Below are 144,179 nucleotides of genomic sequence, written 5' to 3' on the forward strand. Positions count from 1 at the left end.
TTTAGCAATTCCAGTTTGAAATTTTGCTTGTTTTGTGCTTTAGAACCAGCAAGCAAGTGAAGCCATTGCCATCTGCAGCGAAGTCTTGAGCTCAGACCCTCAGAATTTAAGTGCTTTGAAAGACCGGGCTGAGGCTTATCTTCAGGATGAGCAGTATGAAGAAGGTAAGACCTTGAACAGCACAGCCAGCTAGTATAGAATACTTTGGAACTTGGAAAGCTGTCATAATTGTTTGGGGAAGGTACAGAAAACTGTTTTCCTTTGCCACTATTCATAATCTGTAACTGTGTAGCTTTTGTCTTTTTTTATTAACCCTTTTATAAAGTCATCCTTGTTGATTGCCAGTCTCCCCAAGAACCACTCAAGAGCTGGTAATCATGTGCTTTATACTGAAGGGGCTCTCTGGGTTACCATAAAGGTTTCCAGTGCATGTGGGTGACATACTATGGACTTGAGTGATCACAAATGGATATTGTTGCATCAACAGTACAACTTTAATTGCTTTTCAAATTGGCAAAAAAGTCAGTTTTTCCTTTTGAATAGTAAGCACCTTCTTGTACTGAGCTGTCTCTTGTCTGCCTCTTGTCTTGAAACACAAAGCAGAGAGCACAAGTCAGAACTGTGAATGTGCATAAGGCAACACCCTGCCTTCTTTGAAGAAATGGCAGGATGTGATCCTTGGATCAATTAACTACTATCTACCAAACAAGCCAGATGAGCTGAATGGCCTCTTCTCGTTTAGCACCTTTCTGATGTTGGTTGCTAAGGTTGAAAAAGGAGACATCTGGAAATGAGTACTGTACCACATGCAGGAGTGTTGATATCCGTCACCCTTTTTTTGGAGCCTTGATTGCTGCTGTGGTTGGTCCCTCCTGGATATGTGCTACTTAAATGGATATTCAGTGCACAGTGGAACTTTGGTGCCGCTGACTTTATTTAGAATTGTTTTGGAAAACTGGTCACACTTTATGAAATGGTGTGAGTCAGGCAGCAGAGTGAGGCTCCCTGCAGTGATGACAGGGTCTCCTGGGTCAAATTCTTATCACTAGGCTGATGCTGAAGGGAAAATTGTTGGCAGGGAGAAGTGTCTTTTTTGAAATGTCTGCTGGACCACATAGATGGTTATAGGTTATGGGCTGTATGTAGCTGTATTTTTGTGTGTGGTGTACATTCCTTCTTATATATTTTAGCTAATGTGATGTGCAAATAAAAAGGAAATAAAAATGTTTAGGTCATTTGGTAGACTGGCTCAGAATTAAGGCCAACTATTCTCTTAGTGCAAGGTCTTCTCTTGCATGCTTTTCCACTCTAGATCTCTAGTAAGGATTTAGGATTTCTTTGGGATGAGTTGATGCAGTAGTGCAAGACTCAAGGTGCAATTGTTACCCTAACTGAGTTTGGAGCAGCTGTGAAGTGAGAGTTTGACAAGCTTTTCCATTCCAATATGGTGCTGGCAGCGGTAGGGTAGACTGCTTGTTTAGGAAGCTGCAGTTCTGGAATTGTCTGAGAACACTGAGTGTACACTGTGTGCTAGAAACTCTGCAAATTAGAGGGAGAATCAGAATCATGCTGCCTGGAAAGGCATTTCTGTTTGCTGCTAGAATTTGCTTTGACAGCTGCTGTTCCAGGTTTACAAAAAACTGGAGCACCTGCTGAACAAATAAAATCATAATTGCCTTTTCTGGTACGCACACAACAAAAATAGAAGAAAAGGTCTTTCCTAATATCTATACATGGTGAATTGTGTAACACTGCCTCAATTGCAAACAATTGATATAAAATTGTTTTATCTATTTTTATTTTAATATATTCTTTGTGTGGAGGAGAACAGGTTGGATTAGCTGTGAGTTTGGGAGGAAAAAGCCCTGCAAGGATAAATAGCTTTGTTTAAGGATCCTACTGTAAATTGAGTTCCCTTAACTTGGGGATAACCTAGCTCAACATGCTTCTTGAACCATCTCGGCTAAAACAGGAAGCATGCACATTACCCAGATGACTGCTGAAACATTCTCTTGGATTAATCAAAAAAGGAAACGCCCTGGATGAGGTTCTTTAGTCATAAGCTAAAACATTCAAACTAGCAAGATGGGTTTCATAGCCTCCTCTCATTTATAACCTTTTTATTCATTCTTATGTTTCTGTTCTGATCACTATATAAAATAATCTGTGATCAAAAATAGTTTGTGCTTCTGTCTAGTAAGCGTAATTGTGTATTGCAAATGTCATGAGTTCCCACCTAATCATCAATGCCAAATGCTTTATTAAGTATCTGTCTGGAGCAAAAATGGCTGAACATCATTTTTACTATTGTCTGAGAATCGTGCCAGTCTTATTTAGTCATCTGCAAATGATTTTCTCTGACAGAAGTGTCAGCATTCTCACAGGTTTCTTCGTTTGGACACCTTCTCCATGGCAACAGATAAATGTTCTCAAATGGAAAAATAAATTGGCACTAATTGCCTTCCTCTCTTGAGAAGGGCATGATGGGTGGACTATTTTGCTTTTAAATTGTCATTACATCTGAAATGGCTCAATACTAGAAGTCAAACACTTCATCTCTGTAACTTTCTGTAAATGGCACTTAATTTTTTTTATGCTCTTAATGTAAATGTTACAGTTGGAGTGTTTTCTTAATTTGGAATTGCCAATTATTCCCCTGCTCCCCGCTGTTTCGGAATTGCCAGGTATTTATCTACTTAGGTCTTTGTTATGATCCTTGTAGCAGCATATGAGTGATAAGGAAGGAGCGTGCTTCCCCTAGAGCTTTCCATGTCAGCTGTGTGGTTCTCATTGCTGTTATCCTTGGCAGTGCCCCTGGCAGAGGTCATGCGATTCACATCATTGTGGAATAGCAACACTTCCAGTCCATAGGTGCATATTTGGCATGAAGGCTCCAGCAAGTGCCAGAGGATCAGTGTTTCATGCCAGATTGAATTGGCCAATACAGGCCCACCCAGTCCCGACAGAGCTTGACCAGTTGGGTGCCACATTGGCCAATCCTGGTCATAGTCACCTCTGTAACATTGCCCAGGCTCAAACTAGTTTCAGGTATATGTCAGTTTTTACTAGTTGAATCACTTCCTTATCAAGTTCTTAAATACTACATCTCTGTCTGGAGATTTAAAAGTGAATCGCCATGAAGTCCTGCTTGTCAAGGGCAGGTGCATGTTTTTTTTTTCAGTTCAATTCAGGTGTTAATTTTAAAAGTTGTAATGCTTAATGAATATTCTGTATTAAAAAAAATGCTATTATTGTTTTAAAAACATTTGAAGTTGACCTTGTGACACAAAAGACCTTTGTCCTGTACAAAGAACTTACTTTTTCAAACCTGAAAAAACCTTTTAGTTATGTTAAGCTGAAAATTACAGTTGCAGGAAACCTCATGTAGTCTTGCTCTTTGGTTTAGAGCTGTCAGTTTCATAGCTTTTTAACCATGATATTTATATTCTTAATTTAAATCTTGAGAAGAAGCAAAACCATTAGCCACAAGTGTTCCATTTCACAGTAGGAGAGACTCAATTGGAATTGGACAGATTTTATGGTCCGATATTTTTTTAGATTCAAGACCTAATAACTCCTGACTAGTGCTTGTACAATGTGTTTCATATGATATTTTTTAAATAAATATTTCAATAAGAAAATTTAGTGCTATTATTTATCTGAGAGATTCATTTAAAAACGCACATGAACTTTTGATGGAATCTGTTCTACATTGATTGTAGACTTGAATTGCTCTACTGTAGGTAAATGCTGCAAATTTGTCTTCACTCCTGGACACACAGAAGCTGATATTGTCAAGGTCACTGAACCTGATACTACTTATAATAAACTTTATTCTATATAGCGCCTTTTAAAGGTGATTTCTCAAAGCGCTTCTTGTTGAAGATTTGAAGAAACTTATGATTTGTGCAAAACAATAAAAGAACCAGAACATTTTTTACAATTTACAGTGTATTAAGATCTGCATTCTGTCTTTTATTACAAAGATGAAAGAAAGAGGCGAGGCAGAAAAGTAATAGAATTAACCAAAAAGGCTCTTGCTCTGTTTCTTGAATACAGACAAAGCTGAAGTGTTTTGTATGCGCAACAGTGCTAGGTTTTTTATATTAAAAATGATTTAAAGACCACTTTATCACTCTTTTGTTGCCTTCGCAGCTGTCAGAGACTATGAAAGTGCCCGTGAGAACAATGAGAACGATCGAGAGATCAGTGAAGGACTGGAAAGGGCACAGAGACTTCTAAAGCAGTCCCAGAAGAGAGACTACTACAAAATACTTGGAGTGAAGAGGTAGTGGAATTTGAGTTTCTACAAAACTAATCGATACGTTTGTTTCAGAGAGAGACTGGGTTCTCTTTAAAATATATTTTATCATGAATACCTACATTATTCTATAATAACTTACACTGTGTTTAACCTATTATAACTGTACTGTAAAATAATGCTTTTTGCCAGAGAGGGACTAAATTCTTAATATGAACATTTCACTGTGGTCTGCAGAAATTACAACCAGTTTCTTTCACTGGAGCAGCATGGAAAGTTCTCAGTCAGTCAATAACTTAAGTATTATTTTTAAGGGATACCTTTTTAAAATTGGAGCTCCAATTCAGAGGAACAATGGGTTTTTTTTCCCTAATAACATGGTTATTTTCCCATTATAGAAGTGCCCAGAAAAAGGAGATCATAAAAGCTTACAGGAAGCTGGCTTTGCAGTGGCATCCAGACAACTTCCAAGATTCAGAGGAGAAAAAAAAAGCAGAGAAGAAATTTATAGATATTGCCTCTGCAAAAGAGGTGCTCACAGATCCAGGTAAAGCCTTTTGCTCTGTACTTCTCATCAGCTGTTACACTTTGGTTCTTGCTACAGCTTCTTGTTTTAAAGCTGGGCAATGTTGGCAAGCTTTAAAACAAGGCAATGTCTCAGAAAACCTCAACTGCTTCTTTTTGGAAGGTAGTTGATCTGATTTAGCTCTTTCATTAAGGCCTAATGAGATCCTGGTGTGACCATTCTCTGTAGAATCACTGTCAGTGAAACTGTTTTGTAGCGGCTTTGAAAGGGGGTCAAGGCTCGTCCGCCTTTTGAATTTTCAAGCAGATTCGTCTTATTTGAAACTTAACACTCAATTATTTTACTTAATTCTCAATACTTTTAAACTACAATAGAATTTTGAAAGTTTCTTGAAAGTCCCCACCACTTAAACTGCCGCAAGGGACAGTATTACAGGCAACGCATCAACCAAAAAAAAGCAATGTTGGTTCCGCAGACATTTCACATAGACCGTTTAGATACCGTACTACTACTATATGTAAAATTTGGAGTTAATTGGCCAAACACGTTTTTCGTAGCTAATGTTACAGGATGCATTTTGTTAAGCACTTGATGTTCTGATGTGGACATGACACTACATTCTGTGAGCAGCCAGGCTTTAAGTCAAGGGGTACAAAAAAAGAGCAGTCAGGCAGCCATTATGGCTTTTGCAGGATCCTCATTTCTGCCGCTGTGAATGCTGCTTTCTCTAAAAGGATTCCTACTATGTTTGGAGCTAAATGCTCCATTACTCCATTGACAGGAGCAATTTGTGCAAGAGGACGCCTTTCACCCAGCAGTTGACAATGTGCTGTGGGTGGGGAAACTGAGCTACAAATTACAAGCAGCTTTGGTGGTTCGTGAAATCTGCCAAATTTTAAATCGATTCAATTGTTGTAGCGTTTGCCAAGACAGAGGTGCGAGAATTAATCAGAATCCCTGCAGCCATCTTGATGTATACCTGGATAGCATCATGCCTTCCTTGTGAGCATAATATTACCATCTGAAACTATGCTTGGAGCTGATTGGCCAAATGGTTTTTGATCTAGTGTATACAATTGTTTTCAAGTGCACACTGTACAAAGACTTGGTTGCAGATAGTCAGATTCAGTTCAATAATTCATATTAATTTTTGTAAAAAACTTAATATAATGGATATTGGGCTGTCACTTGTGAAATATATTTGAAATAATTGAGGGTGTTTTTTTTTAGTCCTACATGTTTTTTCTGAGTTTTGAAATTAAATAGTTTATAAAAAAATTTGGGAGGGATGGCAACAGCCATGTTCAGCCAAACTCGGCTGGCAGTAATTTATAATCTCTTGACCTCATTTCCTCACCTAAAATATTATAAGTGCTGCTTATAACCCCTTTCATACCTCACATCTCATCTCAACCTCTACAGCTTCTCCTCACTCTGCATGGGGATCCTAGCCTCCCCATGCTACGGTGAGGAGGTTAGCCCTCAGCCAAATGGGTTAAGCCCCATTTTACCATGAATGCAACACTCCATGAACCTTTCAATACGCTTAGTTCTTGGATGTTATTCCTAGTGAATCAGAGGCTGCTAAAGACATTTTATATAGTTGATTAGGATCACCTCCCCTCCTTCAACCTCTTGCATTGTGGTTTTTAATGTTCTAGAGACATGGTCCCCAGTCCTGGTGACAAATAACTGTTTGTTTCAGCTGAGCCCTCAGTTACACAATCAAAGTCTTCACTGACTTGATAAATATTAATTTGAACTGTGTTCCCAGCTCTTACACATGTTGGTGATTTAATTGTTGTATTTTATAAGTGAACCAAAACTTAACTAGAAACAAAATGCAACTATTCAATTGAAGCAGCTTCTTAGAGCAAGTAAAGTATCTAATCCTGTGTGTGTGTGTTTTTCAGAAATGAGGAGGAAGTTTGATCAAGGGGAGGATCCTCTGGACCCAGAGAACCAGCAGGGTGGTGGGAGTGGACCTCATTTCCAAAGAGGCTGGAACACGTGGACGGGATTCAATCCCTTCGGCTCGGGACCTTTTAACTTCAAATTCCATTTTAACTGAAGCTGGAGAGACTGGCACAGGGATCTGAAACAAGAAAACTGGAAGGGGCCAGAATTTTGTTTAATGGAAGACAACTTTACCAAAGTACAGGATGATGTCTGCAAGCACCTTAAACATGTTCTCATCTGCAGAAATAGATCTGGGATTCCTAAAATTAATTCATTATACAGTATAAACTACCAATATAGTGTTTTCAAGTCTGGTATTAATTCAAGTGCTGCAGGGTCTTGTTTTCATTCATTCTAAGATCTTCATTGTTAATCTTTATTTGCATTATTGGGCCAATTTAGTCCTTTACATATAAACAACAAATCAAGTTTTCATAGGGTCTTATCAGCTTCACCGTGGCCCTCAAAGATTTGAGTTGAGGAACTATGTTGAAAGTGAAAGGTTGTTGAAAAGGATAGTTTTTTTTTTTTCCCCATTCAGTGTTTTAGTTGCCAGTGCACTCTATGAAGGCTGTGGCAGTGTGTAAATGCTAATAAGAATGTAAAAATTAATCTGTAACACTTTCCTGTTCTACAGTATATACCTTGGAGCTAAACCTCTCAGGTGAACAATCACTATTAGCATTAAAGACTTGGAAGTTTTCTATTGGCACACCATCCAGGAAGAATCTAATGGGACTTTCATTTAAACTAAGATGGTAAGCAGCAGCCACTTGCAATTAAATGTGGGATGAAGTGGTGAACAGAGGATTGTTTTTTTCCCCCTTCCTACCAAGCTGTAGTATTTGGATTCGAGTTCCTTTAACAAAAGTAATTTTGATGTTTTCGGACCAAATATTTTAGAGATAAAATGTAATAAACATTTTCTGGAGTATTAAATGATCCTTCAAGAGCATTTAAACTGCACTCAGGAACAGCTAGTCTTCTGGTGCAGCAGGTTTGGCTCTGATCTGGACTGTGTGGACCATGTGCTTAGGGTAGTTCAAATCGGGGTCTGACCAAATGTATGGTAGGTTGGTTCCTTGACTCGATTTGATGTCAAAGTCCCTCCCTAAAGCTAAGGACCTGTTTTTTGGTGTAGCAGGTTTAGTGCTTTCCTGGGCTGTGTGGATCATGTTCTGAGTTATTCAACAACATGTACAGTAGTATACTTCAGACATGCATAATGCGGTATGTCTGGAGATGGCTGAAACTATTGATGAAGTTGGACTTACAAAATAGATGTTTGTGTAGATTTCTGAATGACCACTACAGTTTAAGGTGCATGTAAAATGACACTTTTTACAATGGATTGTCAACCAGTTTTGAAGCGTTCCTTCCCTCTCCAGGCCTTTAAAACGTGTTCTTGTGACTTGTTCTGGTTTTATATTATAATTAATTCTGAATTTGTAAATAAAGATCTATTTATGATGAACTTTCCTGCTGCTTCTCTGGATAATTACATCACAAAAAACTATTTTAATCTGCTTTAGTCTTGTAAAGCCTCTCATGGTTTCCCTATACTGTAAGTTATTCACACAGTTCCATAACCAGTTATATGCAACATTAAAAATGCCTCATTCAAACCAAATTTTCGCTGAGTTTCTGTAATTTTGGCAAGTTTTTTTAAACTAAATTTTTCCAATTTCAATACTGATGTTGAACAAATCTAAAGAAGCCTTTATAGTTTAACCATTGCTTTTTTTTTTTTTTCAAAAATTGGCTTGGAAGTAAAACCTCTCTGATTCAAAAGTACTGAAACTGGACATTTGCAGGTTCTTAACTTTTAATTGTGGTCTTAAAAATGAAAGCCCTCTGTGGTCACCTGAGTAATCTAATTGGTAAAGGCACTTTGAATGCAGATTGAGCTGTTGTGGGTTTGAACCTGGGTCATGTCTCCAGCCGACTGTGACTGGAAGTTCTTAAGTAGTAGCACAAAACTGAAGTCAGCCTTAGTCAGCTCACCCTGCTTTGGCACTTTCGACTCCCGGGCACTTGCAGGCATCTGGTGTCTATCAATGAGTAATACGTCTCTGCAAATCCACGCTGAACCTTCCTGTTCTATTTTAAATGAGTGGCTGGAAGGTGGGCAGGTCGAAGGATTCCGCCCACACTTCCTCCTTCGCCCCTGTGTGCGTTTGCAGGGTTTGAGGCTGTGAGCCAAGATGTGAAAACACATTTGGCTATGTCATATTTGGTGGATAAAACAATAACTTGCAATTCTAAATTTATATCAAAACCCTTTACTAGAGAAGAATTATATTGTTTTTGTCAATGTTCAAGGTAAAGTACTTGCTATAGGAAAGACTTACAAAATGCATGGGATCTGTGTGGGATGATTAGACCTAGGCCTAATCCTTGGGATGATGTGGGATGATTAGACCTGTGTAATGACGCTGTATTTTTGTGTGGTTTTAAGTGCTGGACCTAAAGGATTTTTAACAATTTGCTTTTGAGGGGAACAAAAATTGCACAGAGAATGTTTCAAATATTAACCCAGTTCCTGTAAACTCATTGAAAGTACCACTTCTCACTCTTGATAAAAACATTTAACCTGATGCATTAAAGAAAAAAGGAAAATTGGGGAGATTACAGAACAAACTACTGTTCAAATGTTTCAGGTTAGTGATTCAATTCAATTCAACTTTATTGTCATTAAACTTACACAGGTGCATAGTATAATGAAAAGTGTTTCTCATTAGTCACTCAGGTGCAGTATATAAATAGGACAGAAGATGAGACAATAGACAGTTACACAATAGCAATAACAGTAACATGTAATAACATAACATAAATAACATGTAATCGAAAACTGTGCAAAATTCCGCAAACAGAGAAAATTTAACAGGACAAAAACAGTGCAAGGTAATTCTTGGAACAGTGCAAAAAAAAAAAAAAAAAAAAGGATAGTATGGTTAAAAGTAGTATGGTTAATTAATAAATATTAAATATTATTATGCCTGTTACAATTTTACTGGGCTATCGAGGGGACAGTACAATTTTGGCTTACATGTGTGTGTGGTGGTGTAGGAGTACAGTGGTTGTGGGTACAGGAGGATGTTAGGAGAGATCATAATAAGGTGGAAGGGAGTGGGGGCGTCACCAACTTGACAGCTCTGGGGAAGAAGCTATTTTGGAGTCTAGTTGTGTGTGACTGGAGTGACCGGAACCTTCTGCCAGATGGTAGGGGAACAAACAAGTTATGACCAGGGTGAGTGGGGTCAGACATAATTTTGGTGGCTTTTTTCAGACTCCTGGTGTTGTATATTTCCTGGATGGATGGTAAGGCACTGCCGATGATGTGTTGGGCAGTTTTGACTACCCGCTGTAGTGCCTTACGGTCGGATGCAGTGCAGTTGCCATACCAGACTGTGATGCAGCTGGTCAGTATGCTCTCCACCGTACATCTGTAGAAATTGGTGAGGATCAGTGGGTGTAGGTGTATTTTCTTCAGCCTTCTCAGGAAGTACAGCCGCTGTTGTGCCTTCTTGATGAGACTGGAGGTGTTCAGTGTCCATGTAAGGTCCTTAGAGATGTGAACGCCTAGGAATTTGAAGTTATTCACCATCTCCACTGCAGACCCTTCTATGTAGATGGGGGAGTGAACTTTTCCTTGTCTTCTGAAGTCAACAATCAGCTCTTTGGTTTTGCTGATGTTGAGACATAGGTTGTTGGTTCGGCACCAGTCTGCGAGTTGTTTTATCTCCTCCCTGTAGGCAGTCTCGTCGTTGTCAGTGATCAAGCCCACGACTGTGGTATCGTCAGCATACTTGGTGATGGTGTTTGTGCTGAACTTAGCAGTACAGTCGTGGGTGAACAGGGAGTAAAGCAGTGGGCTGAGCACACAGCCTTGAGGGGCACCGGTGTTAAGGGTGAGTGTGTTGGAGATGAGGTTGCCAATCCTGACAGTCTGGGGTCTGCTGGTGAGGAAGTCTAGGATCCAGCTGCAGAGGGTTGTATCTAAACCTAGAGCCCTGAGTTTGGTAGAAAGTTTTATGGGTATGATGGTGTTAAATGCTGAGCTGAAGTCAATGAACAGCATTCTTGTATAGGTGTTCCTTTTATCCAGGTGGGTTAGTGTGGTGTGTAAAGCTATGGAGATTGCATCCTCTGTGGAGCGGTTTGTGCGATAGGCAAACTGTAGAGGATCCAGTGTTTTTGGAATGCTGGCTTTAATGTGCGGAATAAGTAGTTTTTCAAAGCACTTCATTATGATGGGGGTGAGTGCAATAGGGCGGTAGTCATTCAGGCATGTGGGGGCTGATTTTTTCGGTACTGGCACGATGGTGGTTGTCTTGAAGCAGCTAGGTACAGTGGCTGTACCTAGCTGCTAGGTACAGTGATGCTGTGAATACATTAGAAGTCTCAAATCCAGAGAGCTTAAGAGAAGTGTGACCTTTCAAAGGAATTCTTACAAGCGGTTTTGAGTAGGGGCAAGATTTATTTTAGTCACTCAATGCTATAATACAAATTTTCTGACATGGTTCAGAATAATTTAAATTGGTATAAAAGGATATTGCTGCAAATGGTATTGAAGAACAAGTAAAACATGCACTGAAATTACAGTAGTGTTCTGCTGGAAATTGCTTCAAATATCCATACAATTTTTAAACAAAACTAAAATACACAGTTAAAAGTATTTAATTTTTTATCCAAGGTGCTGAAAACTTGGATGAAGCAATCTGAGTGAAGTACAGTACCTTGGTGAAGGATATAACATCAACAGCCCACACAGGATGCAAACCCACACCCTTCAATTTATGAGCACAGGGCCTTAACTGTTACGCCACACTCCTGTCTTACATAGCGTCACTCCCACTAGTCCGAAAGCACAATACCATTTTCATTAAGTACTGGAAGCAAAAAGGTCATCTCAGACCTGGACTATGACAGTCTATAATCTTCTCTAATTCCAGTTCAGAAACTGTATAAAGGCAAGAGCCCATCTTGTTACCTTTTTACAGAATGGAAAGCCTGAGACTTTAACAATTATTCTAAAGTACAGTATCAAACTCTGGTTTTATTTGTTAGAGCCCACAAAGAAAAGACCTACACAGGTTAAAAGCTTCCTTTGAAAAGTTTCAGGAACAATGGCACAGTGAAAGGTGAAAGTTTTCTGAAACTGAGTGATGTCAAATGGAGTAATTAAGAAGACATGCACACAAAGGATCTGCATTGTGCTTCACATAACAACCCACTCTAACATAAACAGAGGACCACAAAAGGCAAGGTCTAGCTTCATGCTGTTTGCATTCAATCAAAAAAATGTTGAGATTTCACAGCATCTTGAATATACCCACAATCTTTCTCTAGAGGAAGGACAAAACATTTTACATGATTGCCATGCAAATACAGTTGAAGGTACAGAGAATACTTGGACTAAAATCCTAAAGTAATCAGATTACTCTAAAATGACAAGAGTCATAGGATGTGCTGTTTTATCATACTTCAACAAAAATAGTTGCTTTGTCACTCATTTCTTTATGCAAACCCATGGCACAGGTTACTGCAGATACCTGATTCACTGAAGAGCTATGGAAACAAAAAAAGCTAGTGACTGGGTTAGGCTTGCTGGTGAAGCATGTGGAACTGCAGCTATAGTTTATAATCTAGAAGTCTGTACATTCTCTACAATGGCAGGCATATAGATAAAAAAATAATATATATATGAATATCTAAACTAACACTACAATCTAGATGATTCATTAATAACACTATAATTCTATAGTATTTAAAATTTGAATTCCACTGTTCATGTAAAAGGGACTAAAACATGTTCTGGGGCAACAGATGTGTGGCAGTTAGGGCAGCTGCCTCATACCTTTGTGTCTGGCATGGGGCACATTCTGTGTGGAGTCTGCATGTTGTTTTGGTTTCCTCCCCCAGTTCTGAGAGAGTGTCTAGGCTAATCTCTAAACTGTACCTTGTGAGAGTGCCCTGCGATTGATTAGCATCCCATCCAGGGTGTATCTTTCTCTCTCCCATTGTCTGTTGTGTTCAGTTCCCACTCACTGCAACTCTCTATAAGTTATTACTGAAAATGGATGGATAGGAAATGTTCATTATATAGATGAGAAGGTGTTGAACGGGAAGTATATGTGGTGGTGCTCACTAACAGTACAAAGATCATCTTTTTGGCATTATCAGTGCAAACGTGTTTTTTTTTAAACAGAAACAATCTCACAGCGTTCAGTGTTGTGAAAGAAAAAGTAGCCGTTTAGGTAATATGCATGGAGGAATTGGTCACATGGTGTCCGGAATAGCATTAACAACTACTTTTAAAGTATATATTTCTTCCACCTACAACAACCTTGGTAAGAAAACTGTACACATTTTCTTATAAAACTTTGTTATTGTTTGTTAAATGTTTTTCAGCTCCAGTAAATTTTTCATCCTGACAAAACTCTTGGAAACTGTACATCTTTACAGTGAGGAAATCTTCCTGCTTCATGGAGTAGTTTAGCTGTGTAAATTGTCTCCGTTTCTTCCACGCACAAAACACAAATGCTAAAGTTCATCACGTTCAGAGTCTGTGGACAAAAAGAACCAACACAGAACTAAAAATCTGAAAACAGTTGTCATTACAAGGTTTGCACTTTTTGCCACATCGCACAGTAGCACTCTGCATTTTGTGAAATCAGTATCACTATATATACATTGTATATATGTATCTACTTGTTTTCGAAGTTGGTGTTGTGTCACAAGCACACTTTCTCTATGAAACTGTAGGGCTGTGTAAAGTGAAGAGATAATATTAATTGATCAGAACCAAATAATTCATTCTGCTGGTACTTGGTGAAAAATAGTTTGTATGGTACAGTACTTGTAAAGAAAACTGCAAAACTAGTTCAGTAGCAAGGAATCAGGAGAATTCAGAATATAATACAATACTGTTTCTTTTTTTACCTCTCTTATTTTTTGTCCTTGCAGACTGGCTGGTGTCTTTGAGGTTCTTATCTTCAGCATGCTTCAACAGCTGCTTAATTTCAGTGTCATACTCCATCCACTCGGGCACAATTCTCATTGCAGCCTTTAGCTTGGGCTCCTTTGTCTTGGGGTTATTGCACTGTAAAGGTTCAGGAAACAACACGTTTAGGATATTTTATACTTTTTAACTGTCATTTTCTTTTTTGAGGTCTCGGATCCTATTACACCTTTCTAATAAATTTCATTCAAAATGAAAGCTGTGTCTGCTTTTTTATTTGCTAGCATTAATTGGTGTCTGAAGTCAGGAAGTGCCCATCTGTCTCATTTGTTCAGGGGATACACAGCACATTTCTCTCTGCGGTCTTACAACGTGATAAATTTGGAACAATTCAATTCCAGCTTTACCCGTTGCTATGTTCCATCCATCACCACTTCCATTGGTATGGTAAAATTCAATTTGTTGCTATATTAAATAGTTGCACTGCTGCCACATATGGAAAGATTTCCATTATGATTTCTATTTTCACAGCATATCATTTTTAACACAGCACATACTTATTATGACGTCCTCCAATGATTAACCACATCTGATAATAAAACGGAAATGTACAGTAGTTCCATTGTGAAGTAGGTCTAATATGAAAGCAGCGTCAATTACAGTTTTTTTTAAAACTTGTGAAAGCCTGAACAGATGCCATACTCCATCGAAACAAAAGGTCAGTTCAAACAATGGGAACTCACTTTCGCTACACAAAAGTGGAGTTTTGCATGTTTTTGAATCTCTAATCCATCCACACATTTGCTTCATCCAATTCAGGGTTGTGGGGGAAGCCGGAGCCCATCCCGGCAAGCAACGGGCGCGATGCAGGGTACATCCTGGATGGGACACTAGTCCATTGCAGGGATAACCCAGACATAAACACACACACTCAACACCAGGGTCAAATTTCCCAGAAGCCAGTTAATCTACTAGTATGTCTTTGAACTGTGGGAGAAAACTGGAGGAAACCCATGCATACAACAAACTCCTCGCAGACAGCACCCTAGGTCTGGAATTGAGCCCAGAGCCCCAGCACTACGAGGCAGCAATGCTAACCACTGCGCTACCATGCCACCCTGAACTTCTAACCCTGGGGATCTTTGAGGACTAAGGGGATCCCCAGAAACAAAACATTTCACCTGAAGCCTGGCAAAGTGTAATATTAACACTATTATAAAATTGTTGATCTGCAGGTTATAGCTTAATGTTACTTAATATTTACCATCTTTAAGTTTTAAGTTAATAGGGGTTCATTTTGTCTTCTTGGTTGTCTCGAAAAGTATCCTGTAGCCACAAACATAAACACTCCAATATATAAAAACCGACATCTACTACAATAATAACATTATACATTACAATAATAAAGTAATAAATTGCTGAACCTTTTTTCTTCAAGTAAACCTAATCACTTGGTTTTACTTTGAACACAGTTTAACAAATACTGTTACTGTATTCCTTCTCATTTATGTGGGTATTCAGCCATGTTCAGATTGGTAAGTGATAGCTCATGCCATCAATAAATGCCTGTCTGGGTGACTGAAATCATTTCAGGAGCAGCAAAATTTATTCTTATACAAAACAAGCAGCCACTATTGTGATGTATTACCCAGTTTCAGAATACATTTACATATTTATTTTCAATGCAACTCACCCACACAAATGCACAGGTTCACAGAATGAATAATCCTATTAATATTGTTTCATAAAAACAAAAGTTTTGTCCTTTCATGATTTAAATCAATGCCAGTGTTTCAGATCCCTCCAGTAAGCCTAATTCAAAAATGTATAGTACAAATGTACCCCAGAAAGTGTAATGAAGCAACACACTTTTTGAATTATATGACACTTGATATCAGTTCCTTAATGACCCTTTCGAAGTGCAGTTGCTCAGAACAAACTGAAACAAAGTAATTTACAAATAGGACTTCTATTCTGAAAAGTACCTGTCCCACTAAATTCCACAGAAATTACTTATTATTACTTTTAACAATTTTTCACTGTACTGTAGGTGCATGGAGAAAAAAAATTAATTAATCTCAACCGCCTGTGAAGCTGCATGTTCTAAAATTGAAATTAGGACTTATTGAGTCCCCAGGTAAAGTAAACATCTGGATAGATGTTTTTATGTCTATAAAAGCCATCTGCCAGCCCCAGCAATGGCTCACATGCAAGAGTACAGTGCTCATTTTGGTAGTCCGATACCACCACCGTTTGGCAAGGGAGAGCACTAAGTCATGTCAAGGTCAGGAGAGAGATACTGTAGACTACTACTAACTTTGACAGCAAAACAGAACTAGAGTGTCTTTAAATTTAAAAAAAAACAAAAGCCTAGGTTTTGCAGTCTCTAGAAAAACTAACAATTGGTGCTACATTATTGTTACATACACAACAAACATAGCATCCCTACAAAAATATATTCTCAGATTCTTATTTCTTTGTGAGGGAGGAAGAGATGGAAGATGGAAGGCAAAGGAAGAGATGGAAAATGAAAAAAAAGAACAAAAAAGGCCTTCAGGCCATCAGAGCTTACTTAAATCAAAGGGAATTTTACACATCTAAATGTTTCACAACAGGTCCACAGTTCTTAATCATGTTACATACTTCTGAACTTAAAATACAGACATGAAGAATGTTAGTGTTCAAAACCCATACAGAAGAAAACTACTACTACAAATACACTAGCTAGTACAAACCTAATAATGTCTACAGTATTTTTAAATATGATAAAACAAATTGGAAAAGTGGTCTCTACATTAGATTACTTCAGTCCACAAAAATATATTTTGTATCTTTTTATGCTGTTGTTCACTATCCATTTTTGCAGTTATGTCTCATGTCTGAGATTCAGATAAAGAAAGCCATCATGTTTATTAACTCCACACATTGGAAATCTAAGCACAGGCATGTTTTCAAATAGCATGTTGCCCAAAAAGGGAAAAAAAGAGGAATTAACAGATGATAACCACTTAAATAATTTAAATTCAAAATAATTATTAATTTCTAATACAGTATTATTCAGTAAGGATGTAGTGGCACCAACCAAATCAATCGTCTTAGCTGCACTCTTGGAGTTGTCATCACACCAGGTCTCGCACCACAGCCACTCCAGAGGCAGAGACTTGATCGCCACCTGGTGGATCATGTTGTTGGGCAGATCCTTCAAGAAAGGAAAAGAGGTCAGGACATTCTCCTAACTGCATTTAAGAAACCAAAATCAACACTTCTGAACGCACCTGGGATTTAGGAAATGAGGAAAAAAAAGTCTGCTAAAAACGGAAGACGCAAAATATAATTACAAATGGATGGCATAGCCAGAACCTGCAGGGATGGGTTGGGCCCCGCGCCAGTCCACCAGAATTGCCAACCATGCCACCACCTGTATCAAATGCAATGGCAGATGGACCCGTAGGGGCCCTAGAAATTCCTACCAAGGCAAAGAGTGCCCCAAATCCCTCTTAGCAAACTGGAGAAGAATGGCAAGAATGGCTCCTGACATTTGACATTTACAATAGGAATTGTAAGCAGTGGAGGACTCCAGGGATCTATATTGTATATTGTATTGTCCATACGCTGTGCCTTCTTTTAGGAATTGGATGGACAGGATTCTCAGATCATTGTGTTACTAGCAATCAAACAAGCTAGGTGGGCCTTACAAACTTATTTGTAACTATTTTTACATTCCATATGTTAATGTACCAAAGAACCTAATTTGAAAAGTAATTTAGAAGCACATGTTCTAGCTATCTTCAAATTGATCTGCAGCATCAGATCTCAATAGATAATGTTGAGCACAACATTTTGGTCATACTGCATTCTCAGCTTCAATCTAATAGGGATAATGGTAGGGGACACCATAAATTTTGTTTCAGCAGATCTGTGCTGCTAAACGGCATAGCTAAGTATGTCTCTACTCTTGTAGACTTTCATGGATTTAATTATAATCTGTTTTTTTTTAATTTCCAAATAGGATACAATTGGTTTTGTTGTATTTATGGACAAATTAGGACCACAGAGCTGAAGGGAGTACAGAAATCGTTATCCTAACTTTATATACTATTGAAAGTGAATATGCCACACCTGCTTTCAGGTACACTTTTTCTTGTTAAGGAAAATTTAATTAAATTGAAACCTATTAGATTAGATTAAAATTCAAGAAAATTAAATAACACTCATTCTGCTTTTACCCTAAGAAGCAAAGACATTGAATTTATTGTATTTTCAAAAACCAGGTGCAACCTTGCCCCTGAATTAGCAGCTGAAAGACCAGATGCTTGCTTTTTCATATGGAGATGTGTTTTTCAAACGATACCTCAGTGCTTTTGACACACAAATATATGAAGCTCATTCTATTAATCATAACAAAAGCCTTTTATGTTTGAAGTCTACATGCAGGCAAGGGTGATAGAAACAGAAAAGTGAAAACACTCTCCTACCAGTAAGGATTTTATTTTCTCTGTTACAATTGAAGAGTTCCCAATGAAACCTAGCCCACCCTTCTTATAGAGGTGGGAGAATAAAACAGAACACCCAGAAGAGAAAGCCTACATGAACTCAGAAAGACCATGCAAACTTCACAAAGACAGACAGCAGAGCCCCAGAATTGAACTTAGGCTCCTGAATCTGTGAAGCACAGGTACTATAACAAGTATACCACCATTCCCCCATCCTTTTTAAATGATTTTACTGATTAAAAGTTACGAGATGAAAATTACAATTACTTTTATACAACTCTCCATCAGCAAATACACAAAACTAATTAAATATAGCTATAGGGTGAATTAGATCCAGTGTGCATGCAGAGTACTTCTTTTTCTTTTAAAACTGCAAACACATTCACATTTGCCTTCATTCATCTCCCATCCACAGGTAGCCACATACTGTACCTGATCCAGGTTAGACAAGCTGTTCGGGTCCTGGCTCAGTGCTTGATACTGACCACGAAGTCTGTCGCCAGCAGCAATCTTCCTGAACTTCTTCAGATCAACAACATATAGGGCACTGAAAAGGACAGCCATGAACACAGATATGGGTTTCTGTACTGAACAGAGGCACTGTAGGATAAAGTATGAGTTATCAACCATTAGACCATAAAGAACTGAAAAGTTACAAGAAAGAGTGAAATACAGAATGTGTCGGCTTTGGAGTTTTCCTCAGGCCCCACTATTCTCTGTCCCTGTCCTTTTCTGTTACCCACCTGAGTAAAGTAACTTTTTCACTACTTCTTCCTTGGCAGCCCAAATGCTGACATGCCTCCCTGCTCTGACCTGTACACAAGCATTTGACATCGATTAGAGTGAAAAAATCTATTCACCTTAATAAATATATAAGTTCTCAACCTCTCAAAAAATGTCATGCTTTTGGAATGAAAAGGCATGCTGATAATTATATAAGTAACAGCCTATGGAATAAAATGCTGTCCCTCTGTCCATCTGCTTGTAACATGTCTACAATAATGCCTGGAATCACATTTGATGCTGTAATCCAATTTTGAGTAGAAAACCTGAAATAAAAATGATCCAGAGGATTTTTAGAAGTATAAATCCAATCTTAGGAAGTAATTCTACCTCACGGATTGGTTGGGGTGATAAATTTCACAGCTGCAGAGCTGTCTGAAAGAGCAGTGTGCCAGCTGGAGCAGCCAGGCAGTGGCTGATTATGCAGCACCAGAGCAAAGGCACAGCCACAGTCTGCCCCTCTCACTCCCACACAGACACTGTCTCCAAGGAGAGCTTCTAGAAGAATCCACAGTCTTGTCCGTAATTTGCTTTATGAAAACCTAAGGGGCCGTAAATGGCTTGCTTCTATTTGTGTTAGTGATAGTTCATTAAATTTCAATTAAATTATGTGTAATTTTTCCCTTTGATTCTGATGCCTCTATGTATGCACAGATGGAAAAAATAATGCAAATTACACATGGTGGATCAATAGCTTTTGAGTAAAAATGAAAACTCTTCATATAGTACAGTATACTGAGATGCTTCACTGTCATTGTCAGGCAGTCCTAGTACAGTCACAGTGCTCTCACATAAAGTATTTGAAATGAAAATATGGTATACCTGCCTGTATTTGTAAGAACATAAGAATAGTAACAAACACACAAATTTAATCCTCTGATCTATCTGGATTTGCAATAGCTAATTGATTTGAGGACCTAATCCAGCTTCTTCCTGTAAGAAGTCAGGCTATCATTTTTGACACCATAGCTTTTCTAAAGTGCTTCCTCTTCTCAGTTTTAAATATATAGTACCTCATAAGAGTTTCCACTTATGATTCATTTTTCACTTTTGACTGTGAAGAAGTCTTACGTTTTGAATTTATCAGCGCCTTTATGGACTTGGAATACTTAAATCAGGTCCCCTCCATAATGTTCTTCATTCAAGACTAAAAAGATTAAGCTTTTTAAGCCTGTCACTGTAGGACATTCTGTTAAGTCCTGGAATGTACAATACCTTGGCTGCTTTTCAATGGACTGATTCCAGAGAAGCAATATCTTGTCTGTAATGTGATAAACCAAAATTATACATAATATTATAAATGGTTATTTGTTTTTATTAATCTTATATGTAATTATAAAATCTCTTGATTTTAATTTGACATTTTATACATTCTAACGCTTTTGCCCTATTTACTACTTAACATTGTCTCAAAGATGAAAATGATGCAACACTTAAAGTCTTTTTCAAAGATAGCTTTGAAAACCTGCATCTGTATTTACTATATTTTCTAACATTTATGTTTCCGCTATCTGCATGTAACACACTTTAGTCCACATTGTTTGTAATCTGCCATTTAGGCCATTCTTGAATTTTGTCTAAATATTATTTAAATTTGCAACGTCTACAAAAAGTCTTTGCTAATCATCTTATTTTGTTTGGTATTATCTGCAAACATGACTAATTCAAAACTAGAATGCAAATTATTACAATATAATTACAATTAGGAAGAGCAGTATTTCTAAACACAGATCACTGTGGAACTTCACTAATGTCACCATCATTATTTTACTGTTTTCTAGCTATTAACCAGTTCTATAACATTTTATTTCTCTTAAATTCTAAATCTCATTTCCTGAAATTGATTGTATGATTTTCAAATCATACCATTTGTTGATTGCAGTTCCTTAATGGCTATCTCACCTCTGTTTCCCTTAATCCATTTTAATTATTTGAAAAGACAGGAGAAATACAGTAAATCCCCTTAGTAGATGGTCTAACAAGGCAGTCACTAACTATAATGGCATTGAGGCAGGGTATCCTGATAACAAATAACATTGTAGTAAGTCAACAAAAGATTCTATTTAATATCATTTCATTTTTTATACCTTAATTTTAACATTATATTTTTATTTGAATTTCTAAAAAGTAAATTGCCAAATATGTCAATTTCCTTTTTTTCATACTTATTTACAATACTGTATATTGCACATATTTATAATTTCTAACTTATAGCATAACTAGGGTAATGCCCTAGTTATACTCAGGCTGAAGACATTACATATTTCAAGTTGGTAGGGGAAGATTCCTCAGTTTCCTTATCAACACACATCATATACTGATAAGGGGTTCTTATATTTATATTACCATAATTTGGTGCATTTTCAAATAAAGTTATCTCACTAGCAACAATTTTATTATATGTATAAAAGGGCTGTTTGCTTCTGTCTTCTTTAATCTGCGACAGTTAATACAGGGAAGTTTAGTATTACTGTGCCTATATTATATACTGTATACTACACAATTATAAGTGGCTGAAACTGAGGTTGCTGACCTGATTTATTAGTTCCAGTAGTTTCTAATTCATCTATAAGTGTAAAACATTTTTTCCTGCACTGAGAGGGCCACCAGCTGTAGCATCCTACCACTACCCAGAATTCCCTACAGACCTGTTCTTTTATAGCATTCTTTCAGAGAAAGAGAATAAATAATACCAATAAAACTGGCCAGAGAAGACCAAAGGGCTGCTCATTTCTCCAGTCAGCAATATCGGTTTAACCCCACCTCAACTCTCTCATTCTGCCTTTGAATTATAACCACTTATGAATAAGATTTGTTTATGTACTAAATGCACTTTTTGTTCAATTAACTGAATCACTACTTTTTAAAGTATCGGACAAAGACTATGAAATGTGCTTTAAAAACGCAAACCACAAGATAACTCACCCTCTCCCACAAAAGGAAAACTCATAAATAAAAGGCCTTGCAGCTCATACGCTATGGAATGCATCGTGGCCCAGCTGAGTAATGCCTCCTACCACAGAGTCAATGAGGAGAATAATATCCTACACACTCTGTACCTATATATATTGTACTTCATTTCCTAAAGAAGGACAGATACAGAATATGAGATTTTGCTAAAGCCCTCTTTAGTCTGAAAAATCTATCAAACTGAAACCATTAAATGTTTAAGACATATTCCTTTTACATCAAATGTTTTCCTTAAAAACGGTTAGGTAGTTTGTCTGTGGTAAGTCACTGTGGAGTCCAAATCTATTAACAAAAATGTACCAAAAGCTGAAATGCAATATTTTTTCAGCACCATAAAATAGGAATATAATTGTTAAAACAATGACCCTGTTTAGCACATAAAGTGGGGTAGAGGAATACTTTTGGGAAAACGTTATATGTTCCCAAGGGGGAGATAAGATCAACTGAGAAGACAAACATCATGTCCTCTGTTAATTCTTTTTACTGACTGCATATGACAAAAAATGCTAAAATGATATATACTGAGCATCCAAAGAAACACTGCTCTATTTATTCCTGCATGTTTTTAGAAAAAATATCGATTTTATCAGTATTTGGATACTAATACGTGTTTTGGTCTCAACTGAATTAACTGATCATTAATGAGTCACCATGATAAACTAGGACAAAAACGTTATAACCACTTAGACATATTTTCCCTTCATATTGCAAACTGGCATTACCAATAAAAAAGTGTGATGTGAAAAAACCACAGATAAGAAGTTCAGAGTATTCCTTTTGCCTACCTGATATGGTATTTCCTGTTTCCCAGATGAGAGGCCCAGTACCCCGATTTCCAGAAGCGGTACCCATCCATATCCTTGCGGCTGTCACAGAACGGGGTGTAGCCATAGGGAGCTCCCTCCAGGTCTAGGTCCCTCAGCTCTTTCAAGTTCGTTCTCACTATCTGAGAAGGAAAAGGGGAAACAAAACATTGACATGGGCTTCCATACCCTCTAACCCACTTCTCTTTTTATTAAAGACTTTGAATCTTATTGACCTCAAAGTTTCAACATCAAATGGACGAGAGTGAGCCCAAGGCCATGCAGGAAATCACTCCCTGTCCCCTATGATGTGTATTTCACTTGGTCTGCAGTGTAGGCTGCAGGCAACAGGGCTCATTCAGTATATGTGCCCTGGTATCATTCTGGGACATACCTAAACAGGACTGGAGACTGTGGGGAAAGTGAAGTGGCCATAATACAGAATCTCCTTGTACTGTATATGTGTTTAAATGAATCCATTACCATGGGAGCCCTTTTGTCTTATGTATTGCAACACTCTTGCAAATATTAGGAAATGTACGCTGAGGAAACTATTACAATCCAATATATATAATAAAAAAACGTTTTTGGCACACCCCGAGAGCAGAAAAAGATTACAATAAAAATGCTGCCCCCCCCAAAAACCGATATATAGTGTAATACGTATTGTATATATAATATATATTATCTATATATAGGTAATATATGTTGTAGCTTATGGTCCTTATTAAATGGTGCTTGCCAGACCTAAGAATGTGTCAGATTATCCTAATAGATTAAATAAAAACTCATTACAGTTTCAACTGTCAGTCTGTACTGTTTGCCATGGAAACTCTGATGGGAAACCTGTATCAGCTGCTGCAACTGACAACCATGCCCGTCTCAGGTGGTGCTGGATATTTAAGGTCTGGTCTCAAAATATTTGGGGTTCCGATACAGGGTTTATCTCTGACCTGAGCTCCCCTCCCTAGGTTTGTTACTTTCTTACTTCTGTTTCTTCCTGGATACTAGACCCCAGCTTCGCCCCGACCATGTCTCTGTATTTAGCCCTTTGTGCTTTAAGCCTGCCTATTTCTTGTGCTATGATCCTTGCCTGCTTGTCTTAGCCACAATTCTGGATTTGCCCCTTTGTGGTATCACTCTGTTGCGCCTCTGCGTCTCTCCAGCTTTCAACCAAGCTTTGTTTTTTGAGCACGGACCCTGATCTATGTTTGCCTGCACCTGCTCTGAGCTTGCAACCACAACCTCTGCTGACTGCAGCTTCCCCGTTTTGTTTTTCCCTCATCCCGCACGTGGGTTCACCTTACGAATCTTACCACTGTTTAGTTCCACCTTAAGCAGAGGGCATGAGAAACATAAGGTATGTCTGGATCTATTTTTCATAGACATTTTATTAATGTATCGATTAAAACAGAACTTCGTCATCAGCAGTCATAGCAACACGGCTTCCATCAATACCTGGTCAGCATCCACAAAGATTATTTTATCCACAGCCAGAGGGAAAAGCACATCCAGAAAAAGGATCTTGTATCCCCAGATAATTCTCTGCTTCTCAGTCTGCTGGTGGAGCCAGCGAGGCCACTTGTATTGTACCAGCTCATACTGGAATCCATATGCTTTTGCCATGAGGGGAATCGATTCCTGCAAAGAATAAATGCTCACAGAATTACCTCATAGGGAAAAACGTTAATTGATGCCATTTCATTTGCATTACCTAACATAAATTTCTGGTTAATTTTTACTCGTTGTTTACTTCTGCAGGCAGAAAGAACTTGCTGATACTTAGAGCTATCCATGGAGAAAATGCCTAGCAGGCACTGCAAAAGACAAGTCAATAAGCATTCAAAGCAGAGAAGACAAATCTTTTTCATACTGCAGTAAATAACTTTATCCCCCTGCCTCGGAAGAAATTATTCTTTTACAAATATATATTCAAAGAAGCCTAATGGCATAGCTTTTCTGATTTACTATGGTGTTTGATTTTTATTACCTCCCTTTTAAATCTTTTTTCAGTAAAAACTGTTCTTTATATACATGAGAAGTTTTCAAACTCTAGCGGAGCATCTCGGTGAAAGCCAGCTTTGTTTGTTTGAAATTTAGCTCCAAGCACTTGCAGTTCTTCACAGGTTGTTAGACAAAGTGATAAGTTGCTACTTAATGGTTTCATGGCGCATTTGTCAAGAAAGTTGTGTCCAATATGAATAACATTTACTTGTTTAATAAAACTGTAAAAAAGGTAAATAATTAAAGACTTTTTCCATTAGCACTTTAACTGATTTTGCTGTGTTAGGTTTAACCCCAGCACAGCCATCATTTCTCATTGATGGCATCCAGTCCAATAGTCCTATCTGTTTCAGGGCAGAGAATAGCTGACTGCTGTTCAAGACAGGGGGTTTGCTTCACAACGGGGGCAGTATTAGCAGTACAATTGGCATTGTTCCATCATTAGCCCATTCTCGGACAAAATGTGAAATTTAGTTGGAAGCCTCAAGACATTTCATTAACAATAACCTCTTTTACGAGAGGCCTAACAACTTTAGAACTGAAAACCAGAAAACTACAAGTATGAGGTTCTTCCATCTACATCAATAGAAGATCACTTTATAAAGCCTCCTGGCTCAAAAGAAATGAGAGTGCTAGAGTCCAGGAGTGCATCACCACTTTTCATCAACTACTGCAATGAGAACCGTTTATCAATATGAAGCACTTCACAGCTGGCTACACAGATGACGCTTGCAGACTGTATATTGTACTGTACACGTCATACCAAACTGTTTAATCAATATTTACTGCATCTTCCTTTTGAATGAACTAAATGACTTCACAGGTCAGATATGCAGTAAATCAACCCCTGAATTTATATCGCCATTAAGAGCTTTAGGATGGCAGTGATAAATGTTAAATCTAAAGTGGTGTCGACATATTTTGCTCTTACTAAGGTGCACATTGTCTATAGGTGGGGGACAATGTTTTTCATTCTTTTTAGCTTTCTTAGCCCAGCCTTTTCTGTCACTGGTAAGTCTAAACACTTTAGCACCATGGGTAAAATGACAAATTTAGAAACAAGGGTAAAACGTGGAGCACAGGGTAAAAGGGGATAACCAGAAGAGAGCACATGGGGGCTGTTTTATAAAATCCCTGCAAGGGTGACTGTGGAGCAAAGCAAGCAAGTATGAAATTCTAGAGAAGAAGTTTTAAAGGAGTCACACAAGTGAATTACCTTAAACATAGGGGAGAGGTAGTTTTTTAGAAACCAGAACTTGACGGGAGTTTTGGTGTGCCGCAAAACTGAAAGCATCATTATCCTGAAATAAAGAAGAGTAGGTGGTGATTATATGAGGAAAAACTCCTAAGGCATAAAAATATCTAAAGAAGGGCTGTTTTTGAGATAAATGCTATGTGTGGGCGACTCACCTTAGAAAGCGCTCATATAAATGTCCTGAAGCAAGGGAGAAAATGTTTAGAACATCCTCTTTCTTGTCCTCAGCATCTTCCGATTTAGATCCTCCTGTAATACTTCTCGTTGGGAAAAAAAACAAAACATGTCAACGACAGCAAGAAATTAGTGTTTGTTTAACAACTGTACCGAATTTATAGGTCTGCAAACTTTTAAAATGGCAATTACGACAACGCAACAAAGAAAATCTCACTTAGAAAGATCATTATATCAAAATGCCAAAACATATAATGATTAAAACAACTGAAACATAATTTCCATATGAATGGAAGTACCTTTTCTTTAATATGAATGCTTTACAATCAAACCACAGACTAAGCATTCTTTTTTATGTTAAAGAAAAAATAGCCAGCATTCATATGGAACAGACAAAAAGAACATGTTAGATTTAAACACTGTTTTGGAAGTGGCTCAATGTACTTGCATCTATCCAGAGATTTGCTGGCACAAACATACAACACAAGCAAGCCACATTTGTACAACAGAATTGACATAATATGGCTTATCCTGGAACAACAGCTTTAGGCTCTGGACTGGAATATCAGTTTCATATCCACACCTTGTTGTGCAGTTGCATTTTCATTATATAGTGGTCAAAGACTGAGTTGTAAGAAAGATATCAAGTGAGGTACTAAATTTCAGACAAACTGCATCATCTGAGCTAGTCATTACCAGTCGATTAAGACATTAAAACCAAGGCTTTCTGCAAGGGAAGAAAAAGACTGCTGTTTCAACATGGTAGATAATACAAAATTAGACTTAGAAGGTCATCCATGAGTGGAATATCTGGTGGTACAGTAGCTGTTTCCAGCCTGTATCCAGGCCAACATGTGACATCATCACTGAAAGAGGGTGAACAATTCATCACTGGTGTAATGCCTGCAGCACTGTCTTGATAAGGTAATAGCTTGCATTGATGTTCTTGTCAATCATATACTGTGAACTGCTGCTGACACAAGCCTGGCATGCTGGGTTGCAGTTCGTTTCAATGTGTTTATTTCAAAAGACTCTAACAATGGCAAATTCTATTAAGAAACATATATAGAAAACACTCCATTTTCAACAAGACAATACCACCTACAGTAAATCAGCCAGATTTTTCTTAACAGCCAAAAAGATTTGTCTGTGGGATTAGCCTACACTCCATGAAACACAATCCTATTTGGAATACATATTTTACACTTATTCAATCTCATCAAACCACATTCACAGTTCCTAAGTGCTCTTATTTGAAAGTTATCTCAAGTAATTGTGAAGTATACATATTATTTTAGTGGTTGACAGGGTCAACACAGGGAGACTATGACAGTAAATTCATCCATGTATTGTTTACTTATTTTACCTAACCTGAAAACTGGAATAACTACTGATTTTTAAATGTTCAGGAGAAAGCCTGGACAATAGCACATATCACATTAAATGGCAGAACTTTGCAAATGGAAGTTGATGTAAAAATGACAGCTAAATTTGTACACTTCCTACCTTTTCTCCAAAGATTTCCACAAACTTCACACAGTGAGCAGTGAGCAAAAAGCAGGCAAATCATACAGTTAGAAAATGTCAGCAAAACACCATCATGCAATCACACTGAACAACTGCATTCGGATAAAGAGAGTGATTGGAATTAACCTTAATCTCTGGGAACATTCTGACTCTCTTCTCCCATAGCAAAGCACCTAGACCACCTTCAAAACCATAAGACATACTGTATCAACGAAGGCCCTGATAACTAACTACAGCCATCTGAGGTAAACTCCTGCTTCCTTCTAATAAAAAAACACTATAAAGGACTAAATTATATTGTATTGAATGAATAAAATATTTCCATTTACTTTCACCCACCTTATTTTCTGTTTGCATTTGGTCTGCCAATAAAATCCTGAAGACTTTCTAATGCTCAGACTATTAAAATTCCTTAATTTCTATGGTTTTGGCCACAGTTCCTATGAAAGCACTGTAAAATGTTTTTATCACATTCTAACCATAAGTATTGTAAATATTCAGCATTCTTTGTGTCTCATTACTAATTCCGTCAGATAAAAGATAAAACATAATGAAACAAAAACCCTGCTGGTACCATCTGAGAGCTACCTTTCAAACACTTCAGTACTATTTAATAATCTCTCTTAGGAAACTGTATGAAAAGGTTTTTAGAGGTAGTACACAGAAAAGAGAGAACAATCTCAAGATGAACATTTTAACTATTAGTTTTTTTTTCTTCCCCATTCTTATGAAATCACTTAGTTAAATAAAATAAAAATAAGACTTTTGTGAACACTGGTGTTGCAGGCTCACCTTGTTAGTGATTCCCAGACTCCTCTGTCCTCTGTACCATCGCTCAGGAGATCCTCATTCACTTTATCAGCTTTTTTCTGCACCTGCGAAACAAACCAGATGAGAGTCGGATATTCAGTGGAGAAAATCAAAGAACTTTCAAAGATTCTGAATTACTTTGTCAGATTAAGTGATAATCTTACTATAAATGTTATCTTTATATTACCATGAAAATTAAACTAGTGTTTCATGTAAGCAAAAAAAAACCCAACAGATTACTACAAAACAGTAGGTTCAAAGGGATTTCATTTCCATGTGCAAGATGGTCTTTCAATAACCTGCAAAGGATGATTTAAAAAGTTATGTACAAAACAAACAATGTAATAAAAACAATTATTGTACATGCATAATTACATATACATTTTTTGTGTAATTTAGAAATTTGCTTTTAAGCCTAATAACAAATCATATATAGGTGTGTTTGAAAAGAGAAGCAAATTGACATACATTTTAATGTCTCTCAGAACATTTTCTGGATAAAATTTATATAAATACCTACAGTACCTGTACTTTGATGATTTTACTGTGGAAGCTGTTTAGCACCACAATCACATCATCTGATTCAGCTGGCGAGTCTGTGCCGTCATGACTAAGAGAGAAGCATAAAGTTGTCTTCATAGAAGAAAAGATTAAAGGTTTTATCATGTGGAATATCATTAAACTCACTCAACCAGATAATCAGACTTTTACAAGACTATAGTGACTAGGTAAAAGCAAACCTTAATATGGTGTGCAAGTCAATGTCATGTGGCACTGTGTAGCATGTAAAAGATTTTTAAAATTGCACCCTCGAAACTCATTCCAGAAACAATAAGAACATCTAACAGCTATGTCAATTATTTCATTCAAAAATGAAAGGAATACTTTTATGCAATTTAAAATAATCATCACATTTTACTGTGAAATACTTTTCTGAAGTTCAGGAATTTGCAAACTCAATGTTCTGAAAATGATGCAAACATTTTTGTCTAATATTTTAAGAAGGGACCTTCATGGCACAATACATCCTCAAATACAAAGCAATCTCAAGCAGTTTTGAAAGGCAGAGCTGCAGCAAGTGCAGAACATGCATTTCTTCATTAAAATTAGTAGCATCCAGAAATGGGAAACACTGGGGCCTCCTGAATGCCTCAACTGTTTAGGTGCTCACCTGAGGGCCAGTTGAGCTCAGTGATCACAGGTTCGAGCCTGGATCATGTCACTAGCTGACCATACCCTGGGGTTCCCCATATGGTTCACACTGGCTCACAATACACAGAGTGCAGGTGGGTTTAGGTGGTCAGGGTTTTGTACCCTCCTAGTTTAGCACAGGAGGGTTGTGTTGCCTGTTACATGTTAAAAGGTGAACAACTCAAAGGTGGGCAGAATGGGGAAGTCTACCCAAGCTTCCTCATTCTTCCCTGTGGGCGGTAACAGGGTTCGGAATGTGAAAAACACAATTATGTACTGTTAAATGTTACTAAATACTGTAATGTACTGTGTATAATTTAATTAACTGGCATCATAAAATTGAAATAAAATACAAATAGGAACATTACAAAAGGATAAGACAGCAATGTGTGAACATCATGGCTACTATGAGGAGAAAAACGTGAAACAGATTTCAAATTAGGGTAAAAAAATGACATCTTAAACTTGGATTTTAGAGTACCTTGCTAATAATAAGCTTTAAGTGTTAATTAAAAACAGTGTTAATTAGTGTTAATTTTAACCAAGTCCCTGTGTAATTATGCAGATATTACATGACACCACAGTGAACCACTGTGATGCTTTCCCTCACAAACAGATACTTACAAATGCACCTCAACAAATTGTTCTAAATATGGTTTTACGCAGTAACTCACTGTTATTCTGTAAAGGCTTTAAATTGAATCTTAGCTTTGAGACCTGTTACTCATTAAGGTAACCAAGCGACAAGAGATTAAAGAAAGAAAAATTTGGCTTTACAGAAAAATAACGAGTAGAAACAGTCAAGTTTTCCTCATTTGGTACCTTTTTCTGACTGACAAGATATCTTAGACATTGACCTTTTCGCCCTCTCATGTCACTCATATCTGAAAATCATACATTATTGTTACTTCATAGAATGAGCCTCCACTGAACTTTAATTCCTGTTCTCTGGTTCTGAGCAATTTTTCCCTTTTTTCTGACACTTAAATGTAATTTGACCAAGCTGACAACCAAATCTGTTTATAAAGCTTTATGTTAATGAATCAAATGTTTAATTATACATACTGTAACATATGCATTAAAGTGTTTTGAAATTAACTTCAAATTAAGTTTTACCGATTTCTCCATTGTGTTACAAAAGGTTTTACCAGATGAACGGTCATTGCAGTTTGTGTAGTATGGTATTAGAAATTCAGAATCCTGAAATGCAATGACAAAGTCAACACAGTCGACTGTTCATTTCAAAGTAAGAACAGGAGACACTTCATTATCCATATGGCTGTGGGGGTATGAAACAACCTATCCAGCCATGTTGTCTAAAGTATCCTGGCATTTTTTAAGAAATGGCTAGATGAGATTCTGAGAACAATTTGCTTCTAACAACCAAACGTGAGACTGGCAGAATGACCTTGTCTCAGCCGAACACCTTATGTTTTATGTAAGTTCTATTAACTACTAATTGGAATTGAATTCTGATTTTTTTAAATCTTCAATGTACTTCTCTTTCTTCTAAATGATGTTCTAAATGACAATTCATGCTCAAATGTTTTGGTAAAAAACATGAGAACAGGGTTTTCTGCAAAAAAAGAGTAAAATTGCTCAATTACTAGCCTTTCCTTTGTTATTTACTCCAGAACCATTTTATTTTCATTCCATTATTTTGCATTAACAGTCACTGGCAATTGTCAAATCTTTAAAAAAAAACACCTTTCAGACAAAAAGCAGTATGACTGAAAAAAAAATAGGTTTTTGAATTGTGAAATGGACTTGAACCCTTCTTTGCTACTACTTCCATAAATCAGATGGTTTACTCAGAGGTTTATAATCTAGGTCTGTCAAAGTTTACACTGCGATTGGTGCAGTCTGTAGCAGCAGGTAATTGAGGGTTTCTGAGATACGTTCACTTATACTGTCACTTATAATGTAATGAGTCACAATCCAGGTATGCACTCTTATTAACTAATAAAACTGTCAGGAGTTTTCTTAAAAAATATAACCAAGTAGCATTCCCTCTGCGGTTGACATTCCCTCTGCGGTTGAAGCTACTGCAAATTCCAATTAAAGGAGATTGAATTTAGACATTCTGTTCACACTCCTGAGAATTATCCAAATTAACAAAAGCATCCAGGGAAGCACTGATCACATCGTTGCCAACAGCACGCACTTAAGCAATGGTGCCCTTATCAGAATGTTATATTATAGTTATTACATTACTTGATTATCTTTTCATCCATTTTCTAACTGCTTCTTGTAATTCAGGGTTGCAGAGCTTATCCCGGCTAGGAATGGGCACAAGGCAGGGCACGTCCAGTATGGAAGACCAGTCCATCTCAGGGCGCACACACAGACACACACATTCCAGGGTCAAATTTCCCAGAAGCCAATTAACATACAAGTCTGTCTTTGGACTGTGGAGGAAACCGGAGCACCCAGAGAATACTCATGTGAACACAAGAAAAACATAAAAAAAACTCTTTGTTGATAGCATTTCAGGTGCTGAATGGAACCCGGGGCCCCTGCACTGTGAGGCAGCAATGCTAATGACTAATGAGCAGAGAAGAGATCTCCTGAAGTAATCTTAACTATTGCAATGATTGCAGCTGTGAGAACAGGACTAATGACTTTGGATTTATCTAAAACCATTGGATAATTGCATTTTGTGTAACCCTATACTACTAATAATATATTTTTATTTAAAAGCGCTCAAATCACTGTACAATAATATGCATAATACATGTAACAGAAGTAAAATGAAAGGAAAGGGAGAAAGTATGTAAATTTCTGCAGAAAAAAAAAAACATAAAAATATTTGCGTAAAACTAGGTCTTCAAGCAAGTTTTAATAATGTTGACCAGCACAGTTTTGAAGGGATTTGGGCAGTGAATTTCACAGATATTGTGCACAAGAGATGGCTCTATCTCCCATAGTTAAGAATCTGGTCAATAGTAGGTTAAGAAGGCCTGTAGCAGCAGAACAGAGATTATGTGTTGGACTACACCCAAGCAATAACACCTTACAATAACCTGGAGTTATACTGTTCAGTCCCTGATACATAAGCAAGAGAACCTTACCAAGCTCACTCTTATCATCACATGGAGCCAATGTAATTTACACACAACATGGGAGATATGTGCTGAAGCATCACATACATAAAATGAAGTGGTCTGGGAGGTACCCTGTGTTTGAGTATTTTAAAATGGAAGTAAAGGGGTATTTGCAGACTATTTCGAAATGCAAAAATATGAAAGCGGTGCGGACATTATTTTTATTTAATTCATTTAATCTTTTTTCATAACTTGAATTTATGTAGTCGTATGTACCCCTGACGATATTTTTGTTTTGAATTGTTATATGTACTCTTGTTTGTATTGTAATTTTTGTTCTTTTGTTAAGCATAAATAAAAATGTAAAAAAAAAGATATGTGCTGAGGCAGATTTTTAATGAGTACTCTACCTGATATGCAGAATTCTCAACTAAACTAAATACTAAAGCCTATTTAGTACCACAGCAGAGACTCAAGTATGGTGTTACAGTAGAGTAATCTTGGTTAAATTGCAAGTATAAATATTTCAGCATCAGACAGGCAAAGCAATAGGATACTAAATGAGCAATGTTACACAGGAGGATGAAAGATACTTGTGATATTCCCAAAATGAACACAGTTAACACAGATTAACAGATGGTGAAATGCAACACTAAAGATTCCCACTCAGATTTTATTTTGCCATACCAGCAACAATGATGAAACAATGACAAAGCCCTCAGGATGGTTCTGTTGCAGCATGGTGGTCAGTGCTCCTGCCTCACAGTTCTCAGGTCCTGAATTTGTCTAATTGACCATTATGGGCCAAAAGACCCCCTTTCTTTTGCAGTTCATATTCTTACGTTAGGGCCTTAGCGCAGTATGTCCATTAACTGCTTCACAGACCATTTGTGTAAGGGTGGATTTTTTATGCCAGTTTCCATTTATGAAGACTGACCTTTAAAGTCAGTCATAAGTAATACTATATGCAACCACTGTTCAAAAGGCTTGTACACCTTCAAAAGTTACTAAACGTGGAGAATTAACCTTATCACAATGACAAATGTTTCTTTTCACCGGGCACAGTGCAGTATGTTTTAGACTGACAGGTATTAGAAGTTTTTTTTTGCTGTTGTTATTTAAGTTTTTTTTCCCCCACACACTAAAACCATTTGGCCAAAGCGTAAAAGCTTAGGATATCAATTTCTTTCCTACCTCAAGGGACGACTCATGTCTCATTCATCCCTGTCACACTAAGGCAGTAACAGTGAAGCCCACCGGACAGGCAGCTGTAGTGAGAAAGTTTTTTTTCTGTTTTTGATTTGCCCTATAACTAGAGAAGGCCAGTGCTAACCATATGAATAATGTCACTGCCAAAGTGAATAACGACACTGGCTTTTAGCTTTACCTGAAAGAGAGAACAGATAAATCTTGATGCCTGAGATGATCTTGGTAGAACTCAGTACTGCGCATCTTCAAACCCTGTTGTTAAGGTATAGCTTGAGGAAGACAGTTGCTGTAACAGCCTTGACCTTGCTAGATAAGAAGTAAAAGTTTTAAAAGGTTTATTTTGGTATGTTAATTGAATGATTCATGCTCACTGTCACGGCTTATTTAGTAATTTGTAAATAACACCTTAAAATTCATTCTCATCATTTCTATGTACAGTAAAACACTTTCATCTTCATAAGAAAGTTACCATTTTTAAATTAGCTGGACTGTACTGACAAGGTTGATCTGATTTGCCTGCTGTATTACATGTAAAGTGAGTCAAGGGATTGCCAGTGCAAGTCCTACTAAGTTCACCTCTCAGCTGGGTAACATGAGGAATGAATCCCTGGACATGGTGATCTGGATTTGTCTGATTTCACCTTGAATGATAGGGTTACTGATGAGACCAAGCAGGGACTGTCTGTGCTGACATTTTGCCCCATAGGTTAAAACACGCCTGACAAATCCCTTGATTAGACACAGTCTGCAATGAGATCAGGCAGCACAGCAAGAGATCCAAGAACAATCATCACAGCTAACCACCTAGTGCTGCCTCACCTTCCCTCTTCTATCTATCATTCTGCTCATTCCCTCTTCTGTGGTGGAAAAAGCTTGTAGGCACCAGGAGTGCTTCATTCCTGATCACCTTTCAGCACCTTCTCAAAACCCATCTTCTCTCACTGCACCTGTGACACTTACGCTCAGTCTCCCCTCACACCAGGAATTCCTCATCAGCACTCCACTGCTTCACACCTGCTACAGAAGCACCTCCAGTTTTTACTATGGATTCTAAAGAAACGATCATGGCTTGCTTTTCCTTTCACTTGTACACGCTTACCTTTTACATAATCTGTTCTTGTGTTTCTGCTACTGTATATCTTTACTCTGATGTTTCGTATTTCAGTAGGTTATATTCTAACATCAGTTTTACTATATTACTCTGATTAATTAGCTGTAATAATTAGTAACAGGCTGCCTGTGACATTGTAAAGATCCTTATTGAACGAAATATGGTTTGTAAATACCCGGGAAAAAGAATCACAACAACAACAACAACAACAACAACAACAACAACAACAACAACAATAATAATAATAATAATAATAATAATAATAATATGATGATGATGATGATACTTCTATAAAAACACTACAGTACCAGCACTCTGTCCAAAGGCCAGAGAAAAGAAAACAACACAGAAGAGAAATATGATGAGGGTTTCTGTCTGGAATGACTTAAATTATAAAGGAGGACCAATCTTCTGATTTTCAGCAAGCAGATTATAAGCTCTGCAAAATAGTACATCTAAAGAGCCAGTACAGGTTTAATTTCCTCAGCAGATTCAAGATGTGTGTACAGTGCTCACGTTTTACCGTATGTACAGTGTTTTTACCAGATAAAGACTAATGCTTTTCGGACAATATTTTATTGATAAGCCCATGTCCACTGTGGTTAGAAAAGCACTCACAGCAATGCTATGAAAATGTTGTTGTATTAATTTTGACTGAATATTTGACTGACATTCTGTTTTCCCTTCTGTGTCATTACACAACGCTGGAAATGCAGAAAACCTCCTACTCATGCGCAGACCTTGAGAATGGCACAATGATCACTGTTTTTGTTCTTGAATTCCGTTACCATAGAGATTTTGCGCTTTCGTCTGGTAGGTGACACCTGCATTAGTATTGAGCAACTTTCAATGACATCGTTCCCCCCACTGGCTATGTTCACATCATAGCAGAAAGAAACTCAATATCCCTATAAAAGTGTGGAGCGGTTGCCACAAAGATTCTAAAGATCCACCTCCGATAAAAGCTGCAAGACATGTATTTGTTAACTTTCATTTCTTTTTCCTTTTGAAAATGTTGACATATGCCAAGGGCATCATTTTTGACATGATTCAAAAAGTTCATAACCATACACAGACTGAACCCCATTGTTGTTGCAGGTATTCACAGACCATGTCTTATATTTTCTTAGTGTGTACTGCAAACCTAGGCCACAGTACACATACTCTTACATTGGAAAAATCACTTGCTGTAGCTTTCATTACTGTACACAATGGCATCTCCCAAACACAGGATGAGATGACTTACTCATTTATATATTTTAATTACTGTATTTACAAACTGCAAGAAAAGTGAAGAAACATGCCCTTTTGTTACTACACCTACTGTATATAACCCGAATAAAAAACAAATAAGTAAGGTGACAGTTCTCACTAGTACTACAGTGCATACCTGACATTAGCCATATTTACATGAAAACATTTGTCAGATGGCCACCATTATGAACTTAATACGTAACTTTATACATAATATGATCAGCAATTAAAAATTCTAGTCATGTAATTACATCCAACTAAGAACATTTGAAGGACCACTGTTTATATGATCAAATTTAAAAAAAGTATTCATTTTTATAAATACACGTAAAAATGTGCATGGCTTCAGGAAACTACTTGTGGAAGGGATCTGCGTGTTAATGTTTATTCGTATATGTGTTATTCTTCATCAAGACAAAATGGTAAGACAATAAAAAAGATAAATACATGCTTGGGTAATTTCAGAAAAGGTATCCTTGGATTGAAACTTCATGTTAAGCTTGAGCTTTACAACAGACTAGTAAGATCTTTATTGCATTCTATTTTGGTTACTATACCACAAAAAGTATTAAAAAGAGCTGAAAGCAGAACGTGTGATACTATAAACAGCCATGCCCTGTCTAATGAATCAAAAAAGTGTCCACAAAAGTTGTAGATCACATGAATGAAAAGGTACTGTGACTATCATCTTCTCTTTGCAGCAGATGGTATTATCCATGGAGAGAGGAGGCACCTCAGGATTTGATTGATGAAGTAATGGTCATTTTTTATTCAGATGTATAAATCTTACCAGGGCAGCAGATATATATTTAATCCCTTTCTCTTTATTGTTTAAAGCTTTTTTGGAGGGAATACCAAAGCATCCATATGACTGGTAATCAACTCCGCGAGGAATTCTGCTGACATTTCTTGTTTCTGCCTTATTTTTTGCCCTTAAAGAAAACTTTAACCTTCCAATCTAATAAGCATGCAAGACTGTTGACAGTACTCCAAGCAGCTCCTGAATTACAGGGTGACCATGTAATTCTCAAAACACAGATGTTACAAAAACAACTTTATCACACTGACATTTCATTATACCAATAATACAAACTTGGAATCAACAAAATGATTATACTCACGCAAGTATTTGATAGATGTCTTCTGACCTGCCTTTACGTAACCTCAAGGTCCAGGCACCTGGGTTGGCTTTCAGCTGAAAGTATCCCTGTTAAAAATAAATCACAACTCTTTCATTTGTTGTCACTCAGATGATGCCATAGACCCACTCAGAAGAAACTGGATTAAATGTAAAGTATAAATTTTGACAACACCATATACCATAGGGTTGCTGACTCTTCTAGATTGCACTGGAGTCCACTGAAAAGACAAGTACTTTCCAACACTACCTTGCACACACATCACAACCAGCCAGTGTCAGGATCCCTAGCACTTTTTATAAGATGATGCGCTTTACTGATCTATCATTCTCTTAACACCACGGAACCCAAGAAAAGAACTGGCCTGATTGACCAATATAGCTCAGATTTGGAACTACTACAGCCATATTTTACAGTACCCCAATACCACCACCAGAGTGATTAGACTGAAATAAATACTGTCAAGCTATCAGTGTTTTCTGTATATCATGACAAGGTTTCCCAATGTTAGTGTCATGTTATTGTCATAAACATTCAAATCTCAGGGTCATAGTAGATTTTCACCACTAATTTCCACCAATGCTTAGCAAAGTGAACACCATATACTATCTTAACTATAATGAGCAAAATACAAATTAAAAGTCATGACTTAAAGTTTAAACTTAAACCAGTAAGTCATGACTTACTGGTTTCAGAACCAATTGCAAATCTCAAGGCAATGATAGGTGGGTTTCTGGTGAGGGACTTAGGAATTGTGACAAAACGTTTGGTGCAACAGTGATTTATTTTAAATTGAATAAGTAACTGGTACGTATACAGGACACAATAACACACAGGGAAAAGGAACTTGAGCAGTGCCGAAGGAAAGAAAATAACTAACAAAATGGAGCGGGCTAATAAAGTGAGGGAAAGCTGACCTAGCTATCAAAACAAAACCCAAAACACCCGGTCTTTGGCTACTTCTAACACCCTGGCTAACCTTCACTAACTACCCAAAAACATACAAGACAAAAGGCACTTACCCATCCTAAACTAGTGTTTCTAAACACAAAGACCAACTACATGTGCACAAATGTACCCGACAACCTTAACTAACCCTTTACACAAAAGTTTACACAAATACACAATTGAACTACGAATACAAATAAGGGAAAACAAGAGTAGACAGAAGGAATAGGGTACAAAAGAGCACAGAGGTTGATATAACATGTTTGGGCAAGGTAATGGCGAAATAAAGGATAATACAAACAAACGAAAGTACAAGGAGATGACGAACACAAACCAACAAAGCCGAAGCTATACAGAAACACACACACAAAACGAAACAAACAAAAACGAAGAGAAGCAAAGCTGAAGCTGAGCCGAGCAAAACTGAAGTTGAGCGAAAGGCCCCTTCATTTGGAAAACCTCGAAGTTAAATACTGAAGAAGTTCATTTCTGATTGGTTGAGAAGCTGATTGATGATGATGTAATACGGAAACAATGGTGTAATGATGGACCAATGGGGGGGGGGGGGGGGGTAGCTGAATACAGCTGAAACAACAACATACGGACACACACGGGGACGTAACAGTCCATGTTAGTTGCTTAGTTTCCAGTAATAAGATGATTTAGCTTTAATAAATGTCAGTATATCAAATAAAAAATAAAAAAACTGTGAGGATTTTCACTCTGTCTCTTCAGAGAGCATGATTTTAACAAGGTCTTATTCTATTTAGATACTTCTTGTTTCGTCCCACACAACCCCTGCCTGTGAACACTGACACCTGATCGAATGACAGCATTCGAAAGCTCTTCCAAATAACTAAAATAAAAAGAAACTAAGTGAGTGCATGGACATAGAATTATTTATTACTAATAAGGTATTGAAAATTCTTACTGATGCCATGCGAACTACAGTATGAAATGCAGTCAAATGGCTTTCTGTTCTTTTTAGAGTGGGTAAAGGATCTCTTATTTGCATGGTTGTTCCTTTCTCGTTTCTCAAGGCCTCCTTTTGTACTGTTTTGAAGTACAATATGCTTATAACAAAGCAGGAAGATTTCTGTCTTAATAAAAATGTCATAGGGTATGTTTGGGTTTTCCTGACAGGTAAAAGCTTCTATATGTCTGCATGGCACTTAACACAAGACAAGCTTATAGAAAGAAAAACATACCAGATTAGCCATTACTATGGTGTCTTGCATAAGAAGGTCAGTCTTCGTCCCCAGAGTGAACTGCAAACCTCGTGGGGGCTGTCCAGTAGTGATATCAAAGCAGTGCCCTTCCAGCAGCAGGTACTCCAGTTCATATTCTGCTGTTACAAATCCATTTATCTGGCGAAACAGTAAGATACAATGAACATCAAAGAAAATGCATAAAAATATTTATACATTTATGTTTATTTATTAAATGTTTAGCCATCATTTTGATTAATTTACTGATCATGACTGAAAATTTGAATTTTGTGTACTGCTGCTTAAATACCCTACATTTGTGTGAGAGCTGATTGGACACAGGTGAGCAAAACATGGAAGACAAATACAGAAAGTTACCATTATGCTTCATGAATCAAGAGAACACCTTAATGCCATCAGTATGCTGCAGGCCATATTAAGTCAGTATAGTCATGTGCTCTCTGTGTGTTTACAGCCAGAAATATACAACCTGGCAAGACGCAATGGCCAAGCCTCATCTGTCAATGACAGACCATGATCTGGGAGACTTGCTACAATCTAATCATCAGACTTGTCATCAGACCATTTGTGGGATGAGCTATGATGACATGCGGCTCCTAGAGCTCCACGAGAAGAATAGGACAGAATTTTACAGCACTGTACAACCTGATACAAAGCATCCATCATAAATGTTGAGCTTTAATTGCTTACTATGGTGTCCACACACGCTTATAGACTCCGGGTTGTTTAATCATGATGATGACAAATGATAACCAACATAATTATGTTACCTAAGGTATATTTCTAAGGCTCTTATCCAAAACACAGTCACAGGGGAGCCGGAGCCTATCCCAGCAGGCAACAGGTGCAAGGCAGAATACACCCTGGAAAAGGCACCAGTCCATAGCCGGGCACACACACACAAACATGTACACATTGACACAGGGGCCTATTAGGCCTTTAACCTACCAGTACGTCTTTGGATTGTGGGAAGAAACCAGAGAACCTGGAGGAAACCCATATAACCTCCATGCAACTGAACCCTAGTAACTGAACCCAGGGCCTCAGCTCTGTGAGAAAGCAATACTAACCACTGTGCCACTGCTGAGACAGTATGAATAAGAAATATTTATGCATTGAGTATCAGGAAAGGTACAGTCCAGGTCTGAACTTGTGAATTTACAGTAGTAAAAGTCTTGGCTGATCTTGGCTCATGCTGTTCCAGTTTGCAATAGCTGTACATCCATAATTTGCACAATTCACACAAAAATATGACTGTATACATATAAGCCAGTTTTCCAAGGCCATGACACAATGTTGTTTTAATTTGGCTTTTTTTTATCATACCTCCTGTAGGTGAATGTTATCCAGGTCATAGAAGCTTCGTACGGACTCCACCAGCCAGCTCTCAGGTGTTATCATGTTCAATGTGAAAAGAGGAGATTCTGGCATCTCCACAAATTTAGCCACTGGGCCAGGAGACAGGGAGTTATTAGCTAGAAAAGATACGTCAGGCTCCAGTACAAAACGGTAGAAGCTGGAAAATAAAGTGAGAGGAATTATTAGATAATAGTGGATCTATTGTGAAAGTCAGAAGCTAGTAGCTAGATACCTTTCTTTTTTTATGTTCATGAGATCAAAGGATGGACATTTTATATTTAGTGATCCATATTTTTTTCTACCCAGTGATTGCGCTATGATGATGAACATGGGAAATGAAAACCACTTACTAAATATTTAAGGCTCTTAACTACAGTATATACAAAAAGACCTGATACCCCTGAATTTCTATAGCCTGGCATTGAAAGTGTAAAGCATACAGTATAAACTGCCATATCTGTAAGTAATAGAATAGCACTGAATGGGCTCTGTTACATACAGTATATATAATATACTATTATTATATTATATTATTATAAAATATAATAATTGTTACAAACATTTAGTGCCCCTCTGACCTTTGGTTCTCTCACCCAATCTGGCTAAAAGCAGGTTCTAGCAAACAATGTATAAAAGAGCCCCACAACAATAAAAAGTTAATATACAGCTAGCAAGCATTTTTACTACAAGTTATTGGTTTTTGTTCAGTCAAAGCAGAGACTTGTGTAAAAATATCTCTGACCCCTGGGTGTCCGCACACATAAACAGGAGTTTAATTATATTTCACTGCTTACCCCTTCAGAGGCATCTCTGAAAGCTTAGACTTGCAGTTCATAAATACCTGCAGCTTCATATTGATCACTTGACTGAGCACCTAGAGAAACATGGAGAAAGCAATACAGTTATTTCACTGAAAATAAAATAAATTAGTTTCTTTAAGAGTAACCTTTCTAGATGCAATAATGATCATTTCCTATTGTGTCTAGACCATATTCCTCTACTAAAACCAAAGCAAATGGTACTTAAAACAGAGAGAGATAAAATATTTCCTTAAATCTTATTGTTGTAAATCCTTTTAATTCTTGCAGAATTTACTAGTACAGTATTTTTTGTTCCCATATAAATGCCATTACCAATAATATGAAAGGCAAGAGACTCATACACTGTAAGGACACACATATGTATTTTGCCAGTCTAAATCTCATGTTTTCTTAAGCTACCGGTTTTGGTAGCTCACAGAGTTTGCCAGTAATGAAGAAAATGGGTGTAATATGTTGCTGCTGTAGATAATAAAGCAGTAACAGCTTTTTGCTAAATAAACCCAGCAGCAGGCAGAGAAACAACTGTAAACAGACCAACAGCAGCGTGAGAAGACAGCAAGGTGCTTTAGTAGCTGGCAGTGGAGATAGACAGGTACAATGAAGGTAAACACAGGCAAGCATGGTCCAGGCAAACACAGTCCAGAGCCGTGAATGGGGACAAGCAAATGTTAAAACCAAGGGACATAGTGCAAGCTCCAGAGGAGAACTGAGAGAAAGAAGTCAAGGGCCCAGGATCCAGGAAGCAAACACAGAGAGAACTTGGGAACTCAGGGTGAAGCTAGAGATGTAGTGAACTCAATGACAGTGTTCCCAAGTACTGCCAGATCACAGCTTATGTAGTCCTGAACTACCTGAGGTGGGCATGGTGAATAATTGCCTCCAGGTGGTACAAGACATCTGTTGAATTAATTACCATGGACACTGGAGTTGAATGGCAGGTGAGTGTCAGTGTGACATGGCTACTGTGTAAATACTAGCTTGCCCTGCTGCTCATGCTCAGTGATTTCCCATTGCCATGCATGTTACCTCATCATCAAAGTGAATTCCATTTGCTTGCAATTAGACTCAAAACTGTTTAGTTTGCATGCTGGCAAATAAGAAATGTTTACAGGTCTTTTTATGCACCAACACCCATTTGAAAAGGCAAAATAATGAACTAGAATACTATGGATTCTATTGCATGATATGAACACTATATGTCAGTGCCAAACTTTACATCTAATCTGAGCTAACTGATGAGTGATTAGGGGGATTCCGAAATCAGATTCATTTACAGGGGGCTGCACTTAATGTCTATGGTATTCACTGATCACAGTCCAGTATTTCATGCATGAAAACCTCAATGCCACTAACACAGAACATACAGGCAGTGTGTTGTGCTTCTTGACCAAGTAGAGGAGCCAAATGTAATGATCTTGAAGCACTTAATAACAGAATATGCCCTATTCTTCTAAACAGGCAAGAGCTTAAAGACTAAAATAAGTAGATCAAAAGCACTGACAGAGCTTGGAAAAGAACCTATAACTTAACCAACTATCAAAACAATAGACAGCATTTAGAGTATCTGTTCTGAAAAAGTAGGCAACACACAACTACTAATTATTTTTTTCAGTGCATTAAGCTTACAGCCTCTTTAGTGAACTGATCTTTTCAGTGTTTGACAGTGTCATTTGGGGAAAAAAACTCCTGAAAGGTGAATTCTCTTTATAAAGCAGGTGGGATAATTCATTTGGATTTAACTGCAAGAGAATCACACCTCAACAGATGCTATATCAAACAACAATACTAAGATCTCTTCTTACAATTAACAGAGATGACATCTTCTGCGCCTCCCTGCTCACTGGGTCGACAATGGCCACAACATGATAGAACACTTCATCTTCTCTGGGGGGTATCTGAACTACACTGAAAAAACAAAGGAAAAACAGAATTTCAATAGATTCACACATGTGTGCCTTACAGTCAGCTGTTTACAATAAATACTGCAATAAACTGGGTGAAATTGTGGAAAGAGTATAATTAGCTCTTTCTTGTGGGTTATTTTTACAACTCAGTAAAGAGAGAAAAATAGTTTGCAGGTAGAGTTTTAGGTGGACATTTTTCACATATGCACTAGTTTGAAGAGCTAGTGGCACTGAAGTGCAAAAGACAAGCAAATTAAAAAAAAATAAAGAGAAATAAGAACGAACTGTATCTGGTTAAATAACTCTAGCAACATATTCTCAATTCTTAAGATGCTCCTGGGCAGGTTAATTTAAACTTGACCTGACTTTGAGGTTAAGAGCTTGACTCACAGACCAATCAGTTCCCTGCAAAAAATGTCACCTTTCTCCAAGGGATCCAGCTATGCTGACAGTTTAGTTTGCTGATAATTTTTATTTGAAAGATACCGTTTCAGCAGACAGCATATACTTCACACTGATGGTCTGTTAAGCCCATACATTTAAGCCCATTAATTGTTAATACTGCTCATCACAGCTAAGCATTAAACGAATTCCAATTCTGTTCATAGAACTGTGATTCCCTGTGACTGGTGTATTTTTTTTACTGTGTTGGCAATTTCAAGCAATTTAGTAAAATGACAGTATGTCGTACAATATAGTGGTCTTAGTACCAAAACAGTTTTTTTGTATAATGTAATGTAACATTATCCAATTTAATTCTACCCACTGTAAATGAAGCTTGTGTTCCCTGAAGCTATGCACCCTGACCTAAACTTTTCTTGCAGCATTTCCTAATATAAAAGGTTCTCCAGAAGGCCAATCGAGGCTGATTCTGATTTTTTTTAATAGGAAATCAGCACAGCATCAATGTCGAGTTAAAGAATAAAACATAGACTTTTTTTTTTACCTGGCTTAAGACTTTCTGCAACTTGGGGGTAGGGGAAGCCTCACCTACTGTATACTACTTCAAACCTACTGATTCACACAACAAAAATGTTGGAAAAAAAGACAATATCCCAATAAAGGAATACATTCTTTATTGGTTTATGATGATGATTCCTTCTTCTCCAGTCATACACAGCTGTGCTTCTTCTTGTTTGGTGAATATTAGGGAACTTTTTCCTTCAGAGGATTGCACTACACTGTATAGTACCGTACCACTGTGGATGACATTTATGTATTTTGTCCTAGCCCTCTGCCAAGTCCTCCCCGTTATGGTCCAACTATTGTAAATGCATATATAACTGCTGCATGAAAATGATAGTCAATTCTTTGCCAGGTGTCTTCTCTGGCTTTTGCAGAGGCTACAGTACAACTCCTTGCCATTACAGAAAATTTTAATGTCTAGAGAAAAAATAGAGGATAAAATAGACAATCTCAAAAATAGTCATAATTCATGGTCAATGAATTAAGATGTATGTTCTTTTGCTGTGGTTTAATTGACATGAATGAAAGTTTCAATGCTCGACCCTCGTTGTCTACTTAAGTGCAGCATGAACTTACGTCAGACTGTTTAAACCAGATAAATTAAACCTGAGTTTGTTTTCTTGAAATGGAATTAACATTAACTCAATTATCGAGTTAAGTCTATCTAGATATAACTTGAGAAAATCCTGAATTATCCTGCCTCAAGAAAAAATTAGGTGAGTTTCCCCTTTCTGTAGATGGGTATTAGAAAAAAAATCAAAGCAGCAGCCTACACTTTCGAGTCTTATAAATTTCTGTTATGCATATGCAGGTTACTCCTTACATCACCTTATATCACCGTCAAAACCATACCAACCTAATTCCGACATTTGTATTTGCATATTTGCTTTGCATGCTCTCTTTTAGTTTTCACACCTTTGCTTTTTAGAATATGTGTACATTGTTTTATAAGTTTATGAGTCTTCACCTTTAAATTCACATTTGTTGATTGCACATACTGTACACTCTTTTCAGCTAGCATGCTGACTCTTTTTAGATTGTAAATTTGAAGGTCCACATTTTTTTAGCTTGTGTCACCCCTTTTCAGTTTGCAGCACCTCTTTTTTATTTGCAATTCATCTTTTTTTTATTTGCTTGTCTTTTGCACTTCAGGGCCACTGTAGTTACATCCTATAAATTAACTCAATTTTTCCAGACTCCAATGATTAGAAATATATTAGCCACCCTCTGCATTTCTCAATACATTTAAAAAAAGGTTATTAGCATAACGTGAAAAATGAAGGGCGTCACTGGGATGCAGTGGTTTGCATTGCAGCCTTTCAGCTCTGTGGCCCTGAGTTCAATTCATGGGGTACTTTTTTCTGCATGTAGTTTGTATTTTCTCCATGTGTCCGCTTGGGTGATGGCCCTCTGATGGACTGGACTGTGTAGCTCAGAGAACAAAGCTGTACAACAGAAATGGGATTCTGTAGGTTTGCGACATCTGTAATAATCTGACTTACCTCAGTTCATCTTTAATAAACCGGATATCTTTCCTGGATTCTCCCTTGTGAGCTGAAGTCAGAAGAGCATCAACTTTCATAACTAAATCACTTGCCCTGCACAGAAAAAAAAGAGTGATTACCAAACTGTGTACTTGAACTGAATGCACTTACATACGTATTATTTGATGTGTTAAGTAACTGAAACAAATATACACACACAGAAAAAATTAAAGCATATAATGCAAATGTATACACTTCTCAAACTATTCTTATTTTGTCTAATACAATGTCCTAATTGTATTAGAGAAAATAACATTTGTCTAAACATTGCCAAGATTTTTTTTACAGAAAAATCAATTTTGAGATACAAATAGTGTATACAGAAATTAAATTTATTAAGCAGAATTGAAAATGTTTTAAACTGAATATTTAAAAACACAAAAAGTGCAGTTTCAAAAACATTAAATACGTACAATATTGCCTACAAACCACAGGCATTCCGGAGTTAAAATTCCAAGACCAGCATGTATAACCGACCGAAAAAACATACATACTATAAAAAAATCTAAAGATATTTTAGAAATTTGAAGATCTCCCTGTATAGTTGGATTAAGTACAGGATATTGATTACATATTATTTTGTAATAATACTTGGGATTTAATGGATGGGGAAGTACCAGTCATTTCTCAGAAAATTAAGTAAAAACATCAACATACTGTTTCCCTTTCCAATTCATCTGCTTGATTTTTACTTTGACTTTCTCTGCTGATGTGCTCAGTGTTATCTTTTCTAGCAACTGAAAATCTTCCGGATGCAATTCTTCTTTCTCTTCAAATGGTCCCAGGACCTAGCGAGAAACCAGGCATTAGACCAAAATTACTCATCGCAAACAGGAAGTTTCACAAAATTTCCATCACAAGAAAAATCTTATTATGGCTCTATAAAAATTGTACTTCACAGTTTATACTGAAAATTATCAAGCATGTAAGTTTTTGAAGAACATTTCTAAAACAAACAAGTGTTTGTTTCTCTCTCAAACGTCATGTATTAACAGGTACAATCTCTTTCAAAAGCAGACAATTCTATTAGAGGTAATTTTGTTGTAACATGACTCCTTGTGTATGGCCATAATAGGTGTGCAATACAATTAAAATACTTTAAATTGATTCTACTTTCCTTGTTCTTGCCCTTAGGTTCTTGTAAATGATCGATAGTATTTACAAGCTATTATTATAACGGTCATAATTTAAAATAAGTTGCAAAATATACCCTTTCAAAGGGTTTACAATAAAATAACATAAGGAATCACAACAGGAATCATTTGTTTCCTATAACTAAAGATCCAAGTATCTCACCCTACTGTTTCTTGAAAGAAACCAGGATATTGGCTTCAACAACATGGCTGAGAAGCTTGTTCTATATTCCCACAGTACTTAATCTAAAGAAAAAGGGTTTCACATACAGTAGTTTACAATAAAAACATACAATTCCTAGTTTACACTAAGTACTTAATCAAAACCCTTCTGATATCACCTACAGTGGTGTGAAAAAGTGTTTGCCCCCTTCCTGATTTCTTATTTTTTTGCATGTTTGTCACACTGAAATGTTTCAGATCATCAAACAAATTGAAATATTAGACAAAGATAACACAAGTAAACACAAAATGCAGTTTTTAAATGAAGGTTTTTATTATTAAGGGAAAAAAAAATCCAAACCTACATGGCCCTGTGTGAAAAAGTGATTGCCCCCTAAACCTAATAACTGGTTGGGCCACCCTTAGCAGCAACAACTGCAATCAAGCGTTTGCGATAACTGGCAATGAGTCTTTTACAGCGCTGTGGAGGAATTTTGGCCCACTCATCTTTGCAGAATTGTTGTAATTCAGCCACATTGGAGGGTTTTCGAGCCTTAACCGCTTTTTTAAGGTCATGCCACAACATCTCAATCGAATTCAGGTCAGGACTTTGACTAGGCCACTCCAAAGTCTTCATTTTGTTTTTCTTAAGCCATTCAGAGGTGGACTTGCTGGTAAGTTTTGGATCATTGTCCTGCTGCAGAACCCAAGTGCGCTTCAGCTTGAGGTCACGAACTGATGGCCGGACATTCTCCTTCAGGATTTTTTGGTAGACAGCAGAATTCATGGTTCCATTTACCACAGCAAGTCTTCCAGGTCCTGAAGCAGCAAAACAGCCCCAGACCATCACACTACCACCACCATATTTTACTGTTGGTATGATGTTCCTTTTCTGAAATGCTGTGTTACTTTTACGCCAGATGTAATGGGACACACACCTTCCAAAAAGTTCAACTTTTGTCTCGTCAGTCTACAGAGTATTTTCCCAAAAGTCTTGGGGATCATCAAGATGTTTTCTGGCAAAACTGAGACGAGCCTTTATGTTCTTTTTGCTCAGCGGTGGTTTTCGTCTTGGAACTCTGCCATGCAGGCCATTTTTGCCCAGTCTCTTTCTTATGGTGGAGTCATGAACACTGACCTTAACTGAGGCAAGTGAAGCCTGCAGTTCTTTGGATGTTGTTGTGGGTTTTTTTCTGACCTCTTGGATGAGTCGTCGCTGCGCTCTTGGGGTAATTTTGGTCGGCCGGCCACTCCTGGGAAGGTTCACCACTGTTCCATGTTTTCGCCATTTGTGGATAATGGCTCTCACTGTGGTTCGCTGGAGTCCCAAAGCTTTAGAAATGGCTTTATAACCTTTTCCAGACTGATAAATCTCAATTACTCTGTTTCTCATTCGTTCCTGAATTTCTTTGGATTGCAGCATGATGTCTAGCTTTTGAGGATCTTTTGGTCTACTTCACTTTGTCAGGCAGGTCCTATTTAAGTGATTTCTTGATTGATTGTGGCAGTAATCAGGCCTGGGTGTGGCTAGAGAAATTGAACTCAGCTTTCCAAAGATGTGATAAACCACAGTTGATTTATGTTTTAACAGGGGGGGCAATCACTTTTTCACACAGGGCCATGTAGGTTTGGATTTTTTTTCCCCTTAATAATAAAAACCTTCATTTAAAAACTGCATTTTGTGTTTACTTGTGTTATCTTTGTCTAATATTTCAATTTGTTTGATGATCTGAAACATTTCAGTGTGACAAACATGCAAAAAAATAAGAAATCAGGAAGGGGGCAAACACTTTTTCACACCACTGTATATACCATATCGAATGCTCTCATTCATTACTGCTATTGCAAGTTCAAATTATTCTAACAAGTTAAGACCTACCTCTTCTGAATTGTTTTCTGACAACTCCCTACCATAGTAGTAGATTAGTTCAGATGACCATTTTTTTATAAACTTAAAAGTAACAGAATACTGACTAGTAATTAATAAGTGGTTCAGTTTTGTCAGTGTGTTTATGGATAACAGCTGAATTTTCCCAGACAAATATATGACCTGTCTTGAGTGACCACGGTTAAGTTTTGTTAAGAGTTAGTTTGTTAATCTCTTGCTTACTAAAATGCAACTGGCAGAATACCAACAGGATTTGGCCAATATAAGTGTTTCTTATACCTCTAACATCTCTGTCTCATCTATGAGAATACCATTTAATACAGAACTTCAAAACTGTCTGCTGCATGTTGTCAATTTCTTGCTTCATATACACCTGAAATAAATATTAATTTAATCCATGAGCCATATCCCATTCCTCATCTAAATTTTCCCATTATCTCTTAGGCAATTCATTCTTTATTGTTCTGTTGCTGTCAAAATACTGAAAAAATATTTTAGCTTTTATTAAAATGTATTAATAGTCAAGTGATTCAAGTAACATTGTTTTGTCAACTTTTCTAATATCCTTTTGGCAAATGTAAATCATTGTACTTAATTTTGTTTAACTGCAACATGACATGCTGTTATTTTTTATTGATATTATAAGGGGCTTTCTATTTATTATATATTTTAATTGCTTTATTAATTAATTTGGGCCCCTATTTTCCAGCCCTTGATTTATTTACTCTGTGGATGAATCAGTTCTGTGCTTCAAGAACATTCTCTACTGTTCCCATATGTAGCGATTACACGTTTCCATAGCTATTCCACTTTTTTTTCTCTGAAATTGTTTCATTCTATTATCTAAATACCTGCAATTACAAACTTCCGTTTTGGACACTCCCCCTACAGCTTCAAAGTGTAACTAAAAAATTGTTATAAATTACAAATTCTATGGTTTTATCACCTGTTTTCATTACTTAATAACTGAATGTAAACTTAAAAAGCCTAGACCAATACAGACATTCCCTCTTTGAAGTATGTTGACAGACTAAGAAACCAGTCATTAGCTGCATCTAATGTCTTCTGCTGCTGCAAGAATATCAAAATTGTATATCATAAAATATTTTGCTTTACATACACATCCTTGATTTAACTGAAATATACATACTAAATATCTGTTGTCCACAGCACATTCCTAAATCTTTTGGAGAACTATGTTCTTTCAATTTTAACCCAACCCATTCAGATTCTGAGACTACTAATCCTTTTAGATTAGTCTTGTGCCTGAAGTCTGCGTTCAATGTTTAGTAATACACCCTCCAGCTCTTCCATGTCTTTCCAGATTACTGGGTACTCACCATTGGTATTTTGCTGCATTTCCAATTACATAATTATCCCATCTGATCCACTAGTTCCATGTTCTTGCATTGTGTTCCTAATACTCCTGGCATTTAGGAATGAGCACCTAACTACCTAGTCCCATTATTTTTAAATTTTACCTTTGTTTCTCTTTATATCTTTACCACATTGCTCCTTTGTAAAAATTGACTGTATTCTCCCCCCTTTCCATTTTAGCTTAAATGTTCTACGAAATCTCTATAGATTCTTGTATCAAGCCCACTGGTACCCATTTTGTTCAGATACAAACAACTATAATACTATTAACTACAACTATGTTTTCTACCATATGTTGTATTGACAGAACAACGTGGCTTTGCATCATAACAGCAGGTTTGAATCTCGAATCTAAAGTTTTGCAGCAAATGGCGCATTTGTCAATTAATGGCACATTCTACACAACCCCATCATTTTACAGAGGGTTCTTTCTTTCACGAAAAACTGTCTTTCTGTCACTGACCTTCGGTACCTTCGGAATCAGACTATTCAACACAATGACAATGGCAAAGCAATTAGCTTAATCTTCTCAGTCCAGTTCTTTGAGACCAGTGATGCTAGCTCTTTCTTCTGGGCAAAAGAACATGATATCTGGCTACGCTATCCTGCCACTAACAATGGACATATTCCAAAAAATTTTCACGCCTTCTTTAGTCAAGTGCTTGAGTTTCATCATCAATGAGTTTCTCCCATCCTTCGTGAGGTACTGGTGGTTGATCTTACCAACAATGTTGTGTCCCTGAAGATACTCACTGTTGCTGTGAACAGGCTAAACCCAATGAGGTGTTGAATGACTGCATCAAAGAGACAGCATTTGAAGTAAACAAGCTCTAATGACAATTTTGATAAATATAACAAATAAATAAACTTGACTAAATGTGCATGACAGTCAGCAATGACTGTCATTATGGCCACAATATTTCTTTGTTTATGGCGCAGTTTAATGGCAGAGTAATACACAGAAGAGAAAAATGTTTGCGTACAGTATTTTACAAAATAAACACAAAAAACACACTTTACAAAGACTGTAAGTGCCTAAGTCCAGGCCTTCTACAGTCCAAAGCTACACTCACCCGTCCCTACAAAGAACCCTAATGCAAACTGAGACACTGTTGTTTAGGGCAGTACTATCAGTTTCTACATATCAAACTGACTGTTCAGAGGACAGTCTGATATCTAAAACTGGAGGAAACTTCCTCTAAAACAGGTGTATCCTAGAGATACAAACTCTGCAGGTATTAGAAGGTATTAAAATTTCCCTCAAAAATATAAAAAACACAGCCCTTTTCCATTACATTTACTGTCTCTTCAGTACTCAAAAATACCTTTTAAGTTTCAGTACTCAAAGAGTAGACCCAAATTACTGGAGCTTTGGCCTGTAGAAAGGTGGCGCTCACTCGGGACACTCTTGCTTCTTCAGTTCTGGAGACAGAGAAAGAATATTATGATGGCTGAACCCCTAATACACCTCTGTTTACCATCTTCTAGACTTGCCAGTCACCTCTCAGCTTAAATTATTATTGCTATTTGGGCATCTTCTACCAAGTCTCCACTCAGACAAAGGATAGAAGTTCTGTCTATAAGACTTCTTTGATTTTTTTGTTTCCAAAGCCCCAACTAAAAACTGATCACCAATTGAACTGAGTGGTGTACATAATGCTATATGGCTATGTGTAACTCATATGGTATAACTGGAATGCCCCTGACATGTTAAAAATATGAACAGTATTATCATCAAACCAGCTTACATTATAGCACAAAAACAAAAATCTTATAAAAGTACTGTGTACTAACATAATATTCCAATAAAGTAAAAGGAAATGAGGAATGTCCAACATAAGCAGCCTAAAGATACAGTAGTTATCCACCAAGGAACTAAGCTATAAGTGCCATTTGTGAGGATAACAGACTGTGGTATGAAGAATGAAACACAATTAAGCAAAAATCTTCTCATATGTACCAACACCTAAAATCTATTGATAGCCACTGTCATTAAAGGCATCAGGAAGGAAGATTATTTGTAGCAATAGAGGGCATTAACAAAATTACAGTTTTTCTCAATTGCTTTAACACATTTTCTCAAATGATACATACAAGTTCAAAACGGTAAATGCAAGCCCCACAGCAGCAGCATATTTTGAAAAACACTACCAAGATTGCTTTCACACAAAATGCTAATGCAAAGCACATTTTAGCAAATGCATACATTCAAATTGCAGCAATTGACACATATGTCAATAAGGTAAGTCTTGTGAAACTAAATGAATTTATCTGTTCGGAGTTAAAAGCAACCAATTCCATGTGCCAACCTTACTTTGCACATTGAAAACTGCACCTGCAAAATTATTCAATGATTATTCGGTGTTAAAATACAAATGTTACATTATCAGCTAATTAATGTCAATAAATAATGGATTAAGAACATGGAGAAAGACTCCTGAAGGGGAAAGGACTGTTGTTAAAATGGTTGTTGCGAACAATAGCATTTGTCTCTGGGAGATTTGGATTGCAGTTAACCAGGATTATGCCACATTTCGTCACAAATTCAGTGAGCCCCTCGACCACTAACAGAGTCCTTAGAAGAAACCAGGTGTACATTAGGCAATTATATGAAGTTCCTTTTGAGAAGAACAGTGACAAGGTGAGAGATGCAATACCAATATACAGTTTACTAATAAGGTCTGATCAGAGTGGTTAATTCATAATATAAAACAATATTGAGACATCTTTAACTCTACAGTAATTGTGAGATTACAGTAAACTGAACAGTTTTTAATCAACTGTGGAATGTATTCTGTCTTTCACAAAGAGTGATGGAGCTAGAGGAAAATGAAACTCAACATACATTGATATGCGTAGATGAAACTGGGTTTAATCTACCTAAAACATACCAATCTGGCAAAAACCTTGTGGGTGAGAGAGCCACAGTGAATATTGCAGGCCAATGTGGTGGCAAAATCACCATGTGTGCAGCCATAGCTGAAAATGGTGTCCTTGCCCATATCCCAACCTGAGGGACCCTGCCCCAGGTGATACAAGGTATCAAGGAAGAGAATAAGGTTGGGTCCATCTGGCCGCCAGCCTCTGGTGAGGTCACAGTGGTGGTTGGATACAGGGAAAGTGCACCAGCAGCTGTGGTGTGAAAAAGCAGTGGCGGCTGGGCACGGGTTCGATGTATGTGAGGAGCTGCAAGTACACCACCTGAGATGCCAGAGAGGTTGTGTGTATGTGAGGGACATTGTGTTGAGTCTTGGCATGAGAGTGAGGTGTCAGAAGAGACTCAGGTTGTAGTTAGTGTGCGAGACCCAGCCTGGTGGCGTCAGGCGAGGGCGCCTGTGGCTAGTGGCGGACCAGGAAGTCCTAGGGCGGCTCCTAGCTAGTGAGTGATCAGTGTGAGGCCTGGGTAACAGCAGGCGAAGGACTCATCGAGGGATCCCAAGCAGGACGGTGGCAGGTTTGTGACGGAGACTCTGGGCCTGGGAATCCACGAGCAAAGGACCCAGAGTTCTCAGTGTACGTGACGCCATGTGGCCGGGCAAAAAAAAAAAAACTGTGTAATGTGCAAACTTAATGACAATTCTCATAAAATTCAGTAAGTTTCTATCAATATCTTAGCTGAATATTTCACGATATGCACTGTAAATACACAGTACATTGATAATGCATCAGATCATTTGTATACATTTAATGAGAGAGGGGATAATTATGTCTTTAATCCTGGAAATCCCACATATTCTGGGATGTCTAAATCTAACAGTAACCTAATGGAGGGCTTTTTTATCAGTGTTCAAACTCATTTGCAATGACACATCAGATTTTATTTAAATGTACTTCACGCAGGGCACATATACCATAAAGTATTGAAATACTAGTCACAACCATTAAATGGTATTACTTAGAAGGGCTGTGGTTTTTGTTTGTCCATCCATCCTCTTTTTCTTAATAGCTTCATGCACACTCAGTCAAGCACTAATTGAACTCATCAGACTGAACATAACAGACACCAGCCAAATGGGCTTAGCGAGCCAGATACATCCACGGGCCAAATTTCAACACCAGTTTTAGATGTTTAACTTAGAACGGTCTTTGTTGACAAATGTAATTAGAAGATGCCAGTCCAAGAAAGAGCGTAATTCTAAAAGTCTGTCAAAAACGTAATCACTCTTGAATATTTACCCTATGAAGTCAATCCAGTGTAACCAATTTAATGGAAAATCACAGGCACATTTTACATCAATTCTTAACATGTTGTTTGAAAAAAATCTTCAATATTTGAAATATACCAACTTAACATTTTTGATAAATGAAAACAGTAATCACTGCTTTTAAAGAGCTTCAGAAAACAAATCTCTGACATGATGGCTGTTTAAATTCCCAATGGACTGATATGTAGTTCATTAGTCCTGCACCCTTACAAACTGTTTCAGATATACACATAATAAAATACTTCTCAACAAAATAAAAGTCATTTTCAATTTATATTTATATTGTTTTAAATATCTTGAAAAATATGCCATATTGTAGTGTGAGAACAGATGCATTAAGCTATAGTTGTTGGTTATCACTGTGTCAAAATTTAATTAAGACATTTTTGCAAATCAATACAAAAGTAACAGAAATTAAAAGAGAAATTAATCATTACATTTTACTAATGTTTTTTTCAAAACAACAAATTTAAAACAATTTCCACATCTGCAGCAATATAAGTGAAGTATTGTACCATGCTCAAGGAAACAAACAGCAGTTTCCTGACATTTGAACCCATACCGTTCCACTTACAAGTCCTAAGCCCCAAGCAGTAATCCACAGTGCTACCTAAGAGTTGCAGTATAGTCTCATGTGACTCAAATACAATCAGAAACAGTTATCTCACTGCACAAGACTGCTTAAGGAAAAGGCACAGCTAACATGAAGAATCTGACAACAGACACATGGTCTATGCAGTAATTAGGATGAGGTTCAATTCTTATTCTCAGCCTTAAATTACAGAAGTGTGTGTCAAGACTGATCACTCACTAGATTCTCAGAAATGTTCTTCTATATGTCTATATGGAGAAAAACGTAATAATTAAGAATGTGGGACTAGGGTTATGTTATGGTTGAAGTTCACAACACCTTCAATATGGGAAAAATAGTTTTGTCACATATCAGAACCCTCACACACACCATATTTCCAACACTTACACCTCTAGGGGCTCAGCATACGCTTTAGACAAAAACCTACTAGTACACAAGAATACACAGAAAAATCTACAATCAAACCACAATAGTAGAAATGAAGCAACAGGAAGAACAGGAACTACTCTTTATCAGTCGCTTTCAAAACCTCTATCTTAACTTTAAGCCTTTTATTTACACCTACCCCTGAGGCACAAACAATACAAGGCTGTGAAAAGTCAAATTCATCTACTGCTGGCCCACAAAGTACTAAAAATGAAGGCCACAATACAACCCACTGGAGTTTTTTTTGGCAAGTGGGAAGCTTTATCAATAATGACCTCTCAATGGTGGATAAGTGTAAATGAGAGGATTTAAATAGTGCCTTTAATCATACTTAGCTCCCAGCAAGAGATGCACATATGCCTCATTTATTGAAGCATAGCAGAATAGCAACCAATGGGCACAACGTTTGATTGAATCTATATTTAGATCATTTTATTTGCAGTGACAACACACAGTAAAACTGATTGAAAGATAAGAGAAAAAATGACATCTGAGACCAAGTCAGAATAATGATGACTTAGGAATGACAGTTTTGAATTTACCTAGTTTAAAAATTACAGTGGAGTTCCATTTCATTTTTTTGTTACAATATTTCTGGCTTTGTACATTTTGTTTTCCATAACATGAATGTGTCTTCTTCTATGCATGTTAACTGTATTTTTTGTTCCTGAGACAAAATGATTTTTAGGGTTTTTGCATGTTGCTGGAGCAGCACCTTTTACAAAGCACAACAGACTCTTTCTGCTAGGTTTCATAAACGTGACTGAAAGCTAATACAAATTAGTATCAGATTCAGTCTGGACTTTAATATGACTCAGAAATATGTAAATAAAGCAGCCAAGAAAGATAATAGTAAATTTAGAATATAACTAAATTGGCATACTTTAACATAAGACTGTATTTCACATCTACCGGAAGGCGCTACTCTGCAGTTTTGCTAAGTTTCTGCACACATCTGAGATATGGCAACAGATTCAGAGACTGAAACCAATCAAATGAGACCTATTATTTTATATAGCTGATAATCCAGTAAGTAAAATAAACTTATGAGTTGAATCAATGAGATACACTTCACCGGTCAGGAAGAATGTTTTAACAGATCATTCATACACTAATTGAGTTTTGCACATGCACTATATCACCTCAATTGGGGTGAGGTCAGGTGAATGTGGCCTTTTTAACTATGAATGGCAGGTTCCCGTATATCATTCTGATGTACATCAGTGAGAGTGGTGCAGATGTGCAGAGCAATAGGCTGGCTTCTGGGCACAAATAAACAATTGATATGGTGGTCCAAGTCTGAAGGTCTCGGACAAAAAGGATTGTAATTTATCCTGATGATAACTTTGTGAATTTGTTGCTGATCAGTGTGTCTTCTTGTGAGACTAGACTATTACAAAAATATAAAGTGATATTAATTGCTTCTGCTGGCTATCAGAGGGATTTGCCTTTTTATCCTTTGCTGTCATGAGTCCTAACGCAAGTACATCAATCAAAAACACCAGGATACAACAGACACAAGAGATAGCCAGTTAATAAGATGTGAACTTTAGCCTCAAGAAAATAAAAAGTCTGGTAAATCATCAGCAGATAGCAACCACAATGTAATAATCAGAATTGTATGCTTTTAACAGAGCTGTGCATAGACACCTACATAAATCCTTTAAGACTGCTGCCCACTGCATAATTCTGCCGTAGGTGATGCACACTTGTGACACTCCTTTGGATATTTGGTTGAAAGAAAATGTTGAGCTTTTCTACATTTTAAACAAAGTCAAAAAAAAATAATTCCCGAGCTGTTAGCAGGTCTAGTTAAAGTAATTGTTCCTTCTTCATTTTCATTGAAAAATGTCAAAATCTGTACTGCCACACACTGCATTCTATACTGTTGTGAACTCTTTGAGGATTGTGCTTCAAGGTCATGACATCTCACAGCAATAGCTCCTCAAGTCTAAGGCAAACAATAATCGATTATCAGGATACTTGTCCCTCACTCCCACTTACCCTTCCATTGCTTACAACAGCCATCTGACCAGGGAGCAGCTTAAGAACATCTCTGCAGAAAAGCTGTTGGGTTCTGATGAAATCCACGCCTATGGTGTTGTGTCTCTTTTCCAAACTGTCTTTATCCATTCCCTAAAGCAAAAGTAATGAATCATTTCAGCAGATTAAATGAATATCTATTGTCCTGGGTGGAGGTGATTTATTGTCCCTTTCTAAACATCCACTGGGACCGTGCTCAAGTTGTACTCGCATTGTCTGCAGCAAACAAAGTCAGATTGTTCTGCTACATGAAATATGCAGAGAGAAAATTACTTATTTATTGAAAATCTTTTAAAGTCCCGAGATTGAACCAGCACTGCAGCAGTCAGAAATATTTCATAGGTGGATGGTGAAACTGTAACAATTGACAACACAAAATCCAGTGGGATTACTCAGTGCTAATATTTAATGGAACTACTATTAACATTTTAATTATGTTGGATTTAATGTGTAAATGGCTCAACACCTTGATTTTACTAAATGAGCTTTTCCACAAAGTCTGGTCTATTGTACTTCAAAGGATTGTTTTAATTTGTTATGTGTGACAAAATACATACCTGGCACATTTTATAGTCAAATAGCAAAACAACATAAATAAAATTAGCCTCAGTCTGTTTGCATAACCCATTTTGATTGTATATTTTTGTTTCCTGAAGCCAAATTCTATTAAAAACACTATGGGGCCTATTGTGAAGCAGATAAATCTTCAGCTATTACAAGTTATTTCAGTCCCCTAAAAATAACTTACATTCTTTTCAACCACAAAAGTTTCATAAAACAAAAGGACACTTTCATCTGGATACATCATTTTAAAATGTTCCTGAAAATGTTCAGCAGTTTTTGGAGCAAACTAGGTTTACAAAATAAACAAGGAAACTGAGACACACCTGAGGGCATTTACTAATGGTTAATTATATTTTTTTTAATTACTGTGTAATCAAAATAATTTAATAAACTAGACACAGCAGAAATCCTTTGGGGATTAATAGCAGAGAAAATCAAAAACACAATGATGTGTTTTTCTCCCAAGACAATAATCTGAAGTACATATTTTTGATATGACAAAAAGAATACTTGTTCTGGAGACGTAGGTAAATACTGAATTATGAAAGTCACAACTGTTTTCAATAGGTTCAAAGTTAATTTGTGTTACAAAAACCTGAAAAGCATCACTTTGAGGACAAATCAATTTACAGTGATGCCTATCAGTACATCCTCAAAATAAGCTCTTGAATCACAGCACAAGGCAGCCCATCCTTAATTTCTCTCAAAACAGTTTTGATTAATTTATCTTTCACTGTTCATTTAAAGTCCAAGTGTGGAGCTCTGTAGAAACTCCTCAAAGTTCAAGCTCTGTTGTGGAATGACTTCAGTCCACCTTCTGTCAGGGGTTAATATGACATGTCTGTCCCACATAGCTAATTGGAGGATTCATTTTTCAACCAAGGGCAACATTCTGTGCCTTCTTACATCAATCATTTCCTCTAATAAACTCCTATGAGAGAGACTCTACAGAGCACCCGTGGCATTCATAAAAAAGAAGTGTAGCCTAGAAACTCTCATTCCATCACTACTGATGATTTTATATGAAAAGTAAAAACAAACTCCAAAATGAGCCAAGCAATGGACAAAACTTTAAAAATGAGATAATACAAGCAATATCTAGACAAGTCTTCTTTTAACCTTATGTAGGAGAGGCACATAAACTTTCCCGTGGTAAAAACCCCATATGAACCTTAAACAATGGTTTTATATACATGTACAGTAATGTTATGCACATCCTTTATAAACTTAATGACCTTACAATGTCAAATGATTTTACATAAAAAGCTCTCAAGAATGATAAAGCAGGGCTCTTAAATATATCACATTAAGGTTTTACCAACCTGCAAGAAAAGGTCCTTTAGTTTAGTTCCTTGGGCAAGCAGTTGAATGTTTTCTTCTTTGATAAGCTTTGTTATAAATGGAAATGTTTCCTGTCGTTTCTGGGTGAGGAGTGTTGCCCAAATTGCTCTGGCAACCAGGCTGTTCTCTTCTGTTGGCTTCGCAGTAGGGTTATTTATCACTCCGATACGAGTGTTTGGGCTGGATTTCTGAGGCAGGAAACAGAAATCAAAACACGTAAAATATTTTACAAACGTAAAACAAAAAAGACATCTCAAAATATTTTTATTCACCGAGAGGATGTAGCTTAGTGTAAAACTGGATAATGTATAACTGTGATTTACAGCACAAACTCAAGCCTAATTCAGACTTCTTTGGTGTTTTTTCTTGACTGTTGCAGCTTCAGTTTTTAATACTGTTGATTATAGTTTTTAGAATAAAATAATTTACCTTAGTTCTTACTAGCTATTTTGGTTTTTTTTTTCTTTTAAATGTTATTCCTTTATCTTAATCAGAACTTGTCTTTATTCCCATTCTAATGGATAACTTGCTTTGAGTAGATGCTTCAGGTACATACATTGATATTTTACAGTGTTGTCATCCAGTGCAAAATGATACAGATCTGTGGACAAGTATATGAAAATAAAATGCAAGCTAATTTCAGCAACAGAGAGAAACAAGATGAGTGAAATGCTGTAACATGCAATATGATATGAGACCACAAATAATATTAGCAACCATTTATACTTCACTATATAACTGCTGAATTATCAGTGGTGAAATGTATCTACTTATTAAAAAAAATCATTAAAAAAATGCCTTTCATGGATTCTTTCAGAAACCACCATGAAGACCAGGTACATAGTGTGTTGTGAAAGGTATCATATTGGGAGCAAAGGGGACACACCCCCAGTCAACACATGACAGAAATACCTTTATCCAAAGGCTTCAAAGAAAATATACTTTTCTGCTACAATGCTGATTCATCTTTATTTAAAGGCCACTGAAATGGCAGCAACAGTAATACCATTACGGATATGGCAAAATAAAGAAAGACCTCTAAGTGCTAAAAAATGAGAATGATAGTATTAAATAAAACACAAAGAGAATGACATCTCAGTGCAATGGAAGTATCTTGGACATACTTGTAATTTAACACACAGAGTTACTATCAGGGAGTGTGTTTCAACTGACAAGAAAGCTATGCTGCTCTTATTCTAGACCTCATGGAGCAGTGCTGGACAGAAGGACACTGGATTACTACCAAAGGTCATTTACAAATCTGAATCAATACTGCACTTCTATCAAAAATGCTGCACCAAAAAAATAAACTAAGTAGCTAGGTAATCATTCATGATACATATTTAGCACTGAGTATTCAAACATATTAAAAGCATTAGAAACATAGGAATTACAATAAACATCTGTGTGCTGACAACCATTCATATTCAGCACACTTTTTGCTGGTCTGCCTCCTTCAAAATCCAGTGTAAGTGTTTTTGAGACAGTAGACAGTGTTTCATACTGTACTTCTTTTTTTTTAAAACTTTGTATCAGTGCATTACTTCAATGTTTCACTTGTGAAATGAGACATTTGAATGCACAGTTCTAATTCTTGCATGTTAACACTGCTCCAGACATGTTAGAAGACAGGACTGGATGAGTGTTGCCCACAATGTGACAAACACCTTCACAAAACAATGAGAAAGAAACACACATACTGTATCTGTCTCATAGAGCATATACTGAAAAAAAAATCAGATTTTTATAATACTAGTTAAACCAAAATCATATATTACTTGTAAAAAAATCTTAACAGTTATTGGATGCATTTGCTGCATTTTAAGACGTGAATAAACCAACTGGCACTTAATGGTAAATTTGTAATGTTATTGTCAATCATGATATAAATATGCTAATTCCCTTTTAAATACTTTAGTAGAACTTTTAATTTAAAAGGTTAACATTAACTTACTTAATTTAAACTTCTTAAACTACAGTAAACAAAACATGAGCACTTATCAATTTCAATTTTCATTCTATTTTTAAACTAACACAGCTGATGCATTAAGGTTTTAAATTTTGATATAAAAAAATGCAAGCAATTATCCTGCCTATCTGTTCTTCCAGCTACAATTTAAGGCAGCTTTGATAGCATTAATATTAGAATTTATGTAAGGAAAACATACTGTACAGTTATCATCAGTTTTCTCTTTAAACACAGAGGTTCTCAAACATCTAGTTATACTAAGAATGAAATCACTAAGTCTCCATGTTGGTTGAAAAACAAAAAAAAACCTATAAAGAGTAAGAGAGGCTTTTGGGTGATTTTTTCAACACCACATTTAAACGCATTTCACTTGAAACTAGAACATACAGAATTCATAGAGTTCTGTATCAGCAAAAGCTGAAAAACTACCAAATCTACAAAACAAGTATGGACCATTACAATTGTGGATTTGGTGTTATTTATGTAGTCTGTAACATTTATAATTCTAAATATGAAATTCAAGGAGTGGCACAGCCCTTTAAACAGGTGGAATGGTGATTTCTAATGTACTGTAGTGTGAGGTTGTTGAGATTTGAAGCTTTGACATGATTACAAGGCGGGCTAACCACAAAACAAATGAGAAACTCTAAGGTAAACGCAGGACTGGGCATTTCTCTTTTGTTGTCAGGAAACTCTGGCATTAACACTGCACTGTTCATTTTTCACCAGCCAGCTTGTGTCCTCTTTAAGCAGGGCAACATGAACAAGGGGAGCTGACAGTACCTCTGGTTAGTCTCAGCTCCCCTCTGGGACAGACACTCACCCCAGCCACAGTGTATCAATGTATTTCCCCAAGTATCCAGGGGGAAAGTGACCATTATTATATACAGTATATTAAAGATCCCATTAATTTGGCTTGTGGCCAAAATTCATTACAACACAAAACACAAATCGCATGGTCTCCCACTAATTGACCTTAAATGCTACATTATAATGGGGTAGTACTGTACTCATATTATATTGCCATGTAATCGTATGTGCTTCCTGTAGAATAAATCATTGTTTCAAACTGTTATATTTGGAATAATGGTGTGTTTTTCCTTTAAGTCCCTGCACAGATTATCTGAATCGGTGCTCCTCATTATATACACCCCAAACCAAAAGAGTCCATCAAAGGTCAAAAAGTAGTTCCCTCAGCTTCCTGTAAGCCCCACATTCTGTACATCTTTATTATACTGTATTTCTTATATTTCTTGTGTTGCTTCTCATGAGATTGACCAGCTAAGGTGATTTTATGCCTACTTTTTAGTTATTCATTCAAACAAAATATCAGTCGTACATATTGTTTTGTTTCTTATAGGAGTCATGCAATTTCCTGCATCCTACAGTGGTGATATAGCACACGTGTACCTCTTTATACGAATGTTCTTTTTATGAAATTTCGATACTACGAAGCATGTGAAAATTGTTATCCCCATTTTGAATAACGGAAGCCAACTTCGGAACTATGAAGAAGTGATACGAAGGAAAATTTCCAAACCTCTGACAAATGTGTAGAATGAAGAGGAAGGTGTCATCTGACTCATTTCATATTGAGTGTATGCATCACACTCCACTAATTAGTATGGTTGAGAGCTAGCATGGAGCCTATGGAGTGGCACGAGACACATATGTGATACAGTTCACCATGTCTTGCTTCGAGTGTTGTTCGCTATTGAAGAAAATTGGTAGTTTAAGACTTAATCATGGTCCCTTACAGGGTTAAGAAAATGAAAATTGTGAATGTGTGTACACAAAAAGCTAAAAAAGTGGTTACTGCATAATACAGAACTATACCATACTTTGGTATGAATAATTATGTTTATCTAGCTAAGCAGTGTTGTTTTACTTAAAACACAAACCACAGTATGAATGTGCGTTATTATCGTTTCTTTTATCATTTTTTGGTGAACAAAAGTTGGGTTGATATTTTTGGGGTCCGGACCAGACTGTAATTTTTCCCCCATATGAAATAATGGAAATAGGTTTTTCTTTTTATGGAATTTCGCTATCCAAAAGGGTTTCTGGGAATGCAATACGTTCATAAAAAGATACAGAGTATGGATCTACTGTACAGGGTAATTGTAATTGGCTGAATGCTGCAACCGCATTCCATGAGCCTGTTAGAATATTACAAATGATTTCACTTGTTTCGAGTGAAATAAGGAGAAGTAAAAAACATTTTGTGTTTATGGGGTTGGGAGTTATAATACATATACAGTATATGGCCTGCCAATGATCACAGTCACTGATACAGCATGTCCCTCTAAAGTATTTTAGTGGGAACAATGTTATGAATGTTGAGTTGTTGAGTTGAGGGAAAAGAATATCCTGGCCTTTAGTTTTCTTAGAAGAAATACTCCTTTTGTGAGTCTAATAGCTCTCCCTTGGAGAAAAATAAATCAAAAACCCTCCACAGCTTTCTAGCTCTAAATCACCCAGGAAAACCCTGCGCCAGATAACTAAAAAAATAGAATTCTGCACTTCTTTCTTATTTTCTGTTCATACAGCTGCCTGATCTGAAATCACCAGTTGCGCATTTTCACATTTTGCCACATGGTTATAGACCCAGCAATCACACGTGGGGGGGAACTCCTGCAGCCCACCCACCTTCGAACCACTGGTTAATTTACATGTCGCAGGCTACAGGTACTATGCAGGAGATGGGTTCCTCACCCCCAGCACCACAAGCCAGCAAGCTTCCAAGACGCTGCAGAGGTCACAGAGATGTGGGTAGCCAAGTGAGCCCTGGCCGACTAACTCCACCCTGTGTTTGCAGGTGCTTAGCCACTGGAAATCCTGGTCAAAATCTGAGGGTGACAAAGGCCCTGGCTTACACCCGCCTGGATCATAGAGCTCAACCTACACAGCACTTGTTGCAGTTGAGTCACTCGACCTCCTAGTCCTTTAACCTCTGTACTGTGATACATTTGTTTCAGTGTGTTTTTCAATAACATATAGTTTTTTTTTTAAGAATACAGAATTTTCACAGGTTTAAAATGATCTCATACATGTACAGTAGTTTGCTTCCATAATGAGTCATTGCAAATTAAAACGAACATCCTCAAACACAAAGGAAGTGTCCGGTTTTGCACACCAGTGATAGATCTGCAGTATGTGTCAGGTCCTGCATGACTCCCAATGCTAAGCTGCCATAAAACTTCTTGTGCTGTTTCTACATTGTTCCAGGCATTTCGTGGCACATATATTGGGCGGTGCGGTGGCTCTGTGGCTAAGGATCTGCGCCAGTGGCTGGAAGGTTGCTGGTTCGTATCCCGTGGCTGGCAGAGGAATCCTACTCCGTTGGGCCCCTGCGCAAGCCCAACTGCTTCAGGGGCACCGTATAAATGGCTGACCCAGCACTCTGACCCCAAGCTTCTCTCCCTGTCTGTGTGTCTGTGTGTCTCATGCAGAGCAAGTTGGGGTATGCAAAAAGACAAATTCCTAATACAAGAAATTGTATATGGATAACAAAGCGATCTTATCTTATATTTTCACGCCTTTTCTGTGCCTGTATTATATTAAAAATTATTAATTTCAGTGATGAAATAACATTTCCCTGTACACATCCTGTACACATCCTATAAATGTGTCTTTTGCAGATTAATGACACATTCACTGTAGCAGCAGGGTTCACTACAGGCTCACCATGTGTTTCAAGGCATTTGACAGCAGTCTCCTCCCGGGTGGCTTGTCAAAATCAGCAACAATCCAGATGGTCACTCCGTAAATATGAACATCTTCCTCTGGAAAAAAACAAAACATATATATTAATAACATTAATGACTTTGTTTTTAATTGCGATTAATTGGGAAAAAATGACAATATCATTAAAGTCATCTTGAAAATAAATTACTTTTTTAACAGTACTGTAGAGGCTGACGTTTTCTTTTCTGTCTGTTTATACTTAGCTGGGGAAAAAAATGTAATTTGCACAAACACGCTAAAACCAAGTTTAGTTTTAAAATAATTCAGATTAAACCACTGCAAATGTTGAAGGATAGCCTGACTGGTAAAATGGAGATTAGGAATTGATCTGGTCTTAGTATTGAGTTCAGACTGTGTATTTCCGGAACAGACTAAGATGATTTTGCAAGTAAGTTAATGCTGCCCAGTGTCTCCTAAAAATAAAAATTTGGAAAAATTAGGTCTTTTGTTTCTGAAAAGTCCCAAAGACTTGTCCTCTTTACTGTTTTCACATACTTTTAGACCTTAAAAAGAATATAATTGAGTTTTAGCCTTTTTTAGTTTAGTTTTAGTAGCCTAAAATCATTTTAAAGAAAGCGTGAAAGCAACACTTGGCTTCTCACATTAACTCAAATATTTTTCCAGACTTTTCCAGTGTTTCCAATAACTTTTCAATGTGACAGCACACGCCTCCCAGCCATCCAATCTATATCCTTCTCCAGAGCTCCAGATCTTTGTTCATATCTTTATCAAAGTTTCATCCAGTTCATTGCCATATGATAAAAATCTGACCAGCTTCATCAACACCTGGCCCTATACTGCAGCCTGTCTTTTAAGACAAGTCATCTGTGGCCACAATTTTCCCAGGCTGGAAATTAATTAAAAATGTTTCCTGGACATGGAACTCTGATTAAACTCTTAAAAGCAACAGGCTACAAGGAAAAGTGCATGTGATTTCTTGAGTGATAAACCCGAAAGAAAAATAGGTTTATTATCGCTATTACTATAACACACATAACAGAAGGTTTGGATTGTTTTAGGGCAAATTATAACAATTTCCATACAACAACGGCAGTGCATTACAAAAAGATCTGGTGGAAAAATTCACGACGAACTTCCAAAACAGTCAATATAACTTCTCATGTAATGAATATTGGGTCTGATGTTTAAACCACATGGCCTGCAAAACTGAAATAACCTCCAATACATGCTTTTTTTTTCTTTCAGACTGATCAGCAGGTGATAGCACCAGCAGCAAAAAAAAGCAATTAAATCTCACTAAAGTTATAGCTTCCAGAGAGACAGGACCCTGAAAGAAGTGCATTAAATCACGGGGATTCTGCAGGATGCCAAGGTTTGCTGCATAGATCCTGGATTGCACACTCTCCTCATTTCCACAAGCCAAATACCTCCACTGCTCAGTTGTCTGAATCAACACAGTGGGCTCAGATTCCAAACAGAGGAGCTGGGAGCTTAGCCAAGGATGGAATTGCATGATTACCCAGTAAATCCACAGATATCAGATAAGCATCGTTGGAAGACATTATGTTTTTGCTTTCACCTAAAAAACCAACACCATTTTTTTCTTTAATTGCCTGAAGATGCGCAAAAGCTGTAAGGGCATAACTCAAGCTGAAATACAAATTACAGTAAAAAGCTTAATTTTTAATTGAGTCCTGTTGCTCAAGGTGCCTACTCCAGTGTACACAGCATCGCAGGACTAGCTTTTATAAGAAGTGACTTTGGTGTAATACAAAATAACAAGGTTTCCTTCAGGGTGTTTGGTTTTGAAGCAGTCTTTGGAATTCTTTTAAAAAAGAGAAAATGTTTATTTCTTTACCATTCTTAGTTATGTACTTCATATTCTCTGAAATAACAGCACTCTTGTCTCTAGAGTCCAAGTATGAGAAAGTCACAGTGTCCTGCCAGTCCTGTACAGCTGAAAAAAAAAAGAAAACAATCAGTGCTATCTTGATTTTATTTGAAATGTATAATACTGCACAGGACAAAATGTAGAAAAACTGTCCATACAATTTTCTTCAACATCTAAAGATCGTTATACAATGTAAAACCACTTATTAACAACCAAATATTAATAACCAACCAATTTAAAAATTCAAAGCACCCAACCAGTTGCATACTTCAGTCCTACTTTATTTAACAGTCTGCAATGTATTGTTAAGCAGCAGAGTCTCAAGAAAGAATTTAGGGATTTACTGTATGGTACATACAACAGGTTCAGATTCTTTGCAACCTAGTAAATAGTCATCTATAATCTCTATAAGTAAAAAGCTAACTAAGCCCAAATATCAAGGAAATATTTTTCGTGATGTTGATTTAATGAGTAATAAGGAATTTTCTTTATTTTAACAGCAGTATATTTATATCTTACTTTTAAGCAAATCAAACTGTTGTAAAGTAGCTGCTACTCTCGCAGTCACAAAGCACAGTTTCTGAGTCAAACCTCTTTTTAAATTGTTACCAATCAAACTACAACAGATTCAGCAGCCAGACTTTGCTTTTGTATTTCACTTGTGTCCCCAAGACCATAATATGAGCTTGGGGTAACAAGGCCTTCTTTTCCTAAATGCTCCTAAATTAGGAAATATCCTTCCCATTCAGACATGAAGCAACCTGTGGGTGCTTTTTCCTGTGATGACTTTTATTGTCTTCCACTGTTTCAGTAACAGCTGCTTGAGATTTGGCTTGTCATGAAAGGTGCTTCAGAAAATAAAGATGATGTGTTCAAACTATTTTCCCGATACAGCAGGGCAAACACAAATAAAGCAAATGCAAAGAAACAGAAGCCTTACCTGGCCTGGAGGTGAGGTCCAGGTAACTCCTTGCTTTACTCAGAATGAGTGGATTGATGCGCGGCACCACATTTGACTGATCCATGAGGAACTCCACCACATCGGCATCATCGCTCAGCTGGACCTGATACATCACGAGCCAGTGGATATGATCGTGAACAATTCAGAATGCTTATAAGATCTACACACAATGAATGTCTTTGCTTATGAAGAAAACCATAACGCCTGGATACAGTGCTATCCACTTAAAAAATTCAATGTCATATCAATGTAATATCAGCTTTTTAGTTTCAAACCTGTTTAAGCTCATTTGAAGGGCAAAGCCTCAAAAAAGCTTGGAGCATGTGCAATTGATACTGGTCAATGCATGAGGCTGGTTTACAAAATGATTCAAAAAACATAATCAGCCCCCTACAACTCCAAACAATATTTTTACTCTCTTCTCCCACACTAAGCTAAGAGCATGAAAACAAACTATATTTTAATTTAAATGGAATGGTCAATTGTGAGTTTTGTTACAGTTAACCTTTGTACTACATTAAAAGATAAGCAGACAAGAACCCCTGATCTGCCCACAAATCAAGCCTGTTGTCTTCTCGCGACAAATGAGTTAGTGACATCTGATGTCACCGCAAGCTTGCAGGAGCTTACAAAATAGAGTCACTGCTTCTTCAAGAGCTGCGAGAGAGTACTGGTTCACTAATGCCAGCTCTATTCTTGGCAGTGCTCTGCCAGTTGAGCGCTGCTGCTTGGAATCTATAGTTGACTTGCGACACAACCCAGGATCGTAATCGCATCACCTTAGGACAGTGAGCTTAATCTGCACTTAGAGCCGGGCCCTTACTAAATTATCCACTAGAGAGCCCCGGGTCAGAAACAATATCCAGAAAGTCTGGCGCTAAGATTTAAGCTTTTTTTAAACAGACGCAAAATACTTAATATACTATACTGTAGTTGTATAGTACTAAGAGCACACAAATGTCCAGTTAGTCTATACACAGCGCATACCATAAAGACCGCCCTTTGGAAGAAGGTTGTCGTGTCCATAATGCGCTGAAGAAGATTGGTCTCCAGATCGTCAGGGTCCATCTCTTCCCTTCTGAAAGGAATCCCATTAAAGAGGGCCTGTGGGAGGGCACTCAGCCCACTCTTCCTATAGAACACCCCTCCTGCCTGTCAGGAGGTATATTACAGTTAACAATCCGGGAAAAGGCAATCTCAGATCGTGTACTTATGGCTTCTGTAGTTTCTCCTAACTTTTCTATTCACTTCTATCAATCCATTCAATGCATTTTACAGATATATTAAAACATGTTGTTAAATGTTAATGTTAAAAGTGATGTCCTGGAAATCATTTTTTTTCTACGCAGCAATTATATGGTCTTATCCAACTTATCCTAAGCTATACGTTTTCATTTTCAAGTAATTAGCCAAATGTGAAAACTGCATGCAAACAAGCACAACATTTTAATCACCTAAAAATGTAATTAAAATAAATATAATAATGGACAGTGTCTATAGCAAAGTATGTGAATTACTAAACATTGTTCTTGCACATGTACAGTACTGTATTAGTTGCTAATTAAAATGTATCTTCTTTTTCATGCAACTTCATGAGCTACTAATACATGAAAGCTTAGTTTATTTTAAATGCTGTTATGAAAGAGTATTACTAAAATATGCATCCTTGATAAACAATGACAATAGTCTAATTCTATAATGTATAATAAAACAGTAAATAATATTTCAGATACAGAATAAGCCTAGGATTATGCATTCATTTAAATGTATTCTTCTCTTTCCTATTGCACTTTGTAGGACACTTTTTTTTTTATTTTTCATTCAAATTCTTTCTTCAGATCAAGATTTTCTATTTGCATACAATATTAATAAAGCTTCATCTTCCCATTTATTTAACATGGTTGTAGAATTCTCAATAAAAAGATCGTGAAATTATTTCTTTGTTTGCTCAGAATTGAATTCTTAATGGCATTCTAAATGGTAACTGTTTTATTACTGTATTTATATCACTGTAAACCACTTTATTCTGTGTGGATGAACATCTACATAAATAAGCATAAAAAAGTATTGAAAAAAGATTCTTGTAAATATCTTAACATGACATGTGATCAAACCTGTGGTTCCAAAAAATAGACAACAGATTACCCATTAAAAATATAAATGTAAAAAAAGCTTCACACATTGTTTACCAAAATTTACACGGCAAGAAGGAATAAACCAAATTACACAATAAATAAAAGCATTTAGATTTTACTGTTCATTTGATACCACTGTTAATTTGCTATCTTTTTTAGCTGAATTCCTAATCCAAACCTTCAAAAGAAAAAAATATACATAAAAAAATAATATTTAAAATAATGTTTTCTTTCTTATTTTAATTGTGTGTGACCATGCATTTACTCTGTGTATAAACCCTCTCCAGAGTGTCACAAATGAGGCACTACATTTAATTACATTAATTCTACCATTAGAGAAAGGGGATATTTAAAGGGAAGACTTTCAGTGAAGCTCTTTTTTTCCTATGGTCATCTGTAGGATTTACCATTGTTCATGAAAAATTACCTTCCTTTTGTCATCATACACAGATTCGATTCCAAGAATCCTGGGAACATCTGCACTGGGAAATTTCTTCTTCAGGTATTCAACCACAATGTCTACAGTGAGACTTTCTCCACTGTCCACCTTATTGTATATCTGGAAATGTAACACATAAACACAGTGCTGATTCCAACACAGGTTTAAGCAACTTACCATTGGTTTACATTTACTCAAAAACATTCTGAAAGCTTCCGTGTCGCCCTCTGTAAAGCTAAAAACGTAAATATCTTCTTCCCGACTCTCCCATTCATGAGTCTTAAAAGTGAAACAACGGAGAGGTTTGGGGCACAATGAGCATCACATCAGCATCATCATAGTGACAAGCATTAGAACTGTCTTAATATATTTAACATGACAAACATTCAGTATTTCAGAATGCTGAACCTTCAGAACTTACATTTCTAATAAATAATTTCAATTGAGACTACATTGATAGTGCTGTATGTATTTTTTTTAACATTTCCACAGACATACTTACAGAAACCATGGACATGAATGCCTGGGAAAAGTCATACTTTTCCACTATGTAGTTCAAGACTCTGAAGAGAGCAACTCCTGCATCTAGGTACCCATCCACTTTGTCATCCGTGTTGACAACAAATACGAACCCAATCCTTAGATGACAAAAAATACATGTGATCTGAGCAAAAATAAAACAGCTAAATCTACACAAATATGTTGTTAGAGCTTATGGTTTCTAAAACACATCAGATCTAACAAACGGCTAAGAAACCCAAGCTTATCTATAACACCATCACAGACAACAGCACTACTATTGTGACTCGGACAAGGATCATTTTTTTTTAAATAAAAAGCCCAATAAACGTTTATAACTCACAAATTCTCACAGGATAAGAAAAACTACTGTATACCCACATATTATTTATATTATCAGAAAAAACATTTTTCTTGTATTTTGCTGTGCTGTACAAAAGGTAGAAATCAAGCAAATCTTAAACTGCAAGTTAATTTAAGCAATTACAAAAAAATATAGTTAGAGAACATTTGCCTGACAGCTGATATGTAGCTGTGATTGACACTAATTCCTAGATCAATGTCATCCTCTAAAAAAATAAAATCCACACATTCCTTAAATTTAATTACTCATGAGACAAAATGGCAGCCTTTAAACATCTGGCAGCGTTTTAGATGCCAATGTTTACTGAAAGACAAAAATATTCCAAGAAATGGGAACCATGACCATCTGAAATCTCCAAAAAATATACAGTACATTAATAACGACAAAACTGACTGTTGCATCTTGTATGACAGAAATTCTGATGAAACATTAGGCAAAAATTAAAGAGCTTAAACAAAAAAAACTTTGCAGTCACAGTTCAATATCATTAGAAAGAAATTAAACTCTGATAACAGACAAAGCCCCAGAGTAATTTTGACAGCAATTATTGATACTATAATGGTGATAACATACCTGAGAGGGATATTGTGCTGGTAGAAGAGTTCTGCCAGTTTTACCAGCTCAACAGTGTCTTCCTGTGAAGGATCGATAAACAGCACCTGAGGACGAGAACATAACAGTGAGAAAATAAACTGTAACAAACTAAGCGATTTTGTGACTGCAAGCAGTGTTCACCAAGTGGCTTTGGAAGATGTTTTAGTGAGGATAAGTGGACTCTGTGGATAAGTGGGGGAAAGCTGGGTTCAGTTTAATAAAGATCATAAATAAAACAAAATATACTCCACGACACCTCCACTGGCTGCCACCCACCTTCATCTGCAATGTGCTTGTTCAAATATACCTTGCTCTGGGATCAATCAAAACTTCAATTTACCCACCAGCTGCAGATCATAATTGCAGTACCTGATCAGAGATTTTCGGTGAGTAAAAGAAATGGTCCTTCTATAAACAGAAAGCTGGGTTTCTAATTTTTGACAATCACAATGTTACAATAAGGCCAAAACAAGGAATGTATTAATGGAGAAACAGGTTCTTTGATTTTGGGTTGGTCAGTTACAATGCAATATTTCAAAATAAATTATATACACTGTCCCGTTATCATTTTTAGAATAAAGAATGCAGTCTATTACTAGATTTTCGAAGAGGGCAATTCTTAGTTTTGTTTACTTCCTACATGGATGTTTGAAAAGTCGTTTACGTCCCACCCTGTTTACCAACTCCAGCAAAATGTTCCCCAATGTTGACAAACATCTTATAATACCTTACAGATAATCATTTCATAATACTGCTTATGGAATGTAAAAGATTTATACTATTGTGAGGTGAGTTTTGGTTGTGCTCGGTAAGTGATAGGGTGTATATTACAAATGCATAAGATTGAATCAATCTCTAAGCATCTGTTCTGCTATTCTTGAATTAGGCCACATTCATGCATCTTTCTACCAAAGTTAAGGAGTCTGTGTTAATTACAACCAGAAGCACAGACTCACAATTAGCACCAGAGGTCGTAACAAAAACACTGTGTCACTAATGTGGTACGTTCTGTAAATTAACTTATGGCTCACATGGAGTGATAATGTAGTCCCAGTTCTACTGAGATAATATCAGCTTCCTGTGTGCTGCTGTACACCCTATGAGATTAAACTTGGTACCATCTACTTAGGGCTTAAATAGACCTCTGCTGTATGAGGTGACTCACACCCAGTGCAGACACTCACAAATAACTAAAAACAGAATTGATTAAATGTATATTTGAATATCTGGTGTACAAATTTGTATTGGAACTACAGTTTAAACTGCCTCAATTGCTTGAACCACCATGATTATTATAGTTGTCTAGGTGATCTCACTCACTGTCTCCCATAACAACAACTTGTTTTCTGTGATAGAGCGCAGGGAACGATAATAAGAGAAGCAAATTAGAACCTGTGCATTAAAAACAATAAGAGGTGTGATTAGAACTCACCAAATTGAAAAAGTTGCGTCGTATCTGGCGTATGACACCTGGGAAGGTTGCCCTGAGGAGTTCTTGACAGCTTGAAGGCCAGGTTTGGTATATGTGGTCTTTTTCAATATCATTTACCCACTATATGTATTAAAAAAACAGTAAGTTTTTCAAATGTAAAAAACATATGAGTGAAGTCATGATTTCAAACTGTTTTAGTATGAAATGCACACACAATCTTGTGTGCACTGTAAACTAGTGAAAACTTTACCTTAATCCAGTGCTTTAAAACCTTTGTTCTCTAGCAGACAAATAACTACTAACACTAAAATGAAATAAACTAATACAATTCAGCCGAGCCAAGGATATTCCACAATAATACCTTTTTTAAACATCATGCACTGTATTACTGCATGATTTACTGCTAACCCACACAACAGTTTTAATCCCATCAGATTTACAAGATATGTATGGATGCAAAAATCCTACGTCCCATTTTGTAGAATTACAAATGAGATATACAGTACATACAGTATTTGTGTACCATTCATTTCTTCTTTGCAATTTTTTATGCAGATATTTCATTTCTTTCATCCATGAACATTCAAGTTTTGATTAAAATATTCACTTTAAAAAATGTCTATAGTATACATCGCTTTTAATTCAACAAAATGGGACATTATAGGAAAAATGTGAATACTTTTTTTTTGCATGGAACAGTGTATAGCCTTTACTGTCCCATTTTATATGCATGTTTTAGTTATTTTATTACCTTTTCTTAATGTTCCCTCTCACCCATGGAATCAATCTTTGAGAGACATACCGCCCATCCAAATTCCACCCAAAATTTTTTTTTTACCAGTGATTAATTTTATTAGTTATTAATTCTGAATAAGGAAACTGACAGAAAGTAGTTTTTTTAGTGGTTTGTTAATTAATCATTTATTGGCTTATTTATTGGCAGTATATGATCTACAGTATATATTTTATATGGATCATGGATAATTGTCAATTAAGAATTTATTAAACAGGGGAACAAAGGAACAGAGGAAAGTCACAGATAAAAAAAAGACTACATTGCCGAGGACCAGATCCTGCAGTTAGACATCATTAAAGGTAAAATGTGCAGTAGGCCATAAACATAGCTTACAAATAGTGAGCACAGAACTAGAACATTTTAACTAGGATTTCATTTGTCAGGTCAACACATTAAATATTGATCTACAAAATACAGATGAAACATGGGAACACTGGAACATGGAAAAACTAATAAAAATATTTCAACAAAATTACCAACAAAAATACACAAGCACAAATGGATGCACAGGCATTCTGGTGAATCTTACAAAAAATAATTTCACTCAACATAGTGGTTGCTTTCTTAATGAACACACACTAGAACTCATTCGTGTCGTCATCAAAAACAACATACAGCAATTAATAAGGACAATTTTAGCTGAGTTCAGCTATCTTTCAAAGGCGTGCTTAAACTGACAGTAGTCGGGACATACCACTGCTACTTCCACTAATGCAGACAAGAGAGAAAAAAGAATTTATCACATACTGCATGAAATATGCTTCTCAAAGCTAATGGAAAAAGAGAATTGGACTTTAATGGTTTGTTAGAATATATCATTATTTTTTTTAAAAAGCCTTATACCTACATTTGTTGATGGTAATAATTGCCATAATGATAATAATAATCCTCTTTACTCCAGAAAGCCCTTTTTATTTTCACTCTGATTGGTCTTAGCCTTATTTCATTCCAGCACAGAATAAAATTTGAAGTTGTTGTTTTTTTTTTAGTTCTGCTCGTCTGTGCTGGAGACCAGAAAATGCCACAGCTTTTGTAGCACTCCTCCAGGAGCAGGGAGATAATAATACATTTGCTTCACCTAACTCCTGAGTGGATTGAGGGAAATGAGTTCCTGTGCCGTGAGGAAAGGCAGAGGACAGCCGAGTAATCCATTATACCAGTCAGTCCCCAAGCCACCTCTCCTCAACCTGGAAACAAATGCCTCATGTGGAGAAACTTTACTGTGAGCAAGACTGGTGTTCATACATAAAACAGTGCAATTCCTCTGCAGGTAATCAAAATTGGTAAGTAGTTAAAACGAATTGCCTGGTGGGTGATTGAAAACTTGGTGTAGATTTATATCATCCAAGAAGGAGTCTCTTTTGGTCAAATTACTTTTATTTCCAGACAGCCGCACAATGTTTAAAATCTTTATTTAGCAGAGTCTAGAAGTGTAAAGCAAAACCCTAAGCAGCATTCTCTATCAAATAATCAATTTCATAAGGCAGCTGGAAACTTGGGTGGCAAGAAAATTGTGGCAAAAAAAACCTACAAGCTTCATCTTCAAGTCCCTCTTTCTTCCACAATATTTTTATGTGCATTGAGGTATTCGGGGACGTGTGCGATCCCTTCCTCAAAAAGGGGCAATCAAACAAAACTACTTTTGCATTTCATGTGGAGTTTGCTGGTTTTGTTTTAAAGAGCTATGTCAATGTGATTAGGTAATACATAAGCCTGAACGCAGGTTCTCCAAATAAGCACAATGTAAGGCACAAACATAAATGCTTAACAAACACACAAATGATCAGTTCAGGCAGCACATATTTGCTTTCATGTTGTCAAATACATCTTGCTTCTCAGGCACAAGGTAACATGCTTGTCTGAGAGTAAAAAAAGCAGTGCCTAACTGTTGTGCTGGACAACAGGCCATAACAGATACTCACCATTATCGCAGGATGTCGAATGTCTAGGGCAAAGTTGTCTTCCAGAGGATGTATATTGAGCCTCAAAAGTTTACTTAAGTCATCATCTTTGATACCTAGATTATGAAGACCCTCCATAACTTTGCCTTCTCTTCTAATAATATCTAAAATGCTTAAAAGAAACAAAAAGCAAAATATGCAATAATTATTAAGTTTTTACTGACAGACACTACATATGGAAAGGTGCCACTTAAAGGTATTCACTTACAATTTTGAGGAGTAGTTCTAGCATCTAAACCAAATATTAAGAAACACATATACGTTACAGGTGTGAAATAATTGATTGAACAAATTGTATTATGTACTGAAGATGCATGTTTTAAGCCTTACCTGAAAGGGTTATGCATATCTAAATCGATATGAAGTCCATTAATGAACAGGCCTCCTTCACCAGGTTGAATTCCTAACTTTTCACTGAGATACTGGAAAAAAAAGAAAAGTTTCCATGTAAACGTTCTCTCCATTAAACAGCTCTGAATCCTAATAGATGTTTTGAAAAGAATGCCTACTGCTAGCAATCTAAGAATTCAATTTAAAAGGAAGCTTTATTAAAAAGATTTTGAAAATCTAAATACAGTGAAACCTTAACAGATTTCTCTTGTTGGGCTTCCAATCACCAACAACTTAATACATAGACTTCTGCCTTTTAAAATTATAGGGTCATTAGGGCCACGTGGCCTCCTTGTAATGTTGGCTTTTGCACAGGCAGATAGCGAGAGGCCCTGGACAACATATACAGTACAAGTTCAGGTGGGTAGCTGTGTCACCATGCATAGGCTGCAAAGGAACAAGTAATAGGTTTATTCCATGCTGAAAGAACCTGAAGAAGGCTCCACAGCTGAAACGCTGGGTTTCCTTTCTTCTCTTTTCAGCATGGAATAAACCTATTACTTGTACCATATACAGTACAACACAGTCCTGTCATCCTCACAGCGATGTGATCTTGCAGAATGCTCTCACTGCTGACTGGACTTTAAGACATTGACCTTTACTCATAAGAGCTGGGAGGAGGTGTTTCAGGTTACCGGGCAGAATTGGAGAAACCCTCAGTGACCTGCCAGAGTGAAGGAACCATCATAGAAGCTTTTGTCTTCAACACAGCTTGTACAGTACTAGTGGTGACAGAGCAGCTGCAAGACACAGGTTCTGTGTGCACATTCAATTCAGCTTTACGCCTCTCGAATACTTTCATGTTGTGCCAAATAGCTATGGGTACGAAAGGATATTTCCACTGATAGCTTCAACCACCAACTATGAATCCTTTGGAGACTCAACAGCTCAGTGGTAAGAAGAGCTTGCAGCAGTACACATGGCTTTAGCTTCACACCACTGCTTCAGGTACCTTCCTACGATTATGCCAGACGTCTGCTTCAGTTTTTTTTCTGCTTCACATACAGTGTATGGAAAAAAACAAAGCATTTCACTTTGATTTTCCATACTTCATTTATAAACTAATAGTTCTGCAGCCTTACACTGTAGTAGAAAAACAGCTAAAGAAATCCTTCTGATACACCTATCATTATTTTTGTGGTTGTGCCAACAACAACTTTGCTAGTAATAAAATTGCATTTATACAGCACATTTGCACTAAATAAAAGATAAACACAGCAGATACATGAAGAGCATTAATAAGAGGTTTGTACCATATCTCATCCAAAGGAAAGGTTTTTTCATGCTGTTTTTTTAAACTACTAATTAAGTTAGCAGTTTCAAATTGTGGTTTTTCAAATAATAGTGGTTTTCTTGGATTACATTGTTATTTTTGTGACACCTAGCTGTTATCATGTCTGCTTTAAAAAGTAACCATAACTGCATTCATTATATACTTTAATATATAACTTGATATACTTTTCTACATATTTGAAATGTATGCCACCAAAAAGCTAATACATATTTTAAGTATTTCAAAAGCATGCAGTAATGCCATAATACTAATTTCTATTACTGGAAACATTTTTGTCTGGACAATCAATTGGTTTTTCATGCAAGAGTAAAATTGAATATCATGTTGGAATTAAATATACTTGAATCTTAAAATTTCCACTTGAGGAAGTCTGTTGGCTAGAGGAGTCTGTGTGACCTACAGATTATTCTTGACAAGAAAACATAATGACCATGTGGAAATGATGTGGAGTTTTCAAGTACATTTAAATCTTATAACAGGAGGCACCCTTTGCCCACAGAGTTGTGGGAGTATGGAACAAGGCGCCAAGCTTGATGAAGCCGATACTCTGGTTTCTTTCAAAAACCAGCTGGCATCAACTAGCCATTAACTACTCCTCTTGTTTTTAACCTTTCTTATTTAACTTTCTTATTCATTTATGTATATATACAGTAAAACCTGAACAAATTCAAAAAATATTGGCACTCAGACTGCAGGCAGACACAGACTGTGGCTCAGACGCTGCCAGTTCAAGCCTGGGCTTTTTCATCAGCACATCTGGCCAAATTCCCCTGGATTAAATCAGATTTTTATCTACTCATAGGGCATCAGTGACCTCTTAGCCTAGCTGGGCACTTGTGAGCCAGCACAGTCATCAGTGAGAGATAAATTGTTCCTCCACCAGGTGCTAAGATTCCTGTAAGGCACTGTGTGACTGTAAAATAGTGAGTAGATTTGTCAGCGGAGGGCATTCACAGTCCTTGTTTGCCTCCACACTGGTGCAGGGCTTGATTAAAAATAGTGTGGGTATAAAAAAAGAAAACTGGCCATCCCATATGCATCGAAATATTATAAACACACTATAAACAGCACACTCAGTGATGATAACTACAAGTTACATATCTTAAGAATAAAAACAACATTATGAGAAACACTGATTCTTGCAATACAGCAGGGAAAGGCAGGCAGAGCAATTATAACAGAAGAAAACCAAAGTGAAAGTGCTTGAAAACAGACATGTTTTTCTGTGTTCTTTGAGTGTATTAGGATCTGTTTGAAGATGTGAACGAAGAGATTAAGATTTGTGTTTAGCAGGATGTGCTAGTAAAACTTAAATTACGAGGAGTAATTTAGATAAGGACTCATTGTACTACTACAGTTTTAAGTCCTAATTTCTTATAACAGTATTTATGTTCCCACAAAACTCTGAGAATTAAATTGTGCTATCAAAAGAATCTGAAATCCCAGTCACACTGTAGCCATTAAGAAATAATTCAAGTGAACTTTTCAGTGGAAGGTGCCAATTACATTGCAATGAATATATGTAACATTTAAATGATGACTAACACAGATGTTCACTTGTTTCTTTTCAACATACATATCTATTCAGTTCTGATTTTTCTGGTTCTTCATCATTTGGAGATGAAAGTTATAGGAACAGTCACACAAAAAGGGCCTTCTTGAAAATGCCACTTCACACCATCATAACCCTGTCAATTACTGGCCAAACATAAAGCATATGGTACACTTTTATGTCCAATATAATGTCCAAAGTTAACAGTATTGTACAGAACATTTTTCTGATAGGCCTGTGTGTGTGTAACTGATTTCGCAGAAGAAGCTGGTGTCATTAACTTATTTATATATGCTTATCAAATGCAGTACCTCTAGGCAAAAATAAAAACTGTTAAAACCCTTCAATCTACTTCGCTGTTGATCAAGAACAACAAAAAGCTTGACAAATTCAGATATATTGTGCCTACTTCCAAGGCTGCTGATGATTTGGGAAGTCACTCTCTTTGTTTCTGCCTGTCAGTACTCTGTTATGAAACAGAAATTACATTCTCATAGAAAACACAAGAAAAATAAAAATATATATTGATTTTAAGAACATATTTTATGCACTAAAATAATTTAGAAACACAACTAGGTATCTAGGATAAATACCAGATGGAATGCAATTAGTTTCATACTAGCTTTGGCTTTTTACATTATTTTTATTTTTTGTTAACAAGTATTTGCTGAAAGTCTACAAGTCATGATGTATGGGCATCGGAAAATAAGCCACAAGCCCCTATATCAGTCATAAATACCCAAGACATCTACATTTAGCCAAATCATGTACATTCAAAAGGAATGGTATAGGAACCGATGCTCAATTCTACCCAACTAAGCTGGGAAGAGACCTGAAGATGTACAGTCGCACGCATGTACTATATATGAAACTTATGTCAGGTTGATTCATTAAGGATTAGGTGACCTCTGGCATCTAGGAATGAGCATTATTATGACGATACATTAAATTATTGTGTTGGCATGGGTTGTGCTGTAAAAACAGGTAGAGCACAGGTCTGAAACTGTGACTAACAGAACACCAAAAAGTGAGGTTACACTGATATTAATGGGCATAGGCTGTGACATCAGCTCTCCTCTCCATTACCTGGCTTCCAACAGAATGACTATGCTCCATTATACAGATCTCACTAAACATTTAATAACTGAGTGGTGAAATATACTTGGCTCCACCATCACAAAATGGGACATAAACAGGTTTAATTGAGAAAATAATGCCCTCTACCAACATCCAGTCAGCTGAAATCAATCTTGATACACAAACTGTAGCACTGCAGCACAGTGGTACTGGCAACTATACTGAATCGCTGTTTAATTCTGGAATTTTGGTTAACAGTTTCATGCATTGTCCACCAACAGCACCATGGTTTTACAAGGAAGTTTTCTATTCCAGTACTGATTAGGCCTACACTGGCCTAGCTACCAAGACCTGATAAGATTATACTAAGAGATGGTAAAGCTGCTGTCAAGATTCAGTCAAAACATACCTTCAAAACTGAAAGTCTGTGGCCCTAGGTGTTTTGTATGGAGGTAATCTTTTGGATGGTCCCTCTGAATCTAATGATTCTATTACTGAGTCAAAGATAGATGACTATCTGGTGCTACTGTATGTGCTAAAGTCTAGTGATGGAGGACAGAATGACCCGGATTCTCTAGTATCTTTATGTTGTGGTAATAGAGCCACCACCAATTCTAGAACATGATCACACATGACATTCTTGCAGTATAATTACAGCCAGTGCACAAACCACCTCTGCACATGCAAACCCAAATTTCACATGTGTGTCCACACTGCCATTTCACATTCGAGATGTCCTGCCAAGTCAAAAGGAGACATACAGTATAAAGCTGCAGACATACTGTATACTGTATAGGAAGAGTATCCTGTTATGTTATACTCAAACATATTATGGGTTATATAGTTGAAACAAAACTTTCTGAAATGATTAAATTATCTAATTGTTCATGATTTGCCTCTTCTAGATTTACCACTTTCTCTTTTCTACTTGCCACTGAGCGAAATATGACATGAAAAAAGCATCACAGAGGATTGGAGAGGGCTCTGGATATACCTGGAAAGTTGTGGGTTCAGGTCTCAGGTGGGATACTGTTACTGTACCTTTGAGCAAAGCACTTTGTAAGAATTTTTACAAACAAGAAGGGGCCAGGAAGGGGATGATGTGAGGTGAGCATACCAGCACACTTTGGCTTACATCATCCAGTTGGGTGCTACACATCGGTGGTGAGTGTCCTTATTATTATTATTATTATTATTATTATTATTATTATTATTATTATTATTATTATTATTAATGAAGCTAACAGGATGGCTGAGCAGCTTCTTCCACTCTCCCACAACCATTTGTACCCTCTGTTGTTAAAACAGACTTTTAAGAGTCTTTAAATATTCTTCCCCTTAGTTGTCAGTTGTGTTGAGAATATCACATCCAGTAAAAAATACAGCCATATAAAATTGTCAAATGACTACTTGTTCTCAGTTGACATTGCTGGTTTAATAAAGGTTTATCTAGAAAGTACTATATTTGCAATGTTATAAATAACACAAGATTATTGTGGCAGCACCATACCATTCCAAATCAAGGGGATATGCTGAATGTTTAACTTTAAAAGTTTTAAAAATGCAAAACATACAAGAAGTTATATGATAAGCACTTAAGTGAATGCAGGGCATGCTCTTCATGTATCCTTTTTACCAAAGTGATGTAAGTTAAGATTTAAGCTAGTTATCTTCAGCTCACTTTATAAAGCATATTGCACATCTTAAAACACAAAACAGACATCTGTGGGAGTCAATCTCAGGAACAATTTGCCAGTTTCCCGCTGTGCTGCGTGGATGAAGGGAACAGTAAGAACAATAGCAGAACTGAAAGAGTTGAGAGTATCTGAATAGCAATCCCTGCTCCCAGTGTAGCAGAACAGGGATTCCAGTTCTAGATTTAGGAGATTGAAGGATCTCACAGCAATGACAATCCCAGGCTTTCAGCATTGACCCTCTTGCAGTGATTATCTTAAATGTATTTATACGATAAATGGAATCGGTCCATTATCTTATTCCCAAGTGGGAATGTAGAATGTGTAATGTTGAAGCTGAAATAATGATTTTATTTTTATAATACTTGTATGACAGATAATATAAGTAGTTCAAGCAGGTAGTTACGTCAGCATGCATGGGCTACAAAGGAACAAGTAAAGGTTTATTCCATGCTGAAGAGAAAAGAAAGGAAACACAACGTTTCACCCGTGGAGGTCAGTGGGTGGCAGCAGAAGTAGGCTGAAGTAGTTCAAGTAGGGAGCAGAAGAAGGAGATTGTATCCATCTACTGAGTGGGTTTGATTAAATCAAAGCATTTTTCAGGATAATAAAAATGAAAACAAACTGTTTTAGGCATGAACAGGTACAAAATTATTTTTTATATAGAAACATATATATATGATTTAACACAATCCTCATGTGTAAGCCTATGCATAAACAAAAAAAACTCCAAAATCAAAATATAAAATATTTTGATGAATAAGAAATTCAGGATACACGCAAAACATTGAAGACTTATAATTAACATAGTTATTACAGTATTATATACAGAAGAAATCCATGTGGAGCACAATATCAACAAATACGCTTCCCTCCGATAAAAAACAAAATTGTTTTGGAAGAAATCTCACCTTCTGATTTTCCTCAATTTCTCTTCTCATCTCTTGGTTTACAACTGTTCTAGTCACTGATCTGTGGGAAACATAAAAATAATTACAGTCTCCAATAGCTTTTCAAAATTTCAGAGAAATAACAAAATCTATTTTAATTCCAAATCTCTGCCTTCAGATCAGATACAGTATCTGTTGTCGCCGTTTTGTATGCTCAGGATGTACTGCTGAACTGGCATTTCTCTGCCTTTTCTCACATGATTATCTTTGGCACATGTAGTGCAAGCTGATATCCTGGCTTCTATCAAGAAAAGCATGAGCCTAGATACAAGATTCTCAAATCAATTAGCTACAAGCAACCAACCCTTAAAAGTACTTGTTTGCATCTGCCCTACAATACATGCTCATCCTATCTTAGTCCTCTGTATATAAATAAACACAGGCATTCCACCACAGGTTTTTTTCTCATTTTCAGAACCCATACTCATTGAAAAGCAATGCATTATTCAAAAAGCAGTTTGGGTTTAATTCATTAGATTAGATCTGGATATTACCGTGCTTTAATGGGGAAGTTTTGACTAATATCTCTCATCATCTTCAGGGCATCATACTTTGGCACAGAAGTTATCCAAGCTGCTGCTTGAAAACTAAGATCTGAAAGAAAAAAAATAAGGAAACAAATTACTTTAAAAATATTTTAGAATGAAAACAAAAAAGTAATGCTGCACTGTCATCAATTCACCCCTTTTTTTCAAGTTATTCAAACGTAATTCATTTTTTCTTAAAATGGCAGCAGATTTAAAACAAGTGTATACAACCCACCCTGGGAATTTCATGCATTTCCTTCTGACACACTGCAAAACATTTTTCATACAATATATTGCTATATTACTAATAAAAAACAAAGGAATAACTCATAATTCATCATGTTACTTATAATTAAATAGAACAAACTTACAGACAAATTATTACACTAAATAGGTCAAAGTACATGGACTTTTAGACATACTAAAATGTGAATGCAAAAAAAAAATTTAAGTGAAGGCTACATTATATACAGTATGTATTCCTTAGAAGGTCAAATTGTAAGACTCCCACTGTTTCCCCAATCTATCCCTAAAGTTTACAACCAAAGTGAACACATGATCGAATGTGTGATAAAAGTAATGGATTATACATTGAAGTGACAGTCCTTTATAGACCTACTCCTGTGCCACATTATTAGAAACAGCGGTGGGGAGAAAAATGCCATCTTACAATGATTTATAATTCAATTCAGACTCGACAGAAACACAAGGTCTGCCTGCAGGTCACTGCCGGGGATGCTACATAAAAGACCAGCCAATTGGCATGGATTCCGAAGCCTCCCAAGAAACTTTTTTTAATAGCGTGTCCTTTCCTTTAATGTGTCTATTAAAAATTTATCAAGGAAAGAGGGTGTGAAGGGCTGATAAGATCAGAATTTACAAGAAAAGAGATAACGGATTTATCATTCGTTTGACATTGAGTTTTAAAGCAATCTCTTTTCTTGACATAGTGAATTCTCACTATGAGAGAACTCTTGCTTTAAACTTGAAAAAAGGAAATATTAAAAAGAGGATGTTTGCAAGTGCAAGAAGCCTTTTCAAAACGCCATGCTTAAGAGCTGAACCTATCACCCCACAGTGCATTAGGATAAGCTAGTGCTTTTTCTCCTTGGATTGCATGAAGCAGCTTACTGTCACAACAATGCAGATGACAGCTTGATACAGCCAAGAAGCAGCCAGCTTTTCTCAAGTTCTCTGATATAGATCAGCTGTGCATTAACCTAGATGGATACAGATGAATTGGATCAGCCTATTGACTCTTATAATGATGCTCCACAACACAGCTAATGGGCTTTCCATTGCATTGGCAGAATAAATTTAAACATTTATACCTTGAAGTTCCCAGACTTTCAAAGGAGCCATGTCATTACTGCTCTCAATCAGGTGTTTTCTGAACTCGCTTAGCTGCTCCTTCAGCTCAGGGTGTGCTTTTCTTCATAAAAAAAGGGAAAGCCGACAACATAAGTAAGGTTACAAATAAGAGGAGGCAGTTTCATAAAATGACAGAGGTTTAATGAAGGAAGACGGGGTCATCCGCTTTGACAACACAACTGGATAGCGTATTCCAGACTCCTGCAACCCTTTGTGTAAAGATGTGCCTCCTTTTCTGAGTTTGAAATGAACTTCCCCAAATTGTGCATAATACTTTAACAAGAATTCCTCAAAGGGAACGGCACAGTCAACCCTGTGGACTTCTTCAGAATCAAATCTGAAATGTGATCCAGAGGACACAAGTGGAAACTACATTGAGTGCATTTAAAACTGAGAACAAGGGGTACATTTAACCAAAAGCCAATAAGGCTATAGGAATATGGAACAAGATACCTGTCCATATCCTGGCTTCCTTCAAAAAACAGCTGGAAGAGATCCATGGGCCAATTAACTACTAACTACAAAATGGGCTACGTGGTCTAAATTATCTTATTTTCTTAACATTAATGCAGCCATGCCCCCAGGATCATAAAGTATGAAATTCACAATCTTGAGAAAGGGTTTCAGGTGACTGGAACTGACATTCCATTAGTTTAACAAGCAATTTTTACTCAGTTTCTTAGGGCATTATTATTAATAAACACAAATTATGTATTACTGCTATTAGAAGCACTATTATTATTAATTCCTTTTATTAAATAATAAATGTTATTTTTAACATGCCTTTTGATCTTAACTAACAGATGAAGAAACTAATCACAGAACACATAAAAAATACCCCTAGTTCTTAAAGACAATTAAAAAAACAAAGCTTAACAATAAAGCTATAAGATAAAATTAAAAATACACAATAATGAAATGGTTAAAAAGATCAAGAGAATCTAGAAATGTATTTACCATATAAATAGAAATAAAAAAATATCTAGTTAAAATAACAATAAAAAGGACCAAAACAGAAATAAAAAATAACAATAAATCTGTTAAAAATCAAAAAGTAAATACAATACCTGACCTCAGTGCACATAAGGAGACATCTCAGAAAAACAAGAAAATAACCTGGTGCTGAAAAGTAACTTCTTTGTTCAGTTACTGATTGTAAAAAAAAAGTAAACTAGAAGACTGCAGAGGAGCCAGTAGAGCCAAATCTATTTTTATAAATATCTTCATTCTGCACCCGCTGCATCCTTGATGATGATGACTTGAAACACCGACAAAAAGGGCATTAAAGTAATCCAATCTGAATAAGCTAGAACTAAGACTATACTTTCGCTGCATTAGGAAGTGATAAGAATGGCTTAATTGACCTTAAGTCAGTATAATAATACCAGAAGATTAATTAGTAAAGTTATCAGGTTTTACAGAGATGCAAAGTTGTTTATCATGAGAATTGAAACGTAAATTTACACATTTGTCATGGATAACCTTGCCTAAAGGTGATATACAAACAAAAGTAAGATAATTCCAGGAATACAGCCCTGATAAACACCACAAATTATGTTTGCAAGGACTTATACTGACTTGCCAAGTCAAAAACTGTCTATCAAGCGGGTATGTTTCCAGCTATTTTAGGATATTGATAGATAGCTTGACCTAGTTTTTAAGACAGTTTAATAAAATTCTGTGGTCCACGATATCAAATGCAGAATCAAAGTCCAGAAATACCATAACAGAAACAGCATTTAAACCCCATTCATCAATAAATCATTAAATACTCAGACTAGAGCAAACTCTATCCTATGAATTACATTTTTCAAACAGGTAAGTAGCGGTTAGGAACACATGCACTTGTTTTAGAAAATCCTTTGCAAGCATTTTGATTCAGAACAGATTTGAAGGTGGGTCTAAAATTACACACAACTGAACTCAGGTGGGTTTTTTTTAGGCAGAGACATATCTACATCAGTTTCAAAACAGATTGGAACCATCCCGTTTTCGAGGGAATTATTTATCATCGCTAAGATTGATAAATGCATTATGATCATATTCAGCTTCTGAACAGTGATTAGCAAAAAAAAAATCAGTAATTCCCTATATCTCTCTGATCACAATACACCAAAAGCAGTGTATCCCAATGGTGTGAATCTTAGACTGAAAATAACTGAGAAATTCCAAATACTTTTCAACAGTGAGTTTTACATGTAAAACATTTACCAAATCTCACCAAAAGAGCTGTTTTACTTTTCACAATGTGATTGGATGGATATACCTGTTATAAGCTTCAATGCATCCCTGTAAATTATCCCTCATAATTTAATAGTGAATGTGTATTCCTGTATTTCTCCACTTAAGATCCGTTTTACAACAGCCTCTTTTATTCTTTCAGGATTTGTTTTCCTGAGGAATGTTAACATAATTAACTGCACTGATGTTCTCTTTTTTATGCTTTTATTACAAGCCAGCAGTTAAAGAGCAGATTAGTTAAGGAAGTGAGAAACAGCTTCACCAAACTGAATTAAGGGGCCAGACTGTGCTAGACCTCAATGGAATTTAGCTAAGACACTGGAGTAACACGGACTGTTCCATGGCATCCATGATGACCAAGCAGTCAGGACTTAAGAGGAATTTTTCATTCAAAACATGGTACCCTTGATGGAACTGTATATAATCGTACAGTGTTTCCAGTCACCATATTAGGACACTGGTTTTTGGAAATTCTGGTCTGGAAGGAAAAGCATTACATATTTGTCCATATTCCTGACCTTTCTTGAGAAAAACCAGACCACTCAAATGAAATGTAAACATATTAAGATTACTGTTTTACAGTACTTATGTGATGCACACCATGTTTCCCTGAAATATACAGTACTTGGTATTAGGTCCCTCAAATCAGATTTAATATCAAGATGTACATGGATATGTATCCTAGTATCTTACCTAGTATCTAGTATCTTACCACAGTTAAGAATAGAATAGACAAGCTATCAACTATTCTGGTGACAAATAATGGTTGCCAAAACGAACAACCACAAAGATACAGATACATGATTCTTAAATAATAAGAACAGATCTTAAAGAAAAGATCTTCCTTAAAGAAGGAAAACATCTCGAGTACATTCACGCAAACTATAAAGATGTGGAAAATGCTTTCAAGTCCTCCACCTCACCTTCATCACCAGATGTCCTTTTGGTACAAAGGTATAAGGAGTAGAAGCTTCAATCAAAGAAGCATTATCATACATATAAAGTCAAGTGTCAGTCAGAAAATAAAATCCAAGATTATAATTAACAAAGTCATTAATCAAAAAGATTCTTTGATGGGAACTGAATAGATATATTGAAATTGGCGATAAAATACTCTGAAATGTATGTATGATGAGGTAGAATGAGAAGGTCAGATACGAAAATGAAGTTATATATAAAATAAGGATTTTATCATGCTGTCATGCTTGTGCAAACCCTCCATCAACAAGCCTTGTTGCTCCATGGCTACAGCAACATGGTGAGGCAAATCAGTGGCTAATGCTTTTCTCTATATACTCTTTATAATACAAAACAATCACTCCCTGCAGGCACTCAGCCAAGATCGAAGACTTGAAGAAACTGACATAATTGTGTCCCACTTTAGAAAACCCGAGGAAACAGTCAAAAATGAACTCAACTGCAGATACAAGACAGATGACTTTCAATTCCATAGTTAAGAGTGTCTTTTTTACCACACTACTTATCTCAAATTTAGAAAACAACTTTTCTACTTTATAACCTGTGCACCCTTCAAATCCAAAAGCAATCTACTCGACTCTTCCAGATTCAGTAGATTCATCAACTGTGCAATCAAACCGAATGAATGAAGGTGGGTAGAACTTCCCATTTATCTTTGTCATGAAATCCTACCCTAAGATACCTGAAAAAAACATTTGCTGTAATTGCAATTCATTTACAATCATGTTAATATTAAAATTCCAAAACGTCACATCATAATATTCTGAAATACTTCACATACTTTAACGTTGCAAAAATGAAGCCTTGAACGTCATCACTCTCATCTTCGGCCACACTCACTGTAGAATTTGCATCTGGAGTTTATTCAATGAAAGGAAAAAAAATAGATGTTTTGTTACAGAAAAATGTGCTCTTTAGTGAGCTCAATTTAGTGAAAATCTTTTGATAGTCTGCATGCAATAGCCATTTTAAATTAATGAAAAAGTAAATTCTTGTTGAGTCTGTTCACATATTAACACATTGCCAAAGAAAAAAGCAAAAAAAAATACCTTTCACTTGGGTATCATCAACAGCTTTGTACTCAGTACTTTTTATGGCCAATTCAACACTGTATCCAGACAAATGCATTTTCTCCATCTTAGTGTTCTGTAACAAAACATAAGGAGAAAAAAAAAGTGTAAAACTACTACTTGTATACACAAGAAGCTCTCTTTAAAGGATTTTCCATTTGCATTTAATACATTCCTCACTATTACGAGGACACATTTTGTGAAAAAAGAAAAACATCAAAAAGAAATAAAAAAACTGTTGCACTTGGTCACAATTACAGTGACCTCAGGAATGTGCCATTTAAAAGAAATTTTAAAAATGTCTATTGTTTTAGCTCCAAAGTTAAGGTATTGACATGGATAATCTTTAAAAACATAAAATTATCTGTAAACATGCAAACAGAACATCCGTTGAGCTTATTTTAGACAGATAACATGAAAACGTATTTTGTATGGTCCAATCCCTTCTTACTAGTTTTAAAGTTTTAGTGAGGAGTATATGTGTTGTTTTAATGGACGCTAACATTAAAGTCATCCATACCTACATAGCCTAGACATCATTAGGAGATGAATTTTTAATTCCTAAAACTAACAAGAAAACGGGCTCAAAACTAACAAGTAGTAAGTAAAAGACATTTTTCATGTTGTTTGCTACGAGAAAGCCTTTGACTATTTTTTTTTCTTTGTCAGTTCTATTTTTCAGCCATCTTTCCAATCAAAATTTAACAGCTTGTACCCTTTCAAATGCAAACTGTTTCCACAACTGAATTGGTTAACATCACTGTTTACCCCAAAATTACCCTAAACAGCTGAACATGTATACCGAAGTTGCTCCACATGTGCACAAGCTGTACAGCTGCCTTGTTAACATGAGTTTTCATTTCATTCCACTCTTGCCAACACGCAGTCTCAGAGCTGGGTAAAGACAGACTTCCTATACCCAACCACTTTTCGATTAAGGGCACGCAGGCTGTCTTGACCCTGACCTTGATCACTGCTTGGACATCTTCCATCTACTCTCATGATAGGATTAGGTGGAGAACATTCCAGGCCTGGTACCACGCATTTGTTCACAACATAGTGTAGTTCTTGCTGTTCCTGCAATTCTCACAAGTCCTTCCCTGAAGGTCTCTTGTTTGCCCCATTTCAAACTTACCTGGAAAAGTGGTTGAGTGTGTTATCACCACTGGGCTGTAACATGCTAAAAGAACTGGAAGTTGGTGACAGAGCAGCTAATAATTTTTCTTTGGGTTCTCAAAGACCATGACTAGTCCTGTCTTAAACAGCAGCTGATCACATGGTTTCTTGATACAAGCCCCTCCATGAGAAACACTGGCAGTACTGCTCATCCATCTTTTTTTCCTGGATCATCTGGAATGCCACTCTGTGGCCTTCTCAAGGTCTTACAGATTGAATGTGGTGGACCACAAGCACTCCAGCTTCTGTTCCTCATCTTCTTGACAGCCACATCACAGCCCGTGCCTTTGGCTGCTACTTCTGCCATCTGATGATGCTGACTCGGCAGCTCCTGGCCTACTTTGTAGTTAATGATCTCTTGTGACAATGATGGTATACTTACCCATTCAGTAATGGTAACATTTTGCATTTGAAGAAGGACATTGTGTTTTTGACATAACCTTTGTTCGCTGACAAAAAAATTTAATCACATTTAATGTAACTGAACTCCACATACAGCAATGAATAAGAAAAAAATGGGGCATGAGAACTTTTCAACCTCTGGAATGTGGCATGGTTGGACGAGTGAGTACACTGTGCAGATAAGGTTCATTCTGCAACTCTGGTAAACAAGTTCAGTTAATGGGTCAAACAGGGATAGTAACCTATCCAGTAATGGCAACATTTCTATATTCTATTATTTCTATTCAACATTTCTATATTCTATTATGTTAAATACCCAATGTTTTCTTCCTCACTGCTCTAGTTTGGGTAGTTTTCCTACAGTATTGTTGTGTTTAAATGACACATTCCATCTAGTCTGCTCTCTCCAGCTCTCTCTCACATTTAATTAATACAGTTAGGTTATTATAGTGAAGCACTTTCAGAGCCTTGAGTTTATCGTTAAAAGTGTCATAGAAATATTCTTTAGATTTTCCTAATCAGGTTCCAGGCAGCCCTTTTGAACTCATTATTTTGTAACTGTTAACAGACATTTCATAATTCCACTGCATTTCATAAAATTATTAAATATCCTTAAACCAACACATCATGTAAAAATGCATACATAATTATAGTTTTTTGTTTTTATTTTGATTTTCTAAGTATGAAGACATCATAGCTGATTCATCTTTATTTACACTGCTTGAAATTCAACAAACATTTTAATTTCACTGAAGGTCCCCAGGGTGCTCAATGACAGATTTAGGAGAAGCTGATAAGTCACAGGTTCTTTTTTCATACCTACACTTTGTGATGTTTACTCAGTAATTCAGTGTAGCAGTATAAAACTGACAATAATTTATTTTTTTTCCTTATATCATAAGGAACATCACAGACAGTGTCATGGCCTTGGTTACTTACACAATTTCAAACTACACTCATTTCCATCAAAAATCTTGACAGCACACAAAATATAATTCTTACAATCCATATGGAAACCTTCCTTTCCTGATACTGTTCTGGGAACCGCTGTAAAAATTATGATTATAATAGTAGAACTTTCCATTAACAAGCAACATCATTACATTCAACATTCAGCCTCAAAGCAAGGAATAACATCTTAATATCAAAAAAATTATAAATGCCAAAAAGATCCAAATTAAAACATGATCATGCAACTTAAAATATTGTGATGCTAAGATCAATTATACTGATGATATAATCTTTTTAAGATTAAGGATTAAAATACTTCAATGTCATTCAAAGCTGTTGTATAAAATAAGGGTGATTTAAAAAAGAAACAACAAGATGAGCTGTTCAACCCATATATTTAGATTAAAATCACTGAAGGATTGGAGGCTGTTGACATCCTGAATCTAAAGAATAAAACATGGCACAGGAATGGATTTTCAAAAAAAGCAACAAATATAATCTCACATTATATGGAGAGGTTATGAACTGTTTAGTAGGGGCACAGGTACACATTTTTAACTTCATTTGCACTTCAGGTTAATCAAAATTTTTCATTTTTACTGAAAAATCAAGGGAGATAGATATTATGGGGAGTAAAACAAAACTTTCCTGTCTCAATCTGACATATTTTTGGTACATATAATACAGGTTATTGGGAGTTGTTGCTACTTTAACTCATCATATGAAGAGCAAAGAAGGACAAACTGGTTACGTTTCCCAAGTATTTCTGAAACAAAGGCAAATAAAATTAATCTAAATTAAGCTAACAAATAATTAAGTCAGATTAATTTTCAGCACATCTGACAGTTACTGCACGTAAAAAGGATGTTGCACAACTTGTTCTTAAAATAGTGAGTAAAAGAGTGACCATTCACCAATCATTTCACCCTGCATAAAACAGGTTATATAAAACACATGACCATCTAACATAAAATAGAGTGAGGCCAAAGTTAATGAATGACAAAATGTTATTTTAAGATTTAAGGATTAATTAACATTAACATTAACAGTTTGAATTAAAATGATTATTTATTAGGTTTTATCTTTCATAAAATAATGAGCTTTCTTAAAATCCATCTTCAACAAGTAAGCACTCTGCTATTCAAACTTGTATTTAAACAGGGTATAGGGGGTGGGGTGCCAGCTGGCAAAAACCATGCTCAGAATCAGACGATTTTGTGAAATGTGAGGTCTGACAGGTGCACAGGGTTTCTTCTCATTAGAAATCGCTCTGCTTTCGTTCATTCGCCACTGTCAGGCTTTGTTGTTAAAAAGTACAACAATATTCCACTAAACCCATCAAGGAAAAGGTTATGGTGGGGAAAAAAATGGCACTTCAAAGTGACAGGTTTGGGAGACGATCAGAATACATAAGAGAGTGTATTGCTGTATACCAAGAAAATCGACTTCTTGCAAAGCTGAAGTAAGTAAACTGCCTCCTAGTTATGAAGAAGTACATAAAATGGCAGTGAAAATGATCACCTGTAATTAGCATCTGTTACTCCCAATAATTCTAATTTAATAAACCATTTGTTTATTCAAATGTGTGTATAGAGATAATAGCAGATATGCTTCGTACTTTTACACTGACAGAAAACTATGACCTCCTGTAATGGAGGACATTATCACCCAGTCAGAAGGTTGCAGAAACCTTCCACAGCCTCAGTTAGGTGAAACAAAGGAACCGCAAAAAAATCCGGGACAAGTTAGTTTCCTAGCTGGACAATCAATACAATATAATTTCTTCTGAATGGGGAGCCCGAGACAAGCTAGAGGAGATTTGTATAGTGGTTTAGTGCTTCCGTTAATATGGCCCCAAGGAAGGAAATAAAACATAATGATGGCACCTATAACTGCCTTTCACAAGGAACAGTAATCTTGTGATGGAAGATACTAGGCAAACCTTGCAAAAGTTCCAATAAAAACTGGAAGCTATCCGAACAATACAGAAACAGAGCAAAGGTTTTCTGAGAAGTTTTTAAGATGGGAGGAGCTGCAGATCCACAGCCTCTGCTTGGACAAGAATACTAATCTACAAAGATTAGTGGCAAAAGCAAATATGCCGTGGACAGCTGAAACAATATCAATTCAATATCTATTCATTTTATGCCAGTCCATAACCTCAAGAAGAACACGTGCAGTTGAAGAGCTCATTTTTGAACACGATAATGGCCCTACAGCATACTAAACCACCATGATGTGGTTTCGGCTTGGTACATTACAAAAAGACAGTTGCAAAACCAATAAACTGGTCTGTGTAAAGTGTAAAGGGATAACCTTAAGAAGAATGCAAAAGACAGGAACAAGAACAAAATATGCTTTGAGTGATAACTGGGATTGAGTGGTCAACAGCAGGCATCAAAAGCACCAAAAATCTAAAAAACAGCTGAAAATACATGAAGCTGTGATCATCAACTGGGGTACATAAAAGCATGGGAAAAGCATGCAGTAAACTGCCAGCAAAACTCTGTTGATCAGTATTGCTGAATTTATCAGCTCAGTAAAGTAAAACTCTACTGCATCACTACAGAAGTTAAAAAAGCAGTACTTACCACTACGAAGTGACGGAGGACATAAATAATTTTACCATCTCTAGCTCTCTCCGACAACAGCTTGTGAAAGGTGTTAAACTTATTGGTACCGATTTCAGCATAAAGAATGACTACTGGGAGGTCGCTGCCATTGGTCCCTGGGAATGTATGATCAAATTTGAACAAATAGGGTTTTGGCCTGCAAAAAGTGAAAAGCACAATAGTTTTAGGTCCAAGCATATAAAAATCAAAGATTTATAAGATCAATTCACATTTTGATGATAAAAAATAGTCTATACCTGTTAGCTTCACTAATTCATCTAGAATCTAGAGGTAAAACAAGTCCTACCGATGATACTGTATACACTACGTAACATGAAAGACGTTAAAGGATTAGCATGCGTCATGCTAGGTAAGCTTTTTTTCAAATCTTTTTAAAAAAACAATCCAAGTTCAGAAATGTGATTTGTCAACCAGAAGAGTATTCTGGAAAGGGTGGGAACAGCTCACTTAATCTCATTTTGCATCTAATGAGCTTTTCAGGTGAGTTTAGATGGGCAGACAGTGCAAAAACAGCCCTTGTTAAGGTTGTTTATAATTTGCCATTTCTAACTGTGGGTCACTAATATTCTACTCTTTCTGGATTTAAATGCAGCTTCGAGACTGACAATTACAACATCCTACAGCAGTGGTTCTAAAACTGTGGTACGCGTACCGGCAGTGGTACGCGGAGTGCCGCCAGGTGGTAAGCCAAATGACCCTGGAACTGTGTCATGTGTGCTGAAAAATCGGGACGGGTTTTCATATTTTGTATTTTAATACGTGTCGAATATGCAGCCTACGTACTACGATACAGTGCGCGCTAATACTTCAGTGGACACAAGAGATACTCTGTAATTCTATACCACTCTATAGGAATGCGTGCTACGGACGCAAGTGACCAATTGTATTTAAAAAAAGCTACTGTATCTCCAGCAAATAGGGAAGAAGGAGAATGTGCGTGATTTTGGAACAATGCCAACGTTGGAAACACAGGAATGTATAGAAATACGTGCTACGAACGCTGGTAATCTTGTGAGCACAGGAAAGCGTGATAGATAACAGAAAAATATTTAAGAACTGTTCTAAGTTAATTTGAGAAAAATACACTGAGCGTCTCTGTGTTTCCCTCCCATGCGCATGAAATAAAAACTTTAAATAAATACGGAAATAAAAACGGAAACACGTAAAAATGCAAGCTTGCAGATTGCTAAAGCAGGTAAGCCCCACACTATTTTTGAAGAACCTTATTTACCGTTGGCAAAAGAGCTGACACGTATTATGTGTGGAGAAAAAGCTGCTAAACAGCTCAACCTGCTGCCCCCCCCGAAAGACACAGTCATTCATAGAATTATTGATATGGCAGATGATGTCAAAAGTACACTGATAGAGCGCGTTAAGATGAGCAGATGTTTTTCACTGCAATTAGATGAGTCTGTAGTCGATTTGGCCAATTTGCTCATTTACATTAGATACGAGTTTGAGGGTACGTCCCATGAGCACTTTCTGTTCTGTAAACCGCTACCAACAGGAACTACAGGAGAGCACATATTTCAGCTTCTGAATGAATTTATCGAAGAGAATGGCATCGACTGGATAAAATGTGTCAGAGTTTGTACAGACGGTGCTAGAGCAATGACAAGCCGACACAGCGGTGTAGGTGCACGAATTAGAGAGGTTGCTCCAGAAATTAATTGACGCATTGCAACATCCACCGCGAGACCTTTGACATCAAGAAAATGCCTGACGATTTAAAATCTGTTAGACTCTGTTGTGAATTGTATCAATTGCATCATTAAGTCCAATTACTGTGACTTTTTTTGCCCCCACTTTCTTTTCGCTTCTCTTCTGTATTATGTGCGTTTCATTGAACGGAGCATTGCGTTTCTTGAAAACACAAAACCGTGCTTGTAAATAAAATTGTAGTTGTAGTACTGGATTGCTTCATTAAGAAAGAACAACTTAACAATGATTCTCTTAAAAACACTCCTGGGCATTGTTTTCAAATGCCGTAACTGTGCACATTGTCAAATTTAAAAATGCAATTAAGGACATGAAATAAGAACGTGAGCTGTTAGAAATCCATCCATCCAACACAAATACAACAACAAGAAAGCCACAAATTCCTGGTAAGCATTGCAGTTTTCTTGTTACTGAACCCTATCCTGGGAGCATATGACGTCAAGTAGGACTGCATCCTGGTGGAAGACACACAGGGAGAATGTACAGTAAATACATCAAGTATCCTGATCAGCATGTCCCTGGAATGTGGGAGGAAACCAGAAACGCAAACAGAGAACACACCCAAGGCCAAAATGGAACATAGGACCCAAAAGCTCTGAGGCAGTGAAGTACAGAATTTACTTTAAACTACAAACACTTCAAATGAAATCAAAGCAATGAATTTACCAAGTCTGAGTCTAAAGAACTAGGTGTTAATTGGAATCTTTATTTAAAGTACAACTTTATTTTAATCTGAGATCCCTTGGGTTTGCCTTCACATCTGTAACACGCAATGTATAGTTAAGTTTGCCATATTTTCTAAGCTTAATCTATGTACAGGCTATTAATTATTTTTTAAAAATCTTTAAAAAGGAAGAAATCAAAACACAAATGATGGAACTGCAGTCAAAGTAGTTCACAGTTAAAATACATAAATGAGAAATGTACAGTAGGCAGTATGACTGTGTCGAACCAATCTTAATTTTTAAGTGAAATTTGAACAGATAGTACTATCATTTTAGGGACACACTTAAGTCTCTGTATCCGATACAGTGAGATCTTAACTACTCAGATGTATCTTTCAGGAGTAACTTCAAGCCTTATTCTTTAAAACCATTCATACATTGTACACATATGAAGCAGAACACAGTACATGAAACAGAACATTCAGATAACCTTAATAAACAAGGTAGTAACTAGAAAAAAAGAATGACACTACTGCCGATGGAAACAGAAAGAAAAAAAACAGCCTTCAGATGATAACCAAGTAATCTGAAGTGTCAGTCCAGACAGGGTGTCAAAACAGGCAAAGGAAAATATTCCATTAAATAAATTTCAAGCCATACTGTACAGAAATGCAAAAGGGCTTATTCATTTTGGAATAAGTCTATATTAATAAAAAAATATCCCCACAGAGATGCTCCTATGAATAACTTAAAAACAGAAATTGTTTTTTGGCAAAACATGTCTGCTCATTAATAAATGTCTGCATGGTGTTTTAACACTGGGGCTGCACTGCATTTTGAAACTAAGAATGGACATAGGTTAATGGCACAGAAAGCATCAGCTGAAACTGAACCTTGTATTCAAAACATTTCAGTACCTAAATGCGTTGAATAAAGGGCATAGCATGTTTAATGTGACTCCTAATCACTGGTTCAAGGGCAGAAGAATATTTACTTGGTTGTGATTATATACGTGAGAACTGGTAGAGGTATTTTTGAATGGTACCCCTTTGGTCTTCTTCCAGGAGCATATATTGCGTTTCAAGCCCAAAAGAGGGAAGTGTTGGAATGCATGATAAATTAACATTATTTAGCATTTAAGATGTGGCACAAATGTAGGAGATTATATTTTCCCAAATCAGCATTTACTCCAGAATGTGCTACATTAATATTCCACTTGAGAGCAAAGGAAATTGGGGAGAGTTACCTGCCTGCTGCCGTTTTCAAGAGCTTCTTAACCTCTTTGGTGCTGCAGGTGTGTTTCCCATGAACAGAAACAAAGGCCGTGCAATTAGCAGGGGGTGGCTCATCTGCAGCAATCTGTTTGGAGAAGAGCACATCAAAGTGATTATTTCAAGCACAAATCCTTTTACGGCCTTCCTAACAATCAGACAAACATTCACATCTGAAAATTCAAGTTAATACGCAAAGTGACACGGATGTGACATATTTGTCTCTTTATTCAAAACACTTATGCTTCCATTAGAAACTTAAGAGACAATGTTTTCTCAACATAGTGCCCAATATGTCACTAGGAATAAGGCAAATACAATCTAATATAGTTCATGTCAGTTAAGCACAGAGAAAATAAAACTATAATAAAAGACGTATAACAATTGTAAATGATTTATCATGTTTTACACCAGGAGACATCAATTTATAGTTAATAATAATAGCTCCTTTAATTTGTTTAGTGCTTTTCATCACAAAGACTCCCAATTATTTGAAAAAAATTCAAATATAGGCAGGACCCACTTCATCCACCAATGAAGTGCAGCACATACTTGCGTTGAGGTACACAAGCCGTTATGTGCCAGCACCCTGCATAGAAGATCAGGTGGTATAATGAGAAAGTAATTAACCAATTGAATTGATGGGGACATTTCAGGACACCTGACTGTGCAAGCCCACAGTGGAACTGAGCAACACAGGAGTTAATACCGTTATTCTAACAAACAATGACATAGGATTTTTAATAACCAAGTAGCCTCTATTTAAAGGCTCATTGAAAGAGAGCATCTGCTACAATATTAATACCGATGTAGTCATTTAAGGTATTTGTTTGGAAATTCTGGTCAAGAGGAAAGAGTGCCACAAACTGGCGCCACCAACAGCAGCAATCTGATTTTCCTTAAAGGCCTCGCCTATCAGTACTAAAGATTCTGTCTATTAAAACCTGTTTCTAGGCTAAATAGACTGTGGGTGTAATGTAGTACTATTTGATAAGATACAACTTAAAAATACAATTTTGATAGTACAGGTAACTGTTCATATTACAGCTTATAAATGAAGCTTGGCTATAAATGAAGTCCTTAGACAATGGACTTCAGACTTATTCAAAACACTAAAAGTCAAAGACCAAGCGAAATTACTAAAGCCTCTGGGAAACTAAATAATATAGACATTTTCTTGACAAATTGTCTTTATCGTCTTTCTTAAATTAAGAGGCAGTGATCAAAATAACAGTCTGATGTTCAGAAGTTGAATGACTAAGCTGCTTCTACAGATACAAAGAGCTTCAAAAGTTAAAGCCACAGAGAGTGACTTAATAAATGACCATTTTTTAGTGTTTGTGAAATAGCCAATATTTAAAATTTGCCATTTTGCCAAGTTTTCAACACTTAATATACTGTATAAGTTAGTTGCACTTCGATTTACTGTACAACTCAAACAAGGTTAAATATCCATCCATTCATTTTCAAATCGCCTCTTCCAATTCAGGGTTGCAGGGGAGCCAGAGCCTATCTTGGTAAACGGAAGCATGGCAGGATATACCCTGGACAGGATGCCATTCCACTGTAGGGCACATACAGACCCAGACATACACACTCAAAACCAGGGCCTATTTTCCCATAACCCAATTAGCTTTACAGTATGTGTTTGGATTGTGGAAGGGAATAGAAGCATCCAGAGAAAACTCACACAAACACTGGGAGAACATACAACTGTCATGCAGATAGCAGCCCGGGTCCAAAAGTGAACCCAGGATCCTAGTGCTGCGAGGCAGCAATGCTAGCCACCGTGGTGCCCTTAGGCTAAACATACTGTATACTTAACCACGTCCATGACTTTCTCCATGAGAATTGAAAAAGGTCATCAATACAATGAATCTCAAAATATGCAAGTAAAACATATTTTCAGTTCAGTTTACATTGAAATAAATCACCTCTTAATTGCTGAAATGATGAGAGAATATATATTATCTCTAATCACAGCACAAACTTCAGTTTCACCTTAATTATACACACAATATTAAGTTTATAAAACCTTGTGTTCTTGAATCACCTCTGTTATTTAATAGAAAACTATTGCAATGCTACAATACTTTATTCAGTCAACTCAGAAAATACTTGTACTGTCTTCTAATGCCTTGTTTCTCATCTGCTGTAACTTGCTTTCCTACTGATGATGATAAAATATGTCTTTATCAATATTTTATTAAAAATACTTATAGAGGAGGTATCCTTAATGGGTTGTGTCCTTTACTGTGATCTTACCTGCTGAAATACCTGCACTGCAGGAGAATAAATTCTCAAGGACAAGGCAAATTTCAGAAGATTGACTTGAAGATCAGTAACAAACTGTCCAGCCTTCTTCAATATCAAGTTGTAATAAGAACGTACAGACTCTATTAGGGAAATACAAATTAATCAAACACTGAATCAAGATTTTTAATCCACAGCCCAGTAAAGTCAAACATCTAGGTTGTTACAAATAGGGTTTTGGCCTGTAAAAATGATTAGCACAACTGTTTAAGGTAAGAAATATAAATCACAGAGTAACACTCATATTAAAAAGAGATGCTTTTAATGTCACACAAAAGCAATTTTAATTAGACTAAAGGCAATTAATTAGGCTAAAACAAATACCATAACATGTTTTTTTCTTAAGGACATTAAATGGCAAAGTCACGTAATATGAACTCCTGAAAAAATGGAACTGCTACACAGGCTCCCACCACATTACAATGAGTAATATCATTAAACACGGTAAAACTGTCCAGTTGTTCCACATTGTTTTAACACCGATGGGGAAAAAATATCCATAAAAGTCTGTTTCAGGCTTTGTGTAACACACAAGGTCACATTATCTGAGAGACTGCTATTCTTGTGTGTTTTTATATGGATGCACTGTACTATGTCCCATGCTTGTGCTCATTTTGATATATAGCAGTGCCGTCTACAATGAACAGAAAATATAGCATGTTCAGTTGTGTAATCTTCTCTTTATTCTGACTTTGGTTGGAAGGACACCAAGGACTTTGGAACATGAAGACAAAATATAGCCTGAACTGGCACATCATTATCCACCAGGGCAGAGACATCTCAAAATGAGCAACTGGCATCTCAACATTTGCTGACATCCTTTGTGCAACATTTAAAAAACTGAACAAACTACCCTGGATTCAAATATTAGTGCTCAATATCAATTATTTGATTTTAGAAATGCTATTTTTTGCAGTTTAGAAAATGTTCTGCTATTTTTTTCATCTTAAATAAAACTTGCATTCTAACCAAAGACTTTTTCGATATTAAGTCTTTTTCATAGCTCAAAATACTCACCACCACCCTTATATACTGTTAATTCTCTTACGGTGTCAACAAACTGCCAGAATTTTTCTTCACCATCTTCTGCAATGAACTCACTATGAAAAAAAAAATGACAAAGCACAAGGCTACCAAACTAACAACTGTAAATAACACCATATATTTTAAGTGAAGATATCTCTTTCATTGAAAACTAAGGAAGGAACTTCATTTGCTACAAAAGAAAAATTTTGCTGTCACTTTTCCTGTGGCTATCACACTGAAGACACTTCATTCATGATCCTGTACAAACTTAATCATATATCACAAAAGGCAATGAAGTGAACTATGACCTAACTCCTAGTAACTTTTGAAATAGCAGTGCTATCAGTTTTCAAACTACAGTATACATCATTAGATATTCATATATTCTTACTGCCTCATGGTCTATGCTTTTCAATCCCCTTTAATGAAGGCAACATCCATTTTTAATTCCCAAAACAAAACAATGGAAAAAGTGAACCATTTGCAGTGTCTAATACTTAAATACTTTTAATACTTAAAAGAATCCATCTGTGCCATCTTACCTTGTCTCTAGCAGAAGGGGTGTTGCTGGCCACTTAGCACTTAAGATGACATTCACCCCTTTTGATGCTGCATGGCCACAATGAGCATTTAAGATAATGACCAGCAGAAATGAAAGAACCCTCATCATGGCTCGCTGAAACAATAACCAAGCAGTAAAATATCTTGGTTTAGGCCAGAATCCTTACTGAAGTAAAAGCTACAGAAAATCTGGAAATCACATCTTAAATTCAATCATCACAAGAGAGGAATCAGGAGGTATACTAACAATGATGACTATTTTTTAGGAACTCTATTAACTGTGATAAGCCAATCCTGCTACCAGAACATTTTAGTGGAATCGTTAAGTTATACAATATAATACGTTATGGGATATTTATGCGCATACATTATTCCGTTGAACAGAAAACAGCTGTTAAGAAGGTACTGTGTGGTTCTTTTTAATCTGTCTTTTGTTACATCTTTTCGAGATTGTAACTACATACAGTAGTATTAAAACATCGATTTGTGGTTAGGAGAAATATGGAACCGGCTTTGTATTTATTTTCTGACAGTTTTTGACACACCTTTAGAAAAATAAAAAAAACTGGGAATGATTACATACATTAAAAACGTTGACACCTACAGTACTTGAGTCTTATTTTTAATTTTCTGTTTGAAATAATGTTTGTAGTTGATGAGAAGAGCAAAAGCAGTGTTTGATTCTTTTTTATAATCCAGCCAAAGAGAAAAAAATAAAATTTAGGTCGAAGACCAGCTGTACTTAAAAGATATTTAATAACAGTAATCACCCTGTATCAGTTGAAATAAATCACGTTAACCGCAATGACGTGTATACAGTATATCGATACTGTATATAATGTATGCATTACAGGCGTGTTTAAGCCGATGTTTCGTTTAAAAATAAGAAATTCACTCTCTCCCTGTCAAGATGTTCATGATACATTTCTACACATTACCTAGTTCTACACAACAGTTTGGGTAATTCATTTCTGGTGATCTTAATATAGATAGCTGGAAAACGACGCTGTAAATTTGGTCATCTGAGACGCAATACACTCAGAATTAAATTATGCATGGCAAGATGCATTTAATCATTTAAATGGAAAATGCATCCAAGATAATATCTGCCAACAGACCCAAATCCTTATCTCGTGTTTCAGTTTGGAATACAAGGAATTTCAAATAAAATTATGCCACATGTGCCATTAACGCAAGTCATTATTAGTAACAGCATACTGTAATTATCAGACTAATGACTAATAGCAATAATCTAAAAATCGCAAACAAAACCAATTTGAACAATTCATATCGATGTTTAATTCAATGTTTATCTACACAACAATTTCCATCATGTTCGAGCCTAGTATCGTTAACTCAAAGCAGTCATACTGCCACGTAACAACTAGAGACCGATAATTAATCACAAATCGTGAGTCTTTAACAATAATATCATGTAATCTACATCGCAGATTGAGATAGCAAGGAAATAGTCTGTTAAAATAATCTTTGTTTTTTTTCTTTAAAAACAAGATGTACTTTAATTAAAACTTTATATAGGGATTTTTTCTTATGTCTTGATATGAAACTCTGTGTAAGAACATTAAGGCAAGTAACGGAATGAAGAAGCAGTCATCAGCACACTGTACATACTTTTCTCACCAGTGTAAAAAATATCACTGCTTTTTCATTAGAGCTGTAAAACTGATGTCGCTAAATTTCGAAATTTGCAGTATTCATCTTACCCCGGTCTGACTGGCCGCAGCCATTTTTGGGTCCTCACAAAATCACAGTTTTTGTGCCACTTTCTCATAGTTGTTTGAAAGCCCACACACAGTAGTGCAATTAAAATTTCCTTTGGCAAAAAAACCCCGAATAGCTTAAACTTCTATCTTAAAAAAAAGTGTGTCAACTATCACCTTTGCTGTTTGCATACTGAATACTGGATTTTCTGCGATGTTCTATCAGGCATTTATACGGCCGACTACCTAGTAATAACCGATTCTGCAAATGAGAAACGTCTCTGGACTCTGTTTCGCTGTTTGTTTCCATATGCCTTAGTATGGCAATATACTGTAAAAGTGATCAGGAAAAAATCCATATTTTTAATTTTCTTTATATGTGTCAGATTTTGTTTTGTATTTGCTCTTGTTACGTTGTGAATCGGTTCATACAAAAATTAAGCATTTGTATTCTTTGATCTTAATTTAATATTTTTTTGTGTCGACAAAAACTTTTTGACACTGTGAATTGTGATGCAGACGGGACAATCATTTGTAAGAAAGGATTCGTCAGCATCCATAGCCTACTTCATCATGATAAGTGGGCTGTAATTCTCACTAATGAATCCACTACAGAGCCCTCAGAAGTCTGGGTAGGAGTCGAACAATGCTGTGTCATCCACTAAACACTATTTTCAATCTGAGTACCCTCCTTCATTTGATTACAGACCAGCCCCAAAGGACTGCAGCTAATTTATTGAACGGTTGGTGAAATGTTTAATTGCCAACGACCTCAGTCAAAAACTGAAAATATCCTCAACCTCAGTGATCTAACACCAGTATGATGATGACACTGCAGTACTGTATGTGCCTGCACAGAAATAGATCCCCAAACAATGGTCAATATATGTACTGAAGCCTATGAGAAATGGGACTTAATCTTAAGACGACCAAACATCAAGCTCCAAAGTGCACTTGCACTGAGGAAGCAGGTTTTTGAATATCACCCCATTAAATCTGAAATCAAATGGATAGTCAACGATGAAGTCTTAATTTCTACCTTATTTCTGCGTCTAAAACATGGACAACATACAATACATGCAATTGTACAAGACATTTAAAAGGTGGCTGGAGTATCACAGTGGCCTACAGAACATCTCATATACAGTAGGAGTTTAGTCTAGGAAGACTCCACGAGAGGACTGGCTCAATCAGAGGAGGATAAATGGAAGATGATCTGTTTCAAAACATGGTAAAAGCAAACATTAAGAAATGCAATATCAGCATCAGCTTCTTGACCAAACCAGAAGAATATCTGCCAAGGATCCCAGATATTTCCTTTGAGACCCAAAGGAAGCAAAGTGAGTGTGTTGAAGAGAGCCAGATTCCTCTGCTGATCAATAACCAGTTGCAGGAATTGGTCAGTTGAATGTTTAAGAAACTGTAAGCAAAGTCTTCCTGTGTCAGAGTGTGGGGGGGAGTGGATGGCTATTGTCTAAGGGGCTGAGGGCAGAAACCCTGTGCATACAAGTCAGCTTAGGAAATAGGACTGATGAGTGACCAAGAAGAAGGGATCCATGAGTTTTGAACTTCTGGAAGTTGTTTTTGTTTAGAAGAGACTTTTATTGTTTGGATAGAGGCCAGTAAGCAACATAGCTGCTTGGCTGTGATAGTTCAGGATGTCAAGAAGAAGTGTAGGTTGAATACGAAAGACGATCTTAGTATTTTGATTTGGTTGTTTGTTGTGGTATTTTTTATTTTTTCTTTCCCTGCATTGTGAAGTAAATTGCACTGCTGATTTTGAACCTTACATCTCTGTGTTTGCTGTGGCCTGGACCCACCTATTTAAAGATCCTCATATGACATTTCCAAGAGTGTGCCACAAAGTCCAGAATCTCCTGAGATAAAACTAGCTCCTCCTCAGTATTGGTTTGATCAGTCTTCATGAAACACAATCATCCTTAACTACAAGGGATATTCAATGAATGACTGGCACCTGTGAGCAGCTGTGAACACCTACGACAGCTGTGACCAAGCTTGGAGATATATAAATACAGAGGTTATTTACCAACTCTAGTCTTGCTGACCCATGCACCTGCTGGTATGAATTCTAACTAGGCTTTCTATTTAATTGAATTCTTCATGGTACCTTTTTTTTCTATTCAAATGCTGCAGATTATTAGTTATGGAATACGATAGCTAAATAGCAATCTCCATCCCTTAGGAGAAGACAAAAATTAAAGATGTAAAATTTATCCTATTATTAAATCAATTAAGGGTTCAGTTGTGTAACAGAGCTCATCTGGAATAAAAGCCAGCAGGTGTGTGGGTTTGAATGTAGCTTGTATGTGTAAGGGTATCCCCACAATTAACTGCTGCGAGGTGAGTGCATATCTTTAGCAGATGTGATTTGTGAGCAGTAAACAGATTTCCAATGCCAATTGGAGGAGATAGAATTTGGTGTCATGCTTCCTATGCTAATTATTTGAAATATTATTAATGTGGGAGTTAATTCTGCCTTTAAACCACCCTTTGTGGTTTATGTAAATAAGAAATATCCTGCACTAACAGCATGCCTGAACATCAATTAAGTTATTGATATTGTCCACACAATTACAAAAACTACCCAAATAAAATACACCTTTGGAGATCATATTTATGACAGCTGTATTTATGTATTTCATACATCAGTTGCACATTGATTTATTCAACATTTCAATTGAAGTTTATTAATAATATTATGGTATCATCACCCTTAATAAAGGCCGTGTACAGTATATTGTGAAAATTCATCCATTTTCTAACCATTTCTTGCAATTCAGGGTCACAGGTGTTATGGTGAGCTGCCAAAGGGTATAAGGTATATCAGGACCCTATGCGGTGGTCTCAGAGCATTAGGTGAGCAATCCCAATCGCTAGAAAAAGAGGTAGTCTTTAAGCAGGCAAAAATCCAAAAAGGCCAAGGGTTAAGAATAGGAAGTCAAAGAGAACTACAGGCAAGGTAGGAGCTCCAAGGGAGAAACCAATACCAAGGCCTAACTGATACTGAATGAGGGTTTATAAGGAGTGGAGACTGGGGTGAGTTTAGTGAAGGACAGCTGAGACTGATTGATTAACACGTGCAGTGGTGCTTTGTGGAATTAGCCAGCGCTGGGGAATGGTTAGAGGGTTTTCTGGTAATAGGTTTCTTATTGCTGGTTGTAACAACAGGAGAGCCACAGATTCAGCAAGCAACAGCCACAAGGTGGTACACACCCAGACACAGAAACACACACAACAGCAGACTTTTTTTTTTTTCAGAGGAATGAGTAAAGGTTTATACCATGCTGAAAAGAGAAGAAAAGAAAGACAACATTTTGGCTGTGGAGCCTTCTTCGGAAGCCAATTAACCCACCAGTATGTCTTTGGACTGTCGGAGAATATTAGAGACCCAGGGGATACCCATATGAACATACAAACTCCACACAGCTAGATATTTGAAATAGAAATATTTTATGGAGCATGTTACAGTATGTACATACTATTGTCATGACCTCACATCTATTTTTATTCAAATCACTGAATTCCATTCCACAAAGACATCTTGAATTCAATTGAAACTATTATTGTACCTGCTAGCAATGAACTGAAAAGTCTGCATTATCTTTTTTAAAATCAGAATAATTATGTATATTTGCATAGTGCAAATTCAGGGATGTATACAAATTTTGCCCAACGATTTTGATTGCATTTGTGTTTTCATTGCCTCTTTACTCTTTCATTTTGCTTCAGATTTTTTTTCAAACGGAGAACATCAAGGTGATAAAATAGTTAATTACACAAGTAACGTTTAAATTTTATGAGTCAGTAAATCTCTCTTCGTATTGAACTGGTTGATCATTTCCTCAAGAATGTGTACACATATAGTAAAAGGTCATAGTCAATTTAAAGGGTAAATTAAAAAAAAATCATTCTTTTCAACGATGTGCAAATTGATGACTTTGCTAAGTACTATTTTTAAAAATTATTTATGGGACCTAGGGGAGTTTAAAATGTCAGAACAAAACATATAAGTTTTTGTTTTTTGAACTTTTGTTATCTTCATCAAAATCTTTATCATCATTATAAACTATATAAAAGTAAACCAGTGTTGCCAGTGTTTTCATACCTGGTACCACCCCAGGTGTCTTCGGAACAATTAATGGAACGAATAACGCGCTAAACTGAAACATTTTCATTTATTTTATCTCATATAATGCTGCAAATTTCAAGTATTTATGAATGTGTAACGGAAGCTTTAATTCTGCTATTAAAATTCGAAAACTAATAAAATCTAATGAATATTATTCGATTAAGAAAGGAACAATCTTCATGTTTGACCCTCATACGAAAAACGATATTTGATTATTTTAATTGCAATATTTCAATCTTATTTTCAATAAGCAGTCTGCACTATTCCATTATGTTTTTTACATTCTTTTATTATATTAATCTTGTGAAACTCGTGTTTCAACAATTTTAACCCTTGAAGGTCCGTGTGACTAAGACGCTAGAAGGCTACAGTTGTTCTCTCTGTCCAGGGTACTGAAATTTAACTCGTGTCAGAGCTCTATTTTTCTGCATGGATGAAAAACTAATAAAACCCCAGACAGATGCCCTTGTCTGTTTTAACAATCACCTTTCTAATAACAGAAACAGATTTAAGGAGGCAGCTGTATCCTAACAGTCCTAACAGTGACACGGCACTGGAGTCCGTCGCAGTTGTGTAAGAACACTTCGCTTACTGTATGTGTTATCAATTCAGCTAAAACGATATGTTCGTGTACTCTGCACTTTATGACCACGAGTATGTCATTTCAGATTCCGCTGGGCTTACGTAAAACCTATTTTTATTTATCAGTCAAATACGGTTATTGCGTTTATTTTGAAAACAGATGGATGTTTTCAATTCCTGTTCCAAAGCACCGAGAAATGTTAAGTTTATCATAGAGTTAAATACCCACTTCTCGGTCTGACCAGAACGAAACCCAGTTACTGCCAATTCAATAAGAGATCTCCTGCTTGGATTTCGCATTGGGCAGTGTCCCACTGCTTCTAATATTTGATTGGTTGACATCATAAGATTTATTATTTTTATGATTTTGTCCAGGTGGCTATTGGAGGGGCTGCATACATATGAAACACCATTGGTTGGGTTTGCTTAACACGAGATTGACGATTGGTTAATTGCGGGGAACTGAAATACCTCCGTATTCAATTCCTTCTGATGAATTTGTGAGCATGTGAGCCTACTTGCTTGTGCAGAGTGGGTGTTAACAAGAGCAGAGAGAGGTGTTGCCGCAGTTTATGAGACTTTAAAGGCTGGCATTACGGTTGATTCAAATTCTAGTATTTACCAGGGGATGAAGTTGCTGTCCACGAATGGGAGACATCTTTGCTATGTGTGTTAGGAATAATTTAAAATCGCTATTTAAAACACCAATGAGTATTGCAATTGTACTATAGTTCAGACCCTACAAGGCTGCACAAGCTGCAGGACGGAAGCCAGCCTCTGGTGCACGCTAATGTGGTGTTCATGTAGCACATGTAGGACGAGACTGTTGTTGCGTAACTGAGAAGCATTAGGTTTTGGTTTCCTGTGGATAAAGATCAAGAGAGCACAATGATAATACTAGCAATACTGCTAAAACACTAACGACTTAAATATTAGAACTATTTTGATGAGTAGATAAACGTGGAATTTTGAATGACACGTCTCAGGTGTGAGTGGCTTTGCAATCCACGAAGACGCAGCACGTGAAGTCGGACGTTTACTGGGGAAAAGTAATGTTAAGGTTTGGTGTGCTCGGCGTTATTTCTCACCGTAAGAAAACATTGACTTTATAACTCAACAACAGCAACAAACAACAAGTATAAAACTGCATTGTTGAACATTCACTCTTATTTTCCTGAAATTTGTGCGATCTTTGCTGTACAGTAAATACTAATTAAATGTCTTTGTTTTCCTTTGGTACATTTTGACTTCCTGTATGCCTTTAGAAGAAACATTCAGGACACAGCATATTTGTTATAGGGGAATATGCAGTGCTTTTGGAGTGGGACGTAAAAACGGTGTCGTTTCGGGGCATGGAGCTTAGGGTTGGTGGAAAGATACGTGCTTCTTACTGTTCACACTAATGACATGAAAAACCTTTCTCGTTATCATGGATGATAAATCCAATAAATTAATCCTGGTTCCAGTTTTAGCTGTGCTGTTTGTGATGATAGGTTATCAATATATTTGTCCCGCCGGCAGCAACTCGTGCCACTTCAGGACCGGGGAAAAGTTAAGGGGCATCACCCCTCCAACATCCCAGTCTCCGCCGAGCACCGACTACTACAGAGATCAAGAGCTGGAAGATGACTGCCCTCCTAAGTTCGTGCCCAAATTCAACTTCACCGAAAAAGACCTGAAGCGGTATGTGAATTTCAATATCAAAGGAGACGATGTGATTGTGTTCCTGCATATCCAAAAGACCGGTGGGACCACGTTTGGTAGGCATCTGGTGAGGAATATTCGCCTGGAGCAGCCGTGTGATTGCAAGCCCGGCCAGAAGAAATGCACCTGTCACCGACCCGGCAAACAAGAGTCCTGGCTCTTCTCGAGATTCTCCACCGGCTGGAGCTGCGGTCTGCACGCGGACTGGACCGAGCTTACCAACTGCGTTCCTGTCATCATGGAAAAAAAGGAATCTCAGAAGAACCGAAGGTGAGGCTTTTCATGTAATATCTCAGTGTATATACTGTAAATGTGCAGGTTATTGAAGTCTGGTCATTTTCTTTGAGCAGCAGAACATATTAAAAAGGAGTTCGGAGGATCGCACTTGTCTCAGTCTCTGTTCATTTATGCATTAATACTGAACGACTACTTGGATGGTTTAATATTTTCTCGTTTTGAAAATCATCTTGGATGCTAACCTAATTAATAGTTGTGCTTATTGCGTGATAACAATACTATACTATAATAATATACTACACTGTACATGTGCATGGATTTTTAAGATGGAAACTTTAACCACAAATGCAATTTTAAAATTAAACCAGTATTGATTTAAGATTGTATTGATTTTGGGGATACCGGGTGTATGCCTATAACATGCTGTGACTGTAAACTAAGCTAGACTGTATTGTAACTTACTGTATAATAGCTTTATGGTAACATATTTAATAATTACAAGTAAGTCCGGTTACGTGAAATTTACCACTGGCTAAGTAAAATGCAAAATTTAGATAACTTTCATATGGTTAAAGCAGAAAAATTAATTTACTGTAAATATAACGTTCTAAACACTTCTCTCGTGGTTCGTCTGTTGCTTTCCATAAAAAAAGTAAATGGGACTGTAATTGATGTTTTCAGGCACCATTTAAATAGATTGATATTTTCTCACTTCACTGTCATGAATGAATAGCCTGAGATAGCAACTGGGCTACTTTCAAAGCATTTTGTTCCTGTACAAAATTTGCTCCATGTTGTGGCTCAGAATACCTTACAGAAACCTTTTGTACTGTAAGTGCAAGTGTATTTAAGTGTAAAACATTAAGAACGAATACAGCTTTAGAACAGAACATTTGGAAAGTCCCCAGTTTATTTAGCCAATATGCAGATGGATCTTTCATGTCAAAATTGCAAAATCTGAAAAACATACAGATGGTTGTATTTTTTGTAATTGCTGCACACTTATGTTATATTAATATTAGCTTGATTACATTGAAAAATCCGATTAATTAATGCTGGAAGCAAAAACAAGTTAAAAGTAGCTTACAGTAATAGCAGTGAAACTCCTTCAAAGAGTTTCAGGTATTAGAAACTGAGTAGTGGTCACAATTAATTGGCGGTTGTCTATTTGGGACCATTTTATCCTAAAGGCAATGCTAAATGGATCCTGAAGCAGAACTGCAGATATTATATAAATACTGAAAAAAATGTCAGCTATCTTTTCACAATTCTTCCTAAAAAAGGGTATTCAATCAAATTTTTGATTGAATTGCAGGTTTTAATTAGAAAGTATGCACCATCCACTAATTACTTAAAGTAGAAAAAGGATGGTATGTGGAATTTTCTAAAAAAAGAACTGTATAGATGAAAAACAACACTAAGCAATAAGAGACCTATGATACAATAGTTGAAATAAAACATAAACACATTACTGTAAGAAATGGGTTTTCTAGTGTTTTTGTTAATTTCACTATAAGTATTTTCTGAGATATGGAAACCTTTATTTATAACAAAAAGAATAATAATTAATTTAATAATTGCTTACACTTATATAGTGCTTTTCTGGACACTCCACTCAAAGCACTGTACAGTTAATGGGGACTCCCCTCCACCACCACCAATGTGCAGCATCCACCTGGATGATGCGACGGCAGCCATAGTGCACCAGAACGCTCACCACACATCAGCTATCAGTGGGGAGGAGAACAGAGTAATGAAGCCAATTCATAGATAGGGATTATTAGGAGGACAGGATTGGTAAGGGCCACTGGGAAATTTGGCCAGGATGCCGGGGTTATACCCCTACTCTTTTCAAGAAATGCCCTGGGATTTTTAATGACCACAGAGAGTCAGGACCTTGGTTTTACATCTCATCCGAAGGATGGCACCTGTTTACAGTATAGTGTCCCAATCACTATACTGGGGCATTAGGACCCACATGGACCGCAGGGTGAGCGCACGCTGCTGGCCCCACTAACACCTCTTCCAGCAGCAACCTTAGCTTTTCCCAGGAGGTCTCCCATCCAGGTACTGACCAGGCTCACACCTGCTTAGCTTCAGCAGGTTGCCAATTTTGAGTTGCAGAGTGATATGGCTGCTGGCTTAAATAGTATGTGTAGAATAGTAAGTGTTGACCATTTCATCCCTATATTTTACTTTTAACAAAAGCTTTATGTGCTTCAAATTCAAATACTGATGTCAACAAGATGTTCTGGACACCATCATGAAATCTGTGATACAACTGCTTCAGACATCTTGGTTGGTTAAATCCAAGGACACCATTGCTTATATAAGACCATCAAACGTGCTGTGCAAGCAGGTTTAATGTGATAGAAGAAATGTCACTGCTACAGTGACAACACCACTTTAAGACTACAGTGGATGTAACTGTTAGGTGTTTTAATGTTTATGCTGGAGCTACTAAAGTACAGTCGCCTGTCATCTCTAACCTTGAATAAGGTATTGTAGTTTACCTAAATTTTATGAAGTGACTGGATCAAAGAAAAATTAAAGTGACAAAAGTCTTAAGGATTTGCCCATTTCTGTCAAGTTTGGCAGTGGAAGCAGGTCACTGTCTTGCTTTATTCTGACAATGTTTCCATTTTTGGCAGGCAGACTTGTTGTGATATGGATCTGCTACATGCAGTTTGTTTGACTTCTGTGATGTTATGTTGTGCATTCCCCATACAATTAGTAACATAATTAAAGAATTCAATAATAATGCTGCTTGTTGGCAGTGTTGAGTAATAGACCCCTTATTGCATGCTGGGCAAGAAAAATAATTTTTTGACATTGCAGCTGCATGGTCAGAGTTTTGGAAACCGAACAAAAACAATCTGTTGGAAAAAACAAGTTCCAGTATTTTTTAAATAAAATTATTATGAGGGAATCCTGGGCTGCATTCATTGTCTTATTTAAAGAAAAAAGAGTGAAGTATGCTTCTATTCCATTTACTTAAAAAAAAACATTTGTAGAATTAGCAATTTTTATTATCATAGTGAAAACATGTGTGTTAATATGAAACTTATTCACAAAAGTTTAGGTTTTGTGCAATTTTATTTTAATCTTGTAGATTTTCAGTCCTAAAAGAGTGGGTGTAAATTCTTGCCCTGTCAGAAGTGTAATGACCTCACTAATTGGCAGCAGTTGGCATCACAAAAATGGCACTGCATGTTTTTTCTGTCTTTTGCAGCTAAAGAAAGATAAAGAAATCACTTGATTAAAAATAATATTGTACATCAGTGTATATTAAACTGTGCTGTTTGTGCCCTGACTAAATTAAAGTAACGAGGCCACATGGCCCCTGTTTTTATGTGCACAGCATTAACTGCTTGTTAGTTTTACATTTGATGCTGAGATCTTTTGTTAACTTATGAATCCCATGAAGGCCATTTAGTTTTCTGCTGAAGAGATCTGTTGTCATTCATCAGATTGGTGGGTCAGATTGGTTCATCAGATGCTGAGCTCCAGTCTGTCCCTAAGGCTATGAACTGTGCGGGAGACTGAGCTTTCTCAGTCACAGCAAGGCTGTGGAGTTCTTCGGTTAAATTAATTTAGTTTTTCTGAGTCAGTGGTTATTTTTAGAACTTGGCTAAAAACTTTGGCTTTTCATCATTAATCATGAGTGTTAATGTGTTATTTTTTACTGTTTTAATGTAATTTTCATTTTCTGAAGTTTTCAGTTTTAAATGATAAACAGATGGGCTCTTCAGAACCTTCTTCAGTGCTGGAATGATTGTGGGAATCATTTTTGTAGAGCTCACATTGCAGTTACTGGTGTTTCTAAGAAACCCAAGATATTCAAAGCAGGAACTGAGATAATTATTGTGATCAGTGTATCAATTACCATACAGATAGAAATCCTCTGCAGATTTTAATCCTCTGCAGAGTTTGCTCCTTTTATCCCTACCACAAAAGAAAAAAAACATTAATTTAAAGCTTCTGTCTTTACTGGAAACCTTTGCTTTTCCAGTTTAAGGTGCTTTGAAATCCTTGAGCTCTCCAGCAATTGTGGAGCAGGGGAGCATTGCTCAGAGAGTTTAAATTGCAAATCTCACACAAGTGACATACAGTAAAGCTGCCTTTATTTACTTAATAGGTACTTTATATACTTCTGCTATGTGTTTCTGAAGAGGAAGAGATGATTGGGATGACATGCTCTATCTGTTTATCAATCTCAGTAAAAACATTTTTACTTTAATCCTTTTGTAAATAAGGATGACTCCATGTGGCTTGACAATATGAATATTCTCTTTCCTGTGAACAGAAACAACTACATTTGTTAAGGATGTGATTCTGTTTTAGCATGAAAAACTGGGCATATCTGGAAATCTTACAGGGAGATTTAAGCCAAGCCCTTCCCAGTGGATTTTTATGGTACCTTTGTGTTGGAAATGCAGAGAATGCCAGCAAAAGAATCTGTCAAAGGGAGACCAGGCAGTGTTCCAGTGATGCTTATTCCAACTGGAATGGATTCCATTAATGCAAACAATAAATGCCTGGCAGGTGGGCACATTCTGGTGAACCATGTATAAAACTTTGTGTTTGTTTTGTGAATGATAACACTTTTTAAGAATTGTGCAAATGGTGTTTTGACAAATTTTGTTCTCAACACAGACCTAGAACAGGAAACATTTTACAACTAAATGTTAACCCAGAAAAAGCAGCTGAGAGCCTCCTTTATAGAACCAGACAATTTAGCATTTAGTTGAGCTCTGAATTCCTGAAAGCACTGCTCAAGGTAATCCTCATTAACGCTATGGAGACATGCCATGGGCAAGCCTGAGTAGTCTTTCCAGAGGAAAGTAGGACCAGAAATTGTAAAACTTTGCTCTAGAAACAGTGACATTTTACAGTCTCTGTAAGGTTTGCACAGCACTGATTCTCAGACATTTTCCCCATATGTACAGTAAGGCACATTACCTATAAAGTGCAGCACACAATGCAGTGTAGTAAAAATGCAATGCCCTGTCATTTTTAAATAAAATTAATCTAAAACTATAGTGCCTTGCAAAAGTATTCGCCCAATTCTAGTTTGCTTAACAACAATTGAACACATTTTTGCACAGAACAATCACAGAGTCTAGAATGGGAAAGCTGACACACTTTTGTGAGAGAGCGGGATTGTTTTGGCTGTGTACACCACATCTTGCGGGAGGAATTTAAATGAAAAGAAGTTAGCAAGAAATACAGTATGTAACTGACATGGCAGATGAGGTAGAGAAACACAAGAAAGAAGATAACATTTCCCATTGTTTGACGTGGAATAGGAATTGCTATTGTTAATTAAGTGGCACTATGCTAATTATGAGGGACCACGTACATTTTATCTGTAAAATGTTATACAGTATTTGAGAGAAAAACAATTTTTGTTTCAAGTGGGCATTTGCAAACAAATGTTGGACTTTCTGATATACTTATAGCAGTATTTCTTCTTTAATGGTCCTTTTGTCTAGAGTGCAGTATGTTTGAAATTGAGGTAATCAAACATGAAGCACAAAATCTGACCCGTTTTCCTTAGGTAGGGGACTCATTTCCTTGAAATGCATGACATAAGTGTACTAATGACATTTTAATGGGCAATTATGAAGCAGATGTGTACTGTGGAAAAAATACAAGGTCTTGTTTTTCTTTTTTGTGATTGGATTGGAGCCAGACTGGACGTATGGACTGTTTAAAAGGAGTTATTTGAAACTCCTGTATGTGAACACTGTTTTAATGTACTGGAGAAGCAATGGGATATAATGTACAGAGTTTCACTAAACTATTGAATAAAGCATTTCAATAAAAAACAGCTCCTTCTTATTGTTCAGATGGCCAAGCTCTCATACTTCAGTGCTGGAAGGCACTGCTGTATTTTGTGTGCTTACAGTGTTATCGTGGGTCATTTGTTACTTTTAAGCTGTTTATAGAAGTCAGCTTGTTTTGTTGTGCTTTTTATCTTGTGATCATTAATAACCCAAGTAACGACTTCCTAAAGTGAAGTAGAAAATGATTACAGCTGTAACACTTTCAGTTGTGCTCCAAAAGCCAATAGATTTCAGCAAAGTGAGATTGAGCTCTTTTTTTTTACTTTTCCCAATTATCATTCCATGCACACAAAAAAGTACTTCTACATTTGATATAAAATTAATTAAGGGTATATAAAATGTATGATGGGGAGGCCAAGTAGCTTTGATGCCTTGCAGCACTGGGGCCCTGGGTTAAAATTCCTGGGCTACTATCTGCATGGTGTCACGATTATAGTCCCCCCTCCTTAAGGGTGCTCCAGCCCTTTCACTAAGACTTTATTCTCTGCACCTGTTCCCTATTCCCAGCCCACCTTAAAAGCCAGGCGCTGACGCTCATCCGGGCTCCGCATCTGATTTCCATATCGTGCGAGTCCGGGACCTGGAAGCGCCTGGTCCCGTTAAGGTTTTAACCTCTGTTCCCGTTCCTGTTCCCCGTCCGCCGGTTCCGACCCGGCCTTCGTGGTTTTTATCTTGTTCTGATGGATCTCCTGGTTTTGGACTTACTCGTGTGTTTTGGATTTTCCCTACGGACTACTCTTTTGGATTGTTCGCCTCGGCCACACCTTCCCCGTGCACCAGCGCACCTTGGACACGCCCCCCTGTCTTCAGCCCCGTTTTCCTGCATGACGTTTCCCTAGTGTTCCCCCCACTCCGTCGGACTGTGTCGTCCGCATAGGGTCCGGAAAGAACTGTTCGTTACACATGGAGCTTGTATGTTGTTCATGTGGGTTTTTTCTGGGTGCTCTAGTTTCCTCCCACAGTCCAAAGACATACTGGTAGGTTAATTGGCCCTGGTGCAAGTGTGTGTGTTTGTGTGTTCCCTGAAATGGACTGGTGTCCTGTCTAGGGTATATCTTGCCTCGCGCCCATTGCTTGCTGGATTAGGCTCCGGCCTTCCCTCCGACCATGGATAAAGCAGTTGAGAAATGGATGGATGGGTAAAATGTCTGGCATGTAATTGTATATTTTAACTGTAGAAAAACGATTGATAAAATTAAATGCAAGTATTTGTTATTATAAATTGACATAGGTATTGCTGTGACGCATACTGTACTAAGCCATGTGACATCATCCAAAGTATTTTTCCAATTCTCATTCAGTTCCACTTCTCATTTAACGTTGCCGATTCTACAAAAATCTATCTTCTTTACCTCACTTATTTAGTATTGCAAACAAAGCAGATCTTGGGATTAATTGATTATCAACTATTACCATTTTAACCAATTAAAATAAATGTGATCTTAAGCCGAATTGAAAGCCTGGACAACCTCTGGCCCTCCTCAGTTACCAGTTTTTGCCAGCTGGCATGCCTGTAGCACGGTGGATTTTCATTTAGTGTGAACATTGGTGCTTCAGGAATTGTATTTGAAAAAGTCATAACCGCTGATGTTTGAATTAGTGTTAAAACCAAACTACTGTACATTCTGTGTTCTTGCTGTCTTTCTCTTGCTCAGCCTGTCTATGCAGGATGACTTTTCCAAGTCTGATTCTACATCAAGAACAAATGGGAATTTTCTGTGATCACTGGAATAAGTACTATGGCCATCATTGAGTGCTTGGATATAATTGCTCTGATCATTTAACAAGGTCACATTTCTAATCAAAATGAAGTTAATGTTAACGTTTAATGTTAATTAGTGATGGAATACGTCATGTAAAATCTAAAATGTAAAACTGCGTTTCAGATGGCAAGGAGTGGGGCTGCATGGAATCATGGAACAGCTGAACAGGCTTTTTCTATGATGGCATTCTGTGCTGATTTTAATTTTCAGCAGAGAAACCCAGTCAGGGCACTAATGGTAAAAAGAAAGCATTCTCACAATCTATAATATGAGGCTAAAACCCATTTATATTACCAGCTGCTTTTGCTTTTGTAAATTATTTAATATTTTTAATGCTATGTAGAGTTGGTAATGTATGTCCCTTGTCCTTCTTGCTCTCAAAATGGAATTACACAGTGACTTTGGAATTTTAAAGAATATGTCCCCCCTCTGTAACTTGTCCTGTATTGCATTGTTTTGAAGCTTGGATGTCTTGTGGATTCTATCTACCTCCTCCAGCTCGTTTGCCTCAGTTCGCCCTTCAGATAACTTCAAAAAACAGTATCTTGCAGCTCTATCACCCTGCAGGCAGAGGAGACCCTGCTGTGTCATGGATTAGTTTACCCTGTAATCTAACAAAGATTTTGGTTATTTATTATTTAAAGAAAAATGCATTACAAATGTACGAATCAAAAGTGATTACAAACTCCAATACAGTAGATTTGATTGAATGTCAAGGAACTAATGCCCTATGCTACAGTTGGTGTGTCTGAAAATGTAGCGTTACACAGTGTAGGTCTGTCCTGCTGTCTCAGTGCTTGGGTACCAGAAGGTGCTACAGTAGCTAACAGAAAATATAAGAGGCTTTCCTTCAGTACCCCTGCCACTTTAAAAGAAACTGCTAATTTTGGATACTGGAGCCACAGTATTTGCCGTACAAAAATGGATTCCTTTTTTCCTTTGAAGAAGGGAAAAATACAAAAGCACTTTAAACTCCAAGAGCATGAACACATGATTTATTTCTGCAGTGCCAAGTGTTTCCTTTATTCAAGAAACTGCTCAGTAGACACGACAGCATCTCATTTTAAAGCAGCAACATCAATTTTGTACTTGCAGTCTTTACTTCGCTCCTTCTTATGTGTCTCAAATAGCTATTCCAAGAACATATTTATGGTTACCTCTGAAGAGAGACTGTTGGGCACTAATAAATCATTTTTGACATCACTTAGGGGCGTGCTTTAAAGCACATGAGCCACGTTGTTTTGGCATGATAATTTCATCAAGGTATTATTTTACACTGTCTGCTGCTGTTAACATTTTACTTTTTATTTTAGTATGTAATGATGTAAATCACACTCCAAATGCTCTACATAAAATACATAATCTGACTTTCTTTTACCATTCATATTAAATCCTAAAACAAGCAGGAAAGAAACACTTATTCTGGTGAAATTAGTCATCACATGCTGTGATTACAAAGTCCTTGATTGGTAGAGTCTAAGGTTGTATAATACTTCTTTTAAATTGCCCATTATACTTAAAAAGTTCAATTTTCTGTACAATTCACTACATCAGCACATGGTCAGTTCAAGCTGTGAGCAGTATTGTTCGTTAAGTTTATTTCTGGTTTTCCCCTGCAGTACTTACAGGTTTTAAAATTCCAACTAGGAGTCACTGATTATTGTTAAATCAGTATATGGAGTGGCTGTTTGTATTCTGTCAGCCACAGTATTTACACCCTAAGCATCATAAAGAAGTTTGTGCTCAATGACACAAAATGAACGGGTTCATTCTTTAGTAAAGTAATTCTAGTATTATAAGTGGCATTTACATCCTGCTAGAATGAGATTGAATAGGATGTGACTCAAAAAAGAATTGATCTGCTATATAAGCTCAGTTTATGGTTTTGATGTGTAAGGTCCAAATCAACCCAGTGTGACCGTATTACTACTGTTCAGTACCTTACATCTTACAGCCTATGTCTGGGTGGCATAGTGGCATGGCATTTAGTACATCTGTCTTGTAGCACTTCAGTTCCATCCCAGAATACCTTCTGTGTGGAGTTTGTATGTTCTCATGGTAGCTGTGCAATGTTTGCTGAATGCTGTAGTTTCCTTCTGCTGTCCTTGCTATGTGGGCACTGTAGCTAGCAACTTTAAAATTATCCCCTATATGAGAATGTGTATATCCAACAATGGTATATCTTGCCCTGTGCCTATTTTCTACTGAGTTGGACTCTGGCTCTATCCAACTGTGTGTTTTATTAAGTGGTTATTGAATATAGGTGGATTTACTTTTAAGAATAACCAATGAATCAATAAGCAATAGCTTTTTTCCCATTTAATGTTGTTTAAAGACCTTTTATAGGATTTATATTTTAATACATTTTTAACAATGTATATACAGTGTATATATTAAGATTGTAAGCATTGTACCAAAACTGAAACCTGGAATGTAGTCAGTTAATATAACATCCAAAGTATCCTAGAGCTTAATGTATTCACCCAAAAGGTCATGTGTGTTTTAATTAAGTGAACTGAAAGAGCCACCTAAGGTGACTGACTTAGCCAGATAAAAGTGGTCTGCAGCCTCCTTATCAAGTGGCAATTACGAATAAGGGAAAGGTTTGAAACCTGTCAATAAGAAAGAAAAATAAAGATGCTAATTTGGGTGGGCGCCACTCCTTTCAAGTATAGTGCAAAATTGAAGAAAAATTGAATGGTAATGGTAAGGAGGTAAGCTCATACTGTAATTATCTGCTGAAAACTATTGTAGTTATACAGTATTATACATGATTCATTTGCCATTTTAATGGTATGGAGTCAGACTTTGTGCAAGTGATTTGAGTTACCTGTGACTTGAACAATGAACAATGATCATGTCTAATATTATTTAATTTTACAGTTTTTGATGTTTGCTAAGATATCATGTACAGCCCTGAACGTAGTTTATTTTAGAATCTTTGTTTATTTAGGGAGCTTTTTCAAAGCTCTGTTTTGGTTTACTTTAAATACTGCATGCATCCAGTTATCATTGGGGGGATGAAGCAGCATTGATTCAAAGTTATCTGCCTCATCTTTCTGAGGCATCCAGTTAGCTATCAGATCTGGGCTTGTAGATAAGGTAGAATGCCTTCATTCCCTCGGATTTGGCCATTGGTAAACGTAGCAGAATGAGCTACAGTATGAACAGACAAATTTTAAAAGGTCAAGCATGTCATACCAGATCACTGATATTCCTCCAGAGGGCTTCAATGGAGCATGATACTGGTTAGGAACAACAAAATGGTGCGTAACTGCCCATCTTTAGATATCTACAGGGAGTCACTGACTATAGCCTTGACAGTATAAAGTCTTGTTAACACCAGGATGACTGTTATTTGCAAACAGATGTATGAAGGGATATTTAGAGTAATGCACAGTTTTTCTTTCTGAGTTCTTACATGTTAAGACAGGAGGCAAACAGTGCTAATTGAAAATGTCAGGTGCTATACTCTAGCAGTGCTGTAATTATAGCATTAATTATAGTCTTGGTAAAAATAATAATGACTCTATGCTTTGAGATACTTTGTGTTTTCAAATAAGCAAATTCCAAAAGCATTACTTCGTTACTGAGGCAGTTTAAGTTTGGGCTCAGAAACCCTTGATTACAATTGACAATGGCAAAGAACATAGGATTAATGCATTCAGCTGCCTGTCATAACTGCAGAGCTAAACAAAATGCAAAGGTATTTAGGTAACCTGCATTTTTCTGAACAGCTTCTGTGTGGCATGTCTTTTTCTTTCTTTAGCCAATTAGTTCCCTTCTATTTTTAGAACACCCACAGAAATATAGTAGATAATGTATAATGGCTGCACTCTAACTTGTTACTCATATTATTTTAAGAATGATATAATTATCTGAATAATGTCAATAACATTTCTAAAAACAGTACACTATTTGTAAAACAATATAGTGAATCCTAGTGAGTACAAAAACTACAAATATACCATACAGAAACATAGACCTTGCTGTTAATGAAATAATAAAACATTTAAAAATGGAATAGCAAGATTTTGAAAACTGAATTGGTCATGCATTGTTTCTGTTTAGTTTCTGTTTTGAATATTGTCAAATAGGCTGAGGTTTGCTGCCCAGGAGGTGCAAGTCAAGAGGTCTGAATCCCCCCCACACATACATGGTAACAATAGGCTTGTCATAATGCAGTTTATCTCTCACTAATTATAGTAGCTTCTATGATCTATGCATGAATGTCCTTGCAAACCTAATAATTGACTGATCAGCTAGTTCATGATTACTTCACATACAGTATACAAAAACTAAAATTGGCAATGGTGCAGTAGGAATGCTTGGTTAAGAACTATCCCAAAATCCATCTATCAGCCTAAAAAGACACTACGCTGCATACGGTACATGAGAATAGGTAAAAATTGTTCCTGGATATTTTTATTTTGGCAATCAGCAACACAGCTACTGTATATACCTAAATATATTACATGTGCTAACAGTGAAATTTCTTCTTTACTTAGCGGTAACTAAAATCAGATAAATAATTAAATGAAAAATCTAAAAATAGCTTGACTTTATTGTGGGTGTGGCAATGGTTGGAAGGGTCCAAGAATACCAGGTTAAAGAGCATTCTTTAAGCACTCTTTAAACAATAAGAAAATAGATCTAAACACTTCAAAGCCAAACTATTGAAATTGACTCTGACTGTACAAGCTTTGTTGACCCTCAGAATTTTATTTTTCCTATTGTTCTCAAGAGAAGATATATTCAACACCTGTTCCTATTTCCAAGGTTTTTTTTTAGTTATAGATATCAAGATCTTTTGCTTCTAAGACTCCTGAAACCTGTCCACCATTGGCTCCTGTTAACTTTTTGGTTTGTTTGTTCATGTCTGGCGAATACAATACTATTTTTATTAGAGGCTGAGGCTTGACTCCTCACATGGGCGATTATCAGCACTGACACATTCATTCTTTGTTTGCTGTGGTGTGATATTGCCAACATACTTTCTTAACTAAATAATTATATCATGTGGACCTATAGTAATATAATTAGAATCAAGTCATTATCTGTCAAAACTAAGTTGTTACAAGAACACATGAAACTTGCATTAATTGAACAGAACGGCATGCACCTTGAAGGTGCTTTAGCTCATACTATACCAAGATATTTTGCACAGTGACAGTGATTCTTTAAAATGGTTGTCATGGAATGGTAAATCTAATTTCATTTAACACTTGACTTAATTATACCCCAGTCTTTTTTTTTCTTGACCCTCTTGAAACAACAGTCTCTTTCCGAAAGCTGTTTCTTGTTTTCTTTCTTTTCTCTTCAGCATTCTTTCTCAGCACAATTGAAACACATGTTGAGTTATTCAGAGATAACCCTTGAGAGGTCATTCTCTGTAAGCATGCTCTGCTGCAAAAAAGCTTAAAGTCACTTTGAAAGCCTGGGGAAAAAAGTGTTTCTGTCACTACTGATGCTTTATTCTGATTTGTTGCTGTTTGTTAATTGACAGCAGTTCTGTCACAAATCAAAACGTTTATTAGGAGAACCACATATGATGATATTAGTTTAACACTGTGGGAAAGGTAGCTAGCAATGAACTGCTCTCAAAATGATTTTAAAATTCAAGAAAATAAGGGTAATTAGACATTCTAATTAATTGTATTAATTCTTATTAAAAAGCCTTTAAATAAATATTCACATTGTGCTACTACACATTTACAGTATACAGTAGGTGGTAGAGTATGTTTGTCTGTTTGTTATATAAACAGGTAAACATTAAGTTGGTGCACATTTTAGATACAAGTATTAACATTTGTAGTTTATAGTATTTCCATATGACTAATTCATATAGTTTTAAGATATGTTTGAGAAAAAAAGTCTAAAAAAGTTTCTCATTTCATTGGTTTTTAACTTTCTTTGTGATAGATGAGTATTTGTTCTTTTAAATCTAGTATGGCTGATCCCTATCTGTTTTTTCCCACAAATGGGAATATCTTCTTTTTAATATGACTAAATAAATACACTCTCCAGACTGCCTTATTATGAGGTGAATTGCTTCTTTTCACACTGTAGTTCTGAAATGAGACAGATATAGCACTGTTAATATGACATCTGGAAGAAAGACACATCTCCCACACATGCCTCCCAGACCTGCAGATTCATAGCCAATAAGTAGTGTTGGTTACCATCGGTTGCATTGCAATATTGCACATTGCTGGATTTGAATCTGCAAACTGCAGGCTATGGATTCTTTCTGCATTAAGGACAGAGCCTTCTTACAAATGAGCCAGCCTCTGGGGAAACCGTAGTTACTTGTTTCTTTTAATTTACTATGAGAAACTATGAGAAATCTGATTATTATCTAAGCTCCACGTTGTCTTTTTTAGCAAAAACAATATTTTCAATTTGTGATGATGTAATTGTTTCTTACCAGTGGGAGATGAGGCGGCACGACTCAGATGATTTTAAAACGACAAGCTGCTGCTAAGTTCTTTATACCGCTTTGCTTCCCTTGTGTCAGATGGTATTACTTTCTTCCACAGTGCTAATAAATACTAAAGGGAGATTTATGTTAATTTTAAAGCTGTGGAGTCTTCGATTTTGTTCTGGTTTAATATGCATACCATGTATTCCCAAAGTAAATATTTTGCATAGCTTGCAAAATAAGACAAAACTCCTGCATCCCTTGAAGCAGATAAGATCCAACAACATATTTCAAGTAGCGGCTTACACTGCTGACTTGGAAACTGACAGTCCTGTTTGTATCTTATGATCATATTTCTTGTGTTCTTTCATTTTCCCTGGCACTGTGGTAAATTGCAGAGATTCCAGTCTCTTCACTGTAGGGTGTATGAAAAAAGTAAGACACCTACAGCTGTAATAAGAGGACATTATTACTAAATAAGCAATGAAATAACAGACCAAGTTCTGTTCTGCTTCTGGCAGGATAATACTTTACATCATATTTTATTCATCATGTCAAATATAGAGGGAGTTGCAATTATTATATGCACCCACTCTCTTCATCTTAGTAAAACACCTCTTATTCCTGAGGCTTCACCTGCTTCAATTCACAAGTGTATATGTAAAGCATTATTGTTTTAATAATTGTGATGGTAAATACACATTGTATGACATATTTTGGATCACAGGTCTACTGTAAGTAATTTAATTTCTTTTTGCCAAACCCGACTACTTCATTTCACATAAACATGAATGTGACCTTTTACTGGTGCTGCTCCACAGGAGTCATTATTACATTTTTTGATGGTGTCTGTTTACCCAGCGAGAAGCCTAAAATCACTTATTTAGTCATCAGGAGCTTTCCAGACCTGATATAGCTGCAAAATGACCTAGGGAAGGCTGCTTTAAAAAGGATAAACCTGTCGAGTTACCTGTCAGAAAACAAGGCCCACTACTGATGGCTATTGTATTGCTCGTTACGTTACTGCTGGATGATACTGTATGAGGCTACAATGTTTGCAAACATACATACATCTTCAATTTTTTTTCTTTACTGAACCAGCTACAGTACATCCTGCTGCAAGCACAATTTTCATAAGAGCTAAAAAAGTAATTTTAATTCTTGCAGTTTTGCACGTTTCTGAATACGTATGATAACCATTTAAATGCACTGCAGTTTTCAAAATATGCTTACACTCAAGTTATTTAAACATACCCAAAGGCATAATTATGGTTTGCTTTAGTCTGCAGTTGTCGTTGTTAATAACAGCACGATAGGTTTTTTGCTGGATGAGTGTTGCAGACAGTGACTTGGCAAGCCCTCCCTTTTATGATATTGTTTGAAATGCTGGCTTGGGACATCATTAAAATGATAATGCTTTAAGCAAGAATTTGCATTAATAGCTTCCATCTATAGCATTGTGTGTCTGATGAGAGGTACAGTATACAGTATATGATACAGTTAAAAATATTATAATCCTTCAATCAGCATAACCTCCCCTTATCCCTTCATTTCTTAAATTATTTTTGCTTATGTTAAATACTATATGTGAACTGATTTGATTAAACCAGGTCCAGGAAACTTGAGTGAAACATAACAAGAACAGAGACACAAAATTATCTTATTAGGAGTTGTTTCAAAGCTGTTCTCCTCTGCTGATAAAGGTAATGTCCATGTAGCTGTATTATTATTAATCTAAAAGCACAGTTACTTCAGATTTTTAGCATTAAAGAAAACATCACTTTAAAAAGGACTAGACACTAAAAGTGGGTTAAAATGAATAAAGAAAAAAATAATTGTTTTTTTCACCGCAGTCGGGTAGACTCTTGGTGATGTGCTTCAGCAGTAGGTTTGTTAAGTGTCACTACAGACTTTCCATTGTTCTCTTTTAAACTGGTACTCTCTTAAACTTGCGATTGGAAGCTGGTGTATAATATAGGGATTCAAGCCAACTAAAAGTATATCTGAATGAATCTAGCCTATGTGCAAGAAAACAAGTTCCAAGAAATAAAGTTTCAGATTTATGTTTGACTCCTTCAGATTCCTGAAATTAAAGGGATTGTTATTACATATTGTAATTTGATGATACCCTAGTGGGTTTTGTACACAATGACCTGGAGATTGCTTTTCATGCATCATTAATCTAGCTGGTTTGTATTTGCTTTGGTAGGACAATAATCCACTTGGTGTGATAATCAAATTCTACCTAAAAGAAGAGTGTCATTGTGATATTTTAACATCTCACATTTTGTTTTGAAAATTAATAATCGCACACAAATTATCAAAGATAATAAGCCATGTATTCAGCACACTTACAGTATATGCTAAAATTCCCATTTCACTCCCAGAGTGAATAGGCAACTATCAAAGTGCGGTCATGATTGATTCTGATTTACAGTCAAGCAATTAGTATTTGTGATTATGAGAATCACATGAATGACAAGTATAACATATTATATGTTTTAGGTTTGGGCAATTCCATGCACATATTTGATCACATTTGTCTTTGACTCGCTGATTTCAAGTGACCTTAAATACGACTTTATTGTTCCCGCGAAGGGTACACTATATGTTGCCTGATGGGTTTGGGGTACTTTTGGGAACAACAAACAGAGAGACTGTGGTCAATACTGGTATTTCTGCTGCATTCTGACTCTTTATTGCTGTGATCGTTGCACTAATGGAGAGTTAACTCTGATCTTTAAATTGCATTATAGCATTATAAGCATTGCTGTGTGTGATGGCATACAGAATTGCCCTCCTTATTGTAGAAAAGGTTAACAACAACAAGGGGAGGTGTTTGCACTGCCTGATACACCTTTACCACTTTGTACCTTTTGGAAAAGAAGTTGCTTTAAATAATAATTTGAAAACACCAAGCCATTTTGTCTATTATGTAAGAGGGACTAGATATACCCTCTCCAGATTTACAAGCAAAAAAACCCAACATGTGTCTATAGCACAGTATGATGGAGGAAACAAAAATCTATTCAGAGGTGATAGTCTATTGCTTAACCTATAGATCTGAATTAAGAAGAAATATACTAATTTATATTGTATGCAGTACTGTATATAAACGTGTATATTAAATAAAACCTTTTCATTTCAGTAACCAATAATAACCTTATAGTCCATCCACATTTAGTATTACATAAATTAATGTGTTTAAATCAAATGCATAATGCTTATTTTTGATTAATTTATTTAAAGCCATCTCCGCCTGTTGTCCTTTTAAAAGTGAAAGTTTATGTCTATATACTGTATGACTTTGCAAGGCTGAGAGAGCTTTTTATCACTCACATTCTTCGATACAGAACTCAGAGCATTTGTACAATTTCACCTTTCTGTCTATACAGAACAGTGCAGGCTGTTTCCTGGCAGACAAGAGGTAGACTCAAAATACAAGCCACTGCCCCCCCCCCAAAAAAAAAAACAACAACAACAACAAACCACTGCAAACAACATCAGATACGGCTAAAGTTGAACCACAAGTAAAGATCTTAGAAATCCCAGCTCGGCCTTCAACAGCACCTCTGCAATTCATTCTAGACTCCACAGGGACGGAAAAATATTGAAAAAGCTGTACCAGTGTAAACTCAAACAGCTAAGGCATAATATCAGCTAGTATGGGGTGTAGGCAGGGTGAGGCTTTTAGGAAGAACTCTAGTAGGCAAAATGGAATGCTAGCCAAATTAATTCTGAAATACAAGACAGCTAGAACTGAAAGATTACTACAAAATCTCTACCTTTTATATTGCATATCACCTTGAGACTCGGCCCTTAATTTTCATTTTGTTCCATTATCCAGCTATAAATTCAGTTCTGTTCCAGAAGTACAATGTACAGTAATTCCAGATGCTGTGAATTAGAGCAATATGTCAGTTTGTGTTTGCTTGTTTTATTTGATCTTGGCTCAGAACTGTTTTTTTCCTCTCTGGAGAATGTCTGCAAGCTTGTATTTGACAGTTAAAACACCTTTAGTCTGTAAGATATCTATTTTGTGTCTGGTATTTGCTGAGTAACTGATGCCATACTAAACATCAAGCAGGCTAAGCAGTGATACAACATATGCTACAATAAATAATTGAGAGGATACTTGTAATCTCTCTAGCCCCTTTAAGTAAGATTAGTAAAAGCTGAGTGGAGTCTTTTCATTAGCTGGAAGATTAGACTCACATAATGTTTTTCAGACTGCAGTCTCTGCATTTTAGTCTTTTGTTTACATGTACTTTAAATACTTTGAACTACATTATTATCTGAGGATGTGAATGTGGCTTATATAACAGAACGTATGGATATTAAAAAACTGTTGACAAATAACTAATTTTTCTGTCTTGTTGATGTATGCAAATTATTTGTGCACATCTCATTTCACGAGGAATGACGGCAGCAGAAGTTTGTGTGGAAGCAGAATAGTTATATTGAGTTTGTGGAAACTTGACTTAACCTGCTTGGCTGAGGGCCAACCTCCAGGCCTTAGGATGGGGAGGTTGGGACCCCCTTGCTAGGTGAAAAGGCAACCAAGGGGCAGCTGCAAAGGCAAGGTCGGGGTAGAGGAGGGATGCAAAATGAATGAGGAAGAGGAGAGGGTGATGTGTGGTACAGTATGTGCTGTATGGGACACTGAGGAATTAGTTGTGGGTTGCGGCAACAAAGCTTCATTTAGTCTGGCTGCCTTCATCCCTCCTGAACTTTCTTTAGAAGTCGATTAAGAGACAACCCTTCAAAGAAATGACCACCAAGAACATCTACCATTTCTTTAAAACGAGCGTACTTGGTGATAAAGGAAATATTTCTAAATTATTTCTTGATTTCATAATAAATCGAATAAGTTATCTGACAATTTACAGTATGACATACCAACCTGACCTACCTCTCAGTTAACTATTCAAACACATTAGAGGCTTTAAGATGCAAAGCAATATGATATTTTAAGTCATGTTCATGTCCGGCAAGTTTAACCTTTCACATTGTTTATTTTGCATACTGCATTACTGTAGGCTTTTTTCTGTTCTGTATAGTGAGATTATTTCATTTTTTCACTGCCTCTGACAAGGCTGCCTGACTAATTTTCTTTTTCCCCTTTTGATTAAATTCAAAACAAACAAGCCATTAAGTCTATGACAGACTCAGTACATTTGATTTTACCTCAAGCAGATGAGCAATAATACTGTAGGAAGGAAGTGGATATTATCTAACTAAACCAATTGCTAAATCCTTGAGTACCAGACACTTTTTGTAAACTGTGTGCACAAGTCTGTCATTTAATTATTTAATGGTTACAGGAGGTGTATGTCTGCAAAAGAAGGTGTTCTTCAATGTTAATTATAGAATGTGTTGAAGTTATAATGGAAATACACTGTAGGACTAAAGACAAATGGAGCAGCTAGAAAATGAAACAAAATGGAAGCCCTGCTTTTCGTACATTACTGGACTGTTTACATGTAGACATTTCAAGTACTGTAGTAAATTGGCAATATCCAATTTAAAAATGCAACTCATTTACTGGGAAAAGTTATGTTTTTATTCCGGGGTGATTAGTTACTGTATTTGATGGACATTGTGGTCTTCCCCTTTACAGTTTGCAGTGCATCAAGGATTGGATCTAATATTGGAGACAATATTAAAGGTGGTGCTGTTTTTTGAACACAAGTTTTTCCTTGGCATTGCAGTAATTTTGCAGATCTGCGCCCCTTGAAACGTAGTTACAGATTTGTGGAAGTTGCTAGTTTTAGAATATAAATGATGTTTTTTCAGGTAAGAAACATTTATAGAAAACAAAAACCACGATGTGCTTTTAAGGTCATAAATTGCACTGTTCAGAAAGCTTTAGGGTAACTGTAGAAGCCAGGGATTATTTTTCATCGTAAAATGTTTGCTGGAGACAGCATGAGTGAACATTCCACTGCATTTTTTTTTACGAAGCACCTAAATTCTCCTGGTTCCCACTTTTAATAACAAATGCAGTAATAGAAAGGATTTTAGCTTCAAATCAAACAGAAAAAATATCCTGTTACTTCAATAAGTATAGTGCACTAGCTAGATACTGTATGACAGGCCCTCAAAAAAGCAAAAATAATTTTGTCAAACGTGATTTACTTTATATCAAATATACATCAATTATAAATCCATCCCCACTACTTTCTGCCTCTTTAGTATGAGGCGATATATTATCATTTTCATCTTCTTACTTTATTTTACTGTCTTAATTTCATAAAAGCCTTTGGAAATAAAAAGCTTCTTTAAGAACAAGAAGCTTTAAAAATCTCACAAATTCCAGGTGCAGTACGGATTCATTTTTTCCAATGCACCACATTGCCTCATTCTTTCTGTCCGCAAATGGATTTCCAATTTGCTGGCAGTCACAAACAGCATTAATACTTCCCAGTACAGTCTAATGAAGCATACCAGTCATGGTTTTGCTTGGTACATTGTTTTACAACACTTTAACCTAATGGAGAGTCTAGGTGTTGCTTTAAGGAAATAATCATATAAGACAAGAAACAGACAGATATCTCAATAACTTTTTAAATCATTTGCTTTAAATTGCACCACAGAGTTGTGAATTCATCGGCAATCTTCCAATCAATGTTGGATGTCCTGCAAGTCCCTATAATTCTTGTAGCATGTCCTAAGATTAACAATTCAATAGTTGGGTGGGTTCCAGGGTCAGAGGAGCTTGTTTGCTCATTTTGACTCCCCCTATGAGGATAGAGGGGTCGTTGGATGGGAACTGTTGCATTTTGATGGGCAATTCCAAATTTGGTGGGTACATAATTGACAAAAAATGGGCATTCTAAATTTTCATGCATCAGCCTTGACACTATTATATTTTATAAGGCTAATGATTAAATTTAGAGAAGTACTGTAAGTTTGTTCATTTAAAGATCTCTTTGAAGATTTTTAACAGTATTTAGTTAAGTACAGTTAGAAACAAAGTAACAGTTAGTTTAGTGATTTTAACCTAACCCCAAAACTTCCCCTGGAGTTCCCCTAAAAAATCCCTAAACTTTCTAACATACACAATATATTAAGCAATATACAGTAGATGCTACAAGAATTACAGGGATTTACAGGACATTCAACACAGATTGGAAGACTGCCGAAGTATTTGCATCTTTGTGGTACAATTTAAAGTGAAGTTTGGAGGAATGTAGCCATGCTTTTAAACAATTTCAAAATTGAAACAAATTAATATAATATATTAATATAAAGAACAATTTGTGAAACAATGTACGTAAGACTTCCTTTCAGCAATCTTTCAGCAAACAGTGACTGTATTGCTTAAGATAAATCGACTGAAGTATTAGCAAAATGATTCACCAAAAATAGTGCAGTTTCAATTTGTTGCAGGGATCTTAATGGGTATGTCCCTTTGTGTTTGACATTTAAGTTTTATTACAGAGATTATGGTAACTGCTTTTGATGTTGTTGTGGCTTTGAGACAGATGTGAACTTATTGTTACTGGAGCACGTGCTGAATTGATGGCCTTTGTGATAAAGTTAACAACAAAGGTTATGCAAACAAATCAACTGCATAAGAGGCCTGACATTTACCTCTCCTTATGACATTCTCTTGGCAAAATAAAGAAATTGTTGACTAAATTTTCTAGGGAGTTGCCTGAGAGGGAATGGAGATTTACTGCAGAAACTGTTTCTCCTAAGCATTGTGTTTTATTCCTTCTGTATAATTTTCCACTTTCTCTGCCTAGTACTCTTCATCCCAGATTAAAGAAACAAAGAGGCCTAATGAAATACAACCATGGAATGCTAATATTAAATGTCTTGTATAATGTTCTACTATAAAAATGGTTGCAGGTTAAAAAAATGTAGTCTCTGTGACTTTTTAGTGACTTTTAGCAGAGGGTCTTAGCCAATAAAGAAGGATCTTGTTGAACTACAGTATACTCCATTCCATTTGTTCCTCTTTCAGGTATGATGCTGACAAATCTTTGATGAGTTAATTTAACAGTTTTATAATCTTTATGGGGAGTGTCTGTTGCATTACATTTTCACTCTATTCTTTATCTAGAAAGAGACATTTCTGAAAAATCTTCAAGGTCATCGGGACACCAATAAGGGTTGTTTACTCTGGAGACTTGATAAGCAGTGACTTCTATTTTATTAAAGGAGGAAAACCAGTCAAGAACCCAGAACAATTCAGCTCTGTAAATAGGAGCAACCAGTGAATATTGTCTCTACAGACAAGGCAAGGTGACATTTTCTTTTTAAAGTGACTGCCACAGGTGATTGCCCTCAATATTTCTTTGAGTTGGCGCTGATAGACTGAACACCTTTCTTATTTTGCAGCCAGCCTTTTTATATATAAACTATGCCTCATAATATCTACTAATCTACTAAGAATAATAAAAAAAATAAAAGGTAAGGTACAGTATTTTTAAGTTTCCATTATTTATTTTCATTACAAAAACTAACAATAATTACTAACATTATTTTTTAAATAGTCAACAGTTATAACAAAAATGTTACTTTGGAAATCCTTGTTTCACAAACTGTGGAACCATACCCTGTTTTACCCATAAGGTATTAAGTTCCACATTCACAAATTCACCATTCACAGAGACTTCAAGGTACCTAAATCTTGTGAACAGCAAGGTTATTCAATATTACAATTGCTAGCTAAAAAAAAATTAGCGTTAGAAAAGCAGATTATTTTAGGAATATACTGTCGATGGGTCTCTCAGAGTATTTGCAAGGGAGAGATATAGAAGTGAGAAACGTCAAGCAAGGTTCTTTATTATACACTGAGATAGTATGTTTGCTTGGAAGCAATTTTTTCTGATGAGTGGTTTGTTGAACATGAGAGATAAATAGGAATTAGTAGTATGTTTCTAGGTTATGTGAGAGGTAATTATTTATTCTGTGGTTTTTATTTTCTAAGCAGTAGATATGTTGAAAATACTTTTATTGGTCTTTTACTGTATCTACTTCTAACAAAGTGCTCGAATGGAGCATTTCCTTCGTAGCCACTAAGATGCATGTTGTTATCAGAGAATGTTGGTCATTAAAGCCCTAGAGAACTTATTAGATCATTTAAGTTTCATTTGACACATTACTGAGTTGGATTACCATATGTGAACTATTATTTAAAATAAAATAAATTACATATCTAAAAGCTAATTCTCAACTCCCCTGTGAAATAAAGGATCTTATAAAAACATGGAAGATAAATTACCATTTGCAAAAAGATTTAGCATTTAGAAAATGTCCTGTATTTTAATTTCTTTTGAAAGATAAAGGTTACTCGTTAGAATTCAGGCTAGTGTAATTTTGACATGATATGCTTGCCTTCACAGTATGTCACAGTGTCAGCTTTGAAGGCTGTACTTCATATTGCATCAGATTGAGGTATATATTCTAATCTAAAACATATAGATAAACTGGATAAATGCTGGCTGTATTGCATATATACCTGTGCAATATCTCTCTATCCTGTAAATTTAATCTGGTTAAAACATTGTAATGCTGTTTATCAGTGAATAATGCAACAATATAGCATTAATGCATATAAAACCTGTTTGTGCTAGTAATAGCGTGACTTTTGGAAGTTACTCAGGGCTCCCTGGAGTTACATCAGAGACCACATGTGATCCACAGTTTGTGATCTGAAATTTAAAAACTCCTGAAATCTTACAATTTAAAATTAAAAATCTTTGCATTTTTATAATGTTGCATTACAAAACTGATAATAATTCAGAGTAAAAACAACAAAAACATCTTGCTTTGTGTATGTCAATTTCTAATTATTCATGTCTGATTACACATTTACCATAATTCATTAACAAAAGCAACAGAACAACAATCCTATCAAGAAACACATTTTCTCCCCTGATTATCTGATTAAGTTTGCTAGTTCTGAACAAAGCACAGGAAGGTGAAACTATCCAGGTCTCCTAAAAGCAAAATTCATGGCCATTTGGAATGGGAATTTTTGTAGTTTTAATAAGATATCTGTAGTGAACAGACAGTTTTCTAAAATTTCGCTTAAGCTTTTTAATGAGAACAAACACCGATGAATACAAACTTAGCATTCCTCTTTGTTTTGTAGAAATCTAATCCAGTTTAATATATTTATCATAACATTGTGCATGAGTCATGCAGTAAAATAAAGTGACTCAGAGTATTAAAATGAGTCTTAGCTTTTCTTCCCCCTAAGATATTTGCAGGGAGATTGAGTAGAATGTTCCCGTTATCAAAGGTGCAATTAACTTTGTCACTCTTTTCTTTCAAGCAGTTTTTTTTATTTCTGGAAATTAAATAAAGTTGACGTTGGTCTATGCAAATGAATGTATTGTGTGAAACAGAAATGAGCAGTAATACAGAAATAGCAGTAAGTTTTCTGTTGGAGGTTTCTGTATTCTGAAAGTACCCATCACTGAAACCATGGGTACTCAAAACCGTACAGTAGATGCCATAAATACTGTCCAAGTGGATTCTACTATAATAAAAGTCTGAATGATGTCATAAGCAAGAAAAATAAGCATAAAGGGGAAAAAGTAGTCACAAAGACAAACAAAATTAAGGCTTTTACAGATAAATAGCTGCATAAAATGTTATTGTTTTTTTAAAGAAGGGTTTTCATGGCAATATGATCACTAAAATGAATCTTTTCAACAGAGAACATCTTTTCAGGTGGGACCCACATTATATGACACAGCTTTATCTTTAAACTGGCAATATGGTCACCCAAATTTGTGAATACAGTTAGACTTTTTTTATTTCATTTTTTCTGTATCTCACTAGCCACGAGAGCTCTAAACTCTACCAGAAAGTTCACATTCTCTCCTGTGATTTCACCATAAAAAAGATTTAAGACTGTAATATATCTTGGGAATAGTTGGGGGATTGTGGCAAAAAAAAAGTGTAATAATGACATCTGAGCAAACTGCCAATAAAGTATTAGGCAATTCCAGGAAATGTTCTTCTGACTCAGTTGGTAAAGCTTGTGCAGTCCATCAGAGAATCGCTGTAGAGCGAATGTAGCTGTGTGATCACCTTTACGGTTTCTCTAGTAGGGTTTATTCTAATGAGATCACTCATTCAGGGATAATGTTTTGCTTGTTCCTGACCCGAGCTTATTTATTGTTATGAACACGGCCCAGCAATGGACTGATATCCCATCCATGAAGTAGTCCTACCTTGCGCGCGCTGTTGGCAGTATTAGGCACTGGATTGCCACAACCCATTTTAGGATGAACACAGAAACCCTATGTGGGTGATTTCAAGTGGTGTACCATTGATGGGACAATTGGATCACTCAGTCATGCATGATTAATCAAAATGATGATGACAAAAACATTTAATGAATATCCAAAATCCACATATTCTATTCTTATGCAAGAATGCATGTATGAATAAAGTAAGTTTCTTCTGATGTTCACAATACTGTATGTACAGGTACTGCTCAAGAGCATCAGTAATTTACTTTAAGCCTCCTCTAGTGTTTTCTCCAATTATATTAATTTAGTTATTAATACAGATTTGTTTGAATTTAGGCATTCAATTGAAATTGATCAGATCTCTAAACGCAATTCTAAACACAATTTTAAGGTAAATTACATGTAAGCATCCACAGTGAAGTGTTCAAGTAGTTAAACCATTAACATTCAAATCTAACAATCTCATCATCAACATCATTGTTAACATCATCAACTCTCCTGTATACAGTACATCCATGAAGCTAAGAAGCTGCACTTTGTATTCCAAAGTCCAGATCTATCAGGATTGACATGTTTCTTTAAAACAAAAGGCTAAACGTTTAGTAAAAGATACAGTAGCAGTAGGATTGAGTTTCTCCACAAAGAAGGAAAAATACTGAATGAAAAGAGTAGAACAATGCAAGATTCCTAACCAATGTGCTGTTTTTTAGCTTGAGGGTGTTCCATCTGTTCAGAGCAGTTTAGTTTTGAGCATTTAATTTCACAGAAAGGTAAATGTGAACATAACAACTGAACGTGTTTTCTTTAGTCAATCTTCAAGCCTTCAAGAAAATATTCTTTAATGTAATGCTGGTTATTTTCTCAAATAAAATGTATCTAACATTTTATCAACCTATTTGCTTGTATCTAATGTCTAAGAACAAAAAAGATTATAGATGAGATGAGGCCATTTAGCCCATTTGGTAGTTAGAAGCTTTTTGACTTGAGGATCTCATCCTGCCATTTCTTAAAAACCTGGGTATCATCTTCAACATGGCAGGGTAACTTGTTTAGGCTCTGTGCTTCACAATTGGAAGTCTGTGGAGCTTGAGTTATGATTTTGTTTTATATATCCAGTGATCATGTGGATGTTATGTAAAAGCATTATAAAGAAATGGGCTTATTTAAATATCCTTAAGTACTTGTCATAAACACAAACAAACAATGCTGACGTTTACTTACAGAATGTTACTTTATAATGAAAAGATAAAATAATACTATTCCAACATGATGAGAAGTCAGGCTGTCTTTTATTATTACTCTTTTTTGAAATGGTGTTGTTTGTAAGTAAATTCATTCAGGGCTGTATAGTCAGAGACTGAGGATGTATTTCTTAGACATGGCTGAGAGCATTAAACTCTGATTTTCATGCTACTGTGATCTTTGTGGTTTTGAATGTTAAATGTACAAAAAAAAGTGACAATTTAGGATGTGGTAAAGCAAAGATTTCCTATAAAGTGACTACATTTTTCCTGTACCTACCTAGATCTCTGCTAGTTGCTGTCAGAAAGTGTTACTTTTCATTAAAATGCAAGCCACGTATCCATGAGTAGAAATAATCAAATACCCAAAATTCAAGCGGCTTTGCAATCTGCCTTGATGTTTTAAGAAAAGGGAAGTAGGAGGTATATTTGGGCACTGAATACTAGTGACTCAAATGCGTTTTGGACTATTACTAGTCTGTAAAGCCATTGAATCTGACCACATGTTTAGTTCTCTTATCCAGAATTAAATTGTGTCATGAAAGACCCCTTTTTGTGGGCACTTCCAAGTTCTGTGGCAAGCAGAGACTGATGAAGAAAGTTTGCTCCTGTGCTTAAGGGTGTTTATCCACTGAATAGCACTCCACTGAGGCTGATGGGTATGTATGGTTTTCAGAATGAATCTTGCATACTCGGGTGCGTTGACAGAGAAGCTATTTGGCACAACTGAGTCTTTTTCAGCAGTAGGAGCAGGGCTTATCCTCTATGATTGACAGCAGGAGGAATTGCAGCCTGCAACTCAGACGATGGGAGGATGTGCCAGATCTGATTTCCGCTCTTTTGTCAGAAGCTCGGAGCTTTGGAGCAAAGAGCACCAACACGAAGACCGAAAAAGCTGTAGCTTTGAGGCTCCCTCCTGCGACACAATGTGCTGCTCAGGCACCGCTGCACAAAAGTTTGATTTGGGGAATAACTCTTCTAGCAGGCCTCAATCAGGAATGTCTGCAGTTCTAAATGGTGTTAGAAAAATCTGAAGTTCAGAAAAGTCAGGCTTCCAAATGCAATTGAGTAAATCATCTGATTGCTGTGTGTTCCAGTGACAGATATTAAATTATTCACAAAGTAGTTACTTATACAAACCTACTTAAAATAAATACAATATAGCAGTTTTTCATTCAGAGGTTTAAAAGCAGAGACTGAGGACAAATTTTGACGACATAGTGGAGAGTGCTACTGTAATCGTACTGCTGTCATGTTACAGAGCCTATAGAAAGTCTACACCCCTATTTGTAGATACAATATGTAATGAACTGCAATTCATTACATGAATATATAATGAACAATGTTCCATTTTGCTTTTTATATAAAGCGAACAATGTTCCATTTTGTGAAAGTCACCACACTAGATTAATCAAACACATGACCCCTAAAACACACAAAAGCGCTTGTTTAAAATTTTAGTACTTCTCAATAACTTTTTCACTTGAACCAAAATTTCACTTCCGAGAAATACTGTATGTATCATCATTTTAAGTAATTTTTCTGCCTCCTGTTGTCAATGGCAGAGAATTCCAATATATGTCTTCACATAAGAAAATTAAAAATGATAAAACATTCTTCCTTCTTAATGTGACTGGAAAGTTAAATATTGGCAAGCATAGATTTTGGCATTAAAATATGTGCGCATATTTTCATTGTACTTTTCATTGTGAAGACCGTATTTGCTGGAAATTACTGTTAGGTGATTTACACAAAATCATAAAAAGGGGAACACTTTGCCATTTCAAACACAAAGCTGAGAAAAATAGTGCAGAAATGGAGAAGCCCTGGTGGGTCCCTACTAAACAGAAGAATGGAAGAAGTGACTAGTGTTGCAGAACTGAGCACGCAGCATAGCCCTGACACATGAATTTAAAGTCAAGCTAAGTCTGTGATTAGAAAACAATACCCTTAAACCTAACCTATCGAGCTCAGAAGATCAGTTTCAATTGGTAAACCCTGAGAGTAAAGAAAAATCAATAGGACACAGTGGTAGATGAAAGTTAATGGCTCTCTTCCATTGATGTCGTTTAAAAGAATATTTAAGGCTTTCTGCTCAGGCACCAATTGGGAGGATTCGAGCAGCTTCCTTTGACAGACGTTTTGAATTTATTTTAATCAAGTATTAAAATACATAGAGAAGGGCACCATGCAGACATGGTGAAAACTAAAACAGTTTAAGTTAAATGAGAACATCCCTTTCCTGCAAAAACATTCAAATGCAGAGGATACACTGCATCTGCCAGGCCAGAACTCTTAGCAGCTGGTTAATTTAGTGTAACGCCTGTTTAATGTGAATGGCCTGTTGAACTAGAACATACTTTGGCATAGTTCATCTCATGAAACTGAAGACGTTTACTATTGTAAGAATCTCCCACAGCCCCAGTCAGTAGGTCTGATATGACTTCTTGACACAATAGTCCATTTCTGTTCCCACAAAATGGGAAAGTACTGTAAAACGCACATTCCTTCCAGAAGCCTGTTAGATTAATATTGTAAGGTGTGCAAAACTTTTTTATATAAGAATAAATAAATAAAATAATCTACTAACATTTCACAACAAAACATGGTAAAATAATGTTAATATATGTTTTTGAAGACTTCATCCTGCTATAATTTGATATAACCAGTCTAAACAGACTACTAAAAATTGCATTTGCAATGATATCCTGCCTGTTCACCTACAGTATCTATTCTTTGTTATTTTTTTCAGTTGTCGGCATTTTTGTTTTTTTCCAAGGCATGTTCCATTAAATAATCTCAATTTTTAACCCTTTTTTCAAGGCTTGCTGTCTTTCTCCATAAAGGTGTTTTTTTTAGGTTGGTTGAAATATTTTTTAATTGGAGCATTTAAAAACATTTAACAAGTCAATTGTTATTATTTAATCATATTAAAATGTATTTTCTTTTGAAAAGTGGCTGGGAGGGAATAATCTGGAATAAATTATGTGGTTTGTTTTTCTTTTTGGCTTTTTAAAATACTGCTTATGTCAGTAAGTAAGGTATAAATAGCCCATGAGTATCAGTGCTTCCTGAAATACCTGCAAACTAGAAGCATGATTCAAAGGTTAAGTACCTATAAAATTTTATAGATGGCATGTGAAATGCTTAATTAAAATCTAAAATAATCACCTAGTTATGTTGAGTTATATTTTACTAAAGAGTTTTCCAAATTATGATACCTGTTTAAAATTCATAAACAGCTTTGTGAGATATTATGCAAATGTCTTTGTTTAAAACTTATCAGTACTATAATTAAATATTCCAGCTTAATAGGAAGATCTGGAAATGGCACTATCATACACCTTGTTCTTCTGTTAAAGATAACAAGTTTAATTTGGCAAAAACATTTGCCAGTTTTAGTCAGGTGAATAAATGCAGAGAACAACAGCATAACCCCCCCCCCCCACTAAAATGCAAGAAATATTTGCTCAAAATTTGTGACATTTGTGCTTACCTGGTTTCACTTAAAAAGTTGAGCTGCATCTGTGATGTTTTTTGCAAATTGTTTATGAATGTCATGACTGTTAAAAATGCAATACAAATCCCATGACCTCCAGCCTGTGTGTCAGTCTAAATGAGTTAGACTTGTACCAGAGGTGCACCTACTGTACAATAGGAGACAAGGGCATAAGCACTCTAGCAGAGGGGAAAGCTAACATCTTCATTATTATTTGTTTTAATTATGTTTCAGTATATATTTAGCAAAATACCAAAAAATGTGTGTATCTGTGGACTGAAATTAGCTTTGGGATATAATCAGGCATGTCTTCAGTCTTCCAAGTGCTGCATAACATTTTAGCCAAAGTGTGCTTTATAAAGTCACCTGACAGTCTGAAGAGCTGCTGGCCCTGCCCCTGACTGTAACATAACATCATCCTCTCAAATGCGGCAGTGCAGCAATTTTTTCAATAACTTTTTGTGTTCGGTAACTCATTCTCCATGGTGGAAATTTCACAGACATGATGTCTAACTTTAAACAGCCTCTGCATTGTTTTACATTTACAATTTCTTCTCTGGATTTGTATGCAGTTGCTGAACAAACCAATCTGCATTTCAGGAGCCTTTAGTTGGCTTTGGCAGTTGTACAGAAGAAAACACAATTAATTTTCCAGTGTTTTGAAAATTAATAAACAAATCATGCATGGCATGTCTACTTAGAGTTGTAATATCATAAAGCTGTAACAGAAGAGAAAGAATACATTTGAAAAGTGATTAAATGCATCTTTAAAATGGAAGACCATTATTTCCTTCATCGGTATACTTGATTGCATTGAATTGTATTGCATTGTAAATTTGTAATGATTTATATGATTTCTTTCTTCTTTTCCACTGTAAATACTTTGTAAGTTGTTAAATACAGTAAGATGACAAAACTGATCAATAAAAAGCAGCTTTGAATAGTTAACATAATAATATAAAGAACCACTCACTGCTGGAGCATTACAGTTCTGACATGCGTTATTTTGTATTGTCATGAATTGTTGATAATGAGATTTCTGGTAAGTTTTCTTTATATATACTATAGTTTACAGTATATAGTGTATACTGTATATACTGTATGCTTTACTATATAGTATACTATACTGCCTAGGTTTTAAGGAATTGGATTGGGCTTAACAGTCATATATGGCTAAAATATTCAAACTCTACAACCCAGTGTGTCATACTTGTGCAGGTTGGCCTTCTGGTGAAATGAGATTATCCCAGGATTTTGGTCATTTTGTCAGATATTATTTTTTATCATAAATGCAGAAAGGGGTTAGTAGGGTTAGTAGGGCAAATACTTCAAACGTCCAGATCTGCTCCCTACACATTTATCCATACAGGGTCCATCTACCCATCTATTTTAACCACTTCTTCCAATTCAGTGTTGCTGGAGCCTATCCCTACAAGCAAGGCAGGATATACCATCACAGGGCAGGCACACTTTCACAAACACACATGTACATACTTACACCTATGTGCCAGTTTTCCCAGAAGCAAATTAACCTACCAGTCTGTTTTTGGACTGTGAATGGACAGAATGGTCTTCTCTCATTTGTTCTCAACTCTGCTGGATCCACTATAATTGTGACCTCATGAACTTACACTGTTATTCTTAGGTCTGGGGTTCAGGAAAAAAAAAATTCCACAACCTTTCTTCAGAAGATTCTTTTTTCCATATTGTCATCTTAAGGTGTATTATTAGTACATTAGCAAGGCTGCTTATTCATTGTTGTGTTTCAATTTTCCTTTTTTTTTCTCAGCTTGGAACCACTTCTTTTTAATGTAATATTCTGCTGAGAATGATAGACCTAGAAAAGGACACGTTTTTCTTTCTGGTTTTTCAGTGATATGCATGGATGTTCCTGTTTTTCTGCTGATGTAGGCTTCATGGTGCCAGAAGAGATTAATGATTGCATGTTTCTCTCTATTGTTAGCACCATAGAAAATTTTCATTAATGCAGGTTTTTGAAGACCATTCATAACATCCCAAAGGGCAAACTGGAATTAAAAAAATAAAAAGTCTGGAGTTTAAGTTTACTTATATAATCTTATAAAGTTGCACATTATTGCGAGTTAATTTATTGTGTAGGGAGGAATCACAGCCTCTCGCAATTGTTTTTTGCATTCACAGCAGACTGTCTGCTCTGCATTAGGAAAATACAGAACATCCTTCCCATTGGTATCATCCTTCCAACTGCTTTATTTACTTGACAGATTGACAGAGTAAACCTCAGCAGCTAAATGCCAAGTTTTCCAGTTTTCTGTGTTGTTTTTCAATTGACACTAGTCAGGCCTGACTGCAGTATCTGCTTTGAAAAATAACTTACCACAAGCCTGATTTATCACAGCCAACTAGAGAAAGGTCATATTTCCTTATTTGGGTCCAGTCTCTGACAGGTAACTGATGTAGCTGCAGCTCTGGCTGTGAAACAGCATGCAAGGATTAGTAATGCTCAGCCTCTAAAAGACAGGTCCACAGTTATACTGCCTGGTCCAATTGAACCAGAGGTAGGGAGTCACCTTCATGAATTTTAATCCTTAGTAGCCTTGGGGTAGCCACAGTCTCCCAGAGCCATTGCATATTAGCTAAACCCACTCTGCATTATCATTTTGCTACCCCATAGGACAAGCAATACCCTTGCTATCACCTCTGTGTTTCTCTTCCAAGGCCTCTAGATTCAGTTACCACACATAGAAGCAAAGAAATGAATGTGAGTCATGTGAAAGAAAACAGCCTTTCTAGCTTTTTTCTTGTATAAAAACAAACATGCTGATTTTTTTTTATACTCCTGCTAGACAAGCTACATAGAGTTATTGTACGTACTGTACTTTTCCAGTAAAATGCAGTGCCCTAAAATAAAAAATATTTGAATATACATGTTTACTTTAAAACATACACAATATGTATATAACTATAATTGTCATTTTATTGCACAGACCAAAGTCATATTTGTCATAATTAATTTGAATTCCAAAATACAGTGCCACATTTATTCACACCTTATGTACTGTGCATGAATAAAAAATTACTTTATGCTTTTTTGGAAATCTAATGCAAGCATTCAGACCTTAATAGAGACATCCAAAGGTGTCTTATTTCACTGGGGTATAAAAGGCCACGTTCAATAGTAGTAGCATCATCATAGTTAAGATCA

The 144,179-nt window shown here is 36.4% G+C and overlaps 2 protein-coding genes and 1 pseudogene across 2 annotated transcripts in view; 2 read left to right on the forward strand and 1 right to left on the reverse strand.

The window, feature by feature from the left end:
* Positions 1 to 8,216, forward strand: part of dnajc3a (DnaJ heat shock protein family (Hsp40) member C3a) — a 20,932-nt gene extending 12,716 nt beyond the window's left edge. Inside the window, exons 9-12 of the mRNA XM_088912645.1 lie at positions 44 to 164; positions 4,156 to 4,288; positions 4,660 to 4,808; positions 6,701 to 8,216. Coding sequence (XP_088768771.1) covers positions 44 to 164; positions 4,156 to 4,288; positions 4,660 to 4,808; positions 6,701 to 6,858 — 561 coding nt within the window. The 3' untranslated portion in view covers positions 6,859 to 8,216. The remainder of the gene's footprint in view (positions 1 to 43; positions 165 to 4,155; positions 4,289 to 4,659; positions 4,809 to 6,700) is intronic.
* Positions 8,217 to 13,581: 5,365 nt separating this feature from the next.
* Positions 13,582 to 104,357, reverse strand: uggt2 (UDP-glucose glycoprotein glucosyltransferase 2). Its single transcript, XM_088912646.1, has 39 exons — positions 104,334 to 104,357; positions 102,591 to 102,724; positions 102,040 to 102,122; positions 100,975 to 101,105; positions 98,685 to 98,797; positions 95,013 to 95,190; positions 89,872 to 89,968; positions 89,604 to 89,676; positions 85,564 to 85,664; positions 84,200 to 84,299; positions 83,667 to 83,727; positions 77,079 to 77,170; positions 76,710 to 76,860; positions 73,992 to 74,111; positions 72,539 to 72,624; positions 71,585 to 71,720; positions 71,071 to 71,202; positions 69,496 to 69,660; positions 68,488 to 68,611; positions 67,515 to 67,613; positions 65,636 to 65,733; positions 59,961 to 60,167; positions 58,036 to 58,167; positions 46,906 to 47,036; positions 46,207 to 46,302; positions 43,637 to 43,739; positions 41,808 to 41,887; positions 40,981 to 41,170; positions 39,634 to 39,792; positions 37,460 to 37,545; positions 29,055 to 29,139; positions 28,512 to 28,594; positions 26,174 to 26,278; positions 25,980 to 26,064; positions 24,218 to 24,400; positions 22,742 to 22,902; positions 18,636 to 18,750; positions 16,793 to 16,909; positions 13,582 to 13,851 (listed from the first exon to the last, which is right to left on the reverse strand). Exons 1-39 carry the CDS (start codon positions 104,355 to 104,357, stop codon positions 13,648 to 13,650), a joined length of 4,620 nt encoding a protein of 1,539 aa, XP_088768772.1. The 3' UTR covers positions 13,582 to 13,647.
* A 6,134-nt stretch (positions 104,358 to 110,491) lies between these two features.
* Positions 110,492 to 111,040, forward strand: LOC148836041 (heparan-sulfate 6-O-sulfotransferase 3-B pseudogene; annotated as a pseudogene).
* The last annotated feature ends 33,139 nt before the right edge of the window (positions 111,041 to 144,179 follow it).

This window comes from Atractosteus spatula, chromosome 4 (assembly GCF_055471065.1).
Source record: "Atractosteus spatula isolate fAtrSpa1 chromosome 4, fAtrSpa1.hap1, whole genome shotgun sequence".
Taxonomy (NCBI): domain Eukaryota; kingdom Metazoa; phylum Chordata; class Actinopteri; order Semionotiformes; family Lepisosteidae; genus Atractosteus; species Atractosteus spatula.

Excerpts from the sequence above, each read along its gene's own strand:
- uggt2 (XM_088912646.1), bottom strand. The coding sequence starts at position 104,357 with ATGGCTGCGGCCAGTCAGACCGGG. Across the intron at positions 71,721-72,538 it reads CAGCACAATATCCCTCTCAG|GATTGGGTTCGTATTTGTTG; the intron begins GTATGTTATCAC and ends TTGTCATCTAAG. Across the intron at positions 18,751-22,741 it reads AACAGGAAATACCATATCAG|TGCCCTATATGTTGTTGATC; the intron begins GTAGGCAAAAGG and ends TGTCCTTTTCAG.